Source organism: Choristoneura fumiferana, chromosome 5, assembly GCF_025370935.1.
Source record: "Choristoneura fumiferana chromosome 5, NRCan_CFum_1, whole genome shotgun sequence".
NCBI classification, from domain to species: domain Eukaryota; kingdom Metazoa; phylum Arthropoda; class Insecta; order Lepidoptera; family Tortricidae; genus Choristoneura; species Choristoneura fumiferana.
This window is the reverse complement of record NC_133476.1, coordinates 5,663,332-5,807,510: the sequence shown is the minus strand read 5'-3', so window position 1 is coordinate 5,807,510 and position 144,179 is coordinate 5,663,332. Positions and strand designations below refer to the sequence as shown.

The window sequence follows — 144,179 nt, the reverse complement described above, 5'->3', positions numbered from 1 at the left end:
ACAGAGGAAACAAAAATACTACTTCCTCGTTCAGATAATTAAACAGCATTCTAGACATAATTTTATTATTAAGAACCTATACCTTGTGAAAGGCTGGTAATGGAAGCAAGCTTTATGACGGGAGTTGGTAGGTAAGTACCTATTGTGAACCTCCCCTTTGCTCCCCCTTCTACCAAAAAAATAAACAAACAATGACAATGACCAAAACTAGTGTTTGCACAACCGAAATCGGAACCTACTTCGGCTTGGTTAAAAAGTAAAAAAAAAATGCGTTTTTTATGTTTTGCAAATATCTATTTGTGTTAATCGAAGCAATTATTCGAGAAATTTGTTTGATAGCTCTAAAAAACCGGCCAAGAGCGTGTCGGCACGCCCGAAATAGGCCATTACGAAAAAAAATTAAATAATGTTTTCATAAGGATTTCGTATTTTTACGGAATATTCCAAGTTTAGGTATAAGCTATTAGGTGCTTCTCAAGAAAACAACCGTAATAGTTTTCCTTGTAAGTTTGATATACTTAATACCATCCTGAATTTTTTCCACCCAATGGTTGATTTTAGAGGGGGGGGGGGACGCTCGATTTTAATGAAAATTTGCACTTTAAAGTTGAATATTTTGCAAACAAATCACTGAATCGAAAAACCTTTTTAGCAACCCCCTTAATGGTTTTTAAATCCCTATCCAACGTTACCCCACGTCTTGGGAAATACTAAAAAATTTTTTTTTGTATTTTTTATTGTACCATTTTGTCGGCATAGTTTCCATATTATATTCGTGCAACAGCAGCAGCAGCGTGCATTACAGCTTTCTAGCATTGATAGTCCCTGAGCAAAGCCGCGGACAGACACAGACAAACATGGCGAAACTATAAGGGTTCCGTTTTTGCCATTTTGGCACAGAACCCCAAAAAGAGGGTCTAAAGGTCTAGTTCATTTGGTGTGGAATAAAAAAACAGGCCACTCCACGACGGGCGATTGCTTATCCGCATGTCACTTGAAAATCCACGAACCTACCCAGTTCCCTATCTCGTGGGAATTTCGAAAAATCTTTTAGTGCTCTTCTATGATTAAATAGCCAAGGTACAAGTGAGCGTGTCTTTTATAGGTAGAAACCTACTTATAGATATTTACTCACGCAAGTCATTAATAAAGAAGTTCCAATAAGTTTTGAAGTCCCCGTTATATCCTTGCGTCCTGATCAGCCGGTTGAGGTGGTAGAATGACACTGCGACGTCTCTAGGGTCCCGCGCCACGTACACCATCCTGCCTTTGTCCAGGAGTGAGGGTGGCAGCAGCGACAAGGGTAAGTGTGTTTTGATAAAGCGCTGAGAGGTGGCGGCAGCCAGCTGCTTGGTGCCCGGCTGCGATACCAGCTCCAGTAGTTTTAGCTTCTCTGCACTGTGGCTGTTTTCTTCGTGGAACCGCGCTTTCATTATAGGATGAACGAATACCGAGAACCTGGGAAATAATAGTCTTGTGTCATGGTAGGTTTTTAAAATAATTGTTTACATGGCCGAAAGGAGACACTAACACTTACGAGATAGAGGTGCATTAAATTCTAGATAGTGCGCAATTCTAGAAATGTCATCCTGTTCTATTAAATGATGAATGAACTCACGTCTTAAATCGAGTTTAGCTGGACATGTTTCGGGCTATTCCTTAGCCCTTCTTCAAAGGAGCACGCAACTCGGCGGCTGCCGCAACACGCGCACTACACGCCACCGCTCTGCTCGCGCGACTGCCCGGCGAAACTAAACTACTTAAACTCAACTATACTCGATTTAAGACGTGAGTTATCCCGTTACAATATCATTTAATATGAGTGAGTCTCATGGTAGTTTCACATCCTATTATCCAGGAAAAACGGAAAAGCTTGCCAGGGTAGACCTTTTCACAATCAATTTCGTGTTTTTTTTTGGCAAATATATCAAACACTAACATGACATTTGCAGCGAAATGGTTCCACCCTGGTACAAAATTCTTTTGCTTCGACTGTACGAGTAGGTAAGTACGAGTATATCTATGACCCTGTTGCTTTTAGAAGAGGGATTTTGAAATCATAAAAATCATAGGCGCTTACTCTAAAAACGGATACCGCTCGGTTAGTGGTGTTGCGTCCGATTTCGCGTAGTCCAAGTCGTTCGCCACCATCCAGACCAATTCTTGAGTCCATGTCGTTCCTATAAGATTTTAGTTGTTAATGCTAGAAAACACCATAAACGACGGAAGAAAATCTTACATGACAGCAGTGGTCCCAAATGGCTATGATTAACAGGTATTTTAAGTTGAGAATAAATAAAGTTCTCAAAGTTTCTTATGCCCACTTGAGTTTTTTTTCCTGAAGCTCCCATTTCCATTTACTTAGTAAGTTACACCACTTTTTTTTCTGCGCGTTCCACTGCTACTGCCCCCATGAGCAGTAGCGGTGTTAGGGAAGGGCGCGGTGGGACGACCGCCCACGGCGCCCGACTTACAGGGGCGCCTGAAGCCTATACCTTCTAGAAAAGTTGGAGGCGCCGTGGAAATCTCGCCTGGGGCGCTGGAAGCTCTAAAAGCGACACTGTCCATGAGGGTGTCGGTCCCAGCTCCCTCTTAACGCAGCGGACACTGCGCTATCCACGTTGAGAACTATGACTTAGTCTTACGGTCACTATCTATAGGTACTCTATATAGTTACGTCATATTTAACCTGATCGTGGGTAACTGGCCACGAAGATGTCGCTGGGCCGGACTTCCATCGTGAAGATGTTCAGCGCCTCTTCCTTGTATTTGTCGGGGAGGAAGTAGCCCCTGGGACCCACTTGCACGAAGCCGGTGTGCTCGCCTTGGGAGAATAGATGATGATTAAATACTGAGTGGAATTGCAGATGTAAGTAGTTTTTTTACTAAGCGAAGAAGAGATACATAGTGTTACTAATATCTGACACAGTGGAGAGTGAAAATATCTGACATGTCTTACCGGATCTACAAATAGAGTCGTACCTATCAGATATTTATGCACGCTTTGTTGTGTAAGATATTGGTGTTGGTGACTGTACTTTGCCTAACGAGCAAAGCAAGAGTCATCATTACAGCTTACATACCTTCTTACTCTCTAAATGAGAGGGCTTGGGCCATAGTTCCGGGCGGGCCCAGCGCGGATTGGGAACTTCACACATACATTTAAATTGCTTTTTTGGTTGTGCAGGATTCCTCACGATAGTTTTCTTCACCGTAAATCTCGTGGTAAACTTCGAATGCAATTTCGCACATGAATTTTGGCAAAATTAGAGCGGCTCGGGTTTGAATTCACGGTCCTCTGCTTGAGAGGCCATAGGTCAAACCACTAGGACATAACGGCTTTTCAAAGCAAGATTGTGAGATTAAAAGTTAGGCAGTAGTTCTAACAGTAGTACCTTCTATAAAATACTCGTCCGTAAAACGCGCTCAATCAATAAATTAGAAAAATAATAGGCACGGGTACGACTTTTTTTGTGACATTATATTTCTACTTTCTACAATTATTATATTATCATCTATGCTTCTGCTCTTATTTCCGCTTGTTACGTTATTATTAGATACTATGCAAATAAGCATACCCATAATAGTACATAATAACCTGGGTATTGAAGTATACAAATTATACTGTGAATAAGTACTGGTAAATAGTAAGATCTCTGTGGAATTGCGTCACCTGCAATCATCAATAAATAGGTACATATATTATATAAAAGCTAAAAAACTCCTAAGGAAATGTAACTGTTTATTAATTACTTTATATAGCTCGTTGACACTCACTTTTGTATCTTAACGTAAAGGTTTATCTAGTTCTAGTACTATCATAATAGTTGTTCAATATTTTCTGTTATCTATAGGTACATCGCGCATCGGTACATTGCTCTACATTTCGTTATCATTTGATACAATCATCTATATTATAAGGACAACAATTGTACGTACTCCCTATTGTTGCTTTGTTTACTCTGAGGCTGCTACCAGCAATCTCAGTAGTTTTAGTAAACTTCGCCTTGAATAAATAAATTAATAATAGAACCAATTGATTGCTAGTATTATAGCCTTGATAAGAACCTGCCTGCATTGTATGAATGCACCTTTACAATCAATCGTGCGTGTTATTTGGAGGCTGCATTTGGGTTGGTAGAGTATGGAAAATTACAATAATAACTTGTTATGCTTTGATTTTAATTAAATGGCGGATTAAATGATGGAATTAGGCCACGGATATCAACTTACAGTGGAATGGGCCTCTCGGTAGAGTAATTACGATTCATGAAGTATATCATCGGAAAGAAACCATGGCAATGATTAGATAATGATATGTAGAACGGGGTTGTGGGGCAGGACGCGAGTCGCTCGCGGGTAGGGTTACCAGACGTCATTGATTTTCCAGCCATGTCAGGAATTTTGGCTATTTGTCAGGAAATACGAAAATATCAGATTTAAGATTTATACAAAATAAAATCAAAATCTTCGTTCCATTTTGTTTATTTGTAACAATTACAAAGTTATGTAAGTAAATAAAAATCTTTATTTTTAAAATTTTCATTATTCAAAATGTCAATAAAATACTAAAGAAAAATACTTAATACAGTTTACTATGCAGCTAGCTTTGTAATGATCAAACAAAGATAATTAACAATTAAATTGGAAGTGTCCCAAAATAAAAAAAATATATTTTATAACAAAAATTAAAAAAAAGTTGTCCTTATGGTAGGTATAACACAAATTACGACTGTGTTGCAGTATCGGACCTAGCACGTATACGTATTACGAGTACCTTGACTCATCATGTTGAAAAGCGCCAGCAGTTAACGTTAGTAGGTAAGGTACCTTTTGTAACGAGTTATTTATTGTAAGGGCCAATGACTTTCATGTCTTATTATTAGCTAAGCTTCGATGGCTTGTAAAATATCTACGACACACTTACTAACGTGTTCCGGGCAAATTAATGGAATAGACACTAGCAGTATAAAATTCAGTGTGACAACTGATAAGTATTGGATATTATCGAAAGCTGAGTTCCACCGACTAATAATAACTTCACCATCATTATCATCATATAAGTAATGCCAATCTCCAGTTGCTTCGGCTGGAATCGGCCTGCATCCACCAGGTGTACCTATTCACCTTAAAACCCGCGGCTTTTGCCAGCTCAGCGCTTGGCGATCAGCGCTCTCCATTCGACACATTCCGCCTCCAACAGCCATCTTTATAATATCTTGAAACTCCTAATTATGATACCTACATGTGATTCCATCAGGTAGCCCTCTTGCTCCTTAGTCCCGTATCTAATAAAAAAATTGCAAAAGTCGTGTGTTATGTACTTACAGGTCGCCCTTATGAAAATCGACACGCAAATCGGATAAGTGACAGATATCCATGCACATTAATTGATGGAATGCTTATTACTATATACTTATTATTGTTTACTACGAAGAATATCATAACTTCAAAAAGTAGGTCACTGATTATTATTTACTATTTACCGAGGAAATGATACATTAATTTAAGTTGATAAATTTGTTACAAGTAGGTAAATACCTAAGTAATTTCAGTAAAATATTAAAATTTCGATATACATTTTGGAAACATTATTTCTTTTTTATTCGTCTGGATGGCAAACGAGCAAGTGGGTCTCCTGATGGTAATAGAGATCACCACCCCCCCATAACGATCTGCAACACCAGGGGTATTGCAGCTGCGTTGCCAACCTAGAGGCCTAAGATGGGATACCTCAAGTGCCACTAATTTCACCGGCTGTCTTACTCTCCACGCCGAAACACAACAGTGCAAGCACTGCTGCTTCACAGCAGGATTATTTTGTTTCGATATGTTTTTTAATAAAATAAAGATTCTTTAATTATTTCCTCCTTAATGTATACGTTACACCAATTTTGACCTTTTTTTGCCCCCCTCCCCCGCAGGTCACACGTATTCCTATAAAAATTGCAATTATTTCCGCCTACCTCATTCTAAAATAATTAATCAAGACATTTTTCATATAATAAATAAACGTTTATTTACGTCCAATTTTTTTTTCAAGATATAATAATGTTTTTGCGCTTTTTCTTATTAAAACTCTCGTCCTTATTCTAACACAAAGTACCAACTTACCAGTAAAAAACTTCATCAGCTCCGCCGCTAACTTGGGCTCTACATCCCGAATCTCCAACGGGAACTCGTTGTTATTCTGTATATCCATTGCGATTTTCTACACCACTTTCTGTTATTATAATGCGACGTTTTATTTAAAATATTGACACAATTTAAATGCGAGAAAGTTAGGGAAAGTGCGCGCGCGCTGCCGTCAGTCCGAGTAGGTACGCAGTGCGGCGCCCACGGCTCGCGATTGATATTAAAGGTTCCAGTTCCACCTCTCGGAACAATCGCTCATGTATCTCCCTGCATAAATAACCAAACGAGTCATACGTACTGCACTGGTTCACGTCATAATCACTTCGCCTTAAAGATATATGCAACTGGCGGTATATCCGTACTTTTTCTGAATTATAATAGTACTAATATTATAAAAATGAAAGTTTAGGTCGCGGGTGAGCAAACTAATTGTTTCAGTTCATTGCGAAAGCTTGTAAGTCGGTTTGTTATCTTTTCACATCTAAACCGTTGAACCGATTTCGATTAAATTCGGTATAATACAGATAGTTTGAGTCCCGGGGAAGGACATAGGATAATTTCTGTGCAATTTTCTGGAAAATTTCATAGTTCCCGCGCTTCTGGGCAGATGGGGTCGCGGGCAACAGGCTGGGAATAAAATAACCTAGTCTCTCAAACTAAGCAAAACTGGTACTGTGAGAACGTACTAGACAGCAGATAAATATAGGTAGGTATTTAAACAGATAAATTAGGTACAGCTGCAAAGTTCATCATACAAGTGGTTGTTCCTATTGGGATTCCGGTCGTCAAACTCGTCGGGTCATTAAATTTAACTGACAAGGTTGCCTATGTGATTATTACAGACACAAGGCAACGACTCTTCATAAAATATCATGTAGTACTTAAGCAATTCAGAAATCAGGTAAGTACGTAGAGAAACATTCAGAGCGATCTCTCCACGTTTTCTGTATTATCATTAATTCATTACGTCATTCAGTCAAGTTCCGATATAAATGTTCCAAAAAAATAATTAACAGCCGTCTAAAATTAAACCCGGATTTTTAATCCCACGGGAAAATGTAAACAAAGTTTCGTCGTTGTCAAAGTGACATTTCAGGGGATTTCGAGGTATGGGCCATCTAGAAATATTATATAAAGTTCTGTTGTTGCCATGTTTTTTTTCTATTTTCGATAAAAGAGCCGTTTTTACGGGAGACAACTTAGTTTAAATAGCTTGTTGCTATGCTATTTAAGAACGGCAGGCGCTTTAATCATAATTTGTGATTGATTAAAAATAAGTAAATAATGGAATGAAAAAGTAGATATGCGTCCATTTCCATATCCTTTTTAGGGTTCCGTAGTCAACTAGGAACCCTTATAGTTTCGCCATGTTTGTCTGTCTGTCTGTCCGCGGCTAAGCTCAGAGACCGTTAGTACTAGAAAGCTGTAGGTAATTTGGCATGAATATACATATCAGTCACGCCGACAGTGGTAAAATAAAACAGGGTGGAAACTTTTAAATAATCAATTTCACTAAGATTTCCTTGAAAACAGTATGAGCTGTCAACATGACATTAGTAGAATGAAGGTTCCACCCTTCCACCCTGGGTCATGATTCAATTTGTTTGACTGTACCTCCTATAGACGAAAAGTAGGGTGATTTTTTTCTCGAACATAGTGTGGGGTATCGTTGGATAGGATAGGTTTTTAAAATTATTGCGGGGTTGCCTAGACAATCGATTCAAAGAACGGTTTGCGAAATATTCAACTTTAAAGTGCAAATTTTCATTAAATTCGAGCGTCCCCTCTAAAATCGAAACGGATGGAAATTTAAAAAAAATCAGGTTGGTAGTACCTACCTAAGTATATCAAATTTCCAAGGAAAATTATAACGCCTAAGATTGCTTGAGAATTATTAGTAGTTTTAGAGTAAATAGCAGCCTAAGGTCACAGTGTAAGAAAATGTAATGTAAGTTCTTAGACTTTGCTAAGGTATAAAATATACCTAAGGAAAGGAAGATTCCATACACACACAGTACGAAGTCCATAGAAATATATTACTTGATTTCTTCGTAATGGCTACGTAACCCTATCTCCACTATCTCGGGCATGTCTGACACGCTCTTGGCCATTTTTTTAAATTAGTTAAGTAGTTCTCATGAGATGTTTTTCTGATTTTAATTTACTATCCATCCCCGTTCATCGTGTGTGCCAGTCTGTGGTGATATTTCGTGAGGAAAAGACTGAAAATTGTCTCGCTCATGCTGGTATTAATACTTACATTAACCTCCTAACGCCCAAGTCAATTTTTGATTTATGAACATCAAACTTTATGTCAAAAAAAAAATTACAGGCAATCTTCATGTTAGGTACGTCTATCATCGCTTTTCTTATTACTCCATAGAACAGGAACACGTAGTACTAGTTCTAGATAATTGTTAAAACGGTGGTTTGGCGGTTGGAATGTAACAATAATTGATTGATGCAGGCGCTACTTAGTGGAGGTATACATTAAGTATTGAATTAAGTATTGAAAGAAATGCTACATATAGCTTAGCTGCTTTATTAGTTATTACTTTATTCCTAAGGTTAGTAATATATAATAATAACCTGTAAGTTAACACTTTACTGGTTGGTGTATAATCTAAGATTTCATTGTATTTGTCATTAGCCATATCCATATTGTACCGTTTGTACCCAAATAAACATTAAAACATATATAAACCACACGTCAAGATAACTACAGGTCGATTAACAAGAGCTGGCACAGTGAGTGAATTTCACAATGAGTGAATGAAATTATCTGTGTGTTACCTATTGAACCTGTAGTTTACAAGACGCACCTAAGTTAGTACACCTTGGTACACATTATGCACTTGTGGCTGTGCAAGGGTAGGTACATAATGTGTACTTCTAGTATACTTGAAGCACCCAATAGGTGAACAAAGTCCATACAATGCACTAAAGGTTAACTTAGTACACCTGACCTCCCGTGAGTGCACCAAGTACACTTTAAGTAAACTTGATACACCAATTGTGTGCACTGCACAGTGGGTATTAAGTGTACCTAAACTTGATACACCAATTGTGTGCACTGCACAGTGGGTATTAAGTGTACCTACTTATAGTTTACTTAATTCACTTAGGTGAATCAAACCAGTGCATCTAGTAAACTACAGGTATTTGAATACAATATAATTCACACAAATATGAAAATTTTCCTACAAATGTGATATGACGATTAAGATACGACTTTGAAAAAATGTCGTATCTAAAATCAATATGTCAACGAAATTCAACCTTGATAATAATATAATGTTCATAAAGTTCACTCAGAAAAATTATATATTTTGAGGTACGAGTTTCTTTTTAAAGTAGTGACGATATTACTGTCGTTCAACCCATTCGTGTCAATTCTTGTTAATCGACCTGTACGTCTGTTCGACTTATGGAAGTGTAATATCTGCAGTACCAGGGCTACTACGAAAATCGAACATTGAAGTTCGTATCGTACTCGTCACTTATTGCAAATAAATGAATTATGAATTAAGAATACCGTCCCTCTCACTCTCGTATTAAATAGAATAAGCATTGGCCGGACGGTACGATTCGAACGGTACGAGTTCTGGGCCAGGGTCGGCTTTAACCATCTGGGCGCCCCGGCCAGAATCGTCTCCGCAGGACAGAACGGGTGACACTATTTACCGGCCGTACAATACCGACATGGAAATACCGACCTAATATTTCGTGTACACGCCCACAGAAACTCTTGTCAGTTTGACACCAGTTTGTATGGGTGTGTACACGAAATATCGGGCCGGTATTTTCATGTCGGTATTGTCCGTGCCGGAAAATCGTGTCACCCGACAGATCTCTTTCAACAGGTAATAGCATCAATTTCAAGTTTAGTACCAAAATATGCAAATACTATCAACAAAAAATACAGTCAGTAAAGAAAAAAATGTCATTTTTGCAAAAAATATTATTTATTTATATTATTTTTGATGCGATTTCAGTAACGGCACCCACTCGATAAATGCAAGGCAAAACAATGCAGTAGCTTTGTTTCCTCGCAACGTTGGTGCTTTAAGATTTTCAACATAAGAAATGGTTTCATGTCTGCGGGAACCGCAAGTCGGTATCACTCAGGTGACGCTGCATCCACCGCTCCGCTTGCTCCAGCATTTCCTCGTCGAAGATCTTGCGCCAACCACCACTGCCACCTGATATAGAAAGGCTCCTCGTTAATTTAGCACTGTCAAGCAACGATTCTAACTTTAAATAATTTATTTCATCAGGCGTTACTTCGCAGGTTTTACTTAGTTGATATCCTCCTCATGCAGTAGCGTAGCTAACAACCTAGGGCCCTGGGAAACGGATAAAGAGGAACTAATTTAATCAAAACTGGTAAGGTTTTTGAGTAAAATCATTATATCTATATACAAATACTTTAAAAATGCTAACAACTTTATTGTTAGCAGAATTTCGAGGGCCCCTGAGCTTGAGGGCCCCGGGCACTACCACCTAGTAATTTGTTAGCTACGGACCCTGATGATATCAACTAAGTAAAACTGCAAAAATTAACTTCTGATGCTTTGAAATTTAAATAGAAAGTTGCTTGAGTGCTAAATTAACGAGGAGCCTTTCTTTAATTACTTAAATTAACAACCAACTAAGTTACTTCTCCGCGGAAACGGATGAAAGAGGAACTAAATTTAATGTTTCTATACGACATAGGGTAGTTGACTCCATAAAACAATAATTCCAAGACGCGACTTTGATAAAAATACACTTACTTATTGTTAGTTTAATTTTTGCCCAGGTATTACAAGCAAATACTATTAGCTTGTAATTTGTTACGCAACTGGACCCTGATTGATTTTCAATTTTCTAACTGCAAAATATTATTCTTAGGTTGCTTTGAAACAAATAGAAAGTCGATTGAGTTGGCAAACAAATGATGTTATAGCTACAATTACAAATTAACATCTTCTTTCTTATTTAAGAGTTACACTCTTGTCGGTGCAGCCGATGAATGGCTCTCCACTTCTCTCTACTCAAAGCTGCCTCCTTACCTAACCTCCTTATACGACATGAGGGCTGCCTTCTCTTTTATTTTTTTATTTTAGAATTGATTATACAAAGCAAAATTTATTACAATTTCAATCACAACTTTACTTTTAGAAAAATTATCGAAAATACAAACTGAGACATGGATGCACAGAAAAACCAGAAAAAGAGACCAGCCCTGGGAATCGAACCCGGTCCTCAGCATTCCGTGCTGCGTGCTATAACCCCTACGCTACCGCTGGACAGGAGTCTAGACACAAATTTCTTCTATGCACACATATCTCAGGTTACTTTTTTTCTACTATTACGCTACTTATACAGCAGCACTAGCGACATCTATGTTTCGCTCTTATCGAGCGACGTAACACTTTCGAAACTAACCTAACTAACGAATGCTGACCTCGATTCCCAGTGCACCATGGGTTCGATATTACCCAAATTTGGAGTTGCGCTATCGGTCTCACTTTGTTGCGTGAGGTTTTTAAGTATGGCTTTTCTGTTATTACGGGCGTGACATCCATGTCATGCCACAGTGTTGCATATTTTCGATATGGACATTCATTGCCCCGGAACGCGGATGCTCACCCAAAAACTATGAGATTTGACATTTCGGAGACCTCACGCTACACTAGCGCCTCTAGTGGCGAATTCATACGCGATAGCCCTCATATTTTAGAGAAATTGACAAAGGTAAGCGAATGGTTCGCTCCGTGCAACCGCGCCAGTTAGCGTTAGGCCCTTAGCATTTTTCAATATCAATGGAAAATTCTTGAATAGCTTCTTCAAGGGTAGAAGCTTCCACAACCAACCACTATATAGCTGAGATAATCCGAATCCATTATGTAATTATTTCGTTTAATCTAAGCTAAACTAACCTTTACGTATAAAACCTTCAGCTTCCATATTTACCATCTCGGGTGTATTCATGTCCGATGGATTAATAGACTCATTATTTTTAAAATTGTCAATACTGATATGGTTGCTGAGTTTCTGGATCTCGTCCTCAGAATATTCTTTTCCGAAAAACTTCGAAACTTCACGAATAGCTGCAGGCTTATTCTGAAAATAGAATTATCATAAAATAATTAAGACATTATCGTAGAAAGTGCAAATTTTAATTTAAAATGAATCCATTAAAATAAGAATGTACTTAGTTGTTTTTTCATGAAATCATTAGCTACATTCTGAGAGGAGGCCTGTGCCCAGCAGTGGGACGTTACGTAAATAGGCTGGGATGATGATGATGATGATTAGCTACATCAACAAAACAAAAATCTAAAAGTAAGTAGGTAGCTAGACCATTTCAGACATCAGACAGATATACGGCACTAGCTGTGGTTCGAGACTTTGTCTGCGAACAATTCGTTGATCGTTATGCCGCAGGAGTTATAGCTAAATGCAATTTTCAGGGCAAACTAAGTATAAACTATCCCATATCCTTTCCATGGATGGTGTCAAATTACCTCCATGCCAAATTTTATCTAAATCGATATAGCGATGCGTGACAAGGAGTTACAGTATTCACATTATAATACTTAGTGGATACATTGGACTGATACTGAATAAACTGGAACGTAACTACTTATAACTTTGATTTTAAATTTGGCGTTTCAGACTACCTACCCCTAAGGGACTTCAAAAGGGCACGTTCGAGTTAGCTCCATTGCTATCATCACCACCATCAATAAATACCAGCTTGATCTTGTTTGGAACTCGGGATACTACTTCAGCTTTATTTGCCACTAGCTTAAGCCCGCGACTTCGTCTGCGCGGATCTAGGTTATCGCGCGGTGGCGCCCTCTACCGGAATAAAAGGTATCCTATGTTGATCCTTGGGGTTCAAAATACCTATATACCAAATTTCATCAAAATCGGTTCAGTGGTTTCGACGTGAAAGCGTAACAGACAGACAGACAGACAGACAGAGTTACTTTCGCATTTATAATATTTTAGTAGGGATTAGGGCTGTATGTTGATTGGGAAGTGCAAACAGGGAGTGATTAAATGCTTTCCAAAATACCTTTATTATATCTTCATAGAACATGAACAACATGTTTGGGTGGTTTCGCTGCGCCCACGCTTCTCTCAAGTGGCTGAAGAACGGAGTGTACGGCGCTGAAATTACATATTTATTTTAAGAAGTACATACCTACCTACACAACATACTAGGAAGTCTGTCTGTTTACATTTTAACGGGTAGTAAGATCCCTAATATCCCCGGAGCTGTGAAGTGATAAATGAAAGACCAAAAAACATGAAACAACTAAATTATTACCCCTTCCAACCAACCCTTCTACTAAAATCTTCTATTAGTCAGGTTGACTGATATGAACTGTACTGGGGTTGACCCTATTTTACTTTTTAAATTAGGTTTCTATTTTTTTGGATACATCTTACAAGATATACATTTCATTATGAGATACATCTCATTGTACAATACAATACAATACAATAACTCTTTATTGCACACCAATACAGTAAACAGTACAGAGAACACAAGTATATACATAGAGATTAAATACGTACGTACGTACGTTACTAAATTCTATGTAAGTACCTAATAAGTAAATAAAAATACATCGGGCAGGGCTGTTTAAAGTACGGCCGCGACATGTTTCAATCTGACTCGTGCACCGAGGGTTTCGTATTGTTACGTTCGTGGGGTGGGTTCGCGATTGAAAAGCACTTTTAACACCGATGAATAAGAGTAGGATTTATTTTCACACTGTTACTTAACTTTATAAAACACTTAAAAACAGTTCACAGTAATTTCGCACTCTAAAACTCACTAACAAGTCGCTTTGATTCTCTTCGATGTTTATCGCTTGGTATCGCATTCGAAAACTGTCTTCGCCGCAACCTCGCCCGGCTTATATACCCCCGGTGAATCGGTCCACAAAGTTCGAGAACAGTCCAGCTAGGACGTCATACCTACATCTCGAATGTTCCGGAAACGAGTAGAGTGTCTGTCTCTTTCATGTGCTATCTCTCTCACACAGTTACCAGAATATTCCGGAAACAAGATCATCACTCTGTTTCTCTCACACATATAGGCTATCCTTGTCACATACCTTCTCGAATGTTCTCAGTATAGCTGTCTCTTTCTAATCGTGCTATCTCTTTCACTCCTATTGAAAATTTCGCCATATACTGAAATGTACTTCATAAGGGGTCCAGAAAACGCCTGAAAACGGGTTTTCAGGTTATGGCGTCATCGGATAGAGGGTGGCCTGAAACGGACTGAAAACATGTTTCAGGCGCCTGAAAACAACGGTAACTTGGGTGAAATTTTGATAAACTAATATGTGATAGAGCATCCTCTGAAACGGCCTGAAACCGTATTCCAGCCTACTGAAAACGCCTCCAATGGGTCGAAAAGCACGATCAAAGTTTCCACCTAACCCACCGCCGTAACAGTATGTAAGCTCAAATGCTCAGATGTACCACGTGCTTGTAGGGGCAAAATGTATAAAATTTTATCTACATGCATATCATAACTTCCCTATTATATGTTCAGAAACGACTATCAAATGGCCTTTATTAAGAAACCTGGTATCTGCGGGTGCATCTTAATGTTCACATTAAAGTACAGTGCATCTTAATGTTTACATTAAAGTATCGGTAATACTTTTTTTAACAATGCATGTCTGTACATACTGTAGAAAACTTATGACATGCATGTAGATAATAATTATTATTCAGTCAAAGTCAGTCAAGTCAAAGTCAAAGTCAAAGTCAAAGTCAAAGTCAAAGTCAAAGTCAAAGTCAAAGTCAATTTGTAGTATTGTAGATAAAGTTATGTATGCGGCTATACATAATTAGGCATTAAAACACGTGTGATCTTATGAAACTCGCCTTCGGCTCATTTCATAAAACCACACTCGTACTTTATTGCCTCTCATTATGCACCAGCCACATAAATAACTAATATGCCCCTGTGCAATTTCTACAGTGACTTTGTTCCATAAAGTTACGGTTTGATTGATATGTCGGTACAAAAATGATATGCCTAATTACAATGTTAATGTCGTCCGGAATACGAAACAAAAGATCAGTTTTCTTTTTCTTTCTCATTGGAATCTTCAGGAAAACGAAGAAAACCGACGAGTCCCGAGCGACATATCATTCTAATTGTACGTACCTGCATCTTGGATAAATAAGTTCCAAAAAGATTTGAAGTCTCCGACGTAGTCGTGAAGCTTAATGCGTCTAGTAAGGTGGTAGTAGGAGACGGCGACGTCTCTGGGGTCGCGGGCCACGTAAAGCATCTTGCTAGTTTCGAGCAGAGCCGACGGCAGCAGCGACAGCGGCAGGTGGCTCTTGAAGAACCGCGGGCTGGCAGCTGTCTCCGCAGTCTGATAATCTGGTGGACTCGGATTTTCGAGTTGTTCTTGCACAAAAAACTCTATCCTGAAACGTGATTGTTGCTTCCGTTATGGTAGGTACATACAATGCAAATGACTCTTTAATAAACACCGTATAATAAACGATTCGTTAAACGTTAATTGGGTATTAGATTTTAATTTGCACTGTACGTTTATTTGTGTGTATTATATACTCGTATGCGCTGCCAATGTAAGTAGTAAGATACCAATATACATACTCAAGAAACGTAAACCGCTCGAGTAAGGGGATGCTGCGGGCCGCTTCGAAATCTAAGTTATTTTTCAGTAACCACACCATTTCTTGAATCAACGTAGTTCCTGAAAAAAGAAATGTTTCGGTTACTTAGCAACTTGATGAATATAATAAAATAATAAATTATTCACAAGCGGAATTAATAACAGCTAGTAAAAGTATTTGGGTAGGTAATCCTATCCTACTAATTTTATAAAGGCAAAAGTTTGTGACTACGTCTTGTTTGTGAATGTTTGTTATACTTTCACACTAAAATGGATGTATAAGTATGGATGTAATTTGAAACGTACAAGATAGATGGACGCTTGGAATAGTTAACACATAGCGTCGGATAGTGCAAATTCGCTGATTTACCATACGTAAATATAAATACGTATCTATGTAATTTATAATTTTAGGCGGCCAAAATAACTTAAGACAATAAAATAAAATAACATAAAAATTTGCAAGTTTCTTCTCCACATAAACATTTTGGGGTTTATGTCTTGAAACGTTACAATCTATTTTTCACGTGAGATAAAATATGAGGTATCGAGAGGGGACTACACTAAAAAAATGATTTGTTAACAGTACCTAACAAAAAAAAAATGGTGCTTGTAACATAACTTGAGTGACTATATACAAAATTAAGGCCTAACTAGTAGCTAAAAGTTAGGTGAACTTTTACAAAATCAGTTATGTAATATTAGCATAATTTTGGTTTCTAATTAGTAAATTTTGGTTAAACGTCAAGTAGCCAAACTAGCTCAGCTATCCTTTATGACTTTTATTGTACACATTGCAGCCAGCAGTACGGAAGAGTAGCACTGAACGTTATAGTACATTGTGTCTTAAGGGCGGTAAATAAGGAATTACGAACGAGAGTCTATTAGAAGCCCGAAGTCGAAGACTGAGGGCTTTATTGAGTCGATGTTCGTAATTCTAGTACCGCCCGTGCGACATACAATGTTTTTCATCACATTTGCAAGTAAAATTTTATATTTGTAAAAGAAAAAATATAATTCTTCCAAATATTGGCGATACCTTAGGCTGTGCTCTTGGCAACGTCGCCCTCTACCTCCCTCGGCATGCGCCGCAACGTGCGTGTGCATGTGGTGGTCCATGTAGTGCTGCAGCAGCGCGCGCAGCGCCATCAGTACGGGCACTGACTCATTTACCGACCTTGGGCTTCATAACATGAAAATGTGTACGCGCAATGACTCATTTACCGACCACGGGTTTCATGACAAGCACATTAAGGTCGAGGGTTTTATATGGGGGGTTGCAACTAAGGTAGCCTGCATGTTACGACACTGTTTACGAGCAAGTGTGATGAAAAATTCAATGCATGCACGTGCACTCTCCGCACTTCGCTTGTAAAGTGAATTTAACGTTCAGTGCTACTCTTCCGTACTGCTGGCTGCAATGTGTACAATAAAAGTCATAAATACATATATGAAGTATAGGTACGTTCATCATCCCAGCCTATATACGTCCCACTGCAGGGCACAGGCCTCCCCTCAGAATGAGAGGGCTTGGGCAGTAGTTCCCACGCGGGCCCTGTGCGGATTGGGAACTTCACACACACCATTGAATTGCTTCGCAGGTTTGTGCAGGTTTCTTCACGATGTTTTCCTTCACCGTAAAGCTCGTGGTAAATTTCAAATATAATTCCGCACATGAATTTCGAAAAACTCAGAGGTGCGAGCCGGGGTTTGAACCCATGAACCTCTGCTTGAGAGGCCATAGGTCAAACCACTCGGCCACCACGGCTTCACGGCATAGGTACGTTACCAAGACATAAAAATATCTATCCTTTATGCAACTAACAATAAGGCCGTAACTATATAATATATTTGACGCGATAGCTGTAACGATATTTATAACCATGACTGTACCCTAAATTATCTTTGCTTGGTGGCTGTATACGCACCTGATCGTGGGTACGTGACAACCCAAACGTCGTCATGTCGCAGCGGCATGCGGCGCAGCGCGTCGGCGTGTGCCGCATAGCTCGCCGGCAGCACGAAACCGCCGGGACCGAACCGTAGGAACCCCTCCGAATGACCTGGAAACCATGTTTTTTTTTTATATGAACTCTTTTATAAGAGCTCTATCATCCCAGTTGATCGACGCTTCTCCCTAGAAGCTGCAGCAGCAGAATCCCAAGAGCTGGCGCGTACTTATCTCCGCAGATCGCACAGTTTGCGGTTCAAATGGGTAACGCAGCCAGCGCTATGTGTGTTTTTGGTTTTCAATTCTTTTTTTTTTTTTTTTAGGCAGTTGATTTTTTACTACGTTTAAGCTTCACCTTCACCTCTATGTAAAAAGTAAGTAGGTACGGTATTTTTGGACTAGATTTTAATTTTTCACCCACTTCTTATTTTTATATTGATTAGGTATGTAAGCTCTAGCTAATAACAATGTATGTACAATGTATGTACTAAGTAGTAGTTACCTGCGAAAATTATGCAATTTCCCGGGATAAAAACTATCGTATGTCCTTCCCCAGGACTCAAACTATTTGTATACCGAATTTCATTTAAGTCGGTTCAGCGGTTTAGACGTGAAGAAAGAGGGTGACAAACAAAGAAACAGACTTCAAAGGAACTTTCGCATTTTTAATCTATTCACCGCCACAAAACAAACGAAGTGATGTGCCTTGTACGCCACAGAAAAACCAGCGACAAATCAACTCGATTTTTAATTCCATTGCAGATGAATGGCCGTGGTGTATGAGGCATTCCATTGGCTGTCACGACAGGATGACTCTGGCGGTGAAGAGGTTAATATTAGTGGGATAATATGGTATACCTACTTACCATATCTAATCTCATGATGGAACCGGAAGCCAGGCACTGGAACTCCAAGTCAGAACAGTGTAACTTAGCCGCGTTTGAGCTTGTTAGAATAGTCTTAGGGTGTACTTTGACCAAGAATGGTATCCAGGGTCTGATGATCGAGCAGTCAGGAAACTTTACCATTTGGTTAGGCCCCGTGAAAGCGTGTTTTTAGTTTATTTTTTTTACTTTTATAATTCATTCATTCATTGTCACTTATCCAGGTCCCTCTTAATTTATAATTATTTTAGTGCAGATTCTACTATTAGTAATATAAAGAATGGTTAGTGAGTTCAAAAATAAATTGTATTATTTAGAAAAAATAATATTATTCTTCTTGGTGTGGCGTCGCAGAAATTAACACTTCGATTGTTTCTGCAAGAAACTTTCTATTTTGTTCTTTTTTACGCTTCTCATGCTGCTCAAGAGAGGGTCTGAGCCTCGAGCTGAGAAGTAAATTATCAATAAGCAATAAAAAATGAATTCTGCCTGCCTGCCTGCCTGCCTGCCTGCCTGTCTGTCTGTCTGTCTGGGACTAACAATGCTAGAAAGCTGTAATTTTGCACGGACATATAAGTAAACTATGCCGACAAAATGGTACAATTATTTTTTTTTAGGGTACCTCCCATAGACGTAAAGTGGGGGTGATTTTTTTTTTCTCTTTTGATGATTCTTTAGGGGGTTGCTAAGACGATTTTTCGATTCAGTGATTTGTTTGCGAAATATTCAACTTTAAAGTGCACATTTTCATAAAAATCGAGCGTCTCCCCCCCCTCTAAAATCTAAACCGGTGAGTGGAAAAAATTGAAAAAAATCAGGATGGTAGTAAGTATATCAAACTTTCAAGGAAAACTATAACGGCTAAGTTTGCTTGAGAATAATTAGTAGTTTATGAGTAAATAGCAGCCTAAGGTATAAAATATACCTAAACTTGGAAGATTCCGTACAAAATACGAAATCCTTAGAAAAATATTACTTAATTTTTTCGTAATGGCTACGGAACCCTATTTTGGGCGTGTCCGACACGCTCTTGGCCGGTTTTTTTTACATGTCGTGCATTTTGTGAAATTGATTTATGGCCGAGTAGATCGAACAAATGTGGAACGCATCTAAATTAACTTTAAGTATGAATCAAATAGAGAACAATATTTGCAAGATTTTAAATTTACGTCGTAGCTATCATAGTTATAGTATAGTCGTATTTAGTGTAAGTACTTGTTTTAAATGTTCTAGATTGATCTTATGAAGTTACTTTTGTGCCGATACCTCATTGGTGTGCTACAAAAAAAAACAAGGTCAAGTTTACTACGTCAAAGTCCGAGATAATTAACTTTGAAAGTTAGTTAGATGATATTTAACTATACAGTCACGTGTAGGCATTTGTAAAGGCTCGGAAAAATAAAAAGTTAGGGTTGAAATGTTCCGATTTTTGTATTTTTAGTCACATAACTGTAACCATTTCCCCGGCTCGCACCTCTGAGTTTTTCCAAATTCATGTGCGGAATTACATTTGAAATTTACCACGAGCTTTGCGGTGAAGGAAAACATCGTGAGGAAACCTGCACAAACCTGCGAAGCAATTCAATGGTGCGTGTGAAGTTCCCAATCCGCAGTGGGCCCGCGTGGGAACTATAGCCCAAGCCCTCTTGTTCTGAGAGGAGGCCTGTGCCCAGCAGTGGGACGTATATAGGCTGGGATGATGAACTGTAACCATTTAATACTTAAGGCAGCGGAAATATTTTTGACACAGTAATTTTTTGTCATTTTGTCGAAAACGAATCGAGTGATCGGTTTTTTTTCTACAGCATCATTATTGGTGGACGAGGTGGACGGCTTATTAACATTATTTATCTAGGCCTTAAGAACGGAAAGAAGAAACAGAAAACAAACAACAAAACAGAACGAATATTAATACCGTGTTTTTTATTATTATCACCCCAGTCACCTAGCAACTTTGGTCTAAGTAAAATCAACATTAATTCAAATAAGCAATTTTTTGCATAAAAAATTAGGTCAGGTAATTTGCAAATATATTCTTTAATAATCCACCAAAATTTATCACCACGACAGCACAGAATAAGTAATAGTTGGCGACAGTAAAATTGTGTCAAAAATAATCTTTAATAATTCAGTAAAAATCAGGTTTTATTTGTAACACATGTAAAATCCGGTTATTTTTTTAATGGAACTTAGAAAAGGCTCATATTTTCTAAAGTAAAAATTAAAAATTAATTACGATAGTGGCAAGTATGAGTATATTTAAGGTTTAGGTATGTCTTTTTAACGTGCCTTGAGACTTTTTGTACTTATTTTTGCTGCTCATGGTATATCGGTTTAACAAAATAAGTAATTTCCAATCATATCTTTTGTTGGATTTTAAATGATAATTGACAAGATTTCATATTTCTAAGACTATAATTTGATTCGTTCTCTGTATTCTGTTTGGAAAGAGAAAAACGCTGATATTTTTAAAATTTCGCTACAACTATTAATTAATTTATTACAATTTTTTTAAGATGTGCTTATTCTAAAAGGGCATAACTCCAAAACTACGACACAATAGATCCATTACTTTTGTCTAGTCTGTTAAAAAAAAGATCACGTAAATCTGACGTAGACGTTGCATAGAGACGTTGTCAAAATTATGACCGCTCCTTTTTCTGGTGAAAAAGGCAAAGGAAACATATCTATACTGTCGTAGTGTTGGCAAATTCAGCCATATTTTTTCATTTTTTTGTATTTTTTAAATATGGAGAAATCAATTATAATAAATATTTTCCCATGTTCAGGAGGCAAAACTCTTTCGATTCCTGTAGTAATTTACAGGTGTTAAAAAAATGAAATATTGTCAATTATTTAAAATCCAATTTCTTGGTAATATGTGACTTATACATCTTATTTTATTTTTTTCCTAATAGAAATAAGACGTTATAATTACGAAATAATCACTTTAGTGGTTTTTTTAATTTCAGTTCAGCTTGTGGGTCTAAAAACTGAATTACTTATTCAAACATATTTTGACAGTAAATTTACTAATAATATTTTTGCCCAAAAAAATCACCTATTTTAGGGTAGATAGATAGATAAAAACTTTATTTTTTCACAACACATGCACACACAGATACAAACAAGTGAAATAATGTAAAAAAAAAAAACAAATTTAGCTGAATCTAAGCTATGGGTGCCAAGTGTCATGAAAAGAAAGGTACTGACTCAGCATATAGCTGCGGAGACCGCAGCGCTGATATTCTACCAGAACCAACTGAGGCAGACCTGTGCAACACGTATATGAAGACGAAACAGAGTAGGTAGGTATAGAGTGGATGACCTAAATGCATAAATTGAGGAAAAACAATAAAGATAAAGGGAAAGGATACGCGCACTACATGAACGACACGAGTATAAAGAGTGGAGACAGACATGACGGGCAATTAAAATAAATAAGTAAAGAAGTTAAAATTGTAATCAGTATGAGTGTGTTTATTACTCCGTGGAAAGTAGGAAAATAGATAGTGTAAAATGGGGTACAGTATAGAAATAAATAAAAATACAAACGAATAACCACATTGAATGCATGCAGGATTTTTTTTTTTAATGAAATAGAGGCAAGTATTAGACACAGTGGTTTGCAAGTTTAACAAGTGAGAACGAAATTTGAATTTAAAAGGAATCCTAGAATTTAAATCACGAAGTGGTGCCTATATTATTCCAGCATTTAGTTGCTCTTTGCTCTGTATCTAAAACTGCCCCTAAACGCAGCAGTACCGTGGCGAGGCATGGCTAAAACAATTGCGCGAGAGGGCCAGGCTCCGAAAAATCTTTTTGAAGCTGACCAAGCTAATTTATTAAAAAGATAACTTGGATATTTGGACAATGATGTCGACCAGGAGGTAAGCAAACAGAAAATCCTGACGATTGGCCATCTTGAGCCAATTCGCATCGTTTATGTTTGGCGTGACATGGCATCGCGGAGGGATTCTAAAACAGAACCTAGCACACGCCTTTGCAGAAGACGCTGAGATCGTGCTAAAAGGCAGGGTCCAAATGCAGTCAGACAGTAATTTAATTTGGCCAAAATAAGTGATTCGCAAAGCCTCATACGAAGGTCAACACTCAAAAAATCTCTGACATTGTATAAAACCTTGAGGCGGAACAAACACTGTCGAGCTGTTTCGGTCACATGCTTTTCGAACCGCAAGTTGCTATCCATCAATATACCTACCCAAATTACGAACCTCAGCTGCACGCTCAACCTCTACACCGTTTATCGCAATCCTTGGATTGCGTGATATAACCCTACTACCGAACCAAATATTTTGACTTTGTGGGATTCAACACCAGAGAATTCATGTTCCGGAACCAAATTTTGGTGGATTCGAAAATATAGGTTCTTAAAATGACACATTATCCTTATATCGTATTATTTCCAAAAAAAACTGTAGAATGACCGGCTATTATATTGAGATAAACAATAAAAACCAATGTAAAAACATAAATAGGTAGTTTTATTGTATCACCCATAGATGCTTAGCATATAAAGGACAATAAACGGGCATCGATTTAATAAAGTTTTTAAAATGTGAACTCTTTCAGAAACCACGGTGAAAAAGTATAGGTACATAGATACAGTCGAGGAAACTGAATCACGTACCAGGGTAGAACCTTTTCATAATCAATTTCGCTATGATTTATGGGATGTCAACATGACATTTTTAGTTGCACAAAGGTTAGCTGGTAAGTGGTTCAGTTTCCTCGACTGTACACCTAGTATACAGATTATTACAGATCTTCTTTTTTTAACCTCCGACGCATATAAGTTTGACGCCAATGTATCCATCACTGAAAAATGATTTAAGTAATGGATTTCGATGACATTTGTCCCACTGATAGTTTATATTATAACTTGTATTACCACAGGGGATACTTTGTACCCGGGTAAATTTTGTACTGTTATTGGTGTATAGCGATACGCTAATTCTTTGCAGAAAAAGCCGCGGGCAACAGCTAGTCTAGTCAACATATACAACCCAAAAGAAAATAGAGGCTACGTGAGTTTCATTGGTAAAACGAAAAAACATTCCTTGCCTAAGATACCTTCAATTAAATGTATTCAGATATATGTATTTAGTAGGTATATATATGTATTTAATAGTTAAGTTTAATTCATTTAGAAATATTAAGAAAATACAAAATATCTCAATATCTGGTGTACAATAAAGAGTCTTTGTATTGTATTGTATCCATAGGACTAAAACGACCATTAAATTAAAATAACTAAAACTAAAACTTTAATTAAAAAAGAGAGGTGGGGCTCTGGCATGGTGCCCATCACGCAGGCAGCATTGCCGCGTTGACCTGCGATTGAGATGCGCGAGAAAGCTGCCGGCGCGAGGGTTGCCTGTTGCCTCCCTTAACCTATTACTGAATTAATTTATGTTTAATTCATGGTTATTTTTTCGTAGTAGCTATGTGTACCTATTCCTAGTTTCGATTAACAAAATGTATTGTCATAAAACAGGCTCAAAAAAAAAACAAAAAATGGAACCGACTACAAAACTCTTGAAAATATTTTTCTAGGTAGGTGCCTACTAGCTCGAAGTGGGTGCCTCAGCACGAGCCAGCAGGAGTGGAACAATAGTCGTCTACCTCACCTACATACTATGAGTTTTAATCACTCCTGCTGGGTCGTGCTGAGTCACCGACTTCGAGCTAGTATGTAGGTACCTACCTAGAAAAATATTTTCAAGAGTTTTGTAGTCGGTTCCATTTTTTGTTATTTTTTTGGAGTCGGTTTTACGTTTTGTTAAAAATTTTCTTTATTTCTCACTTTTTAGTGATTTGTAGCCAAAGTGCATCTCACAACGATTCCATTAAGCCCAAACACGGCTTAGTTACGTTGCTTTATAACAGAGTTCCGTCGCCTACCTTCCGGCTTCAGCATCAGATCAGTTCGGAAATAATCATCAACTTAAAGCTTCTTCTTAGTCGCTTATCTTGGCTTAGTAATCATGTTCGTTTATAGACGCGCGAGTATTACTTAGCTCTGACGAGTTCCATTGGCCATCTACGGTCTTCTTCATCAGGTCCAGGTTACCAAGTGATACTTTCTGATTGTAAATGCTTGTCTTAATGCTAAAAATGCCCAAATCGCCATAGGTGTGCCTATAAATTTTGAGATTTTCCCTCGATTTCCCTAGGATTCCATCATCAGATCTTGATTTGGTGACAATGGGACCACCTCAGAAGAGTACTCTTTCGAATAAAAAAAAGAATTTTGAAAATCGGTCCACAATTGACTGAGTAATCGGTGAACATACTTAAAAAAATATATAAAAAAAACAAACATTGGAACATAGAACCTCCTCCTTTTTTGAAGTCGGTTAAAAATTCAAATATACTTTTCATCTCTCCTGTTCGGAAAGTTTAATTTTCATGGGTAGATAGTCGGGTGGAAAATTGCGTTTTAATCTCTAGGGTGGAAAGTATTTTTTTTTTTTAATTTTTCGATTAGCCACGGAGTCGAAGAAAGTTGAGTTATGTCAATGACACTTTTTTTTCACGTTTCGGCATGGCCATCTAGATGCACGTCGTCGTGACCAAGAAGCTTATATGTATACAAAACAAGAAATTTGATCTTTATTACGTCACGAACATATTCCATCTCGTTCTTTAGTTAGGTTAAGAAAGAGATGGATGTCATTCGTGAAAGAAAGAGATGGAATATATAAATAAGTAATAAAGGTCAACCTTCTTCGTTCAGCGTTCAACCTCCAGTTTTGTAGGTATATAAACTCCTTGGTCGTGACCAACTCGATTTTTTTTTATACTCGGCCGAGGCAAGTGGCCATGTCGAAAAAGTACCGTTGGAGGTTGGGTATAAGTAAATTCAATTTACTGAATACTGAAATTCAATTTAATGATATTCTCATTTTTTTTGTACTATTATACTTTCCTCACAGTCGAAATGAAAAGTAGAGTGTCTAACTCGGGTGAAATTACCCATTTCCCCTCGAACTATTGGCGCTCGAACGCTCAGGTGAAATGGGTCACTTTCCACCCTTGGTTATCAATCTACTATTTGATATCATTTTACCAATGAAATTCTTTTTACCAGTATATATTTAAACTTGACTGGGATTTGCACATTATAAAAAGATAAAGTAGGAGATTAACTCAACCCAGACAAGTAGGTAAACTGGTTATCCAAATACTGAAATAAGTATGTTTGAACAGATGTGCTGTACGGTTACACAATACGGTAATTTAAAGCAAATTCTTTTGGTTAAGTCTTCAATAGTACAAAAAGAAGAAAAGATAATCAGCGCTGGCTCTATTAAGCTCTATCAATCATTAGCCCTCTTGTTCTGAGAGGAGGCCTGTGCCCAGCAGTGGGACGTATATAGGCTGGGATGATGATGTTGATGAATCATTAGTCTAGAGGCAGAGCGAGATTCTGTACACCGCTTTCGCGCCTCTCAAAAGACGCCATCATAGTTTTATTTTGCACTGGAAACTGGAAAATGGCGGCCCTTGCATTTGGCGCCTAGAGCCGACCGCTCCTGTTGCTCTACCCCACGGTTGACGTTGAAGTTGTTGACTCCTCAACAGTCCGTGTCACCATACACACCAAACTAACTCGTCTATGGATGGTGTACCTATTCCCGACAGGGCCGGAACCACGCCGCGCCTCTAGCAATACCATTCTCGGGGCCCCTTTTCAGCCGTTTGAAGGTCATTAGTTCTTATGAAGTTACCTTTACCTAAAAGCGCGAGGCGCTATGTGTCTACTATACAAAGCCGTATCTTTATTTTTCCAGCTCTGTCTGTAACGAAATTATTTGCTCTTTCTAAACAATATTAATTTCCTGATATGTTTATTTAATAATTAGTCTTATTCATCAATGATATCCATCCGCTGCCAGCGACCCTCTCTTAAGGTCAAAGTCAAAGTCAAAGTCAAAATATCTTGATTCAATTTAGGCTATAACAATCACTTATGAATGTCAAAAAAAATCTACCACCGGTTCGGAAAAACCTCTGTTGAGAAGAATCCGGCAAGAAACTCAACGAGGTATATTTTTTTAAAACAGATTTACAATATTATTAAATGATATGTATACATCACAAGTATTTAACACAACTTTATTTTTAACACAGTAGGTCGTCCGTCCACCGTGCCTCAGGACGCCCTACACTACGTTTTCCCGTGCGTTTCTCTGAGCAACGTCGGTGACTTTCGTTCTTTGTCGGACGATGGGGCTGAAGACAGAGTGTTGCGGCGCGCCACGGAAGAGGCCTATGTCCAGCAGTGGACTGCTGTGGGCTGATGATGATGATGATGATCAGTGATATTGGTCAATTACTCGTAAAAAAGTATTGTACCTAATTTATGTATGTATATAATCAAATAAAAAAATAAGTAAATCTTATAGTAATCCTGAAATATCGTACCTTGTTCAGTGCAATCAGCAAAGCCTCGTGACCTCATCACGGCAGGTACTCGACTTTAAGAAGCCCTATTATGTACCTACCTAAAACGAGTGTATAAAAAACAGTACAATTTTTATAGAGCCTGAGAACCTGTTCTTTATGTTGTGACTTCAGTGTGTCCTTGACGTTCATTGTGAATGACTGTAGGCATTTGAGCTTTTATAAATTTACTAGCTTTTGCCCGCGGCTTCGCTCGCGTTAAATTTGGGGTAGCAATTAACATACATTTACTTTCTGCGATCCTTTTTTTCGTGTTTTGATTGATTTTTTGGATTACATGGAAATACAAATACAGTAAGACGTTGTTGATGGTGCACATTTTGGAATTCAAAAATCAACCTACATACGTAATTAATCATTCATAATTCGTACCAACTCTGGAACCCTGTTTTGCTGAAACATTAAAGGCGTTAAAGTACTACGCGTTTCTTTTGCCGGCGACTTCCTACACGATATTATTATAGGATATAGGATTGTATCTCGAGAAATTGTAAAGTCCCCGCGGGACATGAATTACTGTGATTTATTTTAATATTCTTAATTGTCGATTAGAGACATATTGTAGCTTTCTATTATTAAAAGAATTTTGAAAATCTGCCCCGAAATTGAATTCACTTATTTTTATTCTGCTGAAATTCTGCATTTAAAAAAAGAAGTCTGTCCATCAGAGATATTGTACGAGTAGCTTTCTATTGGTAGAATTATTTAAATCAGCTCAGTAGTTTCAGAAATTACCCCCAACAAACAAAGAAACAAACAAAGTTGAGATATTTTCCTATTCCATGGGATTTTCTAAAAATCTTTCCCTAGTGCACCTCTGTATTACTTTAGGTCCATCTTTGCCAATTTCAAGTCTCTAGCACCAGTAGTTTTGGCTATGCGTTGTCTGTCAGTCAGCCAGTCATGGTACTGTTCAGGTAGAGTTAGGTATAAAATTATAAATAAATCAACCCTGAAGTTGAATTCACTTTTTGCTATCCCGCGGGAATTTTATGTTTTCCCGGAGAAAAGTAGCATATGCCAATCAGGGATAATGTAGCTCCCAATTGGTAAAATATATTTTTAAATCAACCCCAATGATGAATTTACTTATTTCGACCCTGCGGGTATTTTGCATTCTTCTGTAGAAAAGCAGCCTATGACAATCAGACATACTGCAGATTACTATTAGTGAAAGAGTTTTTAAAATTAGCTCCGAATTTGGATTGTCTTACTTACTTCTACCTATCCTGCGGGAATTTTGCATTTTCCCAAAGTAGAGTAATCTATACCGATCAGCAATAGTGTAGCTTTATATTAGTGGAAGAATTTTTAAAATCTGCTCTGAAGTTGAATTCAGTTTTTTCTATCCCATGGGTGTTTTGGATTTTCCGAAAAAAAAGTGGCCTGACATCGAGGATAGTCATATTATATCATGTGAAAGAATATTTAAAAGCAGTGCCAAAGTTGAATTTACTTATTTCTATCCCGCGGGAATTTTTAATTTTCCCGAAAAAACGTATCTTATGTCAACCAGAAATACTGTAGCTTACTTTTGGTGAAAGAACTTTTAAAATCAGACCCGAAGTTGAATTCACTTATTTCTATCCCGCGGGAATTTTGCATTTTTACGAAGAAGAGTAGTCTATACTAATGAGGAATAGTGTAGCTTTCTATTAGTGAAAGAATTTTTAAAATCATCCCCGAAGTTGTATTCGGTTTTTTCTATCCCATGGGAATTTTGTAATTTCCCGAAGAAAAAGTAGCCTTTGTCATTTGGGGATAGTCATATCACATAATATGTAAGAATTTGTTAAATCAGCTCCGAAATTGAATTAATTTATTTCTATCCCGCGGGAATTTTGGATTATCCCGGATAAAAAGTAACCTATATCAATCAAGGATAGTGTAGCTTACTAACGGTTGAAGAATTTTTAAAATCAGCTCCGAAATTAAATTAATTTATTTCCATCCCGCGGGATTTTTTGCATTATCCCGGATAAAAAGTAACCTATATTAATCAAAGATAGTGTAGCTTACTAACGGTGAAAGAATTTTTAAAATCGGCTCAATAGTTTCAGAGATTCGACTACAAACAAAGAAGCGAAAAAAGGTTTTGATATTTCCCTATCCCGTGAGAATTTCAAAAAATCCTTTCTTAGTGCGCGTCTACATCTATTAAGGAACATATATTCCAAATTTCAAGTTTCTATCCCCAGCGGTTTGGGCTGTGCGTTGATCTATAAGTCAGTCAGTCAGTCAGTCAGTCAGTCAGTTTCTTCTTTTATATATATAGATTTTTTTTTCTGACCTTTAAATAGTCGCAACAGCGAGTCCTCGGTATCCGTTGGTAACTTTTGTATTTTGACTGATTCTTCTGACATGGTACAAATCACTAACGCGTAGTTGCCGTCCGCTCAGCTGCCAGAACTAGTTAATACTAACAATCAGAGGTTGGATCATATCACGGGGCATGGTACTCGTAGTGTCCCTGCCAAGTCGAGCGCAAGGCAAACTGCCTGTTGACGCCAGAACGTTTCACTGAAAGAAGCCTTAATACATATATAATTAAAATTCATTTTGCTTTGTATAGTTTAATACCCAATCACACTGCCTACAAATCACGACATATACTTACATTCGCTAAACCAGTGTTTTTCAAACTTTTTCAGGACGCGACCCCTCTTGGTTTGAAAATATTTGGCGACCCCCCTGCCTACCTCCACTTACAGCTATTTGTATATTATCCTACGTTGATAAATGATAATACAAACATTGAATAATCATACACTATAACGGTGAGAGTTTTTAAACACCCACGCAAAATAAGTTTAACCGCTATGTCTGTCTGTCTGTCTGTGGCACCGTAGCTCTTAAACGGGCGAATCGATTTAAATGCGGTGTTTTTATTTGAAAGCAGTTTTTCTAGCAATGGTTCTAAGACATGTTCTATCAAAATTGGTTCAGCCGTTTTTGAGATATTGAACTTTGAAGTGACAATATTGGGGGTTTTGCAACTTTTTGTTGGTTGGACTATTGATTAACATTTTTAACCCCCGACGCAATAAGAGGGATGCTATAAGTATGACCGCTACGTGTGTCTGTCTGTCTGTCTGTGCCACTGTAGCTCTTAAACGCGTAAACCGATTTGAATGCGTTTTTTTTCTATTTGCAAGCAGGTTTTCTAGCGATGGTTCTAAGACATGTTCTATCAAAATCGTTTCAGCCACTTTTGTAATATTGAACTTTGAAATGACAAAGTTGGGGATTTTCCAACTTTTTTTTGGTTAGGTTATATCCGGTTCTTTATTTTCCGGTCCTAGCCTTGAAAAGGGAGACAAACATTAATATTTAGCCTTCGTGCATTTGGCAAAATAATTGTATCAGATAATAGATGAGCCATCGCTGTACACAAGCATTTTTGTACCACTTAGCAGGGACTGCTTTCGGAGTTCCAGTTTTAAGTTGGTTCGATAGGGCTTCGCTAAAGTGATAAGAATGTCTAATGTTCCAGAAGTAAGATGCATGTGTTATACTATTTCTGAATCTGCATAACATGTCTAATTTAATGACGTTATTTATTTGTTTCGTTTCTAGTAAATTTTTGCATGGCAGATGGTTAAAGTTGAAATTCATGTTTTTGAGACAACTTAAATGAGGATTGATTAAGTTTTTTTCAGCATTTTACGGTACTCACTGACAAAATAACACACTGCACTTCTGAAGTAACTATTCACGATTCGATCTAAAAATGTCAAGACAAAGGGGGGTATCCGTTCCCCAAAAATCTTTATTTCGGTAATAACTCGAAAACCGTGCATCTTTTACTGGGGTAATGTTAGGTTGGTTAGGTTCCTCTTGAGCTGGCCTACCTCTGGTGTCACTGTGACGTGGTACTTCTGAAACACCCTGTATATATATTTTAATTCTGATTAAAATTGGCCAAGTCAAATCTGTGTGTTTGTCTGTCTGTGGCACCGTAGCTCTTAAACGAGTGGACCGAGTTGAATGCGGCTTTTTATTTGAAAGCAGGTTTTCTAGCGATGGTTCTTAAACATGTTTCATCGAAATCATTTCAACTGTTTTTAACCCCCGACACAAAAAGAGGGGTGTTATTAAGATATTGAACTTTGAAGTGACAAAGTCAGTGGTTTTGTAACTTTTTGTCGGTTAGCTTATTCCTATTGAGATACAGAATCCTAAAATAAAACGTGGTCCTTAGGATTGATAAGCGAACACTGAATTAAATTGTCAGTCATCGCTTATCAATACTTATTGTAAGTTTGTACGATAAATTAAATCAAAGTACTATCGAATAATGTTTTTCCATCGTATTTTGAAGAAGAAGAAGAAGATTGATTTATTTGCCAACATGAACAATACTCGTACAGGATAGGCACACAGAATACAAATAAACAATAAACTATTATAGAATGTGTTCCCTGCACTGTGTGGCAAAAGGAACAGGCTGTGTGGCTTTTTGGCGGAAAAGTTCGTACCTATTTATCTTGCTTTCTCAATTAATTTCAGTAAACTGTTTGAGAAAGCAAGAGAAATGCGTTTTTTTCCGACAAAATACAATGGAAAACAATATTCATTTTAAGTATCTGTAGTTTTTTGGAATGCAATAATTTTCTCGGAAATGCGATGAGAATAAGTATCATGGTTGAGCTCAAGAAAAAACTTTAAACTAAGTATAGAGTGCCCCATGACACATTCACAGGAGAGTGGATTGGCTAGAACTTGTTCAGCATACCTACAACAACAGATAATTTGTGTTGAATAGTTTTCGAAACTTGTGTGTGATTTACCTATGAGTTTTGAAAATAAGGGTTGATTTCAACAGTGGTAGGTAGTGGACAGGGGGCTACGAGTATTCCAACATTAATACCAGGATAGAGAAAACATACGTACCTATCTTATAACTCTTTTTTGTATGTTTCTTACATAAAAGACATGTAATTAACAGATTTAGGTGCTGTTTCACCATCCATTGATTAGTTTTAACTGACGGCTAAATGTGATGCCGTCTCGATCTATTCGAACAAAACAAATAGAGACGGCATCACATTTAACCATCAGTTAACACTAATCAATGGATGGTGAAACTGCCCCTTAATGAGAAAAAAATACGAGTATTTACTGAGGCGAACTTATGTCTTAAATAGATCTCTTTTACGTAATAAGTACTTTTACGGAAGTTTTAGTTACAATATTTAAGGAATAAATTACAGCATAATATCAAGAAATATTCCTTATTTGGGCCAATCAACTATTTTACCGACACTTTGGGCGTCTCCGCTGCGTTACCAAAGTTGTCTCTGTCGTTACCAAAAAATCCTACTTCTAACAAGATATTGCACGGTTTAATAGGTAGAACTTACGTAGGATGGCATGTATTCATGTACATCATCTATTAAATACAGAAAAACATGTTTACTTACAAAATCTGCAATTGTTTGAAAAATGTCGCGGACAGATTAGTGTCGGTAAAAAAGTGGATTGGCCCATTTCCCAAAAATTCGATCGCCTAAATTTGCGAGATGGCAACATTGCACACCAACAATACAAAAATCTAGCGCCTGATTAATTAAACATTCTTAATGCTTTTACTGTTGTGCGTAAACTACTACTACTAAATTTTACCTAACTGGCAGGCAAACGAAACGTTTTTAGCGTTCCGGAGCCAAAATGGCAAAAACGGAACCCTTATAGTTTCGCCATGTCTGTCTGTCTGTCCGTCCGCGGCTTTGCTCAGGGACTATTTTTTCTCATCCAACCCTATAGTGTGAGGTATCGTTGGATAGGTCTTTTAAGTTCATTAGGGGGTTGCTAAAACAATTTTTCGATTCAGTGATCTGTTTGCGAAATATTCAACTTTAAAGTTCAAATTTTCATTAAAATCGAGCGTCCCCCCCCCCTCTAAAATCTAAACCGGTGGGTGGAAAAATTGGAAAAAAATCAGGATAGTAGTAAGTATATCAAACTTTCAAGGAAAACTATAACGGCTAAGTTTGCTTGAGAATTATTAGTAGTTTATGAGTAAATAGCAGCCTAAGGTAGGTATAAAATATACCTATAAACTTGGAAGATTCTGTATAAAACACGAAATCCTTAAAAAATATTAATTAATTTTTCGTAAAACCTACGGAACCCTATTTCGGGCGTGTCCGACACGCTCTTGGCCAGTTTTTATTATTATATCTCCCACCTTGGGATCTTTCAGGGAAGGCTTGAGAAGAATGTGGCTTACACCTTCTCCTTAAATATTTGAGAACATTCCTTTGTTTAATATGATTATATATTATATATGTATTATATTGTTTAAAGCACTGTATAGTAGCTTCCACTATTTTAACTCTTAAACTCACTCTTTGTCGGACCCTAACGTATTGCTCCTCTCCTCTCATCCACTCAAAGGTTGACTGGTAGAGATCCCTTAAAGGGACAAGTCCGCCTTTGTACAAGTTTCTCAAAGATTGTCAATTGTATTTTGTTAATTTTCTTTCGTACAATAAAGAGTTTACATAGATACATAGATACATAGATACATATCTGCATCTTTAAATTCTGAAAAATACTCTCCAACAGACTAAAGTTTTATAAAAATCTTCTACGCCGTCGCTTCAACGAAACAGTGTAGCTAACTATAATAAAATGTAAATACATATACAGGGTGTAATCGTTAAGTGTCGCCAGGTGATCATTAGGTAAATACAACAGATATCAGATGATATCGAAAGTATGTTACCCAATGAGTAAAAGCGCATTAATAACTTTTTTAAATTGAAATAGTTCATTGATTAAATAAGTAGTATAAATTAAATGCCCCCAAACAAACAACCAAACAAACCGCCTCTCAAACAGAGGGTCGTGGGTTCAAACCCCGGCTCGCCCCTCTGAGTTTTTCGAAATTCATGTGCGGAATTACATTTGAAATTTACCACGAGCTTTGCGGTGAAGGAAAACATCGTGAGGAAACCTGCACAAACCTGCGAAGCAATTCAATGGTGCGTGTGAAGTTCCCAATCCGCACTGGGCCCGCGTGGGAACTATGGCCCAAGCCCTCTTGTTATGAGAGGAGGCCTGTGCCCAGCAGTGGGACGTATATAGGCTGGGATGATGATAAATTAAATGAAAGTAGTTCTTTGGAATGCAATAATGCACCCGGAGGTGTCGATGAGAATAAGTATACAGAAATACAAAAAAATTGCTCGTCTACGAACGGATATAAGATAGAGACAAAGTACCTTGTGCCATAATATCATTTCATGCGAGTACCTACCTACTCGTTGCCTCTCTCCGCTTTGCTCCGCACTTTAGCTTAGTGAGCTGGCAGTGTTCCCAGTTTTAAGAAGTAGTACCGAGTACATCATAGGGAAGTAAGAATTTATTAATATTCTTTGAACTTGATATATCTGTAACCTTTCATTAGAAAATAGTTTTGATAGACAGACAGACGCACTGTACGCACGGACGGTCAACGAATAGATGCTTTAAAGGATGACGTTTCTTTTTGAGGTGCGGAACCCTAAAAATGTTAACAGACGAATACAAAAATTCCGTCATACCACACAGTTTTCAATTTCTTATTTACGCAGCTGACTCGAAAGCAACCGTAGGTATATTACCTATAAATAAGTTTTTGGTAAAGATATCATTTTTAATAAAAGCTTTTTTGCTGACTGCTTTTTTTGACTGTACTTGTATTGTCACCCAAACTACATTTGCATACCAAATTTCAAGTCGATGCCATTAACCGTTGAAGAGTTCCGTCCTGTGGTGTGGAGACGATCTTGGCCGGACTACCTGGATGTCACTACCAGATTATTGTATTGTCACGCAATTTACATAAGTATGCCTAATTTCAAGTCAATCCAACTGCTGGAAGTTGGACGAATTTAACTTTTACAAAATTTGCAACTATATAGGTACAGTCAAGGGCAAAGATATCGACACGGCCAAAGTTGCAAAAATATGTATGCACGGCCTTAATGTTAAGTGCATAGAGTCGCGTATACATATTTTTGCAACTTTGGCCGTGTCGATATCTTTGCCCTTGACTGTACATAGCAACGACAATTTCGTTTACCGGGTGAGGCCGAGGTTTTTGCCATAAATAGCGCAACGGGTGACGCAGAATATTCTACGAGTCGGTCGCGCAGAGTGACGCAAACTGGTAACGCAAAATAGTTAAGACGCGTACATAGTGTGTGATTTTAAAAAAAAAATTGAATTAATGTATTATAGAAGTTCGTTATGGCCAAGGGATGAAAATAACTTATTACAGCAAAGATTCCGCTTTAAGTTCAGATAGTATCATACAAATTATATACTATTATTTATTTCGAATATTATGAGGAAAGTATAAAAAGACAGTGTTAGGAAATAGGATACTTCATACATTATAAAAAAAACACTAAGTTTATACCAAAATTGTAAAATAGGCATGAAGTTCAATTTTAAAATCTATATAGTTTTTTTTTTCAAATATTACCTAGCTGGGAGTTGTTAAAAATAAGTAATAAATTATTAAATAAGTAAATAGTTCTTCATTTTATCTCTTGTATGTTTGTTTGTTCACGCATTACGCAAAATCTTTAGGGCTAGGCTACCATGAAACCATGTCAAATTACGGAATAGTAAGAAATTACTTAGGATTTGATTGTCGATGTCACTTAGACAATAGTTTCATGGTTTCCCAGGGTTCCATTTGGTTGAGGGTATTTTAGCAAAATCAGGGTTACATATGGACATGGGGCTCATGCATCATAAAATACGGCATTTTATTTTTTGTCGCATTTGAGCTGTTCGAGTCCCGACCAAAACAAGCGATTTTTCAATATCCATAAATGCAACTATTCAAGTATGCAAGCAAGCATGCAAGCAAGCATGCAAGCAAGCATGCAAGCAAGCATGCAAGCAAGCATGCAAGCAAGCATGCAAGCAAGCATGCAAGCAAGCATGCAAGCAAGCATGCAAGCAAGCATGCAAGCAAGCATGCAAGCAAGCATGCAAGCAAGCATGCAAGCAAGCATGCAAGCAAGCATGCAAGCAAGCATGCAAGCAAGCATACAAGCATGCATGCAAGCCAGAATGCATGCATGCAGAATGCAAGCAAGCATGCAACAAAAGATCAAGCAAGCATACTCCCAAAGGTGCAAGCAACAATGCAAGCAAAGCAAGCATGCAAGTTATTTAATTTGAATATTGATCACTTCGCTCGTGTAAATCATTAGATACAGCGGTTAATTGATTTCTGGGATTTTACAAAATTCCCGTGGGTATTCCTGAAATTCATCGTGGTTTTCACTGACGTTGCATTAAAAACAACCATCCCAAATTTCATTATTCTAAGCTCAGCGGTTGTAATTTCGAGATTTTCTCCCTACCAATTTTCATCCAAATCCGTCCAGCCGTTTCAGCGTGAAGGAGTAACAAACATACTCACTCACTCACAAACTTTCGAATTTATAATATTATATTAGTAGGATAGTAATACAACAAAAAACTAATATTAAAAATCTCATAAAATTATATTTCACATGGGATAGATAAGTAGGCAGGCTTGCTTGTCTTATGTTTGGGGGAAGCGTAGATCCGTGTCCTGCAGATGCCGCTCGACCCACTCCCGCGCCTGCCGCCGCATGTCATCGTCGAAGTGCTCGGCCCAGCCGCCCGCCTTGCCTACACAACACACAGACAAATCACATTCATAAGAATTGGGTCATTTTTACGTAGCCTTTGGAGTGGCAGCGCCATATTTAAAATTTACTGGCAAGCGGCGCGGCCATTTTGATAAAATCTTCCTTAATTAATTAATTTCGCGAATTCGCGAATTTTATAAAAAATATCACCAAAAAAAACCACTTTAATGTTATAGATAAGCTGTCTGTCTGTCTGTCCGCGGGTAAGCTCAGAGACCGTTAGTACTAGAAAGCTGTAATTTGACATGAATATACATATCAGCCACGTATTTTTTTTGTGGGGAGAGGCTACAATAGACACCCATAGACGTAAAGTGGGGGTGATTTTTTTTTCGACTAACTCTATATATATTGTGGGGTATCGTTGGATAGGCCTTTTAAAACCATTTTTGCTATGGGTTGCTAAAACAATTTTTCTATTCAGTGATCTGTTTGCGAAATATTCAACTTTAAAGTGCATATTTTCATTGAAATCGAGCGTCCCCCCCCCCTCTAAAATCTAAACAGTTGGGTGGAAAAATTAAAAAAAAAAACAGAATGGTACTAAATATATCAAATTTTCAAGGAAAATTATAGCGGCTCAGATTGCTTGAGAATTATTAGGAGGTTAATAGTAAATAGCAGCCTAAGGTATAAAATATACCTAAACTTGGAAGATTCAGTACACAATACGAAATCCTTAGAAAAATATTATTTGATTTTTTCGTAATGGCTACGGAACCCTATCCTGGGCGTGTACGACACGCTCTTGGCTGGTTTTTTATTTTGTTGTCGATATTTTTTTTCTCAGATTTTCATGCAATTTGGTGAATTGGTAAAGTTGCTTATTCTGACTATGGACAAATTTTTCCATTGAGTCAAACAAAATGTATGGAAATTTCGTAACTAAACTGAAAATTTAGTACAAAATGACGAACTCAAATGAAAAAAAAACGACAACAAAATGAAAAATGGTCTAGTTACATTTCGACAAAAAAGCTGAATTATCGCAAGAGTATCCGAGATTTCGTGATCGTGTATTTGTCGGTCTCGAACGACTGTATCAAATAAACTGTATGGGTGTTTCGTCACAGTAGTTTGAATATCATCTCATCCCCTTATTTCATTACAGGTTATGGGCCCAGAACTTTATCGCCGTTCTAGCTTTACCTATTATTCATAAATTTAGTTCAACTTACCTTGACGTACAAAAGCTTCAGAGCCCTCATTGATCAGCGGGTGATTCATTGTTTCAAAATTAACGGATGAATTATTTTTGAAATTCTTGAAGTCCAAGTGTTCACATAGTGTCCGCATCTGCTGTTCGGAATATGTTTTACCAAAGAATTTTGCCACGCGTTTGATGGCTGCCGGGAGGTCCTAAGGAAATCATAAAAAGACAATAATAGTACTTTTTTATCCAGGGACTAAAATAAGCCGATATATACCCGAGGTGGTTAGCCACCCGAGCTTTAGTGAGGGTGTCTATTTATCCGAGAGTTTATATTGACTTTTAGTCTCGAGGTGAAAACGCTATTTTTCACTTCGATTGCGAGAAAAAATAGTCATTTCTGTGAAAGAATTAATGCGCTTTTATTCCTCCAGTTCATAAAACTTTCATATGTTTTAAAATATTTTTTTCTAGATTTTGGCGGCAAAGGATTATCAATTATGTATTTTGCTCTTTGCTCAACATCGTAATTTTAACTATCACTTGACGATGTTGTGAGAATAATCAATTTATTTTAATCGTTTATGATTCACGCTCTACGACAATTTCAAAGTATTTTTTTCCAATCAGACACAGATATAACAAAATCGCATTGGCGAAATGGTCAAATACACAAACTGGAATAAATAGACTGGCGCCACCTTCTATGCGGAAAAAGCATAGAAACTGAGACCACGTAGACAAAGAACGTAACATTTTCGTCATGAAAATGGTCCACACACAATCTTATTTTATGCCAAAAACTATAAGCAAGTACCTACCTACTGGCTGCTTGAGTTTATCTAAGTCATTCAAAGTAATTAAAAAATAATTACTTTTACTCCCTAGGGACTAAAGTACTCACCTTACTCCCGCCTCCTAAGGCTATATTGACCTACTTTTTGAGCATGAGAAGTGAAAATTACTTATGTTATATTACCACATTTGGTTCATTAAGGTTTTACAAAGAAAACTTGTTGGTACATAATAAACATCCCAGAAAAACTGCTTTTATTATTATTATGTCCGAGAGGTATGTTTAACAAACAGGAGGTCCAGTATTATAAATCTGAAATGTAACAAACCTTAAGCATGTCTTCGTAGAACATGAACAGCATGTTGGGGTGGTAGCGCAGCGCCCACGCTTCCTTCACATGCGCCCAGAACGGCGACCACGGAACTGAAATTGTTTTATTAGGTACAGCCTATTAGGTACATGGACAACTTGACTATAGGTAATAGGTACGTGCCAATAATAATACTGACGCGTTAATAATAACTAGTTAGTGAAACTTCCTAAATTAAGAAGAACAAAAAGCCTTTTGCCTGGAAGAGATCGCTCTTAAGCGATATGGCTGACTATTGCTTACCTTGTGATCTATATCTCTGTGTAACTGTCTCTGTATCGCTTACTATTTATGTTGTACAAATAATTATTGTATTGTATTGTATTGTATGTAAACTTACTTAAATTTTTCTGAAAAAGATACCAATAACTTTTAAAGTCACCGACATAGTCGTGAATCTTGAATCGTTTGTTGTGGTAGTAGAAAGAGACAGCGGCATCTCTCGGGTCCCGCGCCACGTAGACCACCTTTGAGGTGTCAAGCAAATTTGGGGACAGCAAAGACATTGGTAGATGAGTTTTTATGAACCGCGGAGACGGCATCTTCTCTGCCATTATGTATCCTGGGGTCTTCATAACTTCACCCATAACACCGTCTAAATCCAAATCTTCGAATACTGACAGCTGTTCGTGCATGAACGTAAACAATCTGTAATTGACATAATCCATTACATGATACGATTTGATTTGTGTCCAATCTATACAATCAATACATTGCACTTACTCTATGAACAGATATCTTTCAAGCAAACTTATTTCAGCAGCTTTCTTGTAATCTAAATTGTTTTGCACGAGCCACACCAACTCTTGAGTCCATGTCGTTCCTAAAAATACCAAGTATACAGCAGATCAAAAATCAAGCAATAATTCAAACAAACGGGAAACAAAAATACGTAAATATTTAGAAGGAGAATTTAATAATTCCGTATGGTAAACGTACGAGTCCCAGTAGTTGGCACTAGCACCTTTAATCTTATCTCATTAGCAATAGAGATGACAGCAGGGTGTCGTCTATTGGGCATTAGCGTGTCGAGCACTCGGTCGTATACCTTACCACACCTTACCTATAAATCGTGTACAACAGTAGCCCTAGCACTATAGAACTAGAATCATATCCCCGTCGTATAAATAAGTAAGTATGTATCCGTCTGTTAGTCCGCGTTAAACATTAGTGTACCTACTAGAGCCCCGGGGGAGCAGTTATCTATCCAGGCTTATGATGAGTAGGTCTTCAACACGTGAGGCGTCTAGTGCATGCCTTACGGCCGCTACGATAACGTGCAAAAAGCTCAAGCCAGCGTTTTCCAAATACCTGTGTGTATAGTCGAGGTGAGAGATATATTTACACTTAGTAGCTTGTCACTGTATGCCATCTGACAATTTTATAGAAAGGTCAAACATGAAGTGACTGCGACAAGGTAGAGTGTAATAGTTATTTGTGTCACAAGGGAGCAAAATGGTGTATTTACGGCGAGGGCGTACATTGAATCCAGAATGTAGCGAAGGATTTTACAATAGAATCCTGAGCGTAGCGAGAGATTCTAAATTAGAATCCTGAGCGTAATGAGGGATTCAAGTGTTAACGCCCAAGATGAAAATAAGTTTGCTCCCGAGTGGCTCATACAACTTTTCACACAGAGCATTAAGAAACTTGAACAAATAAATCTAAATATACTTAAAAAGCAACCAGCACAGACAATGCCGTGGTTTTTTAATTATCAACTTAAAAAAAATGCATTTGGAATAAATCGCTTAGGAAAGCCTTGAACAGAAAAGTTGTACTTTGCTCCCTCTGGTCAGGGAGGAAAAGTTACTTTTCTGAAGGAGAGGTGTGAAAAGATATTTTAGACCTTGACTGTACGCTGATTTTTAACCACAGGGCAGCAAGCGCCCTGACCGTGCAATAAAGAAATCGCTCACCGCGCTACCAATCGTGCAAAGTCGTGGCCGGTTCGATAGGCGTACGATCAACATCAAAGTAATCGTATTTTGTCACGGTGCCGACGTATTAAAACTATTTTATTTCCTATATTTAATTAAATGCGATTGCGCAGCTGTTTTTTTAATGTACAAATTGAAATTTTTCTCCTTTCAATTTTATACAAACTAACATAGATTCTAATTCCATATTGTCTCTGTTATTTTTATCAATAAGAGGGTTAGCTAGCTAAAATTGTTGAATTTGGACGGTGGTTGTTTTCTTAACAGCTGATATTGTTATTGTGTCAAAATTTTGCTTAAATAGACGTACACAGCCAGATTTTCACATTCTGCAAAAATCAGAAAACAACGAATACGCCTTCCAAAACTAGTTATCCATATTTTTAATTTAAATTCAGTGAAACTCTGCCCAAATTTGGGCGGCACAGTACGGTCTGGGACTGAACCCCTCACCGTTTTCACCAACACCTGCACGGCTGCCTGGAACCGAAGCCCCTAAGCTGTCCTTCCGCTATTGAAAGGACTGCTGCTGCTTGCTGGCCCTGGAGCCCCTACTGCCTCCAGCCTTTGTCCAGCACCAGCGACCTGCTCTTCGGACTCTAGTCCAGGGAAGCCTCTCCAAAAGAAACGCATTCCAACTCAACTCTTTCGTATCCGCGACCCTCGAGTTTTTTTTATTTTTATTTCTATTCTGTCAGAAAAGCCTTAGGGGCTAAATAAACGTCTAAAACCTAAATTCGTTTTACTCAAATTGAACCCCTAGGGTCTCACTGTTCTACCCTGACAATTTCTACGTTTGTCTATATTGATTGTTACCGCATCGCGGGAAGGTGGCGACCCAGACGTCGTCGGGGCGCAGCGGCAGGGCGCGCATGGGCGCCGCGTGCTCCCGGTAGCTCGTCGGGAGAATGAACCGCCCCGCGCCGAACTGGAGGAATCCTTCAGAATGACCTGTTCACCAATGACGTATATTTTACAGTCGCAATAATTACAGCTAGGAGTTACGTTATCATTAAATTTCCCATTTAAAAACAAGAGTAAGTATCTATTCTTGACGACCGGATGGCTAAGTGGTTAGAGAACCTGACTATGAAGCTTGAGGTCCTGGGTTCGAATCCCGGCCGGGGCAGATATTTGTGTGAATAACACGAATGTTTGTTCTCGGGTCTTGGATGTTTAATATGTATTTAAGTATGTATTTATCTATATAAGTATGTTTATCCGTTGCCTAGTATCCATAGTACAAGCTTTGCTTAGTTTGGGACTAGGTCAATTGGTGTCAAGTGTCCCATGATATTTATTTATTTATTTATTTATTCTTTCTGAAAAATAAAGGAAAAATAATGGGATACATTCTTACTACTTAATATTATAAATACGAAAGTGAGCATGTTTGTTTGCTTGTTTATTTATTACGCTTTTAAGTACCCAACCGATACCGATCGTGATTAATAGTTAACGCATTCACTGCCACCTGACTTCCACAGGACAGGTGCCACCGACGCACATGTGCGTTCAAAATGTATGAATAATTATGACAGCGGCACTGGGCGAAGTTCCGAAAACGAATATGTGCGTCGGTGGCAGTGAATGCGTTAAATACCATAAACGGGACGACGCTAACACACGCGTAATATTTACCTTGACGTTTCGACTACATTCCATTAATAAATGTCATGTAAAAAATTGTTATTGAAAATAAATTGATTGATTGATTGATTGATTCTAGTGGGCATTGTGATGTGTCATGTGGACAATAAAAACATTGCACAAACTGTAACCAGTCGTAGATTTCAGTGCTGTGAGCCGTTATTACAGCAAATTGTTGATTTAGAATTAACTACCAGAGCGTAATTCATTTTTATTTTTTTTCGAGCAGCAATGAAATGCGTGCAATAATTTGGTACGAGAGAGAAACGTTCTGTGACAGCTAACAAGTCAACAAGTGCGACATTCTCAATAATAAAAATAATAATTCAAAAAATCAAGACTCATTGGAGACTGTTCATGGAGGATTTGAGTGAGTGAAGTTTGTTTTGTGCTAATTTCTGTTGAAAATTTCAATGAGGATAACTATAAATTTCGTCTTAAATTTAAAAAAAAAACCGGCCAAGAGCGTGCCGGACACGCCCAAAATAGGGTTCCGTAGCCATTAGGAAAAAATGAAGTAATATTTATCTAAGGATTTCGTATTTCATACGGAATCTTCCAAGTTTAGGTATATTTTATACCTTAGGCTGCTATTTACTCATAAACTATTAATAATTCTCAAGCAAACTTGGCCGCTATAGTTTTCCTTGAGAGTTTGATATACCATTTTTCCACCCACCGGTTTAGATTTTAGAGGAGGGGGGGACGCTCGATTTTAAAGAAAATTTGCACTTTAAAATTGAATATTTCTCAAACACATCACTGAATCGAAAAATCGTCTTAGCAACCCCCTAATGCAACGATACCCCACACTATAGGGTTGGATGAGAAAAAAAAAGTTACCCCCACTTTACGTCTATGGGAGGTAACCTAATAAAAAAAAAAAAATTTAGTTGCACCATTTTGTCGGCATAGTTTACCTATATATCCGAGCAAAATTACAGCTTTCTAGTATTGATAGTCCCTGAGCAAAGCCGCGGACGGACAGACAGACAGACAGACAGACAGACATGGCGAAACTATAAGGGTTCCGTTTTTGCCATTTTGGCTCCGGAACCCTAAAAACTAGAAATATCAAAAGCTAACATAATTGTAGGAAAGAAATCGATACAAGACCAAACAAAAAAGATTAACTTAAAACGTGTCCATGGTAGTCCTTCAAAATTTAATATAATGATATGAAATGCAGGCGGAGGCATGCATTTGTTACCTATCATTCAATCTCATCTTTTCAGTTCACTTTTGCAGTCGGGTTTTTGATTTTTTTAATTATTTTTTTTACTAATATAAATTTAACCTTGACTGGGATTTGCATATTATAAAAATATAAAGTAGGAGATTAACTCAACCCAGACAAGTAGGTAAACTGTATATTTAAATACTGAAATAAGTACGTTTGAACAGTTGTGCTGTACGGTTACACAATATGGTAATTTAAAGCAAATTCTTTTGGTTAAGTCTTCAATAGTACAAAAAGAAGAAAAGATAAACAGCGCTGGCTCTATTAAGGTCTATCTATCATTAGTCTAGAGGCAGAGCGAGATTCTGTACACCGCTTTCGCGCCTCTCAACAGACGCCATGATAGTTTTATTTTGCACAGGTAACTGAAAAATGGCGGCCCTTGCATTTGGCGCCTAGAGCCGACCGCTCCTGTTGCTCTACCCCACGGTTGACGTTGAAGTTGTTGACTCCTCAACAGTCCGTGTCACCATACACACCAAACTAACTCGTCTATGGATGGTGTACCTATTCCCGACAGGGCCGGAACCACGCCGCGCCTCTAGCAATACCATTCTCGGGGCCCCTTTTCAGCCGTTTGAAGGTCATTAGTTCTTATGAAGTTACCTTTACCTAAAAGCGCGAGGCGCTATGTGTCTACTATGTATACAAAGCCGTATCTTTATTTTTCCAGCTCTGTCTGTAACGAAATTAATTGCTCTTTCTAAACAATATTAATTTCCTGATATGTTTATTTAATAATTAGTCTTATTCATCAATGATATCCATCCGCTGCCAGCGACCCTCTCTTAAGGTCAAAGTCAAAGTCAAAGTCAAAATATCTTGATTCAATTTAGGCTATAACAATCACTTATGAATGTCAAAAAAAATCTACCACCGGTTCGGAAAAACCTCTGTTGAGAAGAATCCGGCAAGAAACTCAACGAGGTATATTTTTTTAAAACAGATTTACAATATTATTAAATGATATGTATACATCACAAGTATTTAACACAACTTTATTTTTAACACAGTAGGTCGTCCGTCCACCGTGCCTCAGGACGCCCTACACTACGTTTTCCCGTGCGTTTCTCTGAGCAACGTCGGTGACTTTCGTTCTTTGTCGGACGATGGGGCTGAAGACAGAGTGTTGCGGCGCGCCACGGAAGAGGCCTATGTCCAGCAGTGGACTGCTGTGGGCTGATGATGATGATGATGATCAGTGATATTGGTCAATTACTCGTAAAAAAGTATTGTACCTAATTTATGTATGTATATAATCAAATAAAAAAATAAGTAAATCTTATAGTAATCCTGAAATATCGTACCTTGCCGTCATCACGGCAGGTACTCGACTTTAAGAAGCCCTATTATGTACCTACCTAAAACGAGTGTATAAAAAACAGTACAATTTTATAGAGCCTGAGAACCTGTTCTTTATGTTGTGACTTCAGTGTGTCCTTGACGTTCATTGTGAATGACTGTAGGCATTTGAGCTTTTATAAATTTACTAGCTTTTGCCCGCGGCTTCGCTCGCGTCAAATTGGGGTAACAATTAACATACATTTACTTTCTGCGATCCTTTTTTTCGTGTTTTGATTGATTTTTTGGATTACATGGAAATACAAATACAGTAAGACGTTGTTGATGGTGCACATTTTGGAATTCAAAAATCAACCTACATACGTAATTAATCATTCATAATTCGTACCAACTCTGGAACCCTGTTTTGCTGAAACATTAAAGGTGTTAAAGTACTACGCGTTTCTGTTGCCGGCGACTTCCTACACGATATTATTATAGGATATAGGATTGTATCTCGAGAAATTGTAAAGTCCCCGCGGGACATGAATTACTGTGATTTATTTTAATATTCTTAATTGTCGATTAGAGACATATTGTAGCTTTCTATTATTAAAAGAATTTTGAAAATCTGCCCCGAAATTGAATTCACTTATTTTTATTCTGCTGAAATTCTGCATTTAAAAAAAGAAGTCTGTCCATCAGAGATATTGTACGAGTAGCTTTCTATTGGTAGAATTATTTAAATCAGCTCAGTAGTTTCAGAAATTACCCCCAACAAACAAAGAAACAAACAAAGTTGAGATATTTTCCTATTCCATGGGATTTTCTAAAAATCTTTCCCTAGTGCACCTCTGTATTACTTTAGGTCCATCTTTGCCAATTTCAAGTCTCTAGCACCAGTAGTTTTGGCTATGCGTTGTCTGTCAGTCAGCCAGTCATGGTACTGTTCAGGTAGAGTTAGGTATAAAATTATAAATAAATCAACCCTGAAGTTGAATTCACTTTTTGCTATCCCGCGGGAATTTTATGTTTTCCCGGAGAAAAGTAGCATATGCCAATCAGGGATAATGTAGCTCCCAATTGGTAAAATATATTTTTAAATCAACCCCAATGATGAATTTACTTATTTCGACCCTGCGGGTATTTTGCATTCTTCTGTAGAAAAGCAGCCTATGACAATCAGACATACTGCAGATTACTATTAGTGAAAGAGTTTTTAAAATTAGCTCCGAATTTGGATTGTCTTACTTACTTCTACCTATCCTGCGGGAATTTTGCATTTTCCCAAAGTAGAGTAATCTATACCGATCAGCAATAGTGTAGCTTTATATTAGTGGAAGAATTTTAAAAAACTGCTCTGAAGTTGAATTCAGTTTTTTCTATCCCATGGGTGTTTTGGATTTTCCGAAAAAAAAGTGGCCTGACATCGAGGATAGTCATATTATATCATGTGAAAGAATATTTAAAAGCAGTGCCAAAGTTGAATTTACTTATTTCTATCCCGCGGGAATTTTTAATTTTCCCGAAAAAACGTATCTTATGTCAACCAGGAATACTGTAGCTTACTTTTGGTGAAAGAACTTTTAAAATCAGACCCGAAGTTGAATTCGGTTTTTTCTATCCCATGGGAATTTTGTAATTTCCCGAAGAAAAAGTAGCCTTTGTCATTTGGGGATAGTCATATCACATAATATGTAAGAATTTGTTAAATCAGCTCCGAAATTGAATTAATTTATTTCTATCCCGCGGGAATTTTGGATTATCCCGGATAAAAAGAAACCTATATCAATCAAGGATAGTGTAGCTTACTAACGGTGAAAGAAATTTTAAAATCAGCTCCGAAATTAAATTAATTTATTTCCATCCCGCGGGATTTTTTGCATTATCCCGGATAAAAAGTAACCTTTATTAATCAAAGATAGTGTAGCTTACTAACGGTGAAAGAATTTTTAAAATCGGCTCAATTGTTTCAGAGATTCGACTACAAACAAAGAAGCGAAAAAAGGTTTTGATATTTCCCTATCCCGTGAGAATTTCAAAAAATCCTTTCTTAGTGCGCGTCTACATCTATTAAGGAAAATATATTCCAAATTTCAAGTTTCTATCCCCAGCGGTTTGGGCTGTGCGTTGATCTATAAGTCAGTCAGTCAGTCAGTCAGTCAGTCAGTTTCTTCTTTTATATATATAGATTATTTTTTTCTGACCTTTAAATAGTCGCAACAGTGAGTCCTCGGTATCCGTTGGTAACTTTTGTATTTTAACTGATTCTTCTGACATGGTACAAATCACTAACGCGTAGTTGCCGTCCGCTCAGCTGCCAGAACTAGTTAATACTAACAATCAGAGGTTGGATCATATCACGGGGCATGGTACTCGTAGTGTCCCTGCCAAGTCGAGCGCAAGGCAAACTGCCTGTTGACGCCAGAACGTTTCACTGAAAGAAGCCTTAATACATATATAATTAAAATTCATTTTGCTTTGTATAGTTTAATACCCAATCACACTGCCTACAAATCACGACATATACTTACATTCGCTAAACCAGTGTTTTTCAAACTTTTTCAGGACGCGACCCCTCTTGGTTTGAAAAATATTTGGCGACCCCCCCCTGCCAACCTCCACTTACAGCTATTTGTATATTATCTTACGTTGATAAATGATAATACAAACATTGAATAATCATACACTATAACGGTGAGAGTATTTTAAAGATACCGCGACCCCCTTAGGGGGATCCGCGACCCCCCGGGGTGTCGCGACCCACAATTTGAAAAACACTGCGCTAAACCAATAAAAACACACGCATAAATATCACGACATACATCTCTCATCCAGTAAGCGCCACTCATGCACACGTCACACATTCTTTGCTAACACTTTACACGAACTCAAACACTCGCCTTTTATCCTCCGTTCACACAACACAACAATTGATTTGTAAATTAAGTCAAATCTAATTAAATGTTATGTACTTACCAAAAATTTGATTTTACTAAAAGTCAACTAAATTCACCTTGTTCCTGTACTAATTTTCGAAGATTTTCGGCGTATTTTTACGCGTCCGTTTGGTATAATGATAAGTTAAGTTATCCATACTGATTTTCAATGATATTGAATGATGTTCAAAATTATCCACACTGATCATCAACAACATCTAGAAAGCTAAAATTTGGAACAGATGTAGCGTTTAGTACCTAACTTACATTTTAGGAGAACTTTGTGGCCTTGATGTGAAACCCATCAGCACGATCAAATTATTAGAGGTACGAAAATGCCGTCCTGTATCAATTATAACATTTAATAAGTGGTTTCTCATAGCACATAAAAATATAAGGGCTCTGGACCGAAAGGTGTGTACGTAAGGCCTATATGGATGTGGAACCCTTAGAGCCCCGCAAAACTATATCAAGATACTGCCTTAGTAAAAGTTATTTCGACTTCTAATAGTCTATAGAAATCAAAGACATTAATAAAACTTAAAGGAAACAAAATTATTGCGTAAGTAGTTGAATGAATAGGTATCTAAAATCGTCGTATAAGAAATATTGAATAACTACAAAAAGTAATGAAATTTAAAAAAAAAGCTTTAATAAACGTACCAAGCCCCGATTAAGGTATACATACATACATATAATCACGCCTTTTTCCCGTAGGGGTAGGCAGAGACCACTTCTTTCCACTTGCTACGATCCTTACATACTTGTTTCGCTATTAAGGTATGCAATAGCAAGAATATCGCAATCTCGATATTTGTGAGAAGACTACGTAAGATCTTGAGAGCCACTGGCTCGTTTGCCATCCAGTCGAATAAAAAAAAAAATCTAATCTTGCGAGATCTCGGGAAAAGTAGGGACATAAAAATGTTTTTTTTTTCTGAATAAAATGTTGTTTTTATAGTTTCGTACCTCAAAAGGAAAAATGGAACCCTTAGGAAAATTCGCGTGTCTGTCTATCTGTTCGTCTGACACGGCCGATTTACTCCGAAACTAATGGACCGATTGACTTGAAATATGGCAGCAGGCATTATATAAGTCGATAACCCAAAGAAGAAATAGCTTAACTTGAACAAGTGATTTTTAAACACGGGAACGTTTGAAGGATAAATTAGGTATAATATAGAAAAAAGTTTTCCAACTAACGAAATAGTAACTAAAAATAGTAACGATGGCTCCTATACAATATTTTCATCGGCTTGTGCCGATCATAAAGATATACATAAGGTTAGATTTTGGCCAAAATTATGTACTTTTTTCTTAAATCCATCTTCTAGTCTTAACACTATTTATTATTAGCTAATTATCTTAAGCAAGACTTGGCACGTTTGCTACAGTATGTTTTTGTTGGGATAAGAATTGTAAAAAATTCGGTAGGCATAATTTTACATTGGTATTTGAGGCAACGCAATAACTTGTATTGTATATACATACTTGCCTGTAAGTTCGCCTTTGTGCATTATTATCTCAATGTCTGTCAATTGTGTTTGTTACTTATTTTGTACAATAATGAGTTTACATACCTCTAAGAGTATACTTGCCACCTATTGTATATTGTGTGTATATTGCCTTATTTATTATAATATCTAAATACAAAAATAGGTTTTTGGTAAAAAAAACATTTTTAATACAAGCTTTTTTTGCTGATTGTACGTTTTGTCAACTTTACTAGCATTTTCACTAAAACTACATTCGCATACCAAATTCCAAGTCGATGCCATTAACCGTTGAAGAGTTCCGCCCTGCGGAGACGATCCTGGCCAGACTACCAGGTGTCACTGCCAGATTATTGTATTATCATGCAATTTACATAAGTATGCCAAATTTCAAGTCAATTCGACTACTGGAAGTTGGTCGAATTTAATTTGCAAGTTTTGACTTCAGACAGACAGACAACGGGCTAGGTGAAACTAAATAAAAGCTTGTAAAACAGATATGGCTTAAGAATAGAGCCTATATAAACCCACCTTAATTTTTAATTAGATACACGTGTCTTTTTTTCACGAAAAATGTAAGTAGGTAGGTGGGTCTGGCTCACGCACGAGCGTTTTGCCCGCCCGTTCCAGTGTGTTATGAATATTGATGCATATAATAACTATTTGCGTCAACTTCTGATACAAGTAGTTTATCTTTTATAAGTGAAGTATTCATCCTTATATTAGTAGAAACGGGCCATCGTTTGTATGCATCAATATTCATAACACACTGGAACGGGCGGGCAAAACGCTTGTGAGCTACACTGGGTACCTACTTGATGTCTTGAAGACTTGCCACTTGAATTTTGAATAGTCTCTTTAAAATAAAAGTATGAGGAGGGTAAAATAAAAAGCCAGATAATTGCTATAATTACGTAGACATAGCACCTACGTAAGTGTTTAATTACATGCGCTACAGTCGACATTAAAAGAGATGAAACTATGTTCAGAAGTCAAAATACGAAACCTTATATTTGGTAACCACACTATTATGGATATATATGTACATATATTACAGGACTAAATAGGTAAATGGACTTAATAAATTTAATAATTTAAATTTGTCAAACTAAATAACAACGGGTGGTGTTAATTGTATTGGTGCTACGACGAATCATGTTGGGCCGGGCGGAACCATCGCGAGACTTGCGCGCGTAGGTACTTTGAATGTTATATTTTGTACGTACAAAGTTCAGAGTTTGGCGTTCCGGAAATTGGTCGAATATTCGAATATCGCAAGTTTTATATTCGAAGATTCGAACCATTTTAATATTAGAATTATTCGAATATTCGAATGCAAGCCCTAATTGGTGAGATGGAATCGCGTCGTCACAGCATTCATAAACCCCCCTGCGCGCTATGAATCAGCTCAGCGGAGCAGCGGTTTACCATGGCTGTGGCGCGGCTAGTAGGCACTTCATTGCTTGCTTGCTTCGCTCGGGTAGCGAAGGTCGGCATCGCAGTCAGGGCGCCGCCAGCCTACCACCTCTCTGCGGCTACTTTTGTGATGGCTCACTCTTCTCTCTCTCAAATGAATCTCGTCCGCATATTCTATTCATCGAATACAAAATCTTAATTTGATTAGTTTGCTTGTAGGCATTATACGGAGTTATGTGTCTCAACGTTGGTCGTGTAATGATCAAAATCGAAACACTGGTTCCGCATAATGCTTACGAGTGAACAGGTCAAGCTACGGTCCTTATCAATCGAGTGTAGCACTGAATCCGCAGGAGACGTTTGTTATTTAGAGAATAAGTAACACCCCGGCCTGTAGCACCGACGCCGAGTAGCACGGCGCTTCGCTCACTCGTCACTCGGTAGACTCACTTCGTTCGGGAAGCGAAGGTCAGTGCCGGCGAGGTTGTGCCGCATCCAACGTGCCGCTTGCTCTCGCATGCCTACATCGAAAGATGCATACCAGCTGCCCGCTACTCCTGCGCAATACAAAGTCAATTTTAAACTTCCTACCTTTATAGTTATTGGTTAGTGCAGTACTTATATTAAATTGGTGAACGTATGTAAACACAGATTACGTGCAATGAAATCATTTCATTCCTATACTCATCTGTGATAACGTTACAACACAATATTATAATGATTTTCACAATATTCCAAATATAACTTCCTTATGCTACTTTTATTTTCATTTCATTATACCTACTGGTAAACATTTCATTACACTTACAGAGATTTTTGCCATTTTAACCCCCGTCTGAGCACGACCGTAAACGTAGTAGGGTACCTAGACTTATCTCTAACTGAGGTACTTGTTGTTGTTGGAGGTCCATTGGAGGACAATTTTGCCAGTTTCTAGTAGGTTTTGCCGTTGTACGTTAAAAAAATAGAAACGAAATATGAGAAGTAATGGTGGATGAACGATGACAACGCGAATCAGCTGTGTTACTTATTTACAGGATTCATAAAATGCGAGCTTAATTAATTGAAGTGCTTGTCATAATTGACATAATATGTCATTTCAATCGATTTACTTAGCTCGCACTTTACGATCCTTGCTTACTTATTTACATACGAACACGAACCTTTGCGAATAAACGGCTCTGCGTCATTGTTCCGCATGGCGGCAAATTTAGCCGAGGCAAAGTTAACCGAATCATTGGTTTTAAAATTACTGATATCAAGATGTTCACAGAGTTTCATCACTTCATCTTCGGAGTATTCCCTTCCGAAAAAGTTGGAAACGCGACGAATAGCAGCTTGTTTGTCCTGGCAACAAAATATAAATATTAACCGATACCTTTACTCAGTACATGTTTTTAAAAAATCAAGAAACCTGATTGTCTTAAAAATACTAAAAATACGAAAGCAAGTCTAGTGGTCTAGAACTCTGTTGTAGCTAACTTAAAGTTCAACAGTCGGTCGGGATCCATTAGGTAGGTATTAAGAATTTTTGAGCTGGTCACGATTAGAATACTTATAATATTTGTAAATAATATACCTTTATAACGTCTTCGTAGAACATGAAGAGCATGTTCGGGTGATCGCGCTGCGCCCACGCCTCTTTGACGTGACTGAAGAACGGGGCGTAAGGCACTGGAAAATAAGGTGTCGAAAAGATAAACTTACTTTTATAACCTTAAGTATTATCATTAGTATCATTACCTACACGATCAAAATATACCTATCATCGTATTTTCTATTCACCCGTATCTTTCCCCGTTCGCATAGGCGTATATAGAGGAGGGCCGGGTGGGGTTGTATAGCTGAAGCTTTTGGGCTACATTACGTAGTCTAACTAGAACGATGGTCCGTGTTTATGATCACAATTTCAGATTTTTCACATAATGTCCTGCCATTTAAATCAGTCATACCTGCGTCTTCAATAAACAAGTCCCAAAAAGATTTAAAGTCTCCAACATAATCGTGGAACTTCATAAGTCTACTAAGGTGGTAGTATGAGACGGCGACGTCCCTGGGGTCGCGCGTCATGTAAATTAACTTGCAGGTGTCGAGCAGCGCCGGTGGCAGCAACGAGAGTGGCAGATGGGACTTCAAGAACCGTGGGGAGGCAGCCGTCTCCACTGACTTGTAACCTGGTCGTGCTAGTTTCTCCATAATTTTGCTATTTAAGTTTAGCAGATCGGGATTCTGCACTTGTTCATGCCGGAAAGAAAATACCCTGAAATGTGAGACATAAGTTGAAGCGAAATTAATAAAGAAAATGCTACACAAAACTAAAACTATGTTACAAAATAAAAACGTGATCCAAATACACATATAATTATACATCACTTCTCATGCTCATAAAATGTTACTTTAGTCTCTGCATTTCGGGACTAAAGCTCCTTTTTAGGGTTCCGGAGCCAAAATGGCAAAAACCGAACCCTTATAGTTTCGCCATGTCTGTCTGTCTGTCCGTCCGTCCGCGGCTTTGCTTAGGGACTATAAATGCTAGAAAGCTGTAACTTTGCACGGATATACATATATGTAAACTATGCAGGTGGTGGGACCTTGTGCAAGATCCGCCCGGATTGCTACCACCATCTTGCTCACTAACCCTGCCGTGAAGCAGCAGTGCTTGCACTGTTGTGTTTCGGCGTGGAGAGTAAGACAGCCGATGAAACTACTGGCTCTTAGGCCTCTAGGTTGGCTACGCATCTGCAATACCACTGGTGTTGCCGGTATTTTTGGGCGGTGGTGAACTCTAACCATCAGGAGACCCACTTGCTCGTTTTCCATCCAGTCGAATAAAAAAAATGCCGACAGAATGGTACAATAAAAAATTTAAAAAAAAATTTTTTTTGGGTGCCTCCCATAGTGCAAAGTGGGGCTAATTTTTTTATCTCATTCAACCCCATATTGTGGGGTATCGTTGGATAGGTCTTTTAAAACCATTAGGGGTTTTTTCGATTCAGTGATTTGTTTGCGAAATATTCAATTTTAAAGTGCAAACTTTCATTAAAATCGAGCCCCCCTCTACAATTTAAATGCCACTGGAACTGGAACTATAGCCATCTCTAAATATCACATCTCGTGTCATTACGGCTTGTTTTAGTCCCTTGTTGAACAATCTACTATTATATACTTAAATATAGCAACCCTTACATTCCAACGTCGTTGGTATAAAAGGAAGTTAGTAAGAAGATATGTATATCATTTCGGAGAAGTGAAGAAGATGATAGAGATGACCGAATTCTCCGTAGACCGGATTCAGGGCGGGCAACAGTTAGTTTAACCAAATTACAATTTGAAATTGACTTTGGCACGGATCAAATAAGGTACGTTTAGTAATATTCTCTGTATGGCCATGAGCATAACGCATACGAGCATATGGATTCTCTTGGGGGTTTCTTATTATTACCTCAGTAATAGGGCGATGCTGTGAGCATCACCGGGGTAATCACTAAATTTGTATTTGGCCTGAGAGTTTAGGTGAAGTGCGGTGGGCTGCCAACGTGTTAAAAGGACGTACTTTAATCTTGCCACTCTTTTACTCACTTTTACTGCACTGTCTCATTATGTCAGCAGACAAGATTGTAATGGTTAGGTTCTTTGGTGGGGTGTGCTAGCAAAGTATATAAGGTCAAGAGTACTCACTCAATAAAATTGTAGCGGTCATGTAAAGCGGTTCTGCGAGCCGCGTCATAGTCTAGGCTATTTTTCAATAACCAAACCATTTCCTGAGCGAGGGTTGTCCCTTTAAATTAAAATTTAAAATTCGTTAATTTTTGCCTCTACACATGACCATACGTAACGATTATGCGTCGTATTAGTGTTCACAATTCGCATCTCTTGGTTTTTAGGACTGTAAAATAGGGAAACAATAAAGTTTATTTCTCTCAAATTATCATGTCATGCTTATCAAACAAAGTTTTCTATGTACTTAATATTCTTGAAAAGGCCTCGACTTGTCGTGGGCTGAGGATTGAGTTGAGTATACCTGAGCGCGGGCAGGTGACGATCCACGTGTCGTCATGTCGCAGCGGCATGCGGCGCAGCGCGTCGGCGTGTGCCGCATAGCTCGCCGGCAGCACGTAGCCGCCGGGACCGAACCGGAGGAACCCTTCCGAATGACCTGGAAACCTGGACGTGATCAGGACGTGTCACAAATGCGGGGTGATGAGATGGGGCAACCAGAAAAACCAGTCTTTATTTCTACCTGTCTCGGTTGGACAAGAAACGGATGGTGGATTGTGCAGCTATACACCCGTTCGAGTCTCATAGGGCTAACAATTTTAGCTTATTTTGATTCCAAGTGCCTGCCAAACACCAGCAGATGTAGGTAGATCGAGATGTAGGCAGTGAAGAATAAGAAAGTAGGTACTTATAATGGTTCTCCTATGGTAGCCCGAAAACTTTTAATCCGATTTTCACTATCACTAATTTCATTAGCCCTAAAATTAAAAAGCCGATTTTTTTATTTTCCTAACTATTCATTAGCCCTAATTTTAACATTCCGAATTTACGTTGTACCTAAATTCACTAGCCCTAACATCAAAAAGCTAAAAAATTAAAATTCGTCAATAGTATTGATTGGAACACCTTAATTTAGCAACATATTGAATGGCATCCATCCAACCTACTTTCGTAGTGGGAGTTATCTTGGTTGCTATTAAAAAAAAACTGAACCTAACCTATCCGAGTCGCTTCTGCTCCAAACCGAAATTTATTTTATCTTTAGTACAAGTATACATTAGGGTTCATAACTTTAGGTCTATTAATCTTTAGGAATAATCATTATTAGTTTAAGTAATATTAGAGCATTAAATATTTAGTACAAGTAGACATTAGGGTTCATAACTTTAGGTCTATTAATCATTAGGAATAATCATTATTAGTTTTAGTAATATTAGAGCATTAATTTAATGCTTAGTACAAGTAACCATTAGGATGTAAAACTTTAGGTCTAGTAAGGAATTCAGACATACAAGTTTAGCTGTCATAATATTAGGGCTAATGAAAATTATATCTAACGTTGGTATGCCTAGTGAAATTAGCTTTTATGATATTCGGTCTAGTGAGGGTGAACCACTTATAATGAATCAAGCCTATGTATAACCATTAATAAGTACATAAAAAATCTCGGATAACTCCTAAAAAATACCTTTAAATAATGTTCGCAGCAAATCCACGGTGTCCGATGATAAGTTACGAATTTCTACTTCAGACGTGGCCATGGCAAAAAAAAAACTTTCTCAGAACAAAATTACGATTCAACTAATCAATTGATTTCACCATCCACTTGCTATCACTTGACGGTTGCGCTCCCAAAGCCAGTGGGTTCGGGGCCAGTGGTTCCTAACGTTTTCAATCTGTTACTTGTTTTTAATCAGGCTATGAGGGATGCGGTTAATGTACGCCCGAGTAAAAAGTTAATCGGAATATACGAGAACAATGCACGCAATCAGCTAAGATAAAAATACTTACGTACCTACGCAGCAGGGTTATTATACTTTTAATAGCGATATCACAATTTGCGCGTCGGCGGCCGATCGTAAAATCCGCCAGATCACGAAATTCCTAGGGATATCGTGAAATGGCGCCATTTCATGAATTGGCTAAGGGACATGAGCCATATCGTTCAAAACTCACCGTTTAACGATTTGCCTAGTGACGTTTAGGCAGATCATGAAATTCCTTGGCATATCATGAAACGCCGCAATTTCATCATTTGGCCAGCTTAGGCAAATCATGAAATTCCTAGGCATAAGTATCATGAAACGCCGCCATATCGGTTCTGGCACTTCGCCGGCTGCAGCCGCTGCACGCTCGCTTCGCTCGCTCGGCTCATTGATTATATACTCTTTGATTGATTATATACTCTTTGATGCGTTGTGGTCACAATTCCTACTAACAATTTCTCGCTTCGCTCGTCGTACCTAAATTTTTATTTTTTTCGACATATCACGATGTGCCCGCTATAGCATATCGACAAATGCGTTGCTCTAATCGATCTGCCGTATTGTTTTTCAGGCACATCATGGTATGCCTGGCCAACTTTTATGCATATCATGAAATGGCGCCATTTCACGATATGCCCAAGAATTTCGTAATCTGGCGGATTTTACGGTCGGCCGCCGACATAGGTACCTACACAGCAATGTTTGTACCAGTGTTAAAAGCGCCGGCCCAGTGAGTCTGAATTGTGCACTGAGTTCCGTACATAAAAACCAGCAGAAATAACTTTGTAAAGGTAAACGAAAAATATATGACTATTGTCAAGAGGGCGCTATTGTTCTTATTTATATGGCAATAGTTCAGTATAGTCGGAACATTGGCATCTTGACTTGTCTACAGTCTACACTACAACGTTTACATGTTAGCCCTGATGTTAATTTGGAAAGGTTTTGTAGTGAAATAGTTTCATTCCCCAAGCGTTTTTTTCCCGTAGTTTATTATAAACATTATTTGGGCGTTTATAGAAAAAGTTGTTAAAATTACTTTTTTTTAGATTTGGATGAAATTTCGTTTTTATACATTCCAATAGTGAAACCTTCCTTCGGACTTCGGTCCTCAAGGATAACACATGCCCGGAGAGAGCTCTCTCTATTGGAGCCTCCCGCCAATAAACTTTTTTTTTAATTAAAATCCACATCCACCGCTCGTTGATTTTTCATCACTCTTGCCGTGTCCTTAAATTCGTGCTTAGCTCCAGCAGGGCTACTACGAAACTCGAAGTTCGTATCGTACCGTCCCTCTCGCTCTCGTATTAAATAGTATAAGTGTCAGAGGGACCGCACGACACGAACTTTAAGTTTCGAGTTTCGTAGTAGCCCTGCAGCATTTTGTAATATAAGAAAGGTATAATACAACAAAAAACTTTTATTAAAAATCTCATAAAATTATATTTCACATGGGTGGGATAGATAAGTAGGCATGCTTGCCAGGCGTGATCCTTATGTTTAGGGGAAGCGTAGATCCGTGTCCTGCAGATGCCGCTCGACCCACTCCCGCGCCTGCCGCCGCATGTCCTCGTCGAAGTGCTCGGCCCAGCCGCCCGCCTTGCCTACACAACACACGGACAAATCACATTCATAGTTACATTTCGACTAAAAGGCCGTAATTAAATTGAATTTCGCAAGAGTATCCGAGATTTCATGATCGTGTATTTGTCGGCCTCGAACTACTGTATCAAATAAACGGTTTACTAATGTATCGGCAAAAAATATTTAGCAAATTATTAACTCCCAAACTATTTATCCCATATTTTTATTTAGGCGAAATGTTATTTCCCAACTCAACGTTTCGCACTGATATCATTTCCCAACTAATGATTCGATAAATTATTATTAAGTATGCAAATTATGCCCTGGAATTTTTTTAAGATGTAGGTAGGTAATTTATGTTTTCGTGAAATGTATTGATTGGCATACCTTAGCAACTTATTGAATGGCATCCAACCTACTTTTCTAGTGTCATTTATCCTGGCTGCTATAAAAAAAAACCTAACATCGAAGGCTAAGATGAACCTAAACTATCCAAGTCGCTTCTGTTCCGAACCGTCTTGCTCGCTCGCTTCGCTCGCTCGCACAAATCAAATTGAAGTATAAACTTTGCAATGTAAAAAGTATTAGGATTATAAATTATATTAAATTATTATCGGATTATAAATTTATTTAGCACCTATTATTTTTTTTAACAATTTGGCTTTCAAAACTGACGTGTTCTCTATATCAAAATCATATTTTTCATTAAAAAACTAATATTCTATATAATTGGCTGCCAGTCAGCCAACACAAATGTTATTTGACAATTTGTTATTTGCCTAAGCCAATCATTTGCTACATAATTATTTGCCACATAAATGTGTGATGAAGTAAAATTTTGCAATGTAAAAATGTTGCGAAATAAAAAAAATGTGAAGTAAAGTTATGCCAAATATTAGTTTGCCAAATGAAACTTTGGCGAAAGGTTGGTTGCTAAGTGAAATTTTTTCGAAACATATTTTCGCCGAAAAGGCAGTACACCCAAATAAACTGTATGGGCGTTTCGTCACAGTAGTTTGAATATCATCTCATCCCCTTGTTTCATTACAGGTTATGGACCCAGAATTTTATCGCCGTTCTAGCTTTACCTACTATTCTTAAATTTAGTTCAGCTTACCTTGACGTACAAAAGCTTCAGAACCTTCATTGATAATCAGCGGGTGATTCATTGTTTCAAAATTAACGGATGAATTATTTTTGAAATTTTTGAAGTCCAAGTGTTCACATAGTGTCCGTATCTGCTGTTCGGAATATGTTTTACGAAAGAATTTTGCCACGCGTTTGATGGCTGCCGGGAGGTCCTATGGAAATTATAAAAAGACAATAAGTAAATTAATTTATATTACCACATTTGGTTCATTAAGGTTTTACAAAGAAAACTTGTTGGTACGGTACATAATAAACATCCCAGAAAAACTGCATGATACGGACAATAAATTCGGTCTCATTGCATTTTACGAGTGGTATGTCCCACAAGTCACAAGAAGAGAAAACGAGGTAGACCATTTAGACGGTGGGTTGATGACATTAAAGCCGTTGCAGGTAGCACATGGACAAGAGTGGCCAATAATAGAGAAGAATGGCGACAGTAGGAAGAGGCCTTTGTCAATTAGTGGCATACAGACAGGGAGTCGATGCATAATAAAATTAGTAGTGAATGAGTGCACTGTATACTGTCTTAAACTATAAATGTAAAAGAAAAAAAAATAAACTTATTTAAACTGTCTGAGATTATGTCCGAGAGGTATGTTTAACAAACAGGAGGTCCAGTATTATAAATCTGAAATGTAACAAACCTTAAGCATGTCTTCGTAGAACATGAACAGCATGTTGGGGTGGTAGCGCAGCGCCCACGCTTCCTTCACATGCGCCCAGAACGGCGACCACGGAACTGAAATTGTTTTATTAGGTACAGCAAATTAGGTACATTGAAAAACTTGACTATAGGTAATAGTACGTGGCAATAATAATGACGCCTTAATAATAACTAGTTCGTGAAACTTCCTAAATTAAGAAGAACAAAAAGCCTTTTGCCTGGAAGAGATCGCTCTTAAGCGATATGGCTGACTATTGCTTACCTTGTGATCTATATCTCTGTGTACCTGTTTCTGTATCGCTTACTATTTATGGTGTACAAAGAATTATTGTATTGTATTCTATTGCCGTAAACTTACTTAAATCTTTCTGAAACAGATCCCAATAACTTTTAAAGTCACCGACATAGTCGTGACCCTTGAATCGTTTGTTGTGGTAGTAGAAGGAGACAGCGGCATCTCTCGGGTCCCGCGCCACGTAGACCACCTTTGAGGTGTCAAGCAAATTTGGGGACAGCAAAGACATTGGTAGATGAGTTTTTATGAACCGCGGAGACGGCATCTTCTCCGCCATTATGTATCCTGGGGTCTTCATAACTTCACCCATACCACCGTCTAAATCCAAAGCTTCGAATACTGGCAGCTGTTCGTGCATGAACGTAAACAATCTGTAATTGACATAATCCATTACATGATACGATTTGATTTGTGTCCGATCTATACAATATATACATTGCACTTACTCTATGAACAGATATCTTTCAAGCAAACTTATTTCAGCAGCTTTCTTGTAATCTAAATTGTTTTGCACGAGCCACACCAACTCTTGAGTCCATGTCGTTCCTAAAAATACCAAGTATACAGCAGATCAAAAATTAAGCAATAATTCAAACGAACGGGAAACAAAAATACGTAAATGTTTAGAACGAGAATTTAATAATTCCGTAAGTTAAACGTACGAGTCCTCGTCGCTGTCCCAGTAGTTGGCATCTTTAATCTTATGTCATTAGCAATAGAGATGACAGCAAAGTGTCGTTTATTGGGCACTAGCGTGTCGAGCACTCGGACGTTTACCTTACCTATCGTGTACAACAGTAGCCCTAGTACTATAGAACTAGAATCATATCCCCGTCGTATTATTATGTAATGTATGTATTAAACAGTGATCCGTCTGTTAGTCCGCGTTAAACACTATAGTGTACTGTGGGGACTGTAACTAGGTAAGAGCTTAGGTACTGGGGATCAACGCGCGTGACTTTAAACTCAGTTCAAAATAAACAACTTCTTCAATCATTTGGATTTATTTCAGAACTTAAAAATACATTTACATAGTATAGCACCAGCCGCTAAGGCTATCGGGCGCAATCTGCGCTCCGGCATGTATACCGCTGTCAAACTGTTTTAAAGTTATATTCTAGAAACACAATAAAAAAACCTATCAGTTTATACAAAACTAGATTAATCTAACCTGCCAGGTGGTCAGTTTTACCACCTGCCAGCGGTATACAGCCTAGTTCCTACAGTACCTACTAGAGCCCCGGGGGAGCAGTTATCTATCCAGGCTTATGATGAGTAGGTCTTCAACACGTGAGGCGTCTAGTGCATGCCTTACGGCCGCTATACGATAACATGCAAAAAGCTCAAGTCAGCGTTTTCCAAATACCTGCGTGTATAGTCGAGGTGAGAGATATATTTACACTTAAGTACCTTGTCACTGTATGCCATCTGACAATTTTATAGAAAAGTCAAACATGAAGTGACTGCGACAAGGTAGTAGTGTAAAGATATTTTAGACCTTGACTGTACGCTGATTTTTAACCACAGGGCAGCAAGCGCCCTGACCGTGCAATAAAGAAATCTCTCACCGCGCTACCAATCGTGCAAAGTCGTGGTTCGATAGGCGTACGATTAAAGATATCAGAATCAAAGTTAATCGTATTTCTACGTTTGTCTATATTGATTGTTACCGCATCGCGGGAAGGTGGCGACCCAGACGTCGTCGGGGCGCAGCGGCAGGGCGCGCATGGGCGCCGCGTGCTCCCGGTAGCTCGTCGGGAGAATGAACCGCCCCGCGCCGAACTGGAGGAATCCTTCAGAATGACCTGTTCACCAATGACGTGCATTTTACAGCCGCAATAATTACAGCTAGGAGTAACGTTATCATTAAATTTCCCATTTAAAAACTCTTACCTATTCTTTCTGAAAAATAAAGGAAAAATAATAGGATACATTCTTACTACTTAATATTATAAATACGAAAGTGACCACGCTTGTTTGTTTGTTTATTTATTACGATTTTAAGTACCCAGCCGATCGTGATTAATTGTTAACGCATTCACTGCCACCTGACTTCCACAGGACAGGTGCCACCGACGCACGTGTGGGTACGTTCAAAATGTATAAATAATTATGACAGCGGCACTGGAAATTGTTAATTTAGAATTAACTACCAGAGAGTACTTAATTCATTTTTGTTTTTTTTCGAGCGAGTAGCAATGAAATGCGTGCAATAATTTAATACGAGAGAGAAACGTTCTGTGTCAGCTGTCACGTCAATAAGTGCGACATTCTGAATAAAAACAAATAATTTTGGGTGGGTGGGGGCCGACAAAATTCCATAATAAATAATACTGAGTAATCTCTAGATAATAATATATTTCACTGTTTGGTCGCACCTACGATTCGGACTGATTATAATGAACAAGAAATTTTCCATTACTTATACTGTGACAAAATCGGTGAATACCCTTTTATAATGAATGGTACAATAATGGCATCTTGTATAGGTACTATAGTTTTTTTAAACCTAACCAACAGGGCGGCAAAATTTTTTTCACACCTCTCCTTCAGAAAAGTAACTTTTCCTCCCTGTCGAGAGGGAACAAAGTGCAACTTTTCTGTTCAAGGCTTTTCTAAGTGTTTTATTGCAAATGCCATTTTTTTGAAGTTGATAATTGGAAAGCCACGCCATTTTCTATGCTGGTTGTTTTTTAATTATATTTAGTTTTTTTTTTCAAGTTTCTTATTGCTCGGTGTGAATAGTGGTATGAGCCACTCGGGAGCAAAATTATTTTCATCTTGGGCGTTAACACTTGAATCCCTCATTGCGCTCAGGATTCTACTTTGTACAATCCTTCGCTACATTCTGAATTCAATGTACGCCCTCGCCGTAAATATACCAATTTGCTCCCTTATGTGACACAAATAACAACTTCCGCCCGGGCGGCTGATACCCACTAACTACGTCACTGTTAAACATCAACATCTACAATAAGTCGAAATATCTCCTAAACCCTAAACGCTCTGGCATTTTCATTAGACTCACTTTATCTTTTTCAGAATGTCCTAAGTGCCCTACGTGTATTAGTAGGTATGTCACAGATCCGTTCATATCTTAAAATTGTATACCTAATACAAATAAGTAAATGAAATTATTTTTTCTGTTAAAAATCTTAACATTTATGGCACACGTACTAATTAAATTATGTAAAAAATTTAGTCAGAAAAATAATAAATACTAATTTCAAAATATTTTTTTATTTTGCTGATTGTGTTTATATACTTGATGAAAGCCACCCAAAACCTTCGCAGGTCCGACAGGCCGTATTGTCTAACGTTCCTGACGCTTGCGATCGCAATCTAATGAAAGATTTCGCAAACAAAAACTGTCATTTGATTGCGGTCGCGAGTTTCAGAAACGTTACGTAATACCGGTCTCTGAGACCTTATTGATTAGATTAGATTAGATTAGATTTATTTATTACCTTTTGAAAAAAAAAAATTATAAACACATGTCAGTTAATTACAAGAAATTCACAAAAGCATCGTCAAATGTATACAAAAAAATAAATCTTTATTACAATAAATTGTCAGCCAGAATAGAAAATAAAAAATTGAATTTTGAATGTCAAATTAGAATTCAATTCAATAATAATAATTAAAAGCAAAACAAGAATATACTTAAATCTAAGTCAAAATTATGCAATAATATTGTCTGACGCACTTGGAATCGCAATCGTTTTCAGCACTTCTTTCTGTCAAACCACTACACTACCGTAGTCAAACGGCTTAGAGTATAACGGATAGAAAGAGATGGTAAATGCGATCGCAAGGTCCGCGCCTCAGTTTTCAGTGATCTTAAAATTTATATTTATGAACGGGATTCGCGCTGTCGTCGTTCATCCACCATTACCTCTCATATTTCGTTTTCTAGATTTTTTTTACCGTAGGTACAACGGCAAAACCTACTAGACACTGGCAAAATTGTCCTCCAATGGACAAAGCCATATTTTTTAAAGAATCAACAATACCTAAGTATTTCTATTTATAAACTCGTAGTACTGTAGGTACCTTTGTAGAGGTTCCGCAGCAACTCATCGGTCTCCTTTGTTAATTCTGTGATTTGCACGGATGTCATTTCGTAATTCTTGTGATTGTGTATACACTTTGCTTTATAGGGGATTTTTCACCACTTTTCTGAAAAATAATTTGCGCAAGCAACACCACGACCCGTGTTTAATAACAATCTACAAGTAATGTTGATCTGCGTTACCGACGATTGATTTATGTAATATGATAAAAAACGCTAGAAATTCATACATTATAGATAAAAGAAGTTCTTATCTATTGAACAATAAAAATAATTGAAAAGTAGTTTTTGCACTTTGCACAATATGTACGAGTTTGATAGACTAACAATATTATTCTTTGCATATACATGTATGTATACTTTTATTTCTATTTTATTTTATGACTAGCTTTTGCCCGCGGCTTCGTCCGCTTGGAATTCGGTTATCGCGCGCCGTTCCCTCGGGAACTGCGCATTTTTTCGGGACAAAAAGTAGCCTGTCTTTAGCCCATAAATTATCTCTACGCCAAATATCACGTCGATCCGTCGCTCCGTTTCGACGTGAAAGACAGACAAACATACAAATACACTTTCGCATTTATAATATTAGTATGGATTATTTTATTTATAACAGTATCTGTTTGTATTTTTCTGACACTTGGTACTTGCCGCCGCATGTCCTCGTTGAAGTGCCTGGTCCAGCCACCCGCCTGCCTATATATACAGATATAAAATATTTTGTAGTCTATATGTATAGGTACTTAATTTACTCAGAACCCTCACTTTGTCAATAGTCACATCACAACTTTGTTGTGCGTATGGTAATGAAAACTTTTTACTCATAAATAGATACAAGTTTTGAAAGAGATTGTAAGCACATATACTAAACGATTGGTAAGGGTGACAAAGAATTTCAAATAAAAGTTATTTCAAAATAAAAATAAAAATTTAAGTAAAAAAAGTTTTTACTGCGACTTAAACACGATCGCTATCAATTACTGAATTAGGAAAATGGATCACCGATAAAAAATTATCGTGTAGATACAGTTAGTTACCTACCTTTATACAGCTTCCGTCGCAATTCATCTGCCTCCTTTGGTAACTTCGTGATTTGCACAGACGTCATTTTGTAAGTCTATTAAACTGGTAACAAACAAACCATTATTTGTTCGTAGCAAACCATATATTATTATGCAAGCGGTTTTATTCAGATACTTATGATCGTTTAATAAATAATTAATGCAAGCAGCATGCGGACTGTGTTTAGTTACAAGCTACAATTATCATTGTTTTGCAATACGTACCTATGATGATTTTTGTATGGGATAATAATAAAACACCAAAAATAATTGCGCTAGTGTATAAAAGGCGTTTTTATCTATATAAAAACAAAAATGAAGGACTAGCTTTTGCGCACGAATTACTTCAGATATTTTGATTTGATAGACTAATAAATAACGATCGTTTTTACAGACACTTGTGCAAATTTTGTTAAAATATGTGTGTTATTTCGTTTGCGAAAAATCCATCTAGATATCACTATTCTATGGGACTTAGGTACTTATGTAATTTCCTGGGATACAAAGTATCTTATCCTTCTGTCTCAAACTATCTTCATCCCAAATTGAATCTGAATCGCTGCGTGAAAACGAAACAAACAAACTAACATTCGCATTTATAATAATATAGATAGAGTAGATAATGTCCCAACTACTCTACGTGATTATTTGTATTGTACACTTTATCAATTGAAATTAAGTAAGTAAGCCCGACAAAGAAGGGAAATTTTACACATTTATCTACGATAATGTTGAGTGACTTCAGATCAACCGTTGCGTAATACATTATACCACCTACAGTTTTTTCGACTATATTTAAGTCTGATAACATTTTATCAGAATATTATCACCTCATTGGGACTGGTACCTTATCGGTTTTCAGCTTCTAATCCTACTAATAAAAAGAGTACGTTTGTGAACATGTTTGTTAGCCGATCATGCAATTTACGTCTGAACTGATTTAGATGAAGGTTGGTGTAGAGATAGTTTAAGTCCCGGGTAGGGACATAGGATAATTTATATCCCGAAAAAGCTATTATGAACTCGAGCAGGTGTTTGTTTGCTACGTTTTCACCCTTAAACTAAATTTCATTATGATAGGATAATTTTTAACCCCAAAAAAATTTATACAGTGTGTTACCAGCAGCCAGGTTTTTTTTAAAGGAGGTTAAAGTAACGTATTTCTGTAACTAAACCATGACATTAATTTTATTAATAAACTTAAATTCAGACTCTCTTAACGTTCTAACAAAATTATAATTGCCAGCAATGTACAGCAAAGTAAATTGACAAGTAAGTGTAAATGACAGCCGACAGATGCTTTGAGTATTATTGTCAATTTACTTTGCTGTATTTTGAACATGAAACTATCGTGAGACTCACTCTCGCGACTCGGCGGCTGCTGCAACACGCGCACAGCAGAGTGCCGAGTCGCGTTGCTCCCAGAGGAAGGGTTACGGATTAGCCCGAAACATGTCCAGCTAAACTCGAGTTCAGACGTGAGTTATCCGTTGTGTTATCATTTATAATTACTTTGCTGTACATTTGTTACAAAGTTAACAAAGTCTGAATTTTATTTTATTAATTAAATAAAATCACACATACTTCGCTGGGAGAGGATCGGGCTGCCAAAAGAGCGTACGTGGGACGACCGGCTGGTCGCCGCCCGGTTGGGTCGACCCAGGTACCGCTGGGAGGACAGTGTCCAGGCGGATCTGCGACGTCTCCAAGTCGACGACTAGCAAGAGGCTGCGCACGATCGGGACAGATGGCATGCTCTTGTTTCGGAGGCCAAGACCCTCTTTGGGTCCCTGAGCCAAATTAGTTAGTTTTTTTAGTTAGTTAATTAAATAAACGTCATGGTTAAGTTACAGAAACACGTCATAACCTCCCTTAAAAAAGCCTGGCTGCCAGTAACACACTGTATAATTTTTTTTGGGGTTAAAGTTATCCTATGTCCATTCCAAGGTCTCAAACTGTCTCTATACCAAATTTCATTATCAAATTATCCTATCATAATGAAATTTAGTTTAAGGGTGAAAACGTAGCAAACAAACACCTGCTCGGGTTTATAATAGCTATTAGTAAGAATTTGTGCAATAATGTGGTAGTGAATAAGCAAATTTATATTTATTAATCATTTTTCCGTCACAGTGTAAAATTAAGATTTTTTTTTTAAATCTGGTAGTATCCGAATAACATTTACATAATCAACATTTTTATCTTTGATACTACGTAATGAATACAAAATTCTTCAATAAATGGAATAAAAGGTATGAACACTTCATTCGTAGGAAAACAATCATTTATAACAACTACGAACACTTTTATACATATTTTGGACCATTTTACGTTCAAGCTAAGCCGCAATGGCAATCCTTGTGGGCAATTTATGACTTGATATCAGGAAACCGCATGTCAGTGTCAGCAAGTCCCTGGGCCATCCAGACGTCAGCCTCTCGTATCATATCCTCGTCGAAGTAGTCACGCCATCCACCGGAATTTCCTGGACAAAAAGAGCAATGAGAAATGTATTATTAGGTACCTACATGATTGGTGTTACTTTTAGTGCAGGAGAAAAAACGTGTCCGTTTCATGTTTGATGACACATAAGTAATTAAATAGTTCACATTATGTGTGTGCAGTGCAGTCGAATGCAAAAAAACAAGTGTATATATACAGCCACAGCGTCAAAATATGTAGGTATACATACATCGACCTTATGCTTAATGGCATAAAAATGTATAGATATTTTTGACGTCTTGGTAACGTATATATATATTTATGATTTTGACCGTACCAAACTGATTCACGTACCAGTAAACCTTTTCATAATCAATTTCGCTATGATTTCTCTGTTCAATTAAATGTATAGGATGTCAACACGCACATTAGTAACACAAAATGGTCCCACCCTGGTACGTGATTCAGTTTCCTTGACCGTACAGAAAAGGTAGGATAAGTACCTTTGCGCACGAAGGACTCTGACGTAGGATTAACAAATGGCGAACTTTTGATCCAGGACGGGTGCGTAGACTCGTTGTTCTTAAATGTATTGAAGTCCAGATGAGCACAGAGTTTCTTGATTTCTTCATCGGAATATTTCTTTCCTAAGAAAGTGGACACACGCCTCACGACGCCAGGGAGATCCTGAAAATTATTTTACTCTTGCTTAATGTGTATTGTATTAAAAACTAGCTGCTCGCCCTAGCTTCACACAGGTAAAGGTACAGTCAACTACAAAGATATTGATACGGCCAAAGTAACAGTTAATTGTATTTATCGTGTGATGTAAGTCAAAATGCCTGAAGTTTGGTCTGTTTATTTGTTACTAATATTTTTGCTAAACTATGGAGGCGAAGGCAAGACGGGGCAAACTTTTCGAGGCATGATGGGGCTTACTCCATGTTGCCTCTTTAACAGGTTTTTGGTATAATGCTTGTCGTGGTATTGCAACCATTTGTTGTTTTTCAGGTAACAGTGGTATAATACAATGGTACGAAAATATAAAAAAAAGACAAAGAGGGGAGAGTGGTGTAAAGAAGCTATGAAAAAAGCAGTAGAAGATGTATTGACAAAAAAGGTAGGATTTCGCAAAGCAGCTTCATATTATGGTGTTCCGCAAACCACTTTAGAGCGTTATGTCAATAAAATAAAACAGGGCAGGGAAATAATGTTTGGCGAGCCATTAGAGCGGACGGAAAACTGGAAATTCACCATCTCTTTCTAACCTCTGCAGTCTGCAGAAAGAAGTGGAGAAATCGATTGTGATTCCAAGCGCGTTAGACAATAAGGCCTCAGACTTTTTTAAACTAAATAAAAAAACCATAATCAAGTCGCGAATTTGGCTGAAACGGCTAAATGGCCGTTAATCAGAGGCTGTATTGCCTAATATTTCTGGTGCTCGCGATCGCAATCAAATGACAGATTTCGGATATAAAAACTTTCATTTGATTGCCATCGCGAGCGTCAGAAACGTTAGGCTAGGCAATACGGCCTCTGGTCAATGCGGCCACTGGTCGTGGAAGTGGCCGTCTATGCACGGAAGCTTCAGTTTAGGAATACCTTGATCATGTCTTCGTAGAATATGAAAAGTAGGTTGGGGTGGTGACGGAGCTCCCACGCTTCTTTCAGGTGATCCATGAAGGGGGTCCAAGCAACTGAGAAATATTTCAGAAAAAAAATAAACATTCATAATAATTATGTAAAATTTACCACGTGCTAATTTTACATTTAAAATTTGCTACGAGGTGAAGAAACACATCGTAAGGAAACGTAGACAAACCTGCGAAGCAATTCAATCAGTCGCCACTCACTTCCCAATCCGCACTGGGCCTGCATGGGAACTACGGGCCAAATCCTCTCATTATAAGAGATACTTTATGGGCCCGAGAGTGCTGACATAGGCTACTATTTAACCCGGCATAATGCACAGTTCCCGATGGAATGGAACAGCGCACGGTAACCAAATTCCAAGCGGGCGAAGCCGCGGGCAAAAGCTAGTTGTAATAAATTGTATCTATCATCTGTCATTCGTTGGGGTAGCTAGGGGATCGCAATCATCATATCGAAAATACAAACTGAGACATGGATGCACAGAAAAACCAGAAAAAGAGACCAGCGCTGGGAATCGAACCCAGGTCCTCAGCAATCTGTGCTGCGTGCTATAACCCCTACACCACCGCTGGACAGGAATCTAGACACGAATTTTTCCTATGCATACATATCTCAGGTTGCTTATTTCTACTACGCTACTTATGCAGCAGCACTAGCGACATCTATGTTCCGCTCTCATCGAGAGACGTCACACTCTTTCGGAACCAACCGCTCACCCAGACAAGAGATGTCGCTACTAAGCAATCAAATTATGATTGTTTTTTTGGAGTCTTTTTGTATTTTTTATTTCAACTCCAAATTTGTTACTTTTACGGGTATCCATACCAATCATAATCGCAATCATCATCCATCCCATAGCCTATATACGAGACGAGTACGTCCCACTGCTGGGAATAGGCTTCTTCTCTAAATGAGAGCGTTGGGGTCCTAGTTCCCAAGCGGGCCCAGTGCGAATTGGGAACTTCACACACACTCAGGTGTGTACGATGTTTCCTTCACCGTAAAGTGAAAATGATAAATTTGAAATGTAATTTCGCACGTAAATTTTGGAAAACTCTGAGTGCTAGCCCAAGGGATCACACACACACTTGTGATGTTTGTACATCACGCTTGTATTCCCAAATGGGGTAGGCAGAGCACACGAAACGTTACCGCTTCGGAGCCACTTTTAGCAATTTACGACGTTCAAATTAGAAATATTATATTATTTTCTTATGAATGATAATATCTTTAAATATTTCGATAATGGCTCTTAAATAACACACTAGCAACTACTATCAGTGATATGGATAACATAATCCAGTATTGTGTCATTCGTCATAGATATGTTCCTTGTTACAGAATGATAAAACCAACATGCAAGTAAAGATTGGTTTTTCGAATCTTTTTTTTGTATTTTTTATTTCAATTCCAAATTTTTGTTACTTTTATGGTCATTCCGTAAAACCCATATCGAAAATACAAACTGAAATACAGAAAAACCAGAAAAATAAGACCAGCGCTGGGAATCGAACCCAGGTCCTCGGCATTCCGTGCCGCGTGCTATACCGCTACACCACCGCTGGACAACGGTACACTCAGCCTGTTTGTTTCTTATTTAGTCACTTAAGCAGCGACACTAGCGACATCTATAAATAAAACTAGAAATGAAATAGAAACTTTCAGCACTCCATCGGAACCACATCGGAACTAACCGCTCACCCGGACAAGAGAATCAAGAGATATCGTTATTAAGCAAACAAAGTAAGATTGGTTTTTGGAATCTTTTTTTTTGTATTTTTTATTTCAATTCCAAATTTTTGTTACTATTACGGTCATCCCGTAAAACCCATACAAACAAACATCACTCACTCAAATCCTCCATGAACAGTTTCCAATGAGTCTTGAAGTCACCCGCGTAGTCGTGGAATTTGAGGAGCCTGTTGAGGTGATAGAAAGAGACGGCGGCATCTCGGGGGTCCCTCGCTACGTACACCATCTACGCCATGGGAATAGTTTTAAATACTAGTAGTAGGTAAAACCAAAAATTATATAAGAATTCATCTTACTAGTATTATAAACGCGAAAGTTTGTATGGATGGATGTTAGGATGTTTGTTACTCTTTCACGTAAAAACTACTAAACGGATTTGCATGAAATTTGCCATACAGGTAGCATATACCCTGGATTAACATATAAGCTACCTTTTATTGCGAAATAATGTATGGTTCCTGCGGGATCAAAATAGTTTTAAACTACATACTAATTCTGCGCGAGCGAAGTCGCGGGCAATAACTAGTATCACCTAAATGTTCGAAAACAAAATACATAAGTACTCATGACGGTAACATAAAAATTACACGTGTCTCGGAAATACGACGAAATAATCTTCGACATCGACGACATTTTCATCGACAAAAGAAACGATTTATCTTTAGACTTTTTTGCTCTATCTTAAAGGTAGCTAGAAGACGGTGGTAGATAAACATACTTCGCGTGCGAATGAGGGCTATCGTTTTTTGTCTCACTAGATGGCGCACTGTTGCGTTAGGTTTTTAAGTATGGCTTTCAAAGTCTGTTATTACAGGCGTGAAAACAAAGTTTAGATTAAAATCATATTTAACATACCTGAAAACCGTACCATAAAAATATCGAGCATGCCACAGTGTTGCATAGTCCCCGTTTTGTTCGGAAAAAAGGGAGGACAAACATTTCCGAAAGACAAAACTGTCTCAAAACACAGACATTCATTGCCCCTGAACGCATATTTGCCATAATCAATTTCAGATATTGCAAAATATTCACAAAATTATTCTAATTATAAATAAACCCGCGTAGCTCACCCAAAAACTATGAGATTTGACATTTCGTAGACCTCACGCTACACTAGTGCCTCTAGTGGCGAATCCATACGCGATAGCCCTCATTTGAGCTCATTTTATTAAGGACGTGTTCGAATTGTATTGTCTAGTACCTACTGTCACGTTTTAATACTAATTAAGTACTCGTACCTATCATCAGTACCTAGTAATTGTTACTAACTAGGATCTATTATTAAAGGTATAAGAGCTTAGTCTAGACAGACAAGACCCTATAGTACCTACTCCATCATTATTGGGTATTTATTTATTTATTTTATTTTTTTATTTATTTTAGGGATAATAAACAATTGTACATAATATATTATGTATTTTTGATCTGAATGTAACTGAACTTGTCGAATAATTTCGACTCTACGTAGTAGTCTGCTACTAAAGTTAAGGTATGAATTAAAAGTGTACCCAATTTTAATAGTATAACGGTTATAAATGATACACGGTTAACGATTAAATTCGATTAGGTACCTGAACTGTAGGGCTACTACGAAACTCGAAACTCGAAGTTCGTATCGTACCAGAGGGTCGGTACGATACGAACTTCGAGTTTCGAGTTTCGTAGTAGCCCTGCTGGTCGAAAAATTAAATAATTTATTTCTGCTACTGACTCTACTAAAGTTAACACATGAATTAAATGTGTAATTTTAATGTTATAACTGTTTTAAATCATCCATGGTGAATGTACCGGTACCTATTTGCAGCGGGATGTACGAGTACCTACCTTAAATAAGCTCCCGACATTTTTCCATTTGTGATCAAGAAGCTAGTAAATGCTCAAAGTAATCACCGTCCTTATTCCGCTGAAATAAGTTTAACTTTAATGTTAGCCATTTAATTATTACCTTAGTTGTCTCTAGCGTAGTTTCCGGTAACAGTGACATCGGTAGATGGGTCTTGAAGAACCTGGGAGACGGGGTGCGGCCCGCTACCTCGCACCCGTCCTGCATGAACACTCCGATTGCTTTCTTATCGTTCACATCTTTAATCTTATCCAGATCTTGCAGTTGCTCGTGAACGAAAGAAAAGTAGCTACAAAAAGTTTAATTTTTTAACATAGGTACCTATGAAGAACTAAGTTCGCTTATCCGTCTGCGGATAATTCGTTTATCACGATCACGCGGCTTTGCAATTTACCGGGATAGAAAATATTCTATGTCCTTTCTACGGTCTCAAACGTCGTCTTAATTGCTTCAGCGGTTCAAGCGGTAAGAGGTAACACACAGGCAGAAAGACAAACAGTTACTTTCGCATTAATAATCTTTGTAAGGATTAGGAACGATGGGAAACCTTTGTTTCAGGATCAGTCAGTAACTTATTTAAATACTTACTTAGAAAATTACAATTCTTGTGAAAATATTCACTCAGCGTTCCTTGACGTATAGGTTAACTAGCTGATACTGGTAGTGGTACTGTTTTAATAGTGTTTGAATACTTAACTTACTCTATAAAGATGTATCTCTCTATCAGAGCCTTCTTTGCGCCTTCGTAATCTAAGTTGTTTTTTAGCAGCCATACCATTTCCTGGGTCCAGGTCGTACCTTTTTATCAAAACAAAATTAATTCATATATTTTGCCAACTTTTTTATAACAAAAGGTATTTAAGTTATTTCTTTATTTATAGAAACTTGTAGGTAGTAATTTTTCAGCCTCATTCAATAATCAGATGAGATCAAATTTGGTACATTTATTATGTACAATGAAATCCAAGTATACCTATTACAATAAAAAAGTAACGTTAGGTATTAAGTTCAAAAAGGTAGTGATTAATAACATTTTTTGCAAGAACTTATTATTACAAATAATGAATAACAATAGACCTAAATAAACAATAGAACTAAAATGTCCTGCCCAGAAATTATCGAAGAATAAATATTTCCTACATATTAAGTTTCGTTATTGGTAAAACAAAAAACTTTTGACTTACAGCAGAAGTTAGGTAGTAGGTACGTAGGTAAGTAGGTGCTTGGTAAAACCGAACTAGTTTCCTGAGATACAATTTTATAATTTTTTTGGGTCAAAACATATTGGAATCACATGCATAATAGTCTAAATACGTATACATACCACATCGGGGAAATGTAGCCACCCAGATATCGTCGTTGCGAAGTGGCATGGTTCTGATGGTGTCGGCATGGTCCTTGTAACTCATGGGCATGAGATAGCCGACATCGCCGAAGCGACAGAAACCTTCTGAGTGCCCTGAACGAACATTTCAAATTCTAAGCGTGAGTTGCATGCAACAAGTTACTTTAATTTGGGCAAACCTCTGTGGTGCAAAGGTTTCGCACCACAGAGGTTTCCACAGGATCAGAAGAACAAAATTTAACATTCAAAATTATTGATTTTCTTTTGTTTAGTTTCCTGTCATTCGCTTCACTACTACTTGGCAAGGCATAAGCCGAAATTTAGTTTCTTTTAGAAATAAATAATATATTTAGCTCGGTGACAACTTACTATTTCGCTGTGCTACTTACTTATGACGGTAAAGGCTGCTACTAATAGAGAGCTAGTGTCTTGACCTTTGTAATTATTTTCTTTCCGTGCATGTTTTTTGTATTTTCTTGCATATACTTTGTGAAACCTAATCCTAGTCTGGCCTGGGCACTAAAACGTCTTGGATGGATTTAATTAAGCCAACAGTAAAGCAGGGTATTTAATTCCATCCCTTCCTTTGCTGCTTCATCTATCTTTTCTACTCTACCATCGTTCCGCTCAGCTGCCTCAGAGCAGATCGCCGGCGAAGACTTAAGCTCTGCGGACGCTCCGAGATTTCCTAATATCCTGTTCTGTTTACCTACTTAATCAAACAGCAACAAGTCTCAAGCCAGTGTTTTTTAGGGCTCCGTACCGAAAAGGTGCCAATGCGACCCTATTACTGAGACTCCGCTGTCTGTCTGTCTGTCTGTCTGTCACAGGGCTCTATCTCTTAAGCCGTAAAAGTTAGACACTTGAAATTTTGACCTTTGGAAATCCGAGACCTTGAGCTTCATAGTTAGGCTTTTAACCATTATCCTAACCGTTCATCGAATAAATATATGTATCAGAAATAGTAATACTTATACCTTTAAAAAGCCCTTTTAGGAAATCATTGGTGTGTGCTGGTAGTTCCTTTACTTTAACAGGTTCGGCCATTGTTCGCTTCAGACGAAGTGTTTCTCGAAACAAAATTGGTACACTGCTTAGAGACATGTAGTTCTGTTTTAAATTTATTTTGATGATACCATATCACGTCTGATAACATAAGATTATATTGCTGTTTGAAACACTTGACGTAGGTATCGGAACGGCTGAGAGGTCGTTACGACCAATTTAGAACTGATAAGACAACAAGGTTTCTTCGTGGTTCTCGAGCAGAATCACCAGCACTATATAAAAATGGCTGTATATAGGTTGTAAGTATTTAGGTAAGGTAGCAATCTCAATCTGCAGAGGAAAGTTACTACTTAGGATGGACTTGCATATACAGCAAGCACAATATTATACCTAATATACCTATGTCCTAGGATTAAGTAGGTAGTGTCTAAATGTATAAAAGTAATTCCAAATCCAGGGTCAGGTCAGAGGTTCTATTTGTTAGCTCTTGACTATGCAAGCGGTCCTAAGAGCTACACTCCAGAATGCTCGATTCGCCGACATTATGTCGTCGACATAGCCGACAATTATTTGCCGTGTACAGTAATTCAAGATGCCAACTATGTGCCGTCGTGACCATAACAAGTCATTATTTTTATTGTAACTGGCTGTACTTCAGTGCCATACTGACCCATCTTTAAAAAATCTATTGACTGGCATGTATTTACGTTGTACTAGGTAAAATTGCGAATAAAATAATACATTGCATGAGGTAGTCAAAACATCATAGTGTCAAAATGGCTCTACCTCTAATTCTATAAAAAAATCAGTGCTGTGACCAGAAACATGTAAACATTCACTCCTTGGAAACTGTTTATCTAAACGCTTAAGGGAAATTTAAATAAAGCAAGTAAGTAGAGCTTAAGTAAACAACTAGAGTTAATAAAAATACATAAAAATAGTAAACAATTTTACTACAACGACACTCACAATGGCTTTAAAAGTAGGTAATAAATAACTTAATAATAAGGGTCTATGGCGGTGATCAATGGTTAAACGGAGACGACTGCGGGTTCGGTTTTCTCGTGTTCTTCAGGCTTTTGAGGTTCATTGGGCTGCATGGGCGAAGGTTCTGGCTCGGGCGCACGCGGGCGGCACGCCAGCGTGACGGGGTCGCGCTCGCCCTCCGGCCCGCACTGCTCCAATGCCCCCAATAACTTGTACTCCTCCTTTTCGCCATCTAACTCCACCGTCGGCTCCGCTTCCAGCCTCCGCCGGCCCGCGATCACCACTTCCACGTTTCTACCATCGCTGTCAGCGTACCTCTCACTATCTGACCCGATATCCACCCGATAAGGCGTGTTGGGTTCAACAAACGCCTCTGTTATCCTCACATCCGCTCTCTCCTGGAATCCATATTCTTTGTTTGCATTTTTGAACGAATCAAATAATTCGCTGATGGGGACCTTCATTTTAGAAGGGTAAGCGACGACGAGGACTACATTTTGGACGTCGGCGCGGACGTTGAAGTCGCCGTCCTGGCGTTGGTCGTAGGTGGCGGGCGCGGCAGCGGCGGCGGCCAGCAGGCAGAAGGCTAGTATGTGGAACATCGCGTGCGCTAGAGTGACCTCCCGGGCGCTGACTGCGCGGCCCGTGCTCCCGCGCCGCTTTTACCGGCACCCGCGAACCAGTCGCCGGACGAAACGAGCACACGGTAACGGTTAACACGGTACCAAAGCGGCCCTCGTTCTTGCGGATCCCGTCGGCAATCAAAATGTAAAATTTACACGCTCATTAAGACTTGCACCGTTGCAAGGTTTACTAAAGACTGCGCCTGGAAAATAACATTGAGATATAACTAGGCTTACCCCAAACAATAGTTCGCAAACATGGCCGCGTGGGAAGGCTATTAATCGTTTACATTCGCGGCGCTATATAAACTCTATTGTTTAGATAGCCGTTGTAATTATAAAGATCTTGTAACACTTTCATTTTGAGCACGCGCACCCATGGTTAGTAGCTGGCTGCAGCGATAAGTACCTCATATTTCAGGCTATTACCTTTTTCATTATATTTAAATCTCTCCCATAAACATGGTTCTACTTCAAATGATAACTAAACTATACGGATTACGTAGGTACCTACATATGTTTAAAGCTAAGTTGTGGACTACTTTTAATAGCGACTTTTTGTTTACTTTATGAATAACTCGAGTTTTTGTAGTAACTTTCATTTCTTTACAGAAATCACCACAAACATTTAAAATATTGGCATTTATGGTTGCAGGGTCGGTTTGATTGTAGAGCCATTAGGCTTACACGCCTTGTATTGGTCTTTTTCTATTACTAGTAATGCTGAGTAATGTCAGTAAAGTATCATATTGTACTAATTAAATTAATAATAATTTAATGAAGATGCATGATTATGGTCTTACCACAAAAACTTACATACGACTTAACCTACTTACCTAAAATGGCAGTTTTATATGAACTGTAAATAAATACTCATTCAACGGTTATCCAAGTACTTGTGGTAACACGGGTATGCGCGGTCTAACTCGTGCCGTCAAAGATGTTGGTAACGCGCCGTGTGACAGTGACCGCGGGTCATCGATACGATAACCGAGTTTCCTGCGCGCGCGCATTACATTTATCTCTGTCACTTCGCGAGCTTTTGCGTATTAGGTTAATTCTCTGAATGTCCTGGACCGCTCTCGTCTGCACCGTGGCCTGATCTTATAGACCACTAGAATATTCCTAGCGATAATTCTTATAAAAAAAACTACAGCTAGGTAGATCCTTTAATACGATTTGCGTTGCGGTCAATAAAAAGCAGCGTTAATTTTTATTATTTTTCACAATATTTAGCTGCTCTGCCCTTTCAAATTTGTACCTACCGATTTCTAAATGTACCTATCGGCTCTAGGAATATTGTCTCTAATACATAGATACCTTAAAGTGTGCTAGTTTGATCCAGCACGTTTATAGCTCGTAGCACGCTATAAAACTTTCACTATTTGCACCTAAGGTACTTAAGCTAGGTGCATTTTCTCTAAAGCAAATCTCACGGCTCAAACGAACGAACTATGCCGTATTTTTTTTTTTATTCTACTGGGTGGCAAACGAGCAAGTGGGTCTCCTGATGGTAAGAGATCACCACCGCCCATAAACATCTGAAACACCAGGGGTATTGCAGATGCGTTGCCAACCTAGAGGCCTAAGATGGGATACCTCAAGTGCCAGTAATTTCACCGGCTGTCTTACTCTCCACGCCGAAACACAACAGTGCAAGCACTGCTGCTTCACGGAAGGATTAGCGAGAAAGATGGTGGTAGCAATCCGGGCGGACCTTGCACAAGGTCCTTCCACCTGCTCTACATCTCGAAATTACCAAAACACTTGGAAGATACTTAAGTTTATTTTTGGATTAGGTAGCTATTCCTGGTATTCGACCTTTCGTTACGAGGTTAAAACACGCACTGTTTACGTATTCATTATTTACGAAATTATTTAAATGGCATGGCTGATTCATTAATTATTATAATGAGTTAACAGCACCTCTAGAAAGCGTCGAGTAAAATGCGGCACAATCTGGAAAGTTCTTCCCATCAAATAACAAAACCCTTCGGAATGACCATTACCAAACTAAGCAACTCACAATTCCGTTAATTTATAACATTTCTTCTGGTTTGGAATTGGAATAAACTATCTGAATCGAAAATGTTTACTTTACTATTTATTTACTACAGTAATTGACCCACTTTAATGTATTGTTTTGTAGTTACACTCAACGTTAGTTATTTTTAGGATATTTTTTACTTCAATTGTACCATTAGAGTAATGCGTTTGTTTAACTATAAATATAAACTACGAGTAAATCATATTAATTAAACGTCCAAGACTCGAGAAAAAAAACGTAGCTAAATAGTAAATAAAATAAGCACTTTCCTTATAGACAACGACGAACAGAAATAGTTATTTGTGCAACAAGAGAGCAAAGTTGTTTTTTTTGCAAGTGTTGATTTTGAATCCCGAGTAAGCGAAGGATTCTATAATTGAATCACAAGCGTTAGCGAGTGATTCTAGGTTAGAATCCTGAGATCAGCAAGGGATTGAAATACACGAGATGCAAAAAAACTTTGGTCTCGTGTGACACATACAATTTTTCACCTCAGCAGCGAGAACATAATTTAAATGTAACATAAGAATAAAACCACATATACCTACCTGTTTACAAAACAAACACATTTTTTTAAAATAGAATCCGATTATTATAAAATATAATAATTACATTTAAAACCATAAAAAGAGTCCAGTAGCTACAATACAAATCGCATACTCATAACATGCAATCTTAACTTCTTGTACTAATGTCACACTTATTTTTTAATACTGCAAAAAGCCTCATCTCGGGGTGATTGAAAAGGTTGAACAATCAAACCTTTAAATATGATTTTTATTAAGATTTCTATTACATAAACATAAATAGATTTGTTAAAAAATCATTCAATTTAACACATAATAATTATACTGTAGAGGCAGTATACGGAATTCTTTTATAAAAAAAAAAACAAGAGAAGCGGCTTTCGTACAACGAGGTTGCATACTTTATTAAAAGATCGGGAAAATTTACATTTTGGAAATATTTCGATATATTTTTATTATTTTAATTTAAGTTTGTAATCGACAAATTTGATCCTATCTCTTGCTTTTTTCGAGTTGAAGTGAAATGACAGATCAAAGTAAAGTTCAAATATTTGGAATTCAGTGAGTAGACCCAACACTGTACTCAGCATTTAAAAAAAAATAATTAAAAAGTTACTTTCTCTCACGGAGTGAGCAAAATGAGATTTTGCTCACTGATATCTCATAGCAAAACCTGCCTGTTTGAGGTGCTGAGGTGAAAAATATATTAAACATGATTGATCAAAAGCTTGCGATAATGTGCAAAACAAACAGTAGTAGGTACTTGGTATGTGTATTTTACTTTGTCTTTGACCAATAGCATGTCTTTGATCGTTAATAAACATAATATTCCGACTCTATGAACTTTAGCTACGAAATGTAGCTCATACTACGCGGCGCTACGCATGTTGATAAACAGTATTCATTCACGCGTTTAACATAGCGCTATAGCCTCAAACTTTATACAAATTTGGTTCGGTGCATAGTTTGGTTTTAAGTAGCTTAGGTAAGTATTTCGCTACATCTAACTTAGATCATAATTTCTAACTACATGCTCTATCTAAGTATCAAGTCATCTCACACGCTTTCTGTAAGCTTGTTAGAGCTTATATACATATATCGCTGCTTTAGTTGGATAGTGTTACATTTTTTTTATGAGAGCCATGCAAAAGAAACACTTTAGAAGAGTTTCTTTTGCGACTCTCCTAAAAAAAATTTTTTTTTTAAATTGTGACGCTATCCAACTATTTAAAGCAGCGATATTTATGGATGGACTAAAGCTGTTTATATTTAATTCTGTCAATATAAACAACTAACTACTATAGGTATTTAATAAATAACTAAGTTTTGGTTTGCTCTAGTTTCTGTTTAGTTTGTTGTGTGTTGTTTGCTGGAATGATAAAGTGTAAGAAATGGTTAAATGTATAGCACATTGTGGCAATGGGTGTGCTCTGCGCAGTAAATATTGACAAGGATAGATGCAACTGTTATTTTAAAGTGTAAGTATAGTCGAAGAAACTGAGTCGCGTACCAGGGTGGGACCTTTTCAAAATCAATTTCGCTATGATTGTCTTGGCAGATGTATGGAATATCAATATGACATCAGCAGCACAAGGTTCTAACCTGGTACGCAATTCAGTTTCTTCGACTGTACAAATGCGTATACTGATTTGTTAGCAAGTTAAACAAGGAAGGGCTCAAAGAAACATTGTTTTAGGGATTTTTCAATAAGAATTTTCATTTATTTTCAACAAAACGATATTACAATCTAACTTAATAACTAGTTTAAATTAAAATATATACCTATAAATGCATTACAATATCACTCATGGCTAAATCTTACAAGTACTTAAGTACTTAATGGGCAGTCAACGCACAAAGTGCCAAACATTCACCAACTGGTGATTTAGGTTTCATTTTAAATTAATAAATAATCGGCTAAGTATTATGTCATTACGCATAGCTGTCATGGAGATGCTCAGGTTGGTGGTGATCAGTGATGACGGGTTTTCCTCAACAGAGGCAGCAGGAACTGGGCGAGGCGATTTTTTAATCTGCGAACAAGATAATTTGCACTATGTTAGAAACGATCAAGTCATGCGAAACTAAACAGGAGAGCAATGAACCCCTACTCCTTTTTGCGGCCTGTTACCGCTAGCACGTATTATAAAATAAAATGTACTTGGGAAAGTGATAAAAACCGATTGGCTTTACGATTTATTTTTCTAAATTAATCGTTGGAACACAAGACTTGGATAGCAATCACCTTTACAGTATAAGGGACGCGTATGTAACGCATTGTAAGAAAAGTGACAAAAAACGATCTAAATACTAATGTTTCTTTTCTTTCTATCTTTTTACTCGAACTTAATATAATTATCGTCACCACTTTAAAAAAAACTCGTACCTGAAAATAGAGTATGTTTCTGAGTGAACTTTATGAACATTATGTCAAGGTTCAATTTTGTTGACATAATGATTTCAGATACGAGTTTTTTTTTCGAAGTAGTGACGATATACATAGAAGGTTGTCCTATTGGTTCGAGTTTTATCGTATTTTTCTTGCGATGCCGAATTTTAGCAAATTAAATCTTCTAATTCTTCTTGTATTAAAAAAAGTTCGTAAACTAATTCAGTGCTTTAAAATTTTCAGTAAAAATAAATCGATATGGTTGATAGACAGTAAATGAAAACAGCCGTTGTTTTAAGCCGTAGTACGATTTCAAGTGATAAAGGAACATTGGAATTTGGTTTATGTGATTAAAATCAAAATTTAACTTTACATTACGTAGGTAATGAATTTTTAGCCAATAATCGACACTACGATTTATATTTACCTACCTTTGCGCCTTCTCCTGTTTGCGATTAAAGGCTTCCTTTTTCTGCGGCTTGGCGGTGTTCTGGCTGACATCGAGCGTGGACAGGTCGGAAGGCTTCTCACCCTCGGGCTTGGCTTCGGAGGGCTTGGAGTCCTGGGGCTTGCTGTCCTCTGGCTTCGGCTCCAGAGGCGACGCGGAAGAGTGCTCGGGGTAGTCAGTCAAGTCTAGGAGGTCGCTCAGGTCGATTTCAGACGCAGCAGCGAGGAGAGAGTCCGCTGGCGCGACAGCGATGACGACTCCATCGATGTTGAGCCGGTAGTTCTCGGAGCCGTTCTGCCGCTGGTCGTAGTGGCAGTCGGGGGCGGGCGGCGCGGGCGCGGCGCCGGCGACCGCGACCAAAGCTGCGACCAGCGCCACCTCGCAAACGACGCGCTTGTAGTTGACCATCGCGGCTGCTGGCTGGATGCGCACTGCCGGCTCCGCTCGCAGGGCCCGCTATGTATCCAGTCTGCGATGCATTTTTTATTTATTTGCGGAGATAGCGGTACTCTCCGGCTCGCTGCGACCTACCACGCGGGTACAACTATTCTGGAATTGCAGTTCTTAATACGCTATCAAATCGCATTAATAATGTATTGAATGGTTCGATTAATGTATTTCTAATAGTCTTACTTTGAATTTTTTTTACTCACACTACACTACATAAAGTGGTACTAGCGTGTGCTCGTGCATATCAAAAACAGTTAGTTAGCGAGTGGTTATAGCGGAGTATGGTTTTGTTTTTATAACAAGTTTGTAAATAAAAGATGGCGGAGAGCGCAACGCCCTGCCGACCCAATGACCCGTTAACTTTACCTTCATTTGAAGTCTTAGCTCGGCACGATATAAATCTAGTAGGTACTAACATAATTAAACGTCTTGTGCAGGTAGGTACATACATACAGTCATAAATACAATATGTACGTTAGTAAGATGACAAAAATATCTTTAAACTTGTATGCCACAAACTAACCATAAGGTCTATAATACCAATTTACTACCTTTTTTTTATTCGACTGGATGGAAAACGAGCAAGTGGGTCTCCTGATGGTAAGAAATCACCACCGCCCATAAACATCTGCAACACCAGGGGTATTGCAGATGCGTTGCCAACCTAGAGGCCTAAGGTGGGATACCTCAAGTGCCAGTAATTTCACCGGCTATCTTACTCTCCACGCCGAAACACAACAATGCTGCTTCACGGCAGGATTAGCGAGCAAGATGGTGGTAGCAATCCGGGCGGACCTTGCACAAGGTCCTACCACCTGCAAAATTGTATAAAGTTACCATTATTAAAAAATCGTATAACTAGCAAGTAGGTAGGTACAGGCTCCTATATGCCAATGTATTTAAAGGACTTCTATATACTTATATATAATTACATGTTAGAAAGTTCAGAAGTTTTGCAAATCAATTCTTTACCAATGTCGAGAGGAATTTAGTTGTAAAGTCAGTCAAAGTAACATAAACTTTTCATTTCGTATAAGCATTTTTACTCCGTATTGATTCAGCTTTTAAAAAAATCCAAACATTGTTGAGTTAGCGAACAGATGCGTAACGATACAACAGACACGAAGCCCGAGAGTGCATTCTCTTAAGGCTCTTATTCAACCAGCGGCCTTCGAAGATTCTATGAGTAGCCCGCTTGGCGTAGATTTCTCATTTTGACTTTTTATGTTGTTGCCAGTCAATTCTGCGGTGCACCATATTTCTACAACGTATTTTGTGGTCTGAACAAGAAAAAGGTTAAGAATGGCAGTCTCAAGCAGCGGTTTCAAGTAACTATATAATTACGTACATTGTTACATATAGCTGCACTTGCACTATTTAGCCCATAGAACAAGTAAAAGGAATAGAAATGTCACGATAGCTTAAAAATACGACCGCGCATAATATGGCTAAAAAAAACATAGGTAAGTATATATTAATTTCCCCCGGTCAGCCTGTACCGAAGATAACAGAACTGCTCAATAAGTTTCTGTTAAAAAACAGTTTTAATTCAAGCCTTTTTGCTGACTGCACTTTCGTTGACTCTACTTGCACTGTCATCCAACTTACATACTTAATGTAGGTACCTACCTATAGGTACCAAATTTCAAGTCAATCCGAACACTTCAAGTAGGTCAAAACCAACTTGCACGATTAGACCAAAAAAAACAACAAACAGGGTAAATTAAATAAAAGCTTGTAAAATACGGCTGAACCGATTTTGATAAAACATCTAAGAATCATCGCTAGAAAACCTGGTTTCAAATATAAAATCGGCCAAGAGCGTGTCGGACATTTCGTATTGTGTAGGTACGGAATCTTCCAAGTTTAGGTATATTTTATACCTTAGGCTGCTTTTACTCTTAAACTACTAATAATTCTCAAGCAATCTTAGCCGCTATAATTTTCCTTGTAAATTTTATATATTACTACCATTCTAAATTTTTTCAAATTTTTCTACCCAACAGTAGATTTTAGAGGGGGGGGGCACGCTCGATTTTAATGAAAATTTGCACTTTAAAGTTGAATATTTCACAAACAGATCACTGAATAGAAAAATCGTCTTAGCAACCCCCAATGGTTTTAAAAGACCTATCCAACGATACTCCACATTAGGGTTAGTCGAGAAAAAAAATCACCCCCACTTTACGTCTATGAGCCTCCTAAAAAAATCCTAATCCAGCCTAAAAAATTTTTTTAACTTTTTTTTACTATATTCATGCTAAATTACAGCTTTCTAGTACCTACTAACGGTCTCTGAGCTTACCCGCGGACAGACAGACAGACGGACAGACATGGCGAAACTATAAGGGTTCCTAGTTGACTACGGAACCCTAAAAACGGCATTCAAATCGGTTCACCCTTTAAAGAGCTACAGTGCAAACAGACAGACACATAGCGGTCTAACTTATAACACCCCTCTTTTTGCGTCGGGGTTAAAAATGGGTTATTACTGAGATGGTAGGTAGTTCAAAAAAACATTAATTCATTGAGAGTGGGTACCCTATCCTGATAAACCTATGAAGAAACACACTGACAGCGGAAGAGGCTAAAACTGGCATCATCGATTGTGGAAGGACATACAATTAGGTACCTACACAATAAACATTACGATCTCTGCTATTAGTGTTCTGTGATTTAGCCGAGCGAACGCCAAAGCTCCGACGCGATAGCATCTCGGCCGGCTGGCACAGATTACCGGCAACCTGTCGCGATGCTCAGGCGCAGCTTTCGCCTAACTGTACCGATAAACGGGACTAAGTCACCGATCCGTTTATTTGCCCTAAGATTACTGTCAACCACCTAATAACCACGTCCTGCATGGTCGTGCCTTCCAAATCGTAACTGTAAAGTGATTATGCAGCTTTAAGGAAGGTATTTAAGTACGTAACTAACTGTTCTTTTAGACTTTAGAGCGTAGGGTGATGTTGCTGGATAGCAACCCGGATGGGAACCTGCTGATGCCTTACCGTAAAACTTGGTTTACTATCAATCATTATCATCTCGTTTCACCTAAGTATTTACTTGAACATCTAAATACATTACATCGTCTAAGTTACCACTTTGAAAAATCTCGTGAGTTTTTCAAATTAATACGTCAGCAAAATTTACCCCTGATGATCATAAAGTTCATTCAGAAAAATTATCAATTTTGAGGTAGGTACAGTCGAGTTCATAAACTTGTGAGCAAAAATTTGATATAAAATATCTGAACAAGATTCTATTTTTAACGGCGTAGAAGCCGACTGTAGTACGAGCTTTTTCAAAAGTAGTGACATAATGCCTCACCACTGGAATAAATCGCGATTGCATTCATCATCTCTCTCTATCCTCATCTTATACCGTGTGACAGAAAGAAGTGACGAAAACGATTGTGATTCCGATTGCGTTAGCAATTAGAGCTCAAATTAATGGTGCCTGGTGGCCTCCACCCATGATGAGAGGGCTTGGACTTTAGGTTAGCCCCCGATGGACCTATAATAGACGGAATAGAAAGTCTAGGTACCTATGTATAGCACTATTAAATTTTACCGCCCTTTCACCTATCACAGTCTCATGTAGAGTTGAACTCGGTTTGGTAAAAAAAAAGTTTGCCAGCTTGAAATCTAATAATTTAAATTATTATTGCTAATTTGCAGAAAATCAGGAGATTTAGTAATAGGAACGCCTTCGAAATCAAACAAAAGCGAAGAGCCTTTCATTGAAAACGGTTTAAAAATGGTGATGGTAAATTTCGTCTTGTTTTGTTTTGTTTATGGAGGCACAGTCGCGTTCTTATACTTGTGAGCAAAAATTCAATCAAAAATATCTGAACACGCTTCTACGCCGTTAACAATAGAGTCGTATTTAGATATTTTTGATAAATTTTTTGCTCACAAGTTTATAAACTTGACTGTACCTACATATCTCTTTTACTTCCTGATTGTTTATTTCAAATTTTGTAAGTGAATATTGACCCCCTTCGGTAAGATTGACTTGAAATTTGGTACTGTCAGTTAAAGTGCTTATGATAAAGAACATTTTTAAAGAGATTGGTTTTTTGGAGTCTTTTTGTATTTTTTATTTCAACTCCAAATTTGTTACTTTTACGGGTATCCCGTGAAACCATATCGAAAATACAAACTGAGACATGGATGCACAGAAAAACCAGAAAAAGAGACCAGCGCTGGGAATCGAACCCAGGACGTCTCTCGATGAGAGCGGAACATAGATGTCGCTAGTGCTGCTGCATAAGTAGCGTAGTAGAAATAAGCAACCTGAGATATGTATGCATAGGAAAAATTCGTGTCTAGATTCCTGTCCAGCGGTGGTGTAGGGGTTATAGCACGCAGCACGGATTGCTGAGGACCTGGGTTCGATTCCCAGCGCTGGTCTCTTTTTCTGGTTTTTCTGTGCATCCATGTCTCAGTTTGTATTTTCGATATTTTTAAAGAGCACAAATCTTTAACGCAAGGTTGCGGGTGTGTCGGCTCGGGCAGCGAGCAGCCACCCAACGGGACAACCTGTGCCATTCTAAGCGAGTCGACCCGTTTGCAGCGCTAATTAGATGCTGCTTATATTTCTATTTGTTCTAACATGATTCAAATGACAGATTCCAAACTGACGGAACTAGAGTCCCTCCTACTGTTACGCAAACTATCGATACTTTTGCATGTATGTACCTATAGTGCATTCAGGATAACATTGGACTCTAGAAGGTCACAGAAGAAGGGGTTCTAAAAATGTTTGCGAAGTCGTAATAATGATGATGAATAAAAGAAGTAATAAGTTGAAGTCATAATTATGTTTACTTTGTATCTCAAAAACAAAATAAACCCTCAATACGGCGTAAGCACTGCGCGGCAGGTCATGACTTTTTAAATGATAAGATAACCTAACCAACAAAAAGTTGGAAAAAATATCACTTCAAAGTTCAATATCTCAAAAACGGCTGAACCGATTTTGATAAATCTAAGAACCATCGCTAGAAACCCTGCTTTCAAATAAAAAAACCGCATTCAAATCGGTTCACCCGTTTAAGAGCTACGGTGCCAACAAACACACATCTGTCACACACACACACATAGCGGTCAAACTTATAACACCCCTCTTTTTGCGTCGGGGGTTAAAAACTAGATGTTTTCTATCGCATATACACGTTACATTTTTAAAATATGTATTTGTTTGAGTATACGAAGAAAATACCTTAAAAAACGTGCTTCGTCATTCACCCCCTTCCGCCATCTATCTCCACATTGATTAGCGCTAAAAACTCGGTAGCCCGTAGCCCCTTAAGTAATAAAAACAAAGATAGAAGGTATACATATTTTTATTACAGTAAAAAATTTAATACTTTATATTTATTATTTTCTATAATCTGTGTCATATGTGTCACAAGTAGTAAGGAAGACTGCAGTATTGTCAAATACAGCTCGACATAGGTACTATACAAACTTTATAATTTTTGCGACAAAACAATAGGTATAATCTTAGTGCATAAAACATAAAAGTGCAGGATTTTGCAAACAAAAATATAACATGATATGTAAAACGAAAAAAACACTAGAACTTTAACAAATTGAAGACACAAAGTAAATATCGATCTAAGGCACTTAGGTAGGAAGCTGTCAAGTTTCACATTTAAGGCACTCTCTAGTTACAAATAATATCATTTTCAGTTAGGAAGACACTTGGGTACTTCTATTTATCTATATAACCTAGTTTCTTAAAAATACACATCACTTAGATACTTACCTACTTTTTTACTGATTCAGTCAAACACATAATAAGGCATATTAGGCAAAGCTCTGCGCAGGGGGCAACACTAGCGCAAATGCATAACAACGTCCTTACAACGTCAGTTCTTTTATATTTTGTCGCCATTACAGATCATCAAAGAGTATTAGTTAGTACCTTTAAAAATCATCATATATTTATTAGTAACAAAATAACATGATATTTACATCGATAGTAACGATAGAGGTATATTTCCTAAAATTTAATTGAAATAATATGATATTATGGCATTTAAGATACTCAAAAAACTGTTTACGGTTTTGTGCTAGTGCTGCACTCTGACGGCAAAAAATTGCAGTCATATTCCCTATTAAAGCAGCCAAGTGCTTAGAAACAGCGACACTAACCGCAAGATGTCAGTGGGTGGAATGAGGACTAAAAAACTACATTTATTCTATCGCCCTTTTCTAAGAGTGTATCAACTCAAAATAATCCACAATTTCAAATTAGACCTAAATGAAATCTAAATTAAAAACGGAGTAAGTATTATTTTGAGTTGATGCATTTTTTGATCTACACAAAGATTCGTTCGTTCACAAAATGGTAAATATGATTCGTTTTTGATTTAGTCTTTCTTAGGTAAACAAACAATATTAACCTTTAATTATTTTTTGTAGTAGTCTATATAAATTGGCGAAGCCATACAAATGGTTAAACAGCAACTTCTTAACAACAGCATTAATAACGAGTACCTACTGAAATATATAATTACTATGCAGCGTTAAAATTCAAAACGGGCAACTTGTTTTCAATACAATAACGAAAAGAAAACGTGCATCATAAGGTGGAAACATATACTCAGACGCTGTCACTTACTGCTAACTAAAAATAGGCTAATTTTGTACCACGTTCAAAAATAATAATATACTAATCCTTAGATTTTCGTACCTAACACACGGGATGCGGGGGTTGAATCTGTTTAGATTAGAGCACCATCCATCTCCTTTTTCACTTTTGCAAAATAACGGTTACCGTTACACCTCCGTGTCCGAGGATGTATAGGTAAGTTGCCTACCCCTCATCTGGCATAACCTTATTTCCTGAAACTCACTTGGCATTACACGTATCGCATAATTATTTTTAGCAGAGAACTTTGCATAAAATTAACTTGTCATAAGAGACATTTCGTATAAGACTCATTTAGCATAATTTTGCATAGCAAAACCATTGCCCGATTTTCACAAGAAAAACCTCACACCTAATATAAAAGTAGCTTAGGTTAGGTTAGAACTGTGACCTCACAAAAAAGCGGTATCAGCAAATTAATTTCTTTAGATTAGGTTAGAACCGCGACTTGAACTCACACCACACAAGGTGTTAGGCCAAACAAAATTATCGTACACATAGGGAAAAGCCGGACGAGCGTAATTTTTTGAATTGTGAGTCACGCATTTCGGTCGCATAATTTTGGTTTCATACAATGCGTACAACTCATTTTGAGTCGCCGTGGACTTTTGAAACTTTTAAAACCGTATACAGCAGATATTACGTGACCGAAAATATGCGACTCGCAACTCAATTACGCTCGTCTGGCTTCACTCATAAGGTTCTGCGATATGAATTTCGGTGATATGATAATTATGCCAAACGACGTTATGCGATCTGAGATTATGCTAAAAAAAGCAAAGTCAGGCGTGGTCGGCAGTGTCTGTAGCCAGCAATCGCAGCGCCGCTTGGAACAGGGCGGGGCGCGCGCGAACAGCGCCGCGCCGAGGTAGCGCTGCGCTGCGCCCGCGCACAGCGAACGGGACGCCGCGCATAGCGACACCGCGCGACGCCAGATGCGGGATGATACTGGAATATCATCAACATCATCACCCACCATCGGAAGATTCTACTGTTCATCATCATCATCATCCGGTGTATAAATAAAAATATTTTTTAAACCGACTCTGTTGAGAGCCAAGATACAGGCTCAGCCTAGTTTGGTACTCACCAGATACATCTCGTATATTGTGTGGTAATTTTTAGATAATTAAAAATTATTCTTATTTTTGTCTCAGCCGTAGAACGTCCACTGTTAGACATAGGCCTCCCCTATAGACCTCCAGTTGCTTTGGTTGGCAGCGGCTTGCATCCACCGTGAACTCGCGGCTTTAACCAGGTCATCCGTCCATCTCGTTGGTGGACGTCCTACGCTGCGCTTGCCGAGCCGCAGTCTCCGCTCGAGAACTTTTCGGCCCCAACCGGTCTGTTCTCCGTGCTATATAGATGAAGACCAAAAAGTTGCACACCTTAACGCAGGTAGTTAAAATTACTATTATTTTTTTCCATTGTGACACGAAAATTAATCATACATTATTTGTATGGATAATTTTCGTGTCACAATGGAAAAAAATATTTTAGTAATTTTAATTTTAACTATCTGTGTTACGATGTACAACTCTTTGGTCTTCACCCATATGTCCTGCCCATTGCTAACGAGAACGAACTAATTCGCTTGGCTGTGTCAGTAAACCTAGTTCTTCTACGTATCTCCTCATTTCTGATTCGATCCCTTAGAGATACCCGAGCATAGCCCTCTCCATAGCTCGCTGAGCAACTCTGAACCGTTACTCTGTCTACTGTTATTTTATTTACTTACTAGTATTCACTCGCGGCTTCGCGCGTTGATATCATTAAATCCAGCAAGTTGAATTGAAATTCCAATAAGAATACCACAAAATGAAAAAAGTTGCAGATATTTAGATATTTTTTATTTTATTTTTTATATGTATCTACATATCAAATTTCATCCAAATCCACCAAGCCGGTTTAGCTTGAAGAAGGAGCCAAAATTCCCATGGGAATTCCTAAAAATTACATCGTGGTCTTGTACCTTGGGGGAAAAATGCCTTAAGTCGCCACGCTTGGCAGGCAGGTTGGCGACCGCAGTTATATCCGATAGTTCGCGGGCGGGTCGGGAGACGAGCTGTCGGTAGGCCTCCAACAAGATGGAGAGGCGACTTGGTTAAGATCGCGGGATCGCGGTGGATGCGGAAAGCACAAGACCGGTCTGAGTGGAGAGCCTTGCAGGAGGCCTATGTTCAGCAGTGGACGTCTTCCGGCTGACATGATGATGATGATGACATCGTGGTCTTCATTGATGTTGCACAACACGCACACACCCACTACAGACGCACGCACGCACGCACTCACACTTTTTTTAACGTTTGTCACGAATATATTTTTTTTAGCGAGGTATAGTATAGACGAAGCCAGTAAGGCTGGCGCTAATCTCCAGACTCATTTCAATCTTGGATTATTCTTTTGCACACGCGGGGATTGCAATGCACGCGGGCGTAGGTCACTAGCTTCGTCTAAACCTAGGATTTCTTTCTTTGTATCCCGTAGCAAAAGTCCAGGGTAAGTACTCACGGAACTGCTGCATATCGTGGTCGCAGTGCTGGAACAGATGCTGCGTGGAGGTGGCGCCGCCCAGCGCGGGGACGCCCCACCCGCTCACCAGCAGAGAGTCAGGGAGCGTCATCTCTTTCACCACCTCCTCTATTTGCGCTTTTAGATGCTGCAAGTCAAAATACGGTTCTTTTAACAAGCTTTTATTTAGTTTCCCCTGTCCCGTTGTCTGTCTGTCTGTCTGTAATCAAATCTTTTTTTATGTTAGAGAGGCCAGACAAACAAACTAGTGGGTCACCTGATGTTAAGTGATCACCACTGTCCATAGACACCCGCAGCGCTTTACGCGATGCCAGTGCGTTGTTGCAAGTTAAGTTCGACCAACTTCCAGTAGGTAGTTGGATTGACTTGAAATTTGGTATACTTATAGAAATTGCGTGACAATACAATAATCTGGTAGTGATATGCTGGTAGTCCGGCAGGATCGTCTCTACAGGATGGAACTCTTCTACGGTTAATGGCATCGACTTGAAATTTGGTATGGAAATGTAGTTTCGGTGATAATATAAGTACAGTCAACAAAAAGTACAGTCAGCAAAAAAAGCTTGTATTAAAAAAATTTTTTTACCAAAAACTTATTTTTTAATAGGTACAGTCGAAGTTTAACCATTAAATGGTTCGAAATCAAATTTTGATTCCTGACCCACTGTAGATCGCTCTCACAGCAAGTGTCATAATCATAATCAATTCCCTTGTCAAGCAATGCGATGTCACTATTACTTTTTCTACAAAAAGGTTAGGTACACTACACAGTGTGTCACGCGCAAGCAAACGTCAAACGGATCTCACGATACTAACGCCATCTAGCGATATTTCACCTCACCCTCATTACAATCTCAAAATTTTCAGCACAATAATGACAACTTTCAGTATTCAGGCAGTTCTTTGTTCCCATTGACCGAATGTTACATGGTTCTCGGTTTTAAATTGCAAATTACGATACTAGGTTAAGGAAATGATTATGATATGATACAGTACAATCATCTGCATTAATATCTGCCACAGCGGAGCGTGAAAAAATATCTGACACGTTCTATCGGCCCTAGAAGTAGAGCCGTATCATTCATGCACGATTTGTTGTGTCAGATATCGGTGCCGTCAACTGTACCTACTGGTTCTATTACTTACCTCATGGTCCATAGAGCTATAAGCAGGTGTCTTCTTGTTGTCATCTTTTATCACGTGCAACCAATAGCGTGTTGGAACAAGCTGTAAAATAAAGTAATTTGTATGATATTCGATATCTATTTGTATTTATTTCTTTAAGTTTAATCAGTACTACAATATTCCTTCCGGCCACTCTTTTTACACACTTCTAGGGCCGTCCTTACCCGGGGGTAAAGATAAGGTCGCCAAATGAACGCCAGAGGGCAACGAGGCGGGCTAGTTAGATCAATTTACCAGAATAGCTATTTCCTAGTGAACAAATTTAATTTGCTTTTTTTCCAAATACTTTTCCCCCCTTGTTGTTTTTTACTGAAGCTTATTTTCACAATCGCGTTTTTTCCCAATTTTCAACCGACTTCAAAAAAAGGAGCAGTTTCTCCATTTGTCTCTGTACATATGTTATTTAATCAACACAGAAATAGTATCGACGGAAATATATTACAGGGGTGTATGGGAGTATATTTATAATCTGTGGGAGAAACCCTGATGTACAGTGTTGCCGGTATAGTCCCGGTATACTCACGTTGGTATCGGCGAGCATGAGCACAGAGTGCCTGTGCGGCTGCGCGGTGGTGTCTGGAGACAGCCGGTCCACGCAGGCGGGGTACAGCGCGGCCAGCACCACGCTGCCTCCCCCTCCCAGGCGGCACGAGCTCTGCTCCTTCGCGGCTAGCTCGTCCAACTTGTTGTATAATAGGTTCACCACTCGCGGTTTTACACCTGTTTTGAAGTAAGTTTTAGGAGTGAGATAAAAAAGATTTATATTAGATTAGAAGAGTTACCAAAGTTCTCGTTCATGTTTTATTAGAATTAACTAGGTTACATCATCATCCCAGCCTATATACGTCCCACTGCTGGGCACAGGCCTCCTCTCAGAACGAGAGGGCTTGGGCTATAGTTCCCACGCGGGCCCAGTGCGGATTGAGAACTTCACACGCACCATTGAATTGCTTCGCAGGTTTGTGCAGGTTTCCTCACGATGTTTTCCTTCACCGCAAAGCTCGTGGTAAATTTCAAATGTAATTCCGCATATGAATTTGGAAAAACTCAGAGGTGCAAGCCGGGGTTTGAACCCACGACCCTCTGTTTGAGAGGCGATAGGTCGAACCACTAGGTCACCACGGCTTTTTTTCTAACTTGCTTTTCTTTTTTTTTCTTGCTTTTTTTGTAACTAGGTTACATATAATCAATTATAACGTGTAATTTTGGCCACATAACAAGAAATCATACTTACCAAGTCTGTACAAATGTTCGCATGAAACATATTAATTTTGATTATTGGTAGTGTACATCTCTTTTAGCACAAGATTAAATTTCGCATTAGCTGTAGATGCTGAATGCATTACATTTAAATAATACTTGTAAGCATAATCCTACTTTTTTTAAATTCCTGCTGTCATATACTTTTCCAATAACAGATATGAGAAAAGTGTGTAATCCATTTTGTTCAATAATGAGCTTAATTAAAAGTAAAAAAGATTTTTAAACACTCAAACATTCATAAACTCTGTGCCTCCATCGCGCACCCATGTGTTAGATGATACAAGTTCAGCATGGTGCAGCTGTACTGATATTGCATGAACAACGAGCGTATAATAAGCTCAACTTTAAGTAAAGCTGTGAGACCTTGCCTAACATTAGTTTGCATTTGCTACTGCTCTTGTATATTTAACTGTTATCCGGGAATAGTTTGACTGAAAAGTGTCAAGAAAAAAAGCTGTAATATATCAATATTTCCGAAAAAAATAAAAAATGTGATTTCACTTATTAAAGACACTCTACACTGCCTTTTTAAAACCTGTTTCAGATTTCGCAAACTCATTTTTTACAGACATGTATATTAAGGTTATATAAAAACTGACAGTTTCCGGCAAAATAACATAACGTTATTCGAAACATTAGTCCGAGTTTGAGATAGCCAATTCGTTATGTTTCAAGGGATACTGTCAAACAGAATGTATATTAAATATATTGACCCGGATAACTCACATCCTATATCGAGTTTAGGCCAACATGTTTCGGGCAGAGCGATGTTGTTAGTGTTGTGTGCTACCCTACATTTGACAGTTATAATTAAAATGACGATGAAAACGCGGGTAGTTGTGCGCCGGTGTCAGTTTCGTCGGGTAGTCGCGCGAGCAGAGCGGCGGCGTGTTGCAGCAGCCGCCGAGTCGCGTTGCTCCTAAGAGGAAGGGCTACGGAAGCCTGAAACATGTCGGGCTAAACTCGATTTAAGACGTGAGTTATCCGGGTCAATATATTTAATATGAGCGAGTCTCACGGTAGTTTCATGTTCAGAATGTATATTTTACACGATCATACCATAATGTTCAGCAACAAGCGCGCAGTCGGCATCCTCGCTCCACGCCAGTATAACTTGCAGCGCCTGCAGTAAAGAGCACTGCAGCTTTTGGAATAAGGAGCCCTGACGCACCGACTGACGAGACCCACAGCCGGAACACACCCATTGAACCCTTGAAAGAAACAAATTATTATGTTCAATGTTGCTGCCTGTAGATTTGTGGGCATCCTGCAGGAGCAAAAAGGAGGCCAAATGTAGCTTCATCAGGGTCTAACATCTGGTAACATGGTGAATAGTTGAGTTGCTCTGATCTGAAGATGACCTCTGGTTGAGTTTGTAACATGTCAGTTTAGGGTGGTGGTAGCGATAGATGGGTTTGTGTGATTTGTGTGTGGTCTTACAGTATGGAGGTGGAGGAACTGTATGAGCACACATTTCTTGAATAAACATAGAGCTATCATAAGATCCCCGGTGAGCAAAGTAATTGTTTTAGTTCATCAAAATTCTCTTATTCAAAAAAAAATCTATACATATTAAACAATTATCTAGTCAAAGAACAACATAACCTTAAACAATTTTCACTTATTAGAGCATTTTGAAAAGCCACCTGATACAAAGAAACAACACTCAAATCATTGGCTGAAGTGTCAGACCTCGTAACTCCATCAGATCATACTTTACAGTAGGCACAAAAAACTTCACCACCAAAAATGCCGTATGAAGGTTTGCTTTGGTTTTATTATATATAAAATACAATTATTAAAATTGTTAGGAATAATATTCCAAAGAAAAAAATTATAAAATAAGTTGTGATAATTGTATAAAATGAAGTTACAAGATTTTCTTGAAATGACTTACGAAGTTTGGAGTTATAATCTCACACAGATCTGTCATAAGAGAAAGTAAATTAATTAATTTGGCTTCTACTTAGAACAAAAGTGTAAAGATGCGTTATTTTTACCTGTCAATGACTCTAGCTTTTTTGCACTCAACCTTGCACTCCGGTTTTCCTGTAGGACAGTTGACTGTTTTCTGCAGAAGACCATGAGACTGGAGTTTCTCCACTATCTGCCTTTCTAGACTAGTGTCATCAGTCAAAGTAGTGAAGCTGTCATACAGTTGATGATTTCTGAAAAAGTTAGGAGATGGCATAAAGCATAATACAGTGTACTCACTCTGATCTTCAACTTTTAGCTGTAAGGCTAGCATGACTGATAGACTTCTGTTGGTGCATTATGCATCTTTTTTCAAGATTCTGTATATCTGAGTAAAAACACAGAACCTTTCTAAACAATAAATTGTCACTGTCCTAACCCCTGATATGTGGACACTAAACGCACTAACACATAGCTGTAATGAAGATTACCTACTAACGATTTTTATGGAATCTTAAATGTTCTGAAATAAAGATATTTTATGCTGATTTAAATAAGAAAACAAAAAGATAAATTTGGATTTGGCACAGCACAGATCCGTGGTGTCCTAAGCACACCAGGGCTTAATGTCTGTCACAGTTGAGGAGTGTCATTTCAAAAGGGCTTATTATTTCCATTTTTCTCTTTTTTTTAGCTAAAAATGTAGTTCTGTTTAAAACAGAAAAATACAAATATTCTTTTCATCACAACTCAAAATGCTCGTAAACTGTTCTGTTTAAAACAGAAAAATACAAATATTCTTTTCATCACACTTGCTCGTAAACTGAACATGCAGACTACCTTGGTTGCAACCCCCCAAATAAAACCCTCGACCTTAATGTGCTTGTCATGAAACCCATGGTTGGTAAATTAGTCCATGTCCGTACTAATTTTCATGTCATAAAGCCCAAGGTCGGTAAATGAGTTTGTTACTGCACTGCATGGTGTGCTGCTGCTCCGTGCGCGCGCTGCACACGCAGTCGCACGCCATGCACATGCTGCGGCGGGGAGCTGGCGCTGCCTAGAGCGCAGCCAGCGGTATCGGCAATTTTTGAAAAAATATTGGTTTTTCTTTTAAAAATATACAATTTTACTCGCAAATGTGATGAAAAACATTGTATGTCGCACGGGCGGTCAGTCTTCGACTTCGGGCTTCTAATAGACTCTCGTTCGTAATTCCTTATTTACCGCCCTTAAGACACAATGTACTATTGAGGTTTAGTTCCAAAATGTCCTGTTGTCTTTTAAAAAAAGGTTCTAATATCAAGGTTCGGATCAAAAGGGCCTAACTCTTCCTTATATGTACACTTATTATCTATGTTGAATTATAACTTTTTGTAGACTTTGAAATTTGAAGCCGGCTACCAAAAAATAAACGGGTAAAGGAAAAAAAGCATTATAAACGTGTTTTTCATTAGAAATTGGAAGATAATTTTTTTATTATGATTATAACACCAAAAGCGCTTTTAGATTTAACAATGATCTCTAAGTAAATCAAAACCATTAGCCATCAAAGCAATATAAGATTCTTATAATTGGATGAAGGGTAATAGAAAGAAATAGGTATAAGTTATTCGAAATTGTCTTAATTAGAACCTAACTAAATAGTTTTGCCACAACAAAACAGCTTAATTCCAAAAGTTTGCATCAAAAGAGCTTAACTCTGAAAATGTATGGTAATTTACATAAATATTTAGGTAGATAAATAAGTAGTGCCATAACATTTATGTCAACTTACTTTCATACAATATCGAAGATAAAATAACAATTTCTGAAATGGAAACCGTGGATTCAGTTTTCCTCAATTTCCCAAAAAAAGTTTAAAGTGGGAGTAAGCCCTTTTGACATGACACTCCTCAGTTATTACTAGTCTGATATGCCCGGCAATGGGTGTTAAGTATGAAACAGGAGAAACTATGCCAGCTGTTACTGGCATTATTTATTAATCCTAATCACTGCAAGCTGAGTACAGTATGATAAAAATCTTAATGAATATGGTTTATATTTGCATGAGGGTGCATTAAATATTAGCTTTATGTTATTAGTACTTAAATCTCAAAATACAAACTAAAAATAAACCATGAATAAAAAATACAAATAGTATGACATTCACAGAGAACAGTACAAAGTGAAGTTTTGCAAGATAGCCACATTAATTTGATTTTTTGCCACATTCATCAAGATTCTTATCACACCGTTATATTGCATAGTACAGCTGACTATTCGTCACGTAGCAGAGTAAGGGCAACGCCAAAGGGGGCAGAAAGAGACAGTTGTACCCCTCTCGAACTAGATAATGACTGCTTTTGTTTGTCCTTACATTTCTTACCATTCCCATAATCCATACATCACTTTGCCCCCTCTTTACTATCGGTTAGCGACGCCCTTATAGCTGACATCTGCGATACTAGTCTAATTCCATAGTTTCCATACTACCAAAAGGTTATTTTTTTGGTATAGGTGATGAAAACACCTTAGTTTTACTTACTCTGGGCTAACGATGAACGGAAATCGTGTCTCACATGATGCTTCTTTTGGACTAGTATCGAAGGTAGTAGAATCCGCTTCCATTTTCGTAGTAAATGTGAAGTTAAATGTAATTGTTAACTGGATTTTACTAGTCTTGGAAAGGATTTCATTGCTAATAATAAACAAAACAGCTGCTGTATAAAGCGTCTGCAGTAGACAGTTATTCTGAAATGTTTAATACTTCCTTTGGAAGTAATATTCAATTCAAAAATAATAATAAACGTGCCCGTATGCGTGCGTTCTGTCTGTTGTTTAGCTTTTGATTGACATTGACAATTTGTCATGCCATGACAGCTGTCAAAATATACAAATATTTTTTTTTAATTCATTCTTTAAGAGTTAAAGGCGATGAGCCTCTACACGTGTAAGACTTGTATTAGTCGTATTATTAACACATGTCACAGTCATATAGTCGTCTTGTTCTGCAGTTATGTGCTGTTAACTTGTTAAGCTTTACATAAAGCAAACGTGTAAAGTACTGCTTGAATGGCTGACTGCTGATTCAAATACGAGACCTAAAAAAATCGTGACATACGTAATCTAATATTAATATTGCTGTTTATTGTAGTTCTTTGCTCAATATATATAGATAACTGACGTTGTTCTATGTTAGTTTATTATTTAGGATTTTTTTCAAAATCAAGCTAATTTTTATAGGTAAATTGTTTTAGTTTTAATCGCTAATTGTGGGGATAATCTTCATTTTTGGCAACACTGCCATATTCCATTTCCATAGATACACTAAGGATACACTCGAAATATTATGTTGGTATTTTGCATTTTAGTAACAGATTGACAGTTTTTTACTAAGCTTTTCTTTCTTTACTTTCATTCCTAATTTCTTTGTTTGTCTTATCTGTTTAGCGTTCGATGCGTCCGCCGTCTTGCGGTTGTGGTTGGTTTTGGTTTGTTTTTTGGTGTTAATTTTTGTGTTTTTGGTATTAAATCAGACTTTTAATTCAGTTCAAACAGTCCAGTTATTAAATACATTGTTCAATAAAAGTCATAGTTGACTCTTATTGTTTTGAACCAAAATTTTCGGACTCAAAAGCAGACTTCGATTTTGATGGTAACAGGTATGTGGTTTTATATTTTTATTATAATTCCATAATTACGTTTGTTATGTTGAATTAAAATGCTAAAAGTGTGATTACGCTGTGCCCTTACAGCCGTTTCCTAGTTCTTTTATCAATTAAAACTCGTACCGTAAAAGTCTGGTTATAAAAATATTTGTTTTATATAAGTTTTTTGCTCTTACATTATAATAATTGATTGAAACATTGTTTGGTTGTGTAGTTGTCTTGTAAATGATCAATCTACACTAAAATAACAAGTTTAAGTAGTAAGTTCTAAAGTTAAGAACCATGGATACCTTTTAGTATTTCCTTTTTGTACAATAAAGAGTATAAACAAACCTTTGCATCTTAGCAACATACAAAGTTCCCATGAGACAAATAAATAAGGCAAAATATATGATTTAATTATATTGATTGATTAACACATACTAAGTTATGGGTAACAGTAACTTCCGCTGAACAGTGTTTTTTGTTCTTTGAATGGTTACTGCTTAACACATTCGGCCCCAGTGACACAAAGTCTGTGACTTTTTTGTTCCTGTTCCCTTTGAAGTTTGAGTTGCCAGGCCGAATGTGTTGATTGGTACTTGGAAAAAAAAAACATTGTGTTCAATGACTTTAAAATTGTTGCTGTATTCAAGTAGGATTTATTACATTTCATACTCAGTAGCGGCTTTAGGGAAGGGCGCGGTGGGGCGACCGCCCACGGCGCCGGACTTATAGGGGCGCCTGAAGCCTGTACCTTCTAGAAAATTCCGAAAAGTTTATAGCGCCAAGGAAATCTCGCCCAGGGCGCTGGAAGCTTGTTCCTAATTTAACATGTAATGAATGTTTTCGAGCTACGTACACATAGACTTGTCTTATGGATATGTTTACAACTACAATTATAAAGTGGAGGAGCGTTGAACAGATCTGTATCATGTTATTGATAATTGAGCTTGAGAGCTGTGTTTAGTTGGCAATACAATTAAACTTTTTTTTTTCATAGCAACACATACATCTGCTTCAAAAAGCTCTAATTGCTTGCTCCCAGCTTGCTCTTCAAACAGCCATTACTTCTAATAATTAAATAATTCCCCAGTCAATTGGCAGTTTTTCAGTTCCTAGTAAGAACCTATTGCTATTTATTCCATCAAGTCTAATTCAATAATTAACTGATAAGCAATTTTTTGTTGCAACTCACATTGTCTCTCACCAATTGTTTCATGCAACTATTTATTTGACGTCTGAACTATGTTTAGTTGTTTATTACTTATTACCCTACCAATTAACTAAGCCATGTAGCAAATGATTATGTAGATAGATAGGTCCTTAATTGACGGTGTCTTGTTGAAATTATATCTGCACTGTTCAGTCACTATTTGGGCAACCTTTACACTGTACCGTTACACATAAAGAAATTGTGAAGGCGATTGTGATTCTGAGTTCGTTAGACAATATGGGGCTATGTCGTAATACGAGAATAGTCTACCTACCAAGTCTTGTCAAGACGTGACAGAGCTTGGTAGGTCTCAGAGGCGGCGGTCCGCAGCAGGTGGTGGACCAATACAATTAATTGTGGATTTGTGAGGCTTGGAAGGGATTTGAGATGACTGGATTGTACATTACATTTTGATGAAATTTGGTATGCAGACAGCTGGATCTCTAGGATAACACATAGGGACATAGGATACTTTTTATCACAATATTCCCATTGGATATATCCTAAAACCTCATTTGCAATCTGCAACGTAAAACATTGAGATGTCATTTTTGTTAATTCCCGTCCCGTACGAATTCTGTAAGAGAAGCGCCCATGAGGCTGACATGATCACCTGGAGTGTTCAAAGCCCCAAAAAAAAGAGACAAAAAAAATCTGTAAGATCCCGGAATTATAATTCAATCGTCAGATCCTATGGTCTACACGTGCGAAGCCACGGCTAAAGGTTGTTAATTATGTATGAGTAATAAGTTAGTTTAAACAATGTTTCAGTTTAATATCCGCGTCGCGTGCGCGATTAACGGCAACAGTTAGATGACGCAACGAGCTTATTTTCGCCGTAAAACCTATTTCTACCATAACGGCCGTCCGCGCTGAAATGCGAACTACCTTTTTAATGGTTAAGACAGTTAAATTTGATTTACGCTCCCGACTTATTAATTGGTTCCATTAATTGTCACGTGCGACCGTTAAGGAATGGGAAAAGAAACAGTAACTCGTATTGGTACAAAGGAAGGACAAATTAATCCACAAACGAAGTACGAAACTAAGCCGTGGCACTTGAAGATTATTAGGTGGTCTGTGCACAATCCATTCATTTCTCCTATTGACTTTCCAACTAAAACCGGAATTTGTGAGTGAAGTGAGGCTTATAAATTCGAAAATCTGAACTTAAAAAGTTACATACTTTAGTCCGTACGCCTTCTTCTAAATCTATAATCTTCCGCATATGATTTGAACTCTGCTATTGCAGAATTAGTTTTTATCGCTAAACCATAATGCGAGAATGACACGTTTAAACGCACAGCATTCACAACAATATTATTAAAACTGGAAAACTAATTATAGAGCTTCAGTCAAATTAAGTTTGGTCGTGAACTTGACCTTCAATCACTGCATAGCACTATGTATGCCCGTTTATCATCTATAAAATATGTAGTGAGATGCGTTGTGCTAGATGTTAAAAGACAACCATATTGTTCCTGATGCAATCTTCAAAACAAAGCGTTGCGTTTGTTATTGCGCCAACTGTACAGTCGCGGCAAAAAATGGTTCCAACAGTGCCTGGCCTGAGTAACTTGTACCTACTATTATCTATTCTCTGCCTGGGTGAAGCTTTAACAAAACCTTTAGTGATTACCCTACGATTAGCGCTTCCACTTTTGAATAGAATTGTAAAATCTGACATTGCCTGTCTATCATCTATAATAGTATGTATTTTATGCAACAGTTGTATAATAGGGGTCAAAAAAGGCGAGCGAACATCGTAAGAAGAGACGCCACGAGCTTTTTTGTCTTATTTATACAACGTTGAATACAATACTTTTTTTACGACTATGTACCTACTTATTAAATAAAGAAAAAAGTAAACTTAAAATATTTCATACTTAGGTATAAAGTAAGGCAAACGTAAATATAAAATAAACTACAGCAAATGCGTGGGAAATATGAAAATTTCAAAATTTGTCTAAGATAAATTTTCGTTTTAATTGATGTTTACTTTCCAGTGACGATATTGAAAAAAACGTATTTTGTTTACGTACTTATGTTGGCAGCCATGAATTATATACGGAAAGTTTTTGTTATGTATAAAAACCATACGAAATAAATAAGTCACCACCTGCGTCTTAGCCTGTCCGAAGGGACGAATTAAAAAAAATTAAGTGGTTGCATAATCGTTTTAGCAACATTACGATACAGAGGGCCTACTCCGAAGTTCGAAAATCGAAGTTCGTATCGTACCGTCCCTTTCGCTCTCGTATTATAGTGCAAGTGTCAGAGGGATTGAACGACGAACAAGTTTCGAATTTCGAAGTAGCCCTGCAGTGCTGTTATGGGAAATAGACCAGTGCCCTTAGTGTAAGTTTTCGGTTACAAAATACGTCTCGATCGCGTTCGCGTTAAAATCTCAATTTGTATGCAAATACGAACAGCGCCTCTAGCGGAACGTTTGCGATGTTCGTGTTTCCATACAACTTGAGATTTTACGCGAATGCGATCGAGACGTATTTTGTAACTGAAAACTTACACTAGGGGTACAGCACCGGGGCACGCCGCACCATTCGCACGAGCCGAGCAGCAGCAGCTCGTGGGGCAAATATTGTATGAAACTGTACGTAATTAGGCCTTAAAACACTAATGTGATCCTATTATGAAACTCGGCTACGCCGCGTTAATAAAACCACACTCGTGTTTTAAGGACCCCTATTACGATACAGTTGCATAAATAACTATTCCAGAATCTTGTTATGTATGTTCTTATATTACTGTTCGCGATTAAGTAAATCACAGATAAGAGTACAAAAGTAGTTTTTTTTTTTCAAGTTTTTTACTAATAATGTACCATTTCGTAACGCAGAGAAAACGACTTCCAAAAGTTAGGATTGGTTTTTGTTCCGTATAAGTATGATACCATTACCATTACTCATCGTACTAAAATTTGACATCGATTTATGTGTACGACTATTTTGAACCCATTAGAATAATTAGGACAAGTAACCAGGTCAAATTTGACTATGTTCATTTTGCTTTCATAACGTCGGCTGGCCAACGCTACCCGTGACAATTTCAATTTGCGTTCACTTTGTTTACATCAGTTTTGTTCAATGCAACGGTACCCTCTCAGCAAACTTGTCCAGCCGTTGAAAACGAAATGTGTTCCCATAAAATGTACATCGCAAAGAGTTTTAAATTGAGCGATTAAATAAATAGATAGTCTGAGAAGGAAGACACTGTAACGTGGTATATTCCTTACAGATTTTAACTCATGTTTGCAATGAATATGACAGAAAAGTGTTTTTAAGTCGCGTGCGACGGGGGATTACACGCAACATTAGATGCGGCAGTGACAATCTACTGATCACTGACGTAAGAAAGAAACGGTGCTGTGATGCTAATGCGACTGCGGTAATTACGACTTGAAACATGTAAATGTTGTTCAAACTTCAACCACAAAACCGTCTAACCACGTTAAGCTAATTGGCGTTTCGTTTATAAATGTTTTCATGTTAGAACAAGAAAAAACCATTCGAATGTGGGAATATCTGTATTGATCTGAGTTGACGAGATTAATTAGAGCAGTTGGTTTCTATTATACTCTATTCGTATTAACAATTTCAGTGAAAATTTTCACCACTGTTGATTGTTTTCGAGTGATGTGATCTAAAAAATCACTCCTCAGGTATTCAGTTCTTAGACCAGCGGTTTCAATTTTAGCATCCTATATGAATAGTCATGTCATTACCAGATCTTCCGAAAGTTCTATTACAAATTAGTACTCCGATTTTACTAACTTGTTCAAAGTAATAACGAGGCGTGTCTCGGGAGACACTTTCTCTCGTCTGAACAACTTCTCAGTGTCTGCAATTGTTTCTCGGTTTGGTATAATTGCTAGTAGTCGTGTGGGGTCATTGTATATTATTGCAATTGTCGTTGTTTCTTAAGGTAATGGCGCCATAGTGACAGACTTAGTTTTAACATGGTACATTTACTAAATTGACTCTTTTGTAACTTTATTTTCGTGAACGAGTTTTGTTCATGAGGTCATTTTGTTTTAAATATCAAGTTAAAACACTGATCTTGACAACTAAAGCGTGTTTTTGTTACCTTGCTCTTTAACATTTATTTTATTTTATAATCAGATTTTGATAGGTTTATAAAAATAAAAAAATATATTACCGACCTAAATTATCTTCATTTTCATCTCTCCACTGATCGTTCACATCACACCGAACTGTTTATATTAATAACATTTTGACGCTTCATCACCCCTAAAGCTTAATGTTTTTCATTATTCGTTCACCTTTACAAGGAAGTGAACATTAACCTTTATAGCCTCAACCTTTCCTGTTTGCAAACTTGCCTCCATCACAGGGTTATTAAGCTAGGCTGACCTGGATTTATGTCCCACTAAGTCATGCCTTTAAGCGCAAGAACGCTTCAATGCGTAGTTCAATGAATAATCATAATAAGAACTTGTACTTAATCGTACGTCGCACCTACAGTCAAAGTTAGCAAATTGAACAAAATAAATATTTATTGCACGCGGCAAACTGTAAAACTTCAAAGAAAGCCAACGGTTCAAATAGGTAGCTGTTTTTTTTAACGCCGAAAGCCAATATACCGACAACATATGAGCATATCTGGCATATCTAAAATAACTTGATCAGATAGAGGCAGACGTGCATTGCACTTATTTCTATAGCTGTAATAATTTTTAGGGTTCCGCACCTCAACAGGAAAAAACGGAACCCTTATAGGATCACTTTTTGTCCGTCTGTCTGTCTGTCTGTCAAGTCCCTTTTTCTCGGGAACGCGTGGAGGTATCAAGCTGAAATTTATATCAAATACTGAGGTCTACTGTCCCTTGGAGCTAGGGTTGCCGGATGGCCGGGACATCCGGGATTGTCCCGGAATTACGTGTCTTGTCTCGTGTCCAGGAATTACACTTTAATGTCCCGGATTTCGACTACGAGAGCAGTACCTATTGCCTTCCATATTATAAATTGAAGCTGCGGGTAACATTGCCGGCCTGTATTCAGAATGCACATTATTGCACATGCCTGAGAACTGTTTTTGAGGTCCTTCCAAAAGACTTGGCTCACTTTTTTAAAATTGACCAATTGTAAAGATTTTGGCAATTTGAAGAAAATAGTTGGTTTTGTGCTCGTATTGATATTTAATTACCGGCCCAATTTTGTAACCCTCGTATTGTCCCGGAAATGAAATGCATGTATCTGGCAACCCTACTTGGAGCTGTGAAAAAATCAAACTTCTAAGCCAACTTAATCAAAAGATGCAGCCGTTTATGCTGCAAATTCCGTAAATTTTCCAAACTCGCAAGGTAATCAAAACCTACAGGGTACTTCCCGTGAACTCAGAATCTTGAAATTTGGTATGAAGGTAGCTATTATAACACGACTAACTAGAAAAGTCTGAAAAATCTTGATTTTTTATGTCTGTCTGTAAACAATGACCAATATAATCTGACCCCACAATGCGTACATTTTGCTTAAGAGTAGGGCTCTGCATACACTGGATGTATTAAATGACTCGGAAAAAGCGAGAAATATCTTCAAGACACGATTCCCGTTTACATTTACATACGGAACGGAACCCTCGGTGTGCGAGTCCGACTCGCACTTGCCCGGTTTTTTATAGGGCTTAATGGCTGTACGTAGGTAACTGACGTCAGCCTATGAAATTCACGAAATGAGGTGGAACCATTCAAGATAATCGCGAATATGATTAAAATCCGATATTCATAACACTCGACTAATACGAGCTTGCTTGTAATTACAACCAAAGATCCAACTAAATCAGGGATGCACAGACCTATTAGGACCAGAACCGCTTTCACGCCTGACTGCACCGATTGCCATGAATTGCACACCTAAATTATATGAGAAAACCAAAATAACCTTCTATTTATTTAAGTCTCCTAGTATTTAGCATTTATTTATTTGGCACAAACATAAAATACATAAGGCCTTATTCGAAAGTCACTTACAATATTATGCACCCTGGTAAGGTATAACCACAATTTTAAAATTAAACTAACTTAAATACTATGGTGAAACATGACCTAATATGATATATGCTAAATTATAATTAATACAACGATCGGAACTTATTATCAAGCTTACAAATACAAAATTAATGAAAACACAAAACTGTACTTAAACAAATTTAATATATTATATATAAAAGGCAAGTAATTATCAAGATTGAATCAGCAAATACTGCTTCCTGCAAGCCGCGAGATTTAATTCAAAACGTGCTAATAATTAAGATAGCCTTGTGGCAGTTAGCATTTACATAAGTTTCATTCCACTAACTGGCTAAGCAACGGCAGTTTTCAATCATGCATTGTTTAATTATTATTTTTTATTTCGCACACACTTAGTATCCGTTAAGATAACTTTGAAGATGTTGTGGATGTAGGAAGAGAAACTTACTTGAAAGCGATTACAAATAGATACAGTGTAACTGTTTAGCCTTAAGCTGAGATAAAAACAGTCCGTCAATACTTAAACTGTAGTAATGGATCGTAATGGCTATCGTTTCTTAAGTAATGGGCTGTTATGTTAAGCAATTGGTCGAAGCATTCGTGCTCATTAAAGAGCATGTCTATTTTAGGGAATGGCATAAAGAACTGCTGGGTATCTGCAAGTAAACGGCAAAGACGGAAATAGCAGCGTTTGTTGATGCGTTGAGACGACGCGGCAGTGCGGTGTCGCTGAAAATGCAGTTATGCGTGGAACGCGGAGTCGACGGCGAGACTATTAATAGCTGCTGTCCTTTGTGCACCCGAAGATTCCCCTGCCGCTGTTCCTAGAACACCTTCTGGATTAAGCCTATCAACAGTACCTTGGCATGGCGATCCAAGACACGCGTTTTCCCATAAACAATACCAAGCTAGATCGATCGTTCATCCTAGAAAACTCCTACATACCAAATTTCATCGAAATTGTTAAGCCATTTCCGAGATACCCGAATTATATAAATAAATATACAAGAATTGCTCGTTTAAAGATAAAAGATCACAGCTGAATATACTACAAACAACAACACTTCGCCATTATTAAGAATATCGTACAACTTACATACTCGTAGGTATGCTGGATAACTTCAGTTGACGTTCGTGTTTCCGAGTATACGTAGAAAGTCGTCAGCATTCCAGTTTTTGAGTATAAGGCAACAATAATAATTGAAAATCACTTTCGCTTTTATTTTAACGTAATAAGCACATATATGAAGGTAGAGGTGATGCATGACCAAAAACCATGTTAATTCGATTGCACTTTCTATAAACTCCAACTTTTAAGTTTCTTACCATCTGATTAATCTGAAGATAAATACCGAACGTTCAAGTATACTACCATGTAATATATCAAATACCGTATTGAGTTTGTTCCATAACGAGCAGCATGTTTATAATATTTAGTGAACGTGTTAGACAATAAACAAACGTGAGTCAGAAGTAAACCGGCGGGACGTTACCGTCTGAAATGCATTTCCTTAATGGAGGGAGCATGCGCACGCGCTGACAGACAGCGTGTAAGTATATCCGCACTTGTTAATTGTTCTGCAATCCGACGAGTGCCCGAGTTGGTTGCGCATCGAATCAAATTGCTAAAGAAAGTATGGCAAAATCATTTAAACTAATCTATGACTTGCTATACACGATTAATTACTACTGGCGCAATGGCCGAAGACACGACCTATTAAATTGATCGCAGCCGTTGATTTAATGATTCTTTAAATAACCTTTCGATGCTCCACGAATTGATACTTGGATGAGTATTTTTATGAATTTGAGTTGAATTTTTATTGTTCTACTTGTGTCTTTATTTAATAGCCAATAAACTGGCTCGTACGCTGCAAAACGAGAGCTTGCTTGTGTAAGTAAATGAAGATAGCACTTGCATGTTTCAACACCTTATTACGACATGTAAGTATGATTGCAACTGCAAAGTTTGAAGTTATAGTTTTAATTATCTCGGCAAAACCTGAGAATTCTTTTTATCTGAACTTTCACCTACACACAATAGACACGGCGTACTACAGTATCGGTACGGTAAATATTTCCTTGGCGTGAGAATAATCAACTGTGTCATCTAACCACTATTACATGCACATGTAACGCATTTTTTATTCTACGCGGAATTAATATCGTATGGGAATTCAGTTATCGACAATCGACATAACGCTTTTCTATTTTTACTTTTTCCATTGTCTTTGCTGAGAAGAAAGTTTTTCGCGTGGACCGGTTGCGTGTTCTAGTGACATTAACGGTAGATTTTGGTTCATTGGTAAAACTGTAATATTTCAATGTTTCTATACGTTGTAAATTGTTTCTCGTTTTCGTGTCACGGTTGCATAGTGCGTGTAAAACAGGCTGACCTCTCGATGCGGTGTACGCAGGCTCCGCCGCAGATATCGGATCTGGGTCACGCGAACGGCGCCACCCGAACCGAAAAGTGCCACTAAAATTTTAATCCAGGATATTTCCACCCAAATCCTAACTTATTCGTCGCACTAATGCTTGTGCAAAACTAAACCGCATATTTTATTAATAAACAATCGATTTAGCGGCTTCCGTTTGAAGAAAGGCTCGATCGTCTCTTTTGCTGCAAATTTGAAATCAGGATTACTTTTTATGCCAAGGAGCATATCTATAAGTATTTGGAGAACGTGCAAAATAAATCGTTAACCCCTGCTCCAGATTACGGACGTCCAATCAAGATATGGCTCGTCAAACGTCAAGTTAAAATTAGCCAGACTGGAACTTGGTCGTTTTTGATTTATTGATTTAAAGCGTGTAGTCGAACAAAGTGAATCTTAAAGGGTGGAACCTTTTAATAATCAATTTCACTACGATTTCCTTGAAAAAAGTATGAGATGTCAACATGAAATTAGTAGCACAAAGGTTCTACCCTGGGTTATGATTCCATTTGTTCGACTACCTAAAATGAAAATTGTAATAAGCTAGGTACCAATTAATACCAATAACATACAATATACCGCTCTCGCTCTCTTGAAATTTTAAAATTTCAGTCAGAGTCTTCTCACTTCGGCATTCGTCATTCCTCATTTGACACAAGGGTTACGGAGACTTCGGGATTTACAAGTTGTTTCGTTAGATATGACACTATGTCATTGGTTCATTTTAAATATTAGTTACGGGTCTTGACGACATCCGGCAACGTTTAGTCCGCATTGCACTCGCTTCACTCTCAGTTCTCCGGTCGCCGGATCACTCCTTCAGTCACGTCCACCCCCGCGTAAGCTCTGGCCGCGTACAGTGCTACTTACCTTATTGTACCTGTTGTTGACCACTTTTTAAGTGCTCTTAAAAACTAAAACTTTACTTCTGTCGATAACATATCTCTTGTGACCCGATCTTGAAACTTCATTGGATTTGTTTGTATACAGCTGCGACTGTTGTTTTGCTGTCGAAATGTAAGTAAAGTATTGTTATTTGAAAATGCACTCAATTTTAAAGTGATTAATCCATATTAAATAGGTAAGTACAAAGTAACTTGTTATTGCGCACAGATCACACCTCAGTCTCAGGAACTAAGTCTAGACCGGTTGGAAAGCGAGGGTTTTGTCTCATAAAACCAGATCTGTGATTTATGTTCCGGTCTTGCTAATATGTATTCAGATATTGAGAGTTGAGACACTTAAACAGTTTTCCTACTCCGATACAAGGAGCTTATAATGAACTGGCGGTAATACCTTGTGTCGTAGAGTTAAAAGTTTATTACGACTTCCCTTATTTTGCCACACAGACAGTAAAACAACAAGAGGAACTAGATGAACTTTGTCATTCACAACATATATATATATATACAACTCTAATGCGGTCGGTCTCAACTGGCCACACAAGCGTCTTTGTCGTGTTTATGAGAAAATTGCCGCCTTAATAGACCTCAACTCAACCATGCCATGATCACCTTGCTTTACTCGGGTCATATGTTCCAATTATTTCATTGTAACTTCGTGATCTTGGCATTCACAACTAGCTTAGTTTATTAAAGCCCTACCATTTGATGGTGAGATCATCAGAACCATTTTTAAAATCTTTAAAAGCCTGTTTCTGTTTACAATAGGAAATATCATAAATTTAGGTTTCGTTTAATTTCTTAAAAATAATACCTAGTTGTTTTAAGGCGCTGTACGTAGTGAAAACTACAATTTTAGAAAATATTTAAAATATACTTACACATTACTTACAACTGCAATTTTTTTATATGTATATTTTTCAGTCTATTAGCTAGTTTTGACTTCATCAAAAACACGATTGCTGACAAAAACCTCGATAGATTATTTTTTGGAAAAGAGCCTTCGTTTACACGTTAAACAAATATTATAAAACTATTATGAATATCAACACAAATTTGCTTTATTAAATAGTTTTTAGTAGATTTAGATTTATGCTTCATAGATTTTCAATAGGTTTGAGTACATCAATCATACAATTTATTTCGTCTTTGGTAAAATAAAACGGTTCTAGCGCGCAGCGGCGGCCAAGTATTTCCCAGTCACCAGTACACGCGTGTACGTAGTCGACGACGGACCTGTGCACATTTTTCTAACGCGCTAGTACTACTTTTGAGAGCAAATAATATGGGTAATCGCAGTATAAAAAAGTTTAAGCAAAAGAGGAAACGCATAAGTGAACTCAGAGCACATATGAGAAGCATTAGAGTACCTAAACGGTAAGTACCTACCACACCTAATCGACCGGCCGGAGTCGGGCCGAGTCAGCAGGGCTACTACGAAACTCCAAACTCGAAGTTCGTGTCGTGCGGTCCTCTCGCTCTCGTACTAAATAGTGTCGGAGGGATCGCAACCCACGACCTCGAGTTTCGTAGCAGCACTGCTGAGCGGATCACATTCGTACTACGACCGCAAGCTGGTTGGCGCGGGCCTCGGCTGCTCATGGAAGCGGACGGCTTCGTCCAGATCTACCGCGACTGCCATACAAATTGTAGGCACGTTGTATAAACCTATACTACTCACGGCGAACATGCGGCGAACCTTGCGGCTACTATGAAACTCGAAACTCGAAGTTCGTATCGTACCATCCTCTCGCTCTCGTATTAAATAGTATAAGTGTCAGAGGGACCGCAACCCACGATCTTCGAGTTTCGTAGCAGCCCTGCTGAGCGGATTTCACATACGTACTACGACCGCAGCTGGTTGGCGCGGCCTCGCTGCTCACGGACGCGGACGGCTTCGTCCAGATTCTACCGCGACTGCCATACAAATTGTAGGCACGTTGTATACCTATACTACTCACGGCGAACATGCGGCGAACCTTGCGGCTACTACGAAACTCGAAACTCGAAGTTCGTATCGTACCGTCCCTCTCGCTCTCGTATTAAATAGTATAAGTGTCAGAGGACGCACGACACGAACTTCTAGTTTCGATTTCGTAGTAGCCCTGCTTGATCCCTTTGACAGTTTCACTGACATTTCTGATAGTAGATGCAACAGTTTCGATCTAAGTTTAGATTTCTCACTTTTTTTGCAGGCAAAGGTATCACTCAAAACAGTAATCATACTTATAGATGATACATTTTGGGGAAAAAAATGAAAGACAACTAATTTTATTTTATATGGACTGGTTACTACCGAAATTGTTGATTCCCGTCGAGCTCGGGGAATGCCACTAAGGGAAAAGAATCTTCATGAAAAATAACTGTAGAACCTCCTCTGACTGAAGAAAAGAACTTTCTTCTACATATCTATACTTTTCAAGCGACGAAAATAGCGAAAACATCGCTTCATGCTCCAGACAATCAACTTTTGGAATCTCCTTTGACTGAAGATAAATAACTTTCTCCTACATATCCATACCTTCTCAAGTCATGAAATAAGAAAAGCATCGCTTCATGCTCAGACAATTTTGGAAGAGCTATAAATTTATTTAAACTAATTGTTGCCGTCGACTGCGTCCGCGCGGAATCCGATTTAGAGCAGTTTTTTATTATATCCAAAAATATTTATTTTCCGTAACATAAAGTATCCTAAAATGTTGACCAGACTAATAAGCTATCTAACTAACTAATTTGGCTCAGGGACCCAAAGAGGTCTTGGCCTCCGAAACAAGGCATGCTATCTGTCATATCTATCTATCGACCTATTCAGTCTAAATGTCTATCCATTACCTACGTTACAAATCAAACTGTGGGCATGAAGAGGCATAAATAATTTGTTTATTACCAAGACTATTCATATTAAACGAAGATTACCAAAAAAATGTGTAATTATAATTTTAAGGAAAAATCCGGAATTCACATTAACCAGAATACGGTTACAAACAGAATAAGGCCGTCAACGGGCTGCGTGACAGACGCGCGAGGCGCCCCGCATTCGCCTCCACCGCGTCGTCTGCTTCACCCCCTCAAATACCGAAAATTCTTCTATAAGCGCGCATTTGATGCTGCACAGCATCGGGCGTCGAACCCGTTAGATCGTTTTTAGAGCGACGACCTTGCAATGTCTGAGACAGGAATTTTAGAACAGAAATTAAAATGCATTATATACTAAAGCGAAACTTTCCTGCTGTATTGAAAATTTTATATTTGGTATTATGATTATATTTCCCCCTTGAATTGTAATAAAAACCGGAATACATTTATTTCGTCCGACTACATCAGGATGACGCAAGTTGATTTAAACTTTTTTAGCTTATCTGGTCTTTAGCCTGGCACCTACGCTTAACGTTGTACCTAAATGGCAACAAACCGGATCTTACGAACACATGACTTCCATCCATACTGACTGCATCATTATAAAACATTTATCTTGAGCTAGAAAAACATATTTTCATTTTCCCAACATCTTATACTCACGAGTGATTCTCCACACAATTTTCTTCAACGAACGTTTTTCTCATGGTTCTCCTTTGCTCGCCCTATTTTTCTTTCCAAGTGTTGTCGCTGGCCTGCAAAAGCGATTGTCGTTCGAGTGAAACCCGTGCTCGTCCGCCTTTATGCCCCTAATTTTTCAGACGTTGTTTGTTCGAATCTTAAGTCTTCTTGGCAGTAAAATAACTGAAGGGGTCCTCCTTACATTATGGTAATTGTTTCAACTTATCTGATTTAAAACTGGATATTTTATCTATTTTAAAACACATCTCAGCTCAGCCTCCGCGCGACCCATTGCCCTACGTTCAAGCACGTGTATATGGTTTCGTTTTACCGTTATTTTTATGATAATTTATTAAGATATGCAGGTGCTCTCATTTCTTTGTTCTTGTGTAAGTTTCTTATATTGTATATATGAATAAAGCTATACCTACCGCCACTTGTCATAATTTGTGGTGTTAAATTGGAAGAAAATCGTTGATTATGGTAATGATTCATCCACATTTAATGGATCGGCCTATTTCATAGTCTGCTTTGGATTCTTGCCAATGTTTAATGTATTGGACCCGCTTTTGCATAGCGACCTCCCGGAGGAAAACGAGCGATGCATTTTAATAACGAGAGGCCGCTGCAATGTTGGCAATAATAACGCTAAATCTGCTAGGAATCAGAGATGTATTAGAAGTTATCGTTTTGTTAACAATCTTGTCTTTCCTGAGGTTTTTGTTTATTTGTCGATGGGTATTTCTGTCTGGCTGGCATCTTGTTTTACTGGCTACGGACATGTTTATCGTCTAGCAATAGGGGCGCTCGTAAAACGATGCCGGGTATGGTTTAAACTGTGGCGTGTTTAGTTTCAGCGCCTAAACCGTTTACGGAACAGCGACTTAATTTTAGACCATGCAGCCATTGCAAATAAATTTGCCGTTTAATCTCAATAGGATTGCCAAACGTTTCTATTTTAATTTGGAAGTTCTTCAGAGATCTGTGCTGTGTTGGCTTTAGTCGATTGGCACTATCCTTAGTCGCTCACACTTCAACAGTTTCTGACAATATCTGTCTTCAGCTGCGGCGCCGGATTGTCGCGACTGTGGTAGCTTATTGCGAAAACTCGCCCCACCTCGATATAGGTTATTGTTGCACGACCTTTTACGATAAATCATTTAGCATTTACTTTGAGTAGACCTTCACTTGTTCTACCACAATAAATTCCACGACAATCGTTTATTTGTTTCAAAGATTTATGACCTCATCGAATTTACGTTTATTTTAGAACGCGAATGAAGATTTAACGATACGCACATTTTCTCTTTTAGAGTGTAGCGATTAAGTTTCAGCTCACTTCGCCTACATTCGATCTCAATTACTGTATTGTTCCTTTACAAATAGAGGTGATTCGTGCGATATAACGTGATTGATAGAGAACGGGTCGATTGAAATCGCTTACCCGCAACTTTCCCGGATGTTGTCGACGAATTTGCGACTTTAGCACGTCCATTGTATGCAGTCCTCGTAACCAGCAATCACCGTGATCGGCGATGATGTAACATTTAACGAGCCAAGGTGACTGGAGGCAAATACAATATTTTGTCAATTTAACGCTCAGTAAAAATAAAGCTCGCCTGCGCCCGAAATTGCTTGTAGTAAGTGACCAATTAGAAGGATCGAACTGAAGCTGAAAGCAACAAAAGTACACTGGCGTACCTAGTGAAAATAGAAGAGTATAACGATCAATATGCAGACGCCGTCGTCTGGTACAATGCAAAACAATCACGGTGCAACGAACTTGGAAGGAAGGGCCCTTGCCTTAAAATGTCTATAGAACCATAACAGTAGGTATGAGCAAAGTACCTACTTATTGACGGAAAGTGAATCACGAATATTCCATTCGAAGCATGACTTCCGAGCTGAACGAACCTGGACTGATAAACGAATAAGCCTTTGTGTCAGCATGTGGCGTTTGTTTTTACTGAAAACGGACAGCCTAATTTGTTTACTTTTAAATAAATACAAAAGAATTGGAAGCGACTGCAGTGACAAATAGGGGCCGCGTTAGTCGTCTCTTGCATGTCGTATCTTCTTCAGTTGAACACGTGCAGCGTCCGTCTGTGTACAAACACACGTGTTCTTGACACAGCTGACGGGCTGCCTCGTCGAATGGCCCTAGGCCCTAGAGAAAGCGACAAAAATATTTTTTTAACAGTCATAACTTTGAATTCCTATTTACGTTAGGTATATTGTAATATAACAATGAACGCGCAAATCTGTATCGCCCGCCGTTTCCTGTTTTACAGTTTTCCTGTTATTATTGTAATTCGTATTAAAATATTAGCTTGATACATTTTATCCTCAAACTACTCGCATTAAAAATGTTTAATTGTAGCTATCCAGTTTCAGACGACACCGTAGTTTTGTTTGACAGCACAACACGATTGGTACGGTCAAGGTTTGCGAATGCAGTGGTGTGTTTTGCTTATTTCAACTTGTACATTAACATTTGTTACAATATTTGTGCTAAGTGTTCGCATAACACCAATAATAGAATTCGCGTGTGGCCCCATGTGCGCTTGCGCATCGGCGACTGTCGCTGCGGAAGTCGGTTGTTTAGCGCCGCCGGTGAGATTATCGTATACAACGTTCGCGAGCGCTCTGGGAGACCGGCCTTCACCCTAAGTGCGACCAATTCTAACCATCCTGTTCTATTATGTTCTATTTCCGAGATTTTATTGTGTATGTATGACATAGGTACATATTCTAATATCACAATGCAAATGCTAACGCGGTAGGTAGAATAACAAGCCGAGTATTTGGTCACAGTTTGACAGCAATTTACCTTTTCATTTTGTATTTGTTTTGGGTTGCGGTTGAAAAGTGACAGCTCTGATCAAAATGCTACCGCTAGCTAGCTACTGTATCTTGCCTTCTATGAAAATTAAGTCAGTAGGTATACCAACAATTTAATTTAGTTTACGAGGAACGAGCATCTTCCACGACAGCACCAATCCTTTATTACTAAGGGCATATGCCCCACTGTTTATCAGTCAAGCGGAAATAACGACAGGCACCGTTCCCGTTATAAAATCAAAGGATACAAGCTTCTTATAGTAAATAGCGGTTATGTTAACACAAGCTGTAAATCATTATTAACCGCGACGCCTTTATTTTCGATAGAGCTATGCGGAAATGAAGTGGTGGCTGAACACTTCTCAAGTCCAGTCCAAACAAGTCGAAATGAAATATGGATCGGAAACTCTGAACGTAATCTTCGGAGCATCCGACGACTGGCATAATTTCTTTCATATTTTCACTCGTTTCACAACAGTTAAGTTATGAGTATTATTGTATATAACAAAATACCACAAGAACTACGCCAACTACAGGATAACTTATTGATGACAAAATTAAGGAAATGGTTAATAAAGAAATGTTTCTACAAGTTAAGAGAGTTTTTAGAAAATATAATCTAAGACAGTAACAATAATTGATGCAGTAATTAATTTGATCTATGTAAATAAATAATATATGACAGCTAAATGATAATATTGTTTTAGTGACATTATTATATGTATAATTTGCATGCCATTATCGGTTAAACATTGAAACAAACAATTATAACTTAACCACCTACATTATACTTACCATGTTTAAGCAAATAAATATTCTTTCTTTCTTGACCGCTAAAAATACGTTTCTAATAAGCACAAATTACTAAAACCATATACTGTGTACAATATAAAATTTAAAAAATGATCTCAATTTTATACCAAAATACTACTTTGTTTGCGGCGTATTTTTCTTATTTTAACTGCATAAAGTAAGTGGCACAGGTCCTCGACAGGAACGCTAGGCACGCGACGGGTGAGGGGATAAAATTAGACGTCTCATGTAGTCCAGCCCCTCCGAATAAATTTGTCTGAAAACACTAAACATAGCCACGTTCATAATTTACCACATAAAGGAATGCCACATTTTTGTTTTCTAAAACGATCATTCTTAGTTTTTGCTGCATGTCTCGTTAAGACACGATCGTAGCTAGTATAATAAGCATATACTTACATACAACATTTTACATAACAGTCATGAAAATATTTTTTTTTTGCTGTGGCACGTGGTACGGTGTGTAACTGTGTACACAAATGTAAGCATTAATAACAAGAAATGTGTTTTTGTTTCATTTTCAAGGTTGTACATTGATCTCGATTTAGAGTTGATTATATTGGTAATATGCATGGTTATAGTAGGATTGCAGCGCAATTGTTGTATTAAAATGTAAACTATCGCATGTAAAGATAGCCGTGGATCACTGACTCTGGGTGAATCTCACGTAAATGCCATTGTTAAGCTGTACTGACGTTAATCGAAACCGATACTCGTGGTGATCGTTCCGGCCGCGTGCGCCGAGGATCTGATTGCAGCCACCGGACAGCCGACCGTGGCGTCCGCGGCAGCCGGGTCGGGTCAACCGGCGCCGGCGCAATGATGCGGATGCAATCTCACTCTAATGCCGCCCCGCACTCTTGTATGTTAAATCGCTTAAACTTTTAACATTCATAAACCAGCATACTGGTCACGGACGCAATAAACTGGTGATTCATGACATGAACGAGCTGTTCATTTAACTAATACGTTGATAGTAACTTAGCTAGTTAATTTACGCAATTGCAGTAAAAAGTCCTAGAGGCATTAGCAGCTATGAATGTTTATAAGATGTCAAACCACGTTTTGGTGTTGTTAAAAATTCAACATCGGGGTTTCTAGAAAAAATGCTCCATTGACACAGATGTTCAGCATTAATTATGTAAGGTTGAAGCAGATAATTACTTTTGTAATATCATTTATTTTTGTACTGACGCCAGCTTGCGTCAGAAGTTTACGTTCCTCGCCTAGCAGTCCCGTGGTTTTTCCTCGTTAGTATGTTCGCTTCTTTACTGAGTAAGCCATATTTGTAGTTCATTTTAACAATTTTCGTGCAAGGCTGTATCGAATGGTCACGAGCATTGCCCCTTATACGGCAGTGGTCTCGTCATTCCAGATTTGATTCTCAATGCTCACTCAGCACCATATGGCTGCTGCTACACCGGTCAAGGCCGAGTGCCAGTCTTTCTGGGTCGGCACTTGAGAAGTGCAAAGGAAAATTTTTGTGTTTGCAAACCTTGTAAATGCGTCGAGTACCTCGTTTTACTACATTTTGTGGTGTCATTACATCTTAAAACAGTGTCAAAAAATATGCGACCTTTAAATATCCTGTCCTGAGAATTCTTTTTCTGATTATTACAACCGAGCATTCTTGTCGTTGACTGTGGTAGTTGAACTTGCCACTTCGAAAAATTCGTTAATAGAGTTGTCAAGCTCGAGCGAAGACAATTGGAAAGTCATTGATTTCAACCGGGGACAGCCATTTTCGACCCTGTTATTTGATTTTCCGCTGATTAAGCGAATTATTTAAGTCATTACTTTCGCCATGGAACAAATTGCAACTATGTTCGTTATTACAAGCATGCTTATACATCACTACTTATAATATTATAAATGCGAAAGTAACTCTGTCTGTCTGCCTGTTACGCTTTCACGTCGAAACCACTGAACCGATTTTGATGAAATTTGGTATATAGGTAGTTTGAACCCCAAGGATAGGATATCTTATTCCGGTAGAGGGCGCCACCGCGCGATAACCTAGATCCGCGCAGACGAAGTCGCGTGCATAAGCTAGTACGTAATACAGCCACAGAATAAGTAATATGATACAGCGTGAAAGGTAACGAAAATTTAAATTTCCTGTCTGATCGATGTTGAGTGGACAGGATATTACTGTCTGCGAAAATTTATCAGGTTCCGATCAAACGTTGAGGGAATATGGTGTGATTTTCAATATTTTGCTACAACATTCTTAGTTAAAGTATTGTTTACCATTATCGTAAGTTTCAACTTATACAAATTTACGTAATAGGGATTTTCCAACTGTTTTCTTCATTATTGGAGTGTTAACAAAATATTGACGAACGGTTAGAAGACAATTAACTCCACAAGTTTGTCTTATCAAAAGATAAGGGTTACTTAATGCATACATGTATGTCTGTACCCTATGCCTACCTTGTTAATTTTCTCTGTGTGTATAACTTTTCAATATTGCTTATTAAGTATTATGTGTTCAATAAAGAGCCATTGCATTGTATTTCGTTAGCCCTCATTGCACGTTGGTTAAAACTTAGGAAAGCAGGGGGTTTCACACAATAACAGGGTTATCAAACTTTCCATCCGCAATTGCTTATTCTTTGCAATGAATGTCTAACACAATTGGACTTAAATTCTTTTCCTAAGTACCTACTCTGGTTTCAAGCTAAAATTACATTCCTAGCCGTAATTCCCACGCGCATGGTTTTATTCGACCATTATCTACGTAAGATGTATAACTTAGTGTGTCAGTTTCATTAACGTCAATCTTTATTATTATTAAACTACATTGTTAAACATGTTAGAAGTATGTAATTAGGTAACTTATCAGGCAGGCTCTTGTACAACATTTTAGTATATTGTTCTAGACGGTCGAATAGAATTTCCGGAATGATGAACGAGCTACAAAGTTTCTTCCTAATGTTTGATTAGTATTGACAGTATGTCCCTAAATGGTAAAGCATACAACATGCATTGATGGTTTTGACAACTAACTTAAGCGTGCTAAAATACGAATGTTTGCTTGAACACTTATTTGATCAATAATTGAACTCAACGAACCAGAAAATGTGATAATATCCGACATCTGATATGCAGATGAAATGCCTAGCGGCAAATCTGTTATTGCGAATACATCCAGCCTAGATCATGAATGAAGATGAAACCCTGAATCTGCGTCGATCAGCCTTCGGTTATTGCACGCGATTGAATCTCTCAAGCGAAACGTATAGCCAATTTGCAGGTCATCATAGATTGAATTATAGATCCAATCTAGTACTTTGATACAGCCCCTGCATGAACAAGTGGGAATGCTGTGTTTTACTGTTACTTTTTATAAATTTCTTGTCTAACGTCTTTTATTTTAAACGAACGTACGCCGACCACTTTAGCTTGCAAGCTCATTGTGATCTAGATAGCATTCGTTGTTTTTTCGTCTTGAACGTCTGCAGCTGCGGGGTTGATTACTGGCTCGCCATAACCTTGCCAATTTATGGTGACATGTATTTGTATGAAATTGGTAATAGGGACAGACGCATGCGAGTTGTTGGGTTGATAGTTTAGTTAGCATCGTTAGCTACACATGGTGACGCCCCTCCCTGCCATCGGTTTTATTTAGTTAGTAGTCAGTCAGTTTGATCTGCGCCGGTCTTGAACATTGACGCGCGTGCGGACAATCGGCAAATGACGAGATAATCTCATTTAAGACGTTTACTTACCGAAACTGTGAAAGTGTCTTATTGGAAAGTTTAATAGGATTATGTGCATTGTTATTAAAGAGTTCTACCAATGTTTTTCATACGAAGGTAAACCTTTTTTATATTTAGGTTCTTTTTCTCAAAAGTGTACGTTTTCGGACGACAATGTGGATTTAGTAGTTGAGCTTGGCCTGATCAAAATATGATTACTTATTGCTGCCTTGAAGCAGCAGTGCTTGCACTGTTGTGTTTCGGCGTGGAGAGTAAGACAGCCGGTTAAATTACTGGCACGTGAGGTATTCCATCTTAAGCCTCTAGGTTGGTAACGCGTCTGCAATACCCCTGGTGTTGCAGATGTTTATGGGTGGTGGTAATCATCAGGAGACCCACTTGCTCGTTTGCCATCCAGTCGAATAAAAAAAAACTTCTTAAATCAATCGAACTGTTAATATATTGGATAAAAACCATTTAGAAATATAGGTATTATTATATTGATAGCGCTCAGGACAGGAACCTTAACTAGGTATTTATAGTGTCATTCAGCAGCTCTGGAAAATAAACTAAGTAAGTAGGTATCTTTTTTACGCTATAAAATTTAAGTAATAGTACATAATTTGATTATAATATCTGTAATTGGCAACTACAATTTTATTGCGATTGTTATGTGCGCGTTTCGTTTATAAATAATCAAATAATTATCCTATCACATCATTCAATTTTAAATGTTATCTTTATAATCTCATAAAAGTTAATTTGAATCGAAATGGTGGAATCGAAGTATTTATTCTTTGCTGTAAGTGTTTTTATTTATAAGTACTTTATAATGGTTCAAAGCCAAAGTTACATGCGTATGTAACTTACACTTGTAGTCTATAACGATAATTTATAGAGCGTATTTGAATGTAAAGAATTTAGTATTTTTGACAGGTATAGTCAAGATGTTACCGTTCATAAGATAATCTTATCTTCATTTTATTTATCTCCGTAATCTTTTCAGTATCCTCGCTACTGAGTTTTGAAACAGGCATAGTCCTTGAAAATATGTTGCAAAAATAATGTACCTAAGCGACGTGGAAATTACAGTTACTTGAGATATCGAACTTTTTGGTCGCTCCACTGTATTTATTTGTTTGAGGGCGAGTTCGTTCTCGTTTCCCAAAAATCAATGGTGGTAATTGAACATTCCCATCTCGCAGTAAAGCAATAGCGAGGGTGTTCATTGTAGGGGACTCGATGTTTGCTCCGACAATAAAACTGTTGGCTGTGACAACACGCTCAATAAGCAAACACGCGAGCTTCGAAATGAATGATTTATCTAATATTTCACCTTGCCAGGAGCCGGAGTCAAGTTCGGTGAAAAATCGATGGCCCATTTATTTGCATAGCCGACTAAATCATTAATCGTGTCAGTGTTGCGAAATTCGATTTGTTGAAATGTCGCCGGGTCGTAAAGGCGGGGATACTCTGAAACACATTACGGGGGAGGTTGGCAAATAATGCGGGGCATGCGTGTCGTGTACCTACTCCCAATTTTTCTAACGCGTTGCGTGATATGGGAAGTGAATTATGAGACGTATATACATACAGCTACATATTATATGCACGCCCGTGCTTCATACGGTGATTATAATCTATTACACTGAAACGAGAGTATAAGTGGGAATAATACTGGTTCTCTTCCGGTTGAGTGCGCCGATACTTATGGAACTAGGCTTGTTATATATTTGTAGTTATATCACCTTTAATGAACATTATGGCCGTGTCATCATCATTTTATTCGATATTCAAATCTTTAAATATTTAAAGCGAAACTCTTCACATAAAAATACTTTCACATACAGAATTTAAAGCATAATTGCCTTCTATTAATAACATGAATAATTAATGAAACATTTCATCGCACACTAAAGTTTATTTATAAAACAAAAATTATGGAAAAGGTCTTGTGTAACAGGTTTTTACAACACAGGCCTAATAAACATTAAACGGCACATTGTTGACCTTTAACTTAAACACTGTCTAAGACGTTGTAAATTAATGAAAACACAAGAAAGGAACATCGACGGGGGATACCGTTATCGGCGAAAATTACCCGTTTCCCAATACATTAGAAATGAGAACCAGTGATTTCAGTTTTTCTCCTTTAGGTACTTACCCATGTAAAAATATACTTTCAAAAAGTATTTTTTGTTCGTGCGTATCTATGTAGTAAAAAAAAATCTCCATAGCTCCAACAAAATACCATAACACTAAGGCTATGGCTAGGCTTGCATATGGCTTTACCCGTTCTATTGAGGTAAGAACCTTAAGAAGGATTTTTTATTTAAGCGCTAATCCAGGGTTCATGTCATGAGCTACTTATGCATTGAATCCGTTGGCACACATAATTTTGTGCAATGGACATAACCTGACTTAATAAGTACAAGCTTACGTGTTTTGCAAAATGTCCCGTATTTAATTGACACGCCAGTCTTTATTGCACCGAGCCCTCCGTATCCGGTCCCGCCCTGTCTGCCCGCTAATGGCAAAAGCAAGGGGTTATACACAATTCCACATGCGACGGCCAAATACATTGTACTATGAAACACAATGCATTGTAATACCACTTGTCTCCTGACAGCTTTACGATAGAGGGCACAGGTTCAACTTTAAATAGATTAGAATGGACTGTGCATTGACGATTGTAAAACTTATAGATGGTATAACGGACAATATAGACCATAAAGCCATAGGTTTTTTTTTTTCATGATACAGAGACGAAAAAATTTGTGGATCTAATGATACCATTAGATAACATACATGATCGCTCATGAAGTATAACTTTCGTGAGTCGAAAACACACTTGGTTCTTCTTTTCCGCCATCGGGAAATTTATTTCAATAATTACGCTGTAGATTCAAATCGAAGTTTTGAATCACTTAAAATATCTGCATTCAAGCTGTCATTTTAAAAGGGCACTTGATAGTCAATCGGGTTGTATGTAAGGTCCGTCAGAAAAAAATTGGTGGAGTTGAAAATTTATACGTTCTCATACCTAAATAATGCGCTTACTGGGTAGTAAATTCATATTAAAAGAATTTGTGTGTCCTTTAAAATTTAATGTCGGGTTATCGAACAGCGCGTGATAACGGTAGCGACCCTTGCCTTGTTCGAAATTCGTTCCGGCACCTCGGGGATGTCTCAATGGAGCTCTGTGCCCTGTTGCACGGCCTAATAACTTTTAATGTGAAGCGTTTTTTTCTCACACAGTTAATTAAAAATAATTAACACGAAAATATTTATGTTAAGCCGTCGTCTACTTCTTTGGCGGTAAGCTTATTCTGTTACAACTATGGGTGGGAAAAGTCATCGTAACAAAGATTTACAGGATGCTATTTATCCACCAGATTCGATAAACAAACTGTTTGCCAAAAACATGGCCTCGCCTGTCGAACTTCTCAGCGTTATGGTGCAACGACCTTGTGTGATATAAACATGCTAATTTTAAAAGATAACATTGGAAATACCGAATTCAAGTGCGCTCTTATAAGTAACTAAAAAATTAATAGACTTTTCGTGTTAGATAGAAGTTGGGGTCTTGTAGCGTGACCGATTAATTGCAGGAATGCTCTGCAGTAACCTAATAATAGTAATGTTGAGTTACAAGATCAGTCAACGAAAAAACTTGAACGCTACAAGTTTTTACGATCTAACGATATTGTTAAAGATAAGCGTTCTACTCTATTTTGGAATGATTCTTCTAACTTATTGCTTCTTGCGTTGTTGCTAATTTTTATAGTCATCAATCAGGCCTGTTAAAATAAAACTAAGCAATTTTTCTTGTTGATTATCAATGTAACCTCCATCTTGACGAGTGATTATAATATGTAGTTCTAAAAAGATGATGTTTCGTTATCGTGCTCACTGCGCAATATGGAGTTTTTGTTATTACATTCCTACCAAATTATAGGGGTTTGCCGCTGCGGCTAAAAGCACCTTAACGAGTCTGGTCGTAATCACGTTATAAAGGTAGTTTCTGTAGGTACTTTAGCATCAGACGGGATCGTATCCTCTTCGAACGAAGCTGTCAGATGTCGGTATGTCACCAAAAGCTATTAAGACTGTTTGTTTAGTCTTGAGATTGCGTCATACATAATCCTAATATTGTCTCTATCCAATTCTTAGCTAGTGTATTTCTACGTTAGTAAACCAAGTTTTATTATAACGCGTGTTAGCCGCTGTTGTATTAATAATCAACGCTTACAAGTTATTCTCCATTTGTACAAATATGAAACAGCAAGGTATAGGTACAGTCGAGTTCATAAACTTCTGAGCAAAAATTTTATAAATAATATCTGAACACGACTCTACGTTAACGGCGTAGAAGCGTGTTCAGATATTTTTGATCAAATTTTTACTCACAAGTTTATGAACTCGACTGTACATACCAAATCAAAAAGGAGCACTTATTTGCTTGTAGATATAATTATTTTTTCTCTCTAGAACTCTTGATAAAATTTTATGTGAACAGGTGAATCCTATTTGCTAGGTCTAATTATAAATTCAGGGAGCTATTTAAAGAGACTGCATGGTATACCTATATGGTATCGTTTCTACGACCTTTGAAAAAGGCGCTTTTAATGTTAGCTCTAAGAATGTAAATATTTTACTTAACGTCATTAAAAGGGTGGTGTGGATAACGCAATTTTAATTCAGAATATAATAATTCGAAGTTTATGTGACTAAATTGCTTGCGACGAAAGAGTTTTAGATGCAAATTGTTGTTTTATTTACGTATGAATGCAAGCAATTGAACGTTAACCTACATGCGTGGCGTAATAGTTAACGTTACTCGAAATCCGATGGCGAAATGGAAACTCGCCAAGTAGTTACTTAGAACTCTGAGAAGGTATGTGATCCAAATTTTTAACATGCAGGCAACAGCTTTCTTTTGTTCGTCCACTTGTATTGCCCAAGGCATTGATAAAATCGTGTCATTTCGATTAGATAGCGATAATTTCTACAAACAAAACAATATCAGCGACTCAATGATTCAGTGTACAAAATTTTTATACCTGCTTATTCCATTTCTACTTCGTGTTAAATATGCTTAACAATGACCATTTTCCCTGAGAATAGCGAGCTGTATACACGACGTGTCTTGATTATTTTAGCTGGCAAATGCAATCAAAGCTGGATTCAGAATACTAAAGAGGAACAAAAGCCTTATTTAAAAGTACCCATGCGATTTTTACTTTAAGAAAGCTAAATTGAAATAGAAATCACAGTGGCGGTCCGCATATTAGTTATCGGATCGGATGAAAGCTCCCAGCATTGAAGTATCAACCACAATGGATAACCGCGAGAACACACATCTATCTATTTATCTGCAATAACATTATTTGAAATATCATCATCATCCCAACCTATATACGTCCCACTGCAGGGCACGGCCTCCTCTCAGAATGAGAGGGCTTGGGCAGTAGTTCCCACGCGGGCCCAGTGCGGATTGGGAACTTCACAGATACCATTGAATTGCTTCGCAGGTTTGTGCAGGTTTCCTCACGATGTTTTCCTTCACCGTAAAGCTCGTGGTAAATTTCAAATGAAATTCCGCACATGAATTTCGAAAAACTCAGAGGTGCGAGCCGGGGTTTGAACCCACGAAATATATGAAATATTTGAAATATCTTAGAAGTATTTGTTGTGGTAGGTTAGATGTTAGAGGTACGATAAGTAGGTTTTTGTAGCATTTATTAAGTCACGTGAACTGCGTGCTCCTGTTCAAACTGCGTTAAAATTTCTATTTCCGTCCAACTTGATGAGTTTTTCGTGAAGCATGACCAGTGCCGGTGGCGTTGACTTGAGACCTTCGCCGTGGCCTTTCTAGCTCGCTTAATTAATGACCGCCACAACACAAGCGCTTTAACGCTGGTAAAAATAACCATATGATTAATACCATGTGGGTGCTCAGACGGCTCGTCGGCGATCGCAACCATGACGAATTGAATAGTAGACCTCCGAGCGGGAGTTGCTAGCGTTAAGCTTATGTTTGAATAGGCAGGTTATTACGCCCGCGAACAGATTGCGGTGCGATGACCTGGCCCCCCTAAGCCCTCAATACTAGCTAGAATGTTCATCGAGATCCGATGCAGGTATTTGACTACATAATGTTTATTTATTTTCGTCTCGTCAATTATAACTACAGTTGCTGAGAAAGCTTTGGCTTATCGCAAACGGTTTGTCCGAGAAGTTGTCAATCGTAACTTAGATATAGGAGCTTTCCGACAATGGCTATTATCTGTTTGTTTTAAATTATACCTAGAGATTAAATTGGATACCTAATTGACTTATTGGCAGTAAAACGTAGGTGTTTATGGCTCAATTGCACTATACGTAGAGTTTTTTTATGATCTTTTGTATGTAACGACAGCTTTAATTATGGGAATACATTTCATGTAAATAAGCAAAACATTGTGGTAAAATGGCGGCTTGAATAGTCTGCGAGGCCGCGCGGGCAGCCTCCAGCCATGGGAACGTATTGTGTCGCTTCCACTCGTAGAGAAACGCTTTGCAATACGTCGATAGGTTTTACGCTTTGTTACTAGTTTCACCACTTGACATTCTAAAGAACTAACTTTTTAATGCCGTATACGGACAATCAAGGTACCTGTGTTTTTACCTACAGCTGAGTCGGCTATTGACTGCTGTTATTGTTTGTGAATTCTCCATTCTCTTATGGACAACTTTGGTATCTGCATACATGCACTCTCATAGTAATGTGTTTATCGGGCTGCGTATAACGTAACTGTAATAATACACTTAGCACCCTTGGATATCGTTCAAATTTACAAGATAAGATCATCCATCTAGACTACAGGTATTACGTGAAAGGAGGTACAAGTTTTTCTTATATCTCAGTAAAAAAGTTTCCCACTTTCTTTGCTCGGAAAAGTAGTGCATTTTATTTACTGAACGGGAACAACTAGGAAACGTGAAACGATAATATGATGAGTTACGTACTAAAGTAGGCGTAAGAAGAATTATAAGATTAACTGGTCGAACAGGTAGGTAGGTACGTACCTATCTACCTAACTGTGCTGCGATGATATTATAGAAGGAAGCCATAACGCGGCGTCGTAAACAAGAGTGCCATTGGCTGGAAATACATAAACGTAGTACTTAATACATTTCTTATTTTTATATAAGTTAGTCGTCAGTCACGCGAAATTAATTATCATGAAAATGATGACAGCTTCGTAACAGTACACAGCGCTAGATTGAATCGCAAGTGAGTGGCGGGACAATAGCAGTCGGTAGTCTGTCCCTCGAGGTTGACCACGGCATCGCGTTAAGACCGCAGGCGCTCTCAAACAATGCACCAGCTCGCTGCTCGTTACTGATTGCGTGCCACCGAACGTCTTTTGTTAACATTTCTTTGTTTTGTTACAGATCATGTGATTTAGTAGTAGAGATGGAAGAAGGGGGCACAACATGCGCTAGTGAAGACCGCGATCCACCCTTGGTCGAAATCGTGCCTAATGAAGACGTCTCCGATCGTTGCGACGCGTCCACCGACAGCGAAGGGCTCGCTACCAGTGGCAATACCATCATCACTAATAACGAAAGTGGAGTCGTTTTAGATTCCGCTGACGAGAGCAACAAGAATGTTACGGTCGAATCCATAGTAGAGCACGGACCGTGCGAGGTGACCGATGACGCGCAATCGCTGTGTGATTTAGACAGCTTGCCTGCCGGAGACGAGCAGGTGTTAGGCGCTGCAGGTAGCGACAGTGGGGTGGAAGGTTGCGGACGAGCGCTCAGCAGCGGCGGCGGCTCACGTTCGTGTGCGTCAAGTGTTGTGTCGTGCGGATCCGGTTGCGGCTCCGAGAGTTCGTCCGTAGCTGGAGCGCCTCCGCGTCCGCGCCGTCGCGCTACCGTCACTGTTACCGAGCCCAAGCGCAGCTCTCCACTCGGTTCTTCCACGCCCCGCCCTGTCACCGCGCCCCGCGGACCAAACCTGGCCACAAGGGAACGCGCTAGAAGTAGAGAGAAACCGACTCCGCCCGAAAAACCGCGGCCGCTCACGCCGAAGCCGCGGATCCGTCCCACCGGCGAACTGCCGAACCTCATCCGCGAAAGTCCAGCGCTACGAGCGAAACCCACTAAGACTTCCACGGCTCGATGTAGAACGCCTAATTCGCCCAGCGAGGAAAAGAGATGGCCTTCGAACGGGCCTCGGCTGACGACCCCTACAGACGCCGGCGCTGCCCGGATAGCGGCCGATAAATATGGCACGCTTCCACGACGAAGGCGAGAAAACGGCGAAGCTGACAGTTCACCCAAACATGAAGCGACGCCCCCGATCTCGAGGCGCCCTACTATCACGCGGTCAGTGTCCACACGTTCGACGACAAAGACGCGAGTGAGGATCTATGCTGAAAAAATATCCCAGACGGTGCTACTAGGAACAGACGTGGAATCAGCTTTAGCTGGCGTCACACCTAACATTGAAAAGTAAGTAAGGAGTTTATTTTATGTTCAAATTACTCAAGATGTACTACTACGATCACGCTAATGAAATGAGAGATCACACTTTGAATCGTACCTATCGAAAAAATAATACAACACACAAGGTCTCCGCAAGAGGCAACTCTTCAACTATAGGTATCAGCGTCATTACAATTTTTTATTTAATCTGCAATGTTCGTATGAATGTAGGTATGTAAGTTGGCTTCAAATCTTACAAGTCGAATTTCAACCAATTCTGAGGCTGCGTTTCTACCAAACATGTGCGATGATGTGTTTTTCTTGAACCAATAGAAACGCTTCATCTCCACTAGAGCTGCGCTGTGTGTATTCGGATTAAGATCCCACTTTTCCCGATTGCAAAACATTATTGACTACATCTGTACCGTATTCAGCAGCAGCCGCGAGGTGTCCCGCTGCCACCGCGGCGTGCAGGCGTCGTCGCGCGACGCGGAGCTGGCGCGGCTGGCGGCGGCGGCGGCGGCGGGCGAGGCGGCGGCCGCGGAGGAGCGCGCGCGCCGCCACCACGCCGAGGCGCAGCTGGCCGCCGAGCGCGCCGCCCGCCTCGCCGCCATCGCCGACTTGGACCGCAACTCGCAGAGGCTGCTCGAGCTCGCCGGCGCTGGTGAGTAACCAGTCTGGTATGCATTGCTCACTAAAGCAGTGTTTCCCAAACATTGTTCTGCCATGTCCCGGTAATTTTCACACTACCGAACTTTTACGAATATTTTTTTTTTTACTTCGATCGTTGATAGGTATTATTTTTAAAACAAGGCGGGAATGTTGCGACCCGGTATTTTATTTTGATGGCCCGGTACCGGGTCGCAAATGGGAAACGGTGCACTAAAGCATAATTTCCACCAAACGGCTCGTATCGAATCGGATCGGAAAGTTTTACAATCTTTAAACTGATAGAGACGAGTACAAAAAGCTAACGACCAACTTTCAGTGCCTCTTCAACTGAAAGAAGAAGAAGAAACAATACTAACTCATGTATACAGTATTTAAAGTCTATATTACCTACTAAGGCGCACGCAGCAGCTTCACCGCGAGCGTCTTCCGCGACACGCGATCGTAGCCGAAAGTATGCAGTAACGCGCTATCGGCTCTGTGCCCTTAGTGTAAGTTTTCGGTCACAAAATACGTCTCGATCGCGTTCGCGTTATAATCTCAATTTGAGGCGCTGTTCGTGTTTCCATATAAATTGAGATTTTAACGCGAACGCGATCGAGACGTATTTTATAACCGAAAACTTACACGGGTACAGTACCACTACCATGAGTTTACAATGACCGTACTCGATAGCGACGGCGTAAATTATTTGTATGGATTTTCTATCGAGTACGATCACTGTAAACTCATGGTAGGTAGTGGTACTGTTCGCTTGTCGTCGTATCCAATCGGATCCTTTCGCCTATCGTCGCATCCGAGTGGCCGTGTCTGAGCCACAAGTTACGCTAAGTATCTGAAACAGCGCAACTGCAGTGCACGATACCATTTCTTTATTTGTGGGTAAATAAAGTTTTATTAGTGGGGCAACATCGACAAGGCTCGTCCGATGTTCCTTCTGTACGCACCATAGAGAAATTAGGCTAAAACAACAATAATTCTACTAACACCAAGAAATGGTTCCAGTAGATCTAAAACGGACGCAAAACGCTCCGTAATGCTTAGTATTCGAAATAATAGAAAAAATACCACTGTATTTATTAGCACACTTGCTATTCTCTTGATTACTAGACCTACTTACGTTTATATGATGTTTTGCGACACTATGATGCCCTCCCTTAGTTCCGAGAATGAAGTGTCATTTGTCATTATTCGTTACGGTGTGGTAGCTGTTATAATGTTTTAAAGCATAAAAAGGTTTTGTTGCCTGGTCGTGTCGTTACTAAACATACTTTGAAATCTTTTTCAATCTAGGAACGTCGCATTCGCATACAGCTTCTATAATTTTAGTTGTTGTGAGTTTAAGCAGATACTGCATGAATTCTTTCTAACACAACAAGATCAATTTCTTAAAACATTCACAGGTCATCGATTATCTTAAATCGTGACACGGTTCGTTTCCAAATGGTTTGGCATCGATTCAGTGAAAGGAAGTTTAAAATATGTGACTTGAGTGCGTGGCGTGGCATCTTGCAATTGTTACAAGGTTTAACGAGAAGTCGTGGTTGTAAATATAGAATGCGATGATCATCCATCAGCTGTTGCGAAGAAATGACTACGTACAGTCAATGGCATAAATATATATACGTTACCAAGACGTCAAAAATATCTACATATACACCTTTGTGCCACTAACCATAAGGTGGATGTATACATAAATTTAATTTAATTTTTGAGAATTAAAGGGTTATTACACAACAGTCAGCAAAATAGTTACCATGAACGACGAAATAAAAAAAAATACTATATACTGAAACATATTATAAACTGTTTCAGTACAACAAAAAGCGTGTCCTGTAGGTAGTATTGGATGGGTACCTACCGGTGACCGCGATTATTTATGTTATTTGTAACTGTTTTTAACTAGCCTAATAGCAAATGAGTCACGATAGCCCAGAGATCATATACTGTACTATTTTTACGCTGGTTGGGGACTCTAGACAAATCACCAAACGCGTAAACGCTAATCGTCGCGTTGGTGAAATTTCACCCCTGTCACGCTCAAACCTTACGCGTGGGATAGAGTTCCGTTCGGGTCGTCCAATTACTTTGGCAACTTGTCTCAGCGTAGAGGACTATAATGGACTGTTGTTTTTAGGTGCTGGCGCGGGCGCAGACGGGTGCTTGCGAGCGCTGGAAGAGCAGTTGCGAGCGGCGCGAGAGTTGGCGGCCAAGCAACGCGGGGACATTGACTCGCTAAGGGAGCACTGCGATCGGCTACACCATGTGAGTTCACTTACCTAGTTGCTACTTTTAGGTCATTAAGCTACTGTCATTACGGAATAAGACGAGAGGACTTTTTCGGTGACACATTATAAGTTTGCTCGTTGTGTTACTAGTACTACCTAAACCTCATTGGGAATATTGCCTCATTGAATTACTAAATGGGGTACAAAAGATCTTCATGTCGATCTCTAAATCCGTCCTTTAAAAAAATGCCATGCGATTACGATTGTCTACCAACAGTTACAGGACTCATACACCAGTGTGTTAATTGAAGCACAAGCTTTCACCAAAGTATCTAAGTGACTACTATATAAGTAAATTTAGTTTAAATGTGAGAACAAAAAATACTACTTTTAGGGGCTGTTTCACCATCCATTGATTAGTGTTAACTGACGGTTAAGTGTGATGCCGTCTCCGTCTATTCGAACAAAACAAATAGAGACAGCATCACATTTAACCGTCAGTTACGACTAATCAATGGATGGTGAAACAGCCCTAAATGTGAGACCAAAAGAAGTTCTACAGAAACAAAATTAGCATACTTTCAATCAAGGTAGTCTACATGTTGATGTTAATTTCCTAATTTAGGTCGAAGATAGTTTTAGGTGTTGTTTATAGCTGGAATAGTTCAATCATACGGCTAAGGTCAAGTTTACTTTTTGTTTAAACATACATACCTAGCACGCAACGCGACTAGTGCTATAAAAATAAACATCTCTTACCTAAGATTTACTTCAGCCTGATACTAAGGCGTGGTATGCCAGACCGGGTGTCACTTACAGGAAATGGCTTTAGATAAATGTAATTTGAATAATACCTTTGACAGTGATAAGTTTGTAATACGACGGAGGATTATACGAGATAAGGCGTAATAACGGGATTTAGGACTATAATAAGTAAATAAATAATAATGGGAAATGCAATTGACTAGTCCAAACTAAGCAAAGCTTGTACTATGGACACTAGGCAATGGATAAACATACTTATATAGATAGATACATACTTATATTAAACAACCAAGACCCGAGAACAAACATTCGTATTATTCATACGAATATCTGCCCCGGCCGGGAATCGAACCCGGGACCTCAAGTTTCGTAGTCAGGTTCTCTAACCACTTTGCCATACGGTCTTCATCTTTCTTTAAATACCTACTTTAGTTGTAATAACTTTGTAAGATGAGGCCCGATTACATGTTACGTAGGTTCCTACTAAGTTTGTAAATTTTATTTTTATTTTTGTACAGTAAAGAGTTAACACACATACATATAATACGATACGGAAACGCCAGGTACAAGTCGGTTTTTTTTTATAGCTGTTGGTCATCCTGTGGCTTAGAAGTGATGTTCAAATGACAACACCTACTTAGCACTGGTAGTTTGTTTAACGTGCCCGCAAAAATGTTAAGGATTGTTACTAATACTACCGACTAAGATTCTGAATCCGACGGGTTTTTTCCGCGCGTCCCAGTACAATTTTGAATGTTATTCCAATAATGCTGAGTTGCCTCAAAACAGATAACGTGCAATAGAAAAGAGGAATATGTGTTTTCAGTTCACTCAGCATATGGAAAGGAAATAGGAACGTGCACGACATAAGGAATACGTAAAAATCAATAGAGCCAGCCGGTTTTCATTTATCAATGAGTGTAGAAGTAAAAACTTTATTAACAAAGTACAAGAAAATTATCAAGTATGGTAGCTTTCCCATTTCCTGCTATTGTGTTGTGCTGAATACTTACCTATTCAACTTTATAGTCGCTATTACCATTTTTATGACATGGTAAATAACAAACAGGCTACTCCACGGAAATCGTTTCCTTTGTAACGCGCTATAAAACAGAGATTTGCCCTAGGAATAGACTTCGCGGGAATTGTTGGAAAACGTAGTTGTAACTTCCGCGACTTTTTATTAGTCCGTTTGAGATGTTAACTTGTTTTGACGCGATTGGGAAATTTTCTGACCGCACAGGAAAGAAAAGTTTTGATTGTTGTTCTGTGTAGGTATGACCGAAAAGTGAATAAAATCCTCTAAAGGAGAGAAATCATTTAGATAATTCTACATTCTATCAAAATAGTTGGAAAAGTATCGTATGTAATGCTCATTTTTACCGACAATGACACTTCAAATTCGAAACTTGGTGCCATAAAAACACCTTGTTTACCTTTTCAGTAGTATCTCGTTGCCTTGCATATGCTATAAATTTAAAACAGGTTGTAGCGGTCAAAACGCTTTACCACAAAGGTCATCAGCAATATCATGTTCGTAACAACAAAAAATGAACGGAATAATTAAACTTTAGCAACTCGCCAATCTGTTTTTGTTAGGGTTCCGTAGTCCTACAAGGCACCCTTCTTGTAGTTTCGCCATTCCGTCTGTCCGTGGCTGAATTTAGAGACTGTTAGTAGGTACATAAAGCTGTATAAGGTAAGTCGGGGCAAGCGCGCCTACCAATTAAAATATCGAAAAGTATTGATATTGCACTACTAACGACATCTTACTAGTGCTTATGATATTTTTTCGATATTTCAATGGTAGGCGCGTTTACCCCCTGCCGGCACGCTTGCCCCGACTTACCTTAATAACTACTCGGTTAAGCTAATTTCTTCAATATCAATATCAGGGTGCAGAAAGCTGTGGAGACGCTAGTAGAACGGTTCTATGCCTTTTTGCAGAATATTTTTTTTCCCAAAAAAAATTTTTTTTTTTTTTCGGAACTTCATATCATAACATAAAACAAACCTAAAGTAACCTACGGTGTTCTTTAAAACCATGATAAAGTAGACTGAGTTTTTTTTTGTTTCGGAGAAAGTTGAGAGTTAAGCAATAAAACAGTTGGCAAATGAAACATTTGGGAAAAAATAATTGTGCGAAAAGGCAGGATTACCTAGTAGAACTACCCTACTTATTGTGATGTATGGTACAGGAGGCGTGCAGCGCGCGCGAGGCGGCTCGGGTGCTGCAGGCGCGGCTGACGGAAGCGGAGCGCGAGGCGGCCGAGATGCAGGACTTTTTGGCGGCCGAGACCGGCGCGCTCGGGGACTCGTTGCGCGACGCGGAGGCCGAGCTGGCGCGCGCTAACAAAGACCTCGAGCGGAGGTGAGAAGACGAGGGCTTATCGTACCGTCTCTCTCACTCTCGTATTAAATAATAACAGCGTCAGCGGGACGGCAAGATACGAAGTTAAAAAATTGCACTTCGTTGTATGTACAGGGCCTGGTAACCAAAATTAACTTAATAATCAGGAGTTGCTTTATTTGCTGGGAGGTCGTACAAATGTAAATACAGGTGTACAATTATTTATTTATTTAGCCTAAGTAGTTGTATACATGCAATAAATTTAATTAAGTCCAAACAGTAGTAATTAATTATTGAATGTCAAAAGAAAAAATATTATTTCACTTAAATAATAGGTACGCTTCGCTGGGTGCAAATGTGGTATAAGTCAAAATATTAAAATAACTAGTACTTAATGGACTGTAATGGTTCAATTGTAACAGTCCATTACTAGTTATTTTAACATTTTTACTAATACAACTTTTACCCAGCGATTTATAAACTATTCAATAGTTTCGTTCAAATATTGTGTAGTAAAATAATAACACTTAGTAATAGTTCAGTTCAGGTGAATAAAAAAATAGCATGGGACACTTGACTCCATTTGACCTATTGACCTAAACTAAGCAAAGCTTGCACAGTTAGCTGCAGAGAATGGGTGTACCCCCTGTAACTGCGGTAAGTATGGATACCGCCGTTACAGTGGGTACCTTTCTTTACAGCTGACTGTACTATGGATACTAGGCAACGGATAAGCATACTTGTATACATATTAAACATCCAAGACCCGAGAATAAACACAATATCTGCCCCGGCCGGGAATCGAAATCGAGCTTGAAAAGTTTTTAAAATGTGTGTGTTCGTTTTTTGTCAGGCGCGCGGAGTGTCGGCAGCTGGTGCGCATGTGCGAGCAGCGGCGGCAGGAGGCGCTGGCGGCGGCGGCGCGCGCGCGCTCGGGGGCGGCGCCGCGCACGCGCTCGACGCGCTCGCCCGCCGCCTGCGCGCGCTCACCGACGCCGTCGCGCGCGCCTACGCGCTGCCCCGCCACCAGCTGGAGCCCAGCGTCTACCACAACGACGTCTACAGGTAACTACCACGACGACGTCTACCTGCAGGTAAACAATTCTTGTGAACCCTTCCTCTCTAGCTTGGTTTTAGTGCTGCACTGGCATAAACATTCGCGCTGCCGAGACACCAGTTCGAGCCCAGCGTCTACCACAACGACGTCAACAGGTAACGGCCACGACGACGTAACAAACGGAGCAATGACTCTCCTTGAAGTAGGTGGTACTCATGGGCAATGGTGATCATTTCCCATCAGATGACCCGCTTGCTCGTTTCCCTCCCTCTCGTAATAAAAATAAAAATGAATACTACATTAAACCATTATCTATTTTTCAGCCGCAGCGACAGTGGCGAAGCTCTCTCTCCCGAAGAAGAACGCGGCGGGCTCCTCACCGCGGTGGCCCGCGCCCTGCGAGCGACCCCCGCCGCCGCCGCGACCCCTGCCGCCGCCGCGACCCCCGCAGCCCCCGCCCAAGACGACGACCGCTCCCGCATATCCGATGACAACGATAATTCGGCTGATCTGCTGGACTCTGAGACTGAGCCGTGTCTTGCCACTGATCCTGGTAAGCAATGGGTTGTTGTATGCGAATAACTTTTTTGATCCCCCGACATTTTTTGACATTTTTGACCGCTATGTGTGTATGTGCGTCTGTCTGTGGCACCGTAGATCTTAAACGGGTGGACCGATTTGAATGCAGTTTATTTATTTATTTGAAAGCAGGTTTTACAGCTAGCGGGTTCTCTCGAGACATGTTTCATCATATTAAATCGCATGATTCAGGTTCTCCTACCACTGTCTTCCATTTCTATTTGCTTCGTCCATAGCTGCCTGGTACCATCACGAACCGAAATTGTTGAGCCACTCGTCAGTGTTCTTAATTTAGCCCTGTTATACATTACTCGTTATATATTTTCATTAATAAACCAGAGTAATAGAAGCCGTGTAATGACACGGCCAAATTACGAACAGAAGCAAGTGGCTCAACATTTCCTGGGGGCTAATACGAAATTTGAAAATCGAAGTTCGTATCTTATCGTCCCTCTCACTCTATAGTACAAGCGTCTGCGGGACGACAAGATACGAAGTTCGAATTGTGCACTTCTTAGTATAGAGTCTGTTCGCGACTGTACCTAACGATATCCATGATCCCAGAATGCGCGGAAGAATGGTGGTCCGGCGCGGAAGCGGGCGGCGCGTGGAGCGGCGAGGAGCTCTCCCCCGAGCGCGAGTCCTGCGGCGACGCGGAGTCCACCTCCGAGCGGGACTCGCTCCGCAACCTGTCGGCGGCCATCGCGCACCGCCACCGCTCCGAGGCGGAGGACGCGGAGCGCGGCTCGCTGCTCGAACGCGTGTTGGCGCTCGACAACCGCCTGTCCGAGCTGCTGAGGGCTCTGCGGCTCGCGGCCGCGGCGGCTGCTGTCACTGACGATGCTGACTCTATGCGGCTCGCTACTGCCTTGAAGTAAGTTTTTTTTTCAATAATTTATTGAATCAGACGTTACTTTGCGGAGGTCCATATCAATGAACTAAAAGAATTTCTTTGCTCACCCGCGACCTTATGATAGCTAAGTTTACGCAAGATATGCGTGTTCATTCAGTTCCTCCACCCCCACGCTGTAAGAATACACACAAATCACACAAACCCATCTATCACCACCACACTACACTGACGCGTTTCGAACTCAACCAGAGCTCATCTTCAGAGCAACACAACCGTACACCATACGTTTAACATTCTGTCCATTTTAATTTCTCAGCGGCTTTTCGAATGCCTCCGGCTTTATATTCAAACACTCAAATTATTTATTTGATTAATGTGTACCTAATAATTGCTTAACGATCCGGTCTGATCACGCACGCTCCCGCAAAGCTGGTTTTCTTACATTTCACACGCCAATATGCCTATTGCGTGAAAAACGCGAACTCACGGTCTTTAACCACATGTAATAATTTATTAATTTGTTTGGAGGCTTACTTTACGAAAACAAAACGGCACGCAGAGAACAACGTTCGCGAGCCTCTACAAATACAACAAGCAAACATCTTGAATGGTATTTTGTTGTTATTAACTCAGTATGTCTCTGTGTAGAAGTCCCACGCATACTAGATTCAAACTGAACAAGTCGAAAAACAGTCATTAAATATCTTTGAAGGACTTAGAAATTCAGTTTTCGTTTGTTCGCATTTGTTTGTTTTAAGACTTGTTGGCTATGCCGATAGATTGTTTGCCTCGAGTTCTTTTTTGCTAGCTCAGTGTGTAATGTATTACATTAAATGGCACCCGGAGGTACGATACTTCGATTTTACCTATCTGGATGCGCATTGTCGTATTTCTAGCCTGCCCTTATTATTGAAGCAAGCCCTGTACCCCCGTACTTATTTTAGAAGCTCCCCAGTATGTCCCGTGCTAAATGTGTTACATCGCTCATTCCAGAGACAAAATAGACATAACAGAAAAGAATGTAGCTGACGTGGTAGTGAAGAAATTAGCAGAACTCGACGCCAGCAAGAATATGATGGAGCAGTATCGGCAGACAGTGGAAGTGAGTACAATAATTATTCTGAAATAATTTTATAAAGTAATTTCGTTGGTCGTGCTAATATCAAACGGGAAACAAATCACGATTATCTACTACATTAGTTAATCTAGTGTTAGTGTTATTACTTATGAGTGAGATTGCGAAGATTAACAACATTACGTATTATTTAATTGGTGTCTCATAAGCTGGGACCGGTAAAATCTGCTTGTAATTTAATTTATTGCAAAAAATGTTAGGATGATGAGAAATGTTAACTTTATGGTCAGCTTCCGCCTCTTAACGGATACGAAAAGAACTGATATTGCTACCTAGTAATTACTTTTTAATGAGACCTTGCGCTTATTTTATAAACGGGACATGTGATACATTTAATCCGGTCTAAATTTCGTAGCAAATATGACACCCGATTTGACACGACTCTTTATCAAGTCAGCAATTTATTTCGAATTTGATTAGTTAATTATCACTGTTACGTTCATGAAATAGAGCGTGGCCGTAGTTTAACGTAAGTAGTAACTACTTTCAATGATCACGAGGTTAGCCTAACAACCGCAATACTCACTAACAGAGTTGAATGAAGCTATAAAATTTAATTAATTAATTTCCTTCTGCAAATGATGCGTGTTCCTCCCAGGAACATGACTGTATTAAGCTATTTAGATTGTCTTTAATTTGCAAACATAAACTTAAAAGCAGTAACCGACCACGAATAGAATATAACAGTTATCTTAGTACTGTTAACTGGTTTAATGTGAAACAGGTATTTACACCATTCAGGCCCTGCTTGGTGATCTCGAGTCAAGAATAAGACGCGCAGGTTAATATAACTCATACGCTGGCTCGGCCTTCTCACCGCTTATAGAAGCACTCAATACTATGTCACTTTGTTCTATCCTTATTCGCGGTGTGATCGCTTGCGTAAAAATATATTCCTGATTAGAGAAATAGTTTAAAAAAACGTAAAGATTTGTACGCCGACAAGTATGAGTAAAAATCGACCAAGTGAAAGTCAAACTCGCGCGCCGAGGGTACCGTACATCTCTGAATAAGGTGTCCGAGTGGCAGTTCAGTGCTAATACGCATTTAGCAGCAAAATTAAGTTGGTTGTAACAAGAATAATGAGGGAATTAAAAAAAAAGAAAAATTTAAATTAAACAGTAGTAACAAAAGAGTAACGGACTTAATTCGTCTATTCTTAATTGACGGACTATAATGAGGTGTTTTGGCATTACATATTACATCATTATCGTTTAAATTTAAGATAAGAGCCAATTAATGTGATAAGTACCTACATATTTTATCGCTGAAAAAATAATACATTAATTGGCTATTTCTGCAAGCGATCATACTGTGAAATATTTACACAAAATTCACTTTTTATTCTATTTTCCGATTGTTATTTTCATTCAGACTGTTGTATAAAATCTTAAAACTAGAGTTTCAAGTGATATGTTATTTATGTAAACCCATCTCAGGTTGGAGGCTTTCTGCTCGAGCTTTCTCGAACTCGAGAAATTTGGCTTCACTGGAGACGAGAAAAAAATGACCGGAACTCGAGAATTCTCGAGTTCCAAATTTAGATTCGCCAGATGCGGTTTTTTGCTGTTCATGGCCTTTGGGGGCTGAATAATTAAAGTACAATATGACTTAAAATTACCTAGATAGTTTTGTATTCTCGCCTACGCAGCTACTTTTAGAGATTTTCATTTGTACTCCCAAAAGTTGTTAACTCTCGTGCACATAGTTCTTCAATCTGTTCAGTTTATTCTTAAGTTATGATTATAACGAAAGATTTTAATTTTTGTTCCTTGCCTTACCTAAATAAGAGGTAGGTTAAAAAAACGAAAAGGAAGAAAATAAGTCTAGTGTTCTAGAACTGTGTTATGTAGCTTAGTTAAAGTTCAATAGTTGGGGCTACTTGGGACCCATCGCTAAGAATTTTTGAGCTGTTCACGAAATTAATTTTATGTGGGTTTTTTTTTAATTTGGGGGCTGTTTCACCCCCCCCCCCACCTTCTCTATTTGTTTTGTTCGAATAGACGGAGACGGCATCACATTTAACCGTCAGTTAACACTAATCAATGGGTGGTGAGAAAGCCCCTTCAGGATTTAAAAAATATTTTATGTAATGATTTTTATTAAGGTTTTATAAAAAGAATAGAGAACCCGAGTAAATTCGAGAAATTAGCCTCGAGAACTCCCGAAACTCGAGAAAAATAAAAAAAGGTCGAGAAACCAGAAACCCTTTGGATATAAGGATACTGCAGCGACTATTGTGCTCAAAAATATTTGAGCACACAAGATGTGCCAAAACAAGGCCTGCAGTTGTTTTTGTCATAACTCTTAAGCACTTTGGGCATCCCTATATTGCCCTCTAAAGGCAATAGGAGGTATCTGAAAAAGAAAAGCACTTAGGGTTTTTTTACCATCGTGTAGCTGAAGACATTCTGCATTAGATGGCATATATCTGAAGAAAAAAAAATGTTTTTTTAAATACCGCTTATTGGATTAAGTGCCTACTATAATATGATAAACAATATCGTAGATTATTGTTAAAATCCTACTAACACCTTTGAATCACTACAGGTCTAACACTTTAACTAGGTAGGTTTCTGTACTAGACCTGTAAAAACTTGTTCAGGATAGAACATAGTGACTTCACTCGAGCTTCAAACGCTTTGCTGCGTTGACTCGACGAACGCACGTATTGTATTTAAACACTAAATTACTGTAAATAAACATGTTAAACGGCAAAATTACTGGTGGAGTATTGGTGAATAACAGGGTTCTAAACTTGTATAATGTAAATAATATCTAGCTATAGCTTGTAGCTCTTCCGCAAATGCAATTAGCAGCATTCATTATGCTGCGTGCGTAATCATTATTTTTGTTTAACCAATTGTTATACGACGACACCGGTCGACATGGCTTCAAGCGACTTGCTAAAAAATGCTTCTTTGAGACAACTTTTAATATACAATATAAAATGCTAACTGTTGAGGCAAAATTTATCCTTTTGAATGCCAGCGACTTCTAAAGCTACCAAAAGCTGTGGTGCCTGTAACTCCATTGATCCATATCGTCATTCGAACTACAACGTGCAAATGAACGCATGCCGTGTGGATGATAATATGCTACAGTGGCGTTCCAAGAGTTAAAGTTCTTTTATTTAGTACTCAGGTGTAGCATTTTGTTAGTTACTTTGATCTATGTATACGTAAATAGCCAGTAGCCATATCGACTGGTCGAATTTTTTACGTATTCGTACCTGCTTTATTAATGGATTGCGTTTTACAGGCACTCAAAAGACAGTTGCAACAAATCGGTGAAGATGATGACTTGGAATATGTTGAAGAAGTAAGCTTTTACAAATAATTGATTATTAAAGGCTGACCAGGAATATAAAAACCTGACGCGAGGGCAGCAATTCTACTTTTTATATTGCAACATTCTTTACACTTATATATACGATACCTACCAGTCATATTGACAACGGTGTCGGTGATGTTATTTAAATGAATATTTTGTAATCCCTCTGACTTGTTCTATGAAAAATACTTTTATACATTGTGAATTAGTTTCCTTCTAAGGCTATGGATAATATTCGGCATTTTAACGTACAAAAACACAAAATAACACTTTAAAATACCACGCGCAAACAACGTTAAACTTTAACAGCAATAGATAAATGACATTTGAATTTAGTGTTACCAATGCAAGAAATTAGTTCTATTGGTATGGCGACGTTTTTTATAATTCTGGTCAGCTTTTACCTAAAAACATTAGTGCGTAAACCTAGTGTGCGGTGTATAATGTTATGCCGGCTCAGTTTTTGTAAATTAACAAAGCTTGTATTCTTGTATCGACTAGTTTCGATTGCCACCAATAGCAATCTGTAACTTAGGATTATTCGGTGTAGTTCCGTTAATGGAATAATTGCAATTTATTTTTGCACTGACTGGAGAAGGAACTACTGCGAAAAATCCCTATTTTCGGCAGTTTTAACAACTTCAGCTCTTTTTAAATTCGAGTTCCATGGAATTAACTGACAGTATGCGACGAAAAAAGCAATAATACCTATTGTCATGGAGGATATATTTTTTTCAGTTCAATTTTCGCTATATGAAAAATCTTCAGTTTCTATTGTGCGCACGCGGGGCCCCTAGCTGACGGCGACCCCTGACTAGGAGTCCCCCGCGTAGGTTAGGGGCCGACAACTGCCTAGTTGTCTAGTCTGCTTTATGGTTAATTCCGCCCTGATAGTAGGATTAAATTGTAATGGCAGATGTAGGGCGGCCACATACACTCGGAATTCCGTAAATACATCACACACGTACGTTTATTTCAATTCCCAACGCACAGGCCACCGTGCGGAGTTCCGAAAAGTTCGAACGACAAACTACTGTCTGTGTGTGGTAGGTCTATAGATTTGTATGTATTTACTGCGTTCGAAATCCCGAATGGTAATTTTTCTGAGTGTATGTGGCCGGCCGTAAGTAGTGTCGTTTATTGTCAGGAGCTGTCGATGTGCTCGGAGGCGGACCGGCGG

General features: G+C 38.4%; 8 protein-coding genes across 9 annotated transcripts in view; 1 reads left to right on the top strand and 7 right to left on the bottom strand.

The window, feature by feature from the left end:
* LOC141427706 (uncharacterized) overlaps nucleotides 1-29,557 on the bottom strand; it is a 39,166-nt gene extending 9,609 nt beyond the window's left edge. The window contains 12 exon segments of the mRNA XM_074087301.1: nucleotides 1,136-1,458; nucleotides 2,081-2,180; nucleotides 2,690-2,824; nucleotides 6,115-6,211; nucleotides 6,348-6,402; nucleotides 10,238-10,337; nucleotides 12,060-12,243; nucleotides 13,205-13,299; nucleotides 15,326-15,594; nucleotides 15,788-15,887; nucleotides 17,735-17,869; nucleotides 29,422-29,557. Coding sequence (XP_073943402.1) covers nucleotides 1,136-1,458; nucleotides 2,081-2,180; nucleotides 2,690-2,824; nucleotides 6,115-6,211; nucleotides 6,348-6,402; nucleotides 10,238-10,337; nucleotides 12,060-12,243; nucleotides 13,205-13,299; nucleotides 15,326-15,594; nucleotides 15,788-15,887; nucleotides 17,735-17,869; nucleotides 29,422-29,494 — 1,666 coding nt within the window. The 5' untranslated portion in view covers nucleotides 29,495-29,557.
* A 7,070-nt stretch (nucleotides 29,558-36,627) lies between these two features.
* LOC141427974 (sulfotransferase 1 family member D1-like) lies at nucleotides 36,628-47,560 on the bottom strand. The gene is made up of 7 exons (XM_074087593.1): nucleotides 47,452-47,560; nucleotides 41,890-42,024; nucleotides 39,857-39,956; nucleotides 39,474-39,781; nucleotides 39,092-39,186; nucleotides 37,996-38,176; nucleotides 36,628-36,797 (listed from the first exon to the last, which is right to left on the bottom strand). The coding sequence occupies exons 1-7, from the start codon at nucleotides 47,522-47,524 to the stop codon at nucleotides 36,688-36,690; spliced, it is 1,002 nt and encodes a 333-aa protein (XP_073943694.1). The 5' UTR covers nucleotides 47,525-47,560; the 3' UTR covers nucleotides 36,628-36,687.
* Nucleotides 47,561-50,576: 3,016 nt separating this feature from the next.
* LOC141427705 (uncharacterized) lies at nucleotides 50,577-64,558 on the bottom strand. Its single transcript, XM_074087300.1, has 14 exons — nucleotides 64,324-64,558; nucleotides 61,941-62,075; nucleotides 60,717-60,816; nucleotides 60,334-60,641; nucleotides 59,956-60,050; nucleotides 59,277-59,460; nucleotides 58,087-58,179; nucleotides 56,278-56,367; nucleotides 55,114-55,248; nucleotides 54,771-54,870; nucleotides 53,045-53,352; nucleotides 52,672-52,766; nucleotides 52,256-52,439; nucleotides 50,577-51,649 (listed from the first exon to the last, which is right to left on the bottom strand). Exons 1-14 carry the CDS (start codon nucleotides 64,388-64,390, stop codon nucleotides 51,519-51,521), a joined length of 2,025 nt encoding a protein of 674 aa, XP_073943401.1. The 5' UTR covers nucleotides 64,391-64,558; the 3' UTR covers nucleotides 50,577-51,518.
* A 2,932-nt stretch (nucleotides 64,559-67,490) lies between these two features.
* LOC141427972 (sulfotransferase 1B1-like) lies at nucleotides 67,491-75,577 on the bottom strand. Its single transcript, XM_074087590.1, has 8 exons — nucleotides 75,413-75,577; nucleotides 74,415-74,549; nucleotides 73,792-73,888; nucleotides 73,193-73,379; nucleotides 71,347-71,473; nucleotides 69,445-69,539; nucleotides 68,346-68,529; nucleotides 67,491-67,885 (listed from the first exon to the last, which is right to left on the bottom strand). The coding sequence occupies exons 1-8, from the start codon at nucleotides 75,537-75,539 to the stop codon at nucleotides 67,770-67,772; spliced, it is 1,068 nt and encodes a 355-aa protein (XP_073943691.1). The 5' UTR covers nucleotides 75,540-75,577; the 3' UTR covers nucleotides 67,491-67,769.
* An 802-nt stretch (nucleotides 75,578-76,379) lies between these two features.
* Nucleotides 76,380-77,085, bottom strand: LOC141427973 (uncharacterized). The gene has a single exon (XM_074087592.1). The coding sequence runs from the start codon at nucleotides 77,030-77,032 to the stop codon at nucleotides 76,475-76,477; it is 558 nt and encodes a 185-aa protein (XP_073943693.1). The 5' UTR covers nucleotides 77,033-77,085; the 3' UTR covers nucleotides 76,380-76,474.
* Nucleotides 77,086-81,522: 4,437 nt separating this feature from the next.
* LOC141427778 (uncharacterized) lies at nucleotides 81,523-82,943 on the bottom strand. 2 transcript variants are annotated; one of them, XM_074087369.1, is made up of 2 exons: nucleotides 82,444-82,943; nucleotides 81,523-81,660 (listed from the first exon to the last, which is right to left on the bottom strand). In XM_074087369.1, exon 1 carries the CDS (start codon nucleotides 82,870-82,872, stop codon nucleotides 82,444-82,446), a length of 429 nt encoding a protein of 142 aa, XP_073943470.1. In that variant the 5' UTR covers nucleotides 82,873-82,943; the 3' UTR covers nucleotides 81,523-81,660. The 2 variants fall into 2 exon arrangements, with proteins under 2 accessions (XP_073943470.1, XP_073943469.1); XM_074087368.1 differs by having other exon boundaries at nucleotides 82,448-82,942.
* Nucleotides 82,944-88,245: 5,302 nt separating this feature from the next.
* On the bottom strand, nucleotides 88,246-99,286 carry LOC141427971 (uncharacterized). The gene is made up of 7 exons (XM_074087589.1): nucleotides 98,996-99,286; nucleotides 96,555-96,722; nucleotides 95,614-95,765; nucleotides 93,815-94,011; nucleotides 93,253-93,333; nucleotides 92,086-92,233; nucleotides 88,246-90,522 (listed from the first exon to the last, which is right to left on the bottom strand). Exons 1-7 carry the CDS (start codon nucleotides 99,076-99,078, stop codon nucleotides 90,248-90,250), a joined length of 1,104 nt encoding a protein of 367 aa, XP_073943690.1. The 5' UTR covers nucleotides 99,079-99,286; the 3' UTR covers nucleotides 88,246-90,247.
* A 22,203-nt stretch (nucleotides 99,287-121,489) lies between these two features.
* corn (microtubule-binding protein cornetto) overlaps nucleotides 121,490-144,179 on the top strand; it is a 26,561-nt gene continuing 3,871 nt past the window's right edge. The window contains 12 exon segments of the mRNA XM_074087584.1: nucleotides 121,490-121,669; nucleotides 128,993-130,057; nucleotides 130,468-130,694; nucleotides 132,837-132,964; nucleotides 135,891-136,063; nucleotides 136,896-136,972; nucleotides 136,975-137,107; nucleotides 137,423-137,652; nucleotides 138,243-138,552; nucleotides 139,525-139,633; nucleotides 142,928-142,987; nucleotides 144,147-144,179. The exon segment at nucleotides 144,147-144,179 is cut by the window's right edge and continues 3,871 nt beyond it. Coding sequence (XP_073943685.1) covers nucleotides 121,653-121,669; nucleotides 128,993-130,057; nucleotides 130,468-130,694; nucleotides 132,837-132,964; nucleotides 135,891-136,063; nucleotides 136,896-136,972; nucleotides 136,975-137,107; nucleotides 137,423-137,652; nucleotides 138,243-138,552; nucleotides 139,525-139,633; nucleotides 142,928-142,987; nucleotides 144,147-144,179 — 2,562 coding nt within the window. The 5' untranslated portion in view covers nucleotides 121,490-121,652.

Coding starts and splice junctions, on each gene's coding strand:
- LOC141427974 (XM_074087593.1), bottom strand. CDS start 47,524: ATGTCAGAAGAATCAGTTAAAATACAAAAGTTACCAACGGATACCGAG. Junction 39,187..39,473: donor TCTTTTTCAGAAAAATTTAA/GTAAGTTTACAT, acceptor AAACAATTTCAG/TTCCGTGGTCGCCGTTCTGG. Junction 36,798..37,995: donor TGAAGCTTTTGTACGTCAAG/GTAAGTTGAACT, acceptor TGTGTTGTGTAG/GCAAGGCGGGCGGCTGGGCC.
- LOC141427705 (XM_074087300.1), bottom strand. CDS start 64,390: ATGACATCCGTGCAAATCACAGAATTAACAAAGGAGACCGATGAGTTG. Junction 62,076..64,323: donor GCTGCGGAACCTCTACAAAG/GTACCTACAGTA, acceptor ATTGGTGAACAG/GTCATTCTGAAGGATTCCTC. Junction 51,650..52,255: donor AGAGCCGTTTATTCGCAAAG/GTTCGTGTTCGT, acceptor TGTATTGCGCAG/GAGTAGCGGGCAGCTGGTAT.
- LOC141427972 (XM_074087590.1), bottom strand. CDS start 75,539: ATGTCTCTAAGCAGTGTACCAATTTTGTTTCGAGAAACACTTCGTCTG. Junction 73,889..74,414: donor GGCTACATTTCCCCGATGTG/GTATGTATACGT, acceptor TTTGATAAAAAG/GTACGACCTGGACCCAGGAA. Junction 67,886..68,345: donor AGAGTCCTTCGTGCGCAAAG/GTACTTATCCTA, acceptor CTTTTTGTCCAG/GAAATTCCGGTGGATGGCGT.
- LOC141427973 (XM_074087592.1), bottom strand. CDS start 77,032: ATGTTCCACATACTAGCCTTCTGCCTGCTGGCCGCCGCCGCTGCCGCG.
- LOC141427778 (XM_074087368.1), bottom strand. CDS start 82,872: ATGGTCAACTACAAGCGCGTCGTTTGCGAGGTGGCGCTGGTCGCAGCT. Junction 81,661..82,447: donor AAACAGGAGAAGGCGCAAAG/GTAGGTAAATAT, acceptor TCTTGTTCGCAG/ATTAAAAAATCGCCTCGCCC.
- LOC141427971 (XM_074087589.1), bottom strand. CDS start 99,078: ATGGAAGCGGATTCTACTACCTTCGATACTAGTCCAAAAGAAGCATCA. Junction 95,766..96,554: donor AAAGCTAGAGTCATTGACAG/GTAAAAATAACG, acceptor GTTTCTTTCAAG/GGTTCAATGGGTGTGTTCCG. Junction 90,523..92,085: donor CCACGATATGCAGCAGTTCC/GTGAGTACTTAC, acceptor ATGATATTCCAG/TATCATCCCGCATCTGGCGT.